The 144,179-nt window shown below is 47.9% G+C and overlaps 1 protein-coding gene and 1 long non-coding RNA gene across 2 annotated transcripts; both read right to left on the bottom strand.

Moving 5' to 3' along the window:
- Window positions 1-57,153: 57,153 nt before the first annotated feature.
- Window positions 57,154-89,142, bottom strand: LOC147082029 (complement C4-B-like). The gene is made up of 6 exons (XM_085980522.1): window positions 88,881-89,142; window positions 86,617-86,722; window positions 85,601-85,730; window positions 68,193-68,308; window positions 61,040-61,183; window positions 57,154-57,174 (listed from the first exon to the last, which is right to left on the bottom strand). The coding sequence occupies exons 1-6, from the start codon at window positions 89,021-89,023 to the stop codon at window positions 57,154-57,156; spliced, it is 660 nt and encodes a 219-aa protein (XP_085836648.1). The 5' UTR covers window positions 89,024-89,142.
- Window positions 89,143-101,328: 12,186 nt separating this feature from the next.
- LOC147082028 (uncharacterized) lies at window positions 101,329-110,518 on the bottom strand. Its single transcript, XR_015076336.1, has 3 exons — window positions 110,447-110,518; window positions 108,881-108,966; window positions 101,329-101,386 (listed from the first exon to the last, which is right to left on the bottom strand). It is a non-coding gene; the product is annotated as an uncharacterized LOC147082028 (long non-coding RNA).
- Between the last annotated feature and the right edge of the window lie 33,661 nt (window positions 110,519-144,179).

Genomic DNA, 144,179 nt, shown 5'->3' with positions numbered 1-144,179 from the left:
TCTGACCTTAACAGGAAGCAAACCTCTGACCTTAGTAGCAGCATTGGCTACAGCACCACCTGGTGGATAACCTTAATCATAACATCCCAGATTACTATAGAAAGGAAGGAAGGAAGCAAGAAAGGAAGAAAGAAAGGAAGGAAGGAAGAAAGAAAGGAAGAAGGTTGAAAGAAAGAAAGTTTGAAAGAAAGAAAGACAGTTTGAAAGAAAGAAAAAGAAAAACACTTGCATTTATATAGTACCTTTTAAGACCACCGGACTTCCCAAAGCACTTTACAGCCAATTGCTCCCATTCCCCTGCTCTTGCCCCATAGCCCTGCTAATTTTCCTTTTCAAGTCTTTATCCAATTTCCTTTTGAAATTTCAGTTGAATCTGCTTCCACCGCCCTTTCAGGCCATGCATTCCAGATCACAACAACTCATGGCATCAGAAAATTCTCTTCATCTCCCTCTCCAGTTCTTTTGTCTTAAATCTGTGTCCTCTGGTTACCGACCCTCCTGCCAGTGGAAACACTTTCTTGCTATCTACTCTATCAAAACCCTTCATAAATTTGAACACCTTTATTAATTCTCCCCTCAACCATCTCTGCTCCAAGGAGAACAATCCCAGCTTCTCGAGTCTCTCCACAAATCAGAAGTCCATAACCGCTTGTACCGTTCCAGTGGATCTCCTCCGCACCCTCTCCAAGGCCTTGACATTCTTCCTGAAGTGCGGTGCCCAGAATTGGACACAATACTCCAGCTGAGGCCGAACCATCGATTCATAACTTCTTTGCGTTTGTGCTCTATGGGGGGTGGATTTTTACGAGTAGGTGCGAGTGGGTTTCGGAGTGGGTGGGGGTTAAAAGTGCTGAAATTGACAGCGCGTCAGGAAGCTGGCTCCAACCCGGTGGATTCTGCATTTAACTGCAGTGAGTTGGGCTGCTTGCGAGCATCCCCCTTGTGGGAGGCGGGCTGTTAATTTGCACAAGTTAATAGCTCATTAAGAGCGATATTACCATGGGTTGAGGGATTTAACTGTGGCCGGCGGGGTTTTCCAGGAAATGGGAAACCCAGAGCTGTTGTGAGGTGTGGACAGCCTCTGGGACCGTTCCCTGTGGGCCAGTAGGAGCAGGAGTGCTTTCTCCTGGGCCCCCCTGACCTCCCCTAACATCAGACAACCCTCCCATACATTCCCCCCTCCCCATCCCCTGGGATCTGACCCCCCACTGGGGTCGGGGATAGGACCCCCTGCTTTGGGATTGGAACCTTCCCCCCAAATCAGGGATCGGACCCTCCTTTGGGATTGGACCTACCTCGGGTCCAGGAGCGGACTTACCTTGACCTGCAGCCCCTTCTGGAGTGTTCCCCACCCGACTGGAAGCCAAGCCTGTCAAGAAGGCTGACTTCTGGGCGGGGAACACGTCACTGGCAGAAGATGCACACTGTGGAGTTATATCAGATGGCTGGGTTTCCCGCGGGCTACCAGATAACAACCCCCCCAGCGCGTCGGGAAGTAAAAATCCCCCTCACCTATGTGTCTTTTTTTATAAAGCCAGAATCCATCTGCTTTGTTAACAGACTGTTCAACTTGTCCTCCCAGCTGCAAATACTTGTGCAAGTGAACCCTTGGGTCGTCAATGGACAGTTTCTAAGCAATATGTAAATATAAACGGATTTCCTTAGTTACACATGCATCAATTTGGGCAATTTATGGTTCAAAGACTGCTGCTGATTTCTACACTGTGATCTACATTGGCTCCCGGTTAAGCAACGCCTCGATTTCAAAATTCTCATCCTTGTTTTCAAATCCCTCCATGGCCTCGCTCCCTCCCTATTTCTGTAATCTCCTTCAGCCTCACAACCCCCCCTGAGATATCTGCGCTCCTCCAAATCTGCCCTCTTGAGCACCCCGATTATAATCGCTCAACCATTGGTGGCCGTGCCTTCTGTTGCCTGGGCCCTAAGCTTGGTAATTCCCTTCCTAAACCTCTCCGCCTCGCTACCTCTCTTTCCTCCTTTAAGACTCTCCTTAAAAACTACCTCTGTGACCAATCACGTGCCCTAATTTCTTATGTGGCTCGGTGTCAATTTTTTGTCGTATCACACTCTTGTGAAGCGCCCTGGGACGTTTTACTAGGTTAAAGGCGCTACATAAACACAAGTTGTTGCTGTTGTTGTTACTCTCTAATTTGTTTGCATCTGTTACTTCATTTTTATCTATTCCCGAATCTGTGCCTATTTTTATACATTTGGCTTACCATCCCGAACTGCTGAAGTGTCGACATTGGAAATAAAAGTCAGCCCAGCATCCATGAAAACACGAATGCTGTTTGCACCACCTCCAAAAGTACACCCAAGATCATAGGAATTCATCTCTTCAAAGATCTATTGGCGGACAAAACTTCAAATAGGAAACGTGCACAATTGCGTAAAAGCAACGAAGAAGGGTGTTTATTTTTACTATGAGCCACAGATAGGGGAACAGTAGCATAGTGATAATGTCACTGGGCTAGTAATCCAGTTAAACCTGGACTAATAATCCAGTAGATGTGCATTCGTAACAAAATAGACGAGTTAATGGCACAAATAACTACATATGGGTATGATCTTGTGGCCATTACAGAAACATGGCTGCAGGGTGACAATGCCTGGGAATTAAACATACCAGGTTATTTAACGATTAGGAAGGACAGGCAGGAAGGAAGGGGAGGTGGGGTGGCTATGTTAATAAAGGAAGGAATCACTGTAATACAGAGAAATTATATTGGTCAAAAGATCAGGATAATGAAACAGTTTGGGTGGAGGTAAGGAATAATAAGGGGAAAAAACACTAGTGGGCATAGTCTATAGGGCTCCGAACAGTGGCAACTCTGTTGGACGGAGATTCAATCAGGAAATAGTTGAGACTTGTAATAAGGGAACATCTATAATTATGGGGGATTTTAACTATCATATTAATTGGACAAATCAAATTGGGCAGGGCTGCCTTGAGGATGAGTTCATTGAGCGTATTAGGGATGGGTTTCTTGAGCAGTATGTAACTGAACTGACCAGGGGGCAAGCAACCTTAGATCTGGTACTGTGTAATGAGACAGGATTAATTAAAAATGTCCTAGTAAAGGATCCCCTTGGAATGAGTAACTATAACATGGTTGAATTCCATATTCAATTACAGGGTGAAAAGTTTGGATCTCAAACAAGCAAAATAAGCTTGAATAAAGGAGAGTATGAAGGTATGAGAGCGGAATTGAGTAGAGTGGATTGGGAAAATAGATTAAAGGGTAAGACGATACATGATCAGTGGTGTACATTTAAGGAGTTATTTTACAACTTCCAAAAAATATATATTCCACTGAGAAGAAAAGGGTGTAAAAGAAAAGACAGCCATCCATGGCTAAGTAAAGAAATTAAGGATAGTATTCGACTAAAAACAAGGGCATATAAGGTAGCCAAATCTAGTGGGAGGATAGAGGATTGGGAAAACTTTAAAAGACAGCAAAAAATAACAAAAAGATTGATTAAGAAAGGGAAGATAGATTATGAAAGTAAATTAGCAAAAAATATAAAAACAGATAGTAAGAGTTTTTATAGTTATATAAAAAGAAAAAGGGTGGCTAAAGTAAATGTTGGTCCCTTAGAGGATGAGACCGGGAAATTAATGGTGGGAAATATGGAGATGGCAAAAACACTGAATGAATATTTTATATCAGTCTTTACAGTAGAAGACACTAAGAATATCCCAACACTGGACAAACAGGGGGCTAAGGCTAAAGGGGGGGAGGAGCTAAACACGATCAAAATCACTAAGGAAGTGGTACTCGGTAAAATAATGGGACTCAAAGCGGATAAATCACCTGGACCTGATGGCTTACATCCTAGGGTCTTGAGGGAAGTGGCGGTAGGGATTGTGGATGCATTGGTAATAATTTTCCAAAACTCCCTGGACTCGGCAAAGGTCCCGGCAGACTGGAAAACTGCTAATGTAACACCCTTATTTAAAAAGGGCAGTAGACAGAAGGCTGGAAACTATAGACCGGTTAGCCTAACATCTGTGGTAGGTAAAATTTTGGAGTCCATTATTAAGGAGACAGTAACAGGACATTTGGATAATCATAATTTAATAAGACAAAGTCAGCATGGTTTTATGAAGGGGAAGCCATGTTTGACAAATTTGCTGGAGTTCTTTGAGGAAGTAACATATAGGGTGGATAAAGGGGAACCAGTGGACATAGTGTATTAGACTTCCAAAAGGCATTTGACAAGGTGCCACACAAAAGATTATTGCTTAAGATAAAAAATCACGGGATTGGGGTTAATATTCTGGCATGGATAGAGGATTGGCTATCTAACAGAAGGCAGAGAGTTGGGATAAATGGTTCATTCTCAGACTGGCAATCAGTAACTAGTGGTGTTCCGCAGGGGTCAGTGCTGGGTCCCCAACTCTTTACAATCTATATTAACGATTTGGAGGAGAAGACGGAGTGTAACACATCAAAGTTTGCAGATGATACTAAGATGGGAGGGAAAGTAGTGAGTGAGGAGGACATAAAAACCTGCAAGGAGACATAGACAGGCTAAGTAAGTGGGCAGAGATTTGGCAGATGGAATACAATACTGGAAAGTGTGAGGTTATGCACTTTGGCAGGAAAAATCGTAGAGCAAGTTATTATCTTAATGGCAAGAAACTGGAAAGTACTGAAGTACAAAGGGATATGGGGGTCCTGGTGCACGAAGCTCAAAAGGTTAGTATGCAGGTGCAGCAAGTGATTAAGAAGGTCAATGGAATGTTGGCTTTCATTGCTAGGGGGATAGAGTATAAAAATAGGGAGGTATTGCTTCAGTTGTACAAGGTATTGGTGAGACCGCACCTGGAATACTGCGTACAGTTTTGGTGTCCATACTTAAGAAAGGACATACTTGCTCTTGAGTCAGTGCAAAGAAGGTTCACTCGGTTAATCCCGGGGATGAGGGGATGGACATATGAGGAGAGGTTGAGTAGGTTGGGACTCTACTCATTGGAGTTCAGAAGAATGAGAGGCGATCTTATTGAAACATATAAGATTGTGAAGGGGTTGGATCGGGTGGATGCGGGGAGGATGTTCCCGCTGATGGGTGAAACTAGAACTAGGGGGCATAGTCTTAGAATAAGGGGCTGCTCTTTCAAAACTGAGATGAGGAGGAACTACTTCACTCAGAGGGTGGTAGGTCCATGGAATATGCTGCCCCAAAAAGCTGTAGAAGCTACATCATTACATAAATTTAAAACAGAAATAGACAGTTTCCTAGAAGTAAAGGGAATTAAGAGTTAGGGGGAGCAGGCAGGAATTTGGACATGAGTCTAGGTTCGGATCGGTCATGGCCCTGTGGGTAGCGGAGCGGGCCCAGGGGCCATGTAGCCTGATCCTGCTCCTATTTTGTGTGTCTAATTCTGTTAGATTCAGGAGATGGTTCTGTGATAGTGGATTGGCGGTTAGGATCAGATCAGCCATGATCTTATTGAATGGTGGAGCAGGCTCGAGGGGCCGATTGGCCTACTCCTGCTCCTATTTCTTATGTTCTTATGTTCTTATGTTCATTCAAATCCCACCATAGCAGAATTTAAATTCAGTAAATTAAATAAATCTGGAATAAAAAGCTGGAATGGTGACCATGAAATTATCTATTTGTCATAAAAACCCTTCTGGTTCACCAATGTCCTTTAGGGAAGGAAATCTGCTGTCCTTACCCGGTCTGGCCTATATGTGACTCTAAACCCACAGCAATGTGATTGACTCTTAACTGCTCTCTGAAATGGCAGAATAATAAGAATGAAACTGGATGGACCACACGGCACCGGCTATGGACATGGCAACAGCACACCCAGCTCAGTTGACCCTGCAAAATCCTCCTAAGGACAAGAGCAGCAGGTGCATGGCAACACCACCACCTCCAAGTCACACACATCCTGACTTGGAAGTATATGGCTGATCCTTCATCTTCGCTGGATCAAAGTCCTGGAATGCCCTACAGCACTGTGGGAGTACCTTCACCACATGGACTGCAGCAGTTCAAGAAGGTGGTTAACCACCACCTTCTCGAGGGCAATTAGGGATGGGCAATAAATGCTGGCATTGTCAGTGACTCCCACATCCCATAAACGAATTTCAAAAAATATACACAAATTTTATTTTACAGTGAGACACAACTCCAGTTTTCCTGGGACATTCTCGAACATCCAAATGAATGTGTGAATGTATATATATATATATAAAAATATAATCATACGTTGGGGCAATCCCCATGTTTCACCAATGCGTTGCTACATGAAAAATACACAGACTTCTTTCTGAAAATAACATTTTCAGATACAACACACGAGTAACTTGAAACATGACATGTGGTAAGTGTAGAATGCTTGGGAGAAAAAAGTTGGACCTATGGTGCCCAAAGTTCACTGGGATTTTCCTCGTGTAATTTCTGGGATCTGTTTTATATTTATTGATAGACTTTGATTGCTATTAGTCAACAACTCCGATTATCATTGTACCAAGCAACTACCAGGATGGAAGGAGGCGAACCAGTTGGACCTTGGGGGGGAGAAATTCGCTATAGCCCAGGAATGGGTGGTAACTTTTGAAAAGATTGAAAATCAGCGCCAGGCGCTAATGCTTCAGACTGCATGCAAAATTCAGTCTCATTGCACAAGGGAAGGATGGGGAGCACCAAATAAAGCGCTAATGGCCTAGCTCAGTGGAGCTAAACTCGAAACGCTGACCAATGTCAGGTGCAGTCTAATCACAAGCCATCATTGCCACAGGCTCCTTCCAGTTCGTAAAGCGGAGGATCATTGATGCTGCAGAACCTCATTCTCATCATTGCTGGCTGTGCAGCCGTCTCAGCCCGCAGCAGCAGGTCAAGGAGAAGGAGCCGGATGACTCACGCAGCCCTCATGGCCCTTCTCCTCCCTCTGGCCACATGTTCCAATCTTTCTCGCTGCCTCCGCCGTAGATCCTAGAGGGCAAGGTCGACTGCCAATACAGCCCCCATTAATGTAACCAAGTGTAGCACTTTGATATGTTGTGAAAATAAATATAACTAATTGTTAGTAGCCACAACACTCCTAATACTAAACAACCTTTAAATGACTGAATGAAACTGTTGCACAATGTCAAACTGAAAAGGAAGCAGTGAAACAGCACTAACATGAGAGCTGCGACTCATTGCTCATGATCCCTTTAAGTAGCACCCATGGAGCTGGCATCTGCCTGTTTGGCACCTCCTCTCCCTGTCACTGTCGGGGCGAAGCGTTAATGCAGGGGGTGACAATGAATTTTGCAGATTGGGTACCCAGCTGCCTGGCCATGAAATCCCCGGTGATAACTGCTAGCGGCGGCGCTACAGGGGGCTGGATTTGCCTCGCCCCAGCTCTACTGCATCAGTGCCCTGTTAGCGCCCCCGCCAGGTGCTAACCAACTAACATTTTCCCCATGGTTTTTGAACCTCCAGCAATTCCTATATTCTTATATGCTTCATTAGTTAATTTCAATTGGGTAAAATTGTAGGAATAAAGTCTCCGTGTCAGCTCCCGTGGCCTGGTGAGGGACACAATCAGGATTTCTGAAACGGTCCCGTGGCCAATTTATATCATCTGTGTGGATGACCTCTAGGGGATGAATCATCTGTGATGTCTCCCAGCGCACACGGTCTAATGGCCTTGAAAGAAACACCCAACTTCTGGGTTCACGTATTAAAGGTGACTGTTTTGACCCGATACTGCAGTATTGCTCTCTCTGCCCAACCTTACCCCTGTATTAGCAGCCTGCTCTGAGAAAGAAGGGAACACAGCTGTGAGGAAAGTGTCATGCGACACACTCCAGAAACAGTACAATTATCCCGTTAGCCCTGGTATAGGATATTTTAAATGGATATAGGCAGGGTTGCGGTTGCTATCCCTAAACTACTGTGCTTTCTGAAACCGAAACTTAAAGGGAATGGTTTTGAATCCTGACAAACCACGAACTGTAAATCACTTACTTTGTTGGGTGTAAGTTTATTCTTGTTGTTGAGGATATAGAGTGCGGTATCGACCACGGCGACATACACATTCCCTCTGTCTTCGGTTTTAACATACAGGTTAGTGTTACTTGCTGGGTAATAAAACTCCTTGGACATATCTTTTATTGCAATCTGGATTAAAGAACAAAATGCGAGCGGAATATCAAGAAGTGAATTACACGATTTTTTGGAATATGATGCGACTGTTCATTGACTGGCACTACCCAAATTGTCAACACTATTGTTTAAATATTAAGAGCATGTGCACTTCCAATGGTAGATGGAAATCAAGAAAGAAATATGCTAAGAATCAACGGTGCGCAATTTGGCTTTTATTTTTGGCGGATTTTAGGATATAAATGGGTAGCTGTGGCATTGACTCTTGTGCAATGGTCAGCTTGGCAGAAAATCCTGGTTGCACTACCTTCCTTTTCCCAGAACACAAGCAATTAGTACCGTTGAGTGAAATACCCAACTGGCATCAGGATGCCTAGGAAACTTCCACCCATTGTGCCTTAGCCACCTATTTACCATCAGCCGCAGATGTCACACTTGATCCACATCTGTTTTTGAAAGAGGATGCCCAATTGGTGGTGAACTATTAAACAACTAATGGGAGGAGGAGGCTCTATGAATATCCCCATCCTCAATGATAGTGGAGCCCAGCGCATGAGTGCAAAAGACAAGGCTAAAGCGTTTGAAACCACCTCCAAGTTCCCCTTCAAGTCACACACCATCCTGACTTGGAAGTATATCGGCCATTCCTTCATCGTCACTGGGTCAAAATCCTGGAACTCCCTCCTAAAGTAATCTGGGATGTAATGTTTAAGTTATCCACCAGATGGAGCCAAAGATTAAGTGTTCATATTCACCAGTATTTAAGGTAATGGGTCATGTAGTCAATGTCCTTGTACACCAGTTTATCTGGTAATGTGGCATTGCATTATGGGTATGATTCAGAGGTGAATCCTCCATCTTGGTGCTCGTGCAGGAAGAAATGTGTGTTTTGCCTCCAGCTAGTAAGAGATGTTTCTCTGCTACACCGAGTAAATAAACAGTTGGGTTTTGTTCCTTATATCTCGCTTCTCTCAGTGTCTGACCTTACCACTCAGATATCACATATTGGTGACGAGGATAAACAGATCTCCTCTTGATGGAAAAAAAAAGAGAGCACTGAATAACGAATCATGGCTGCTACGGTAGGAATGATCTCTGCTTTTGATGTTCAGACACAGACCTGGGATGAATACTGCGAGGTTTTGATGCATTTCTTTGAAGCAAATGGATTTAATGATGTCAGAAAAAGGAGAGCTATTTTGCTCACTTCCGTGGGAAGTCAGACGTATAGTTTAATGAGAAACTTATGCAGTCCTGAAAAGCCGGGAGACAGAACATTTGCTAACTTAGTGGCCTTGCTGAAGGACCATTTCAATCCCAGACTGCGTGAGATTGTACAGCATTTCAAATTTAATTCATGGAACAGAAAACCGGGAGAGACTGTATTGGATTATGTAGCGGTGTTGAAAGAATTGGCACACAATTGCAATTACGGGAACAACCTGAAAGACATGCTGAGTGATAGGCTAGTTTGCGGGATAATGGATGATCGAATGCAGCGGAGGTTATTGTCCGAAACTGGGCTTACGTATGAAAAAGCGTTGGAACTTGCTCAAGCCATAGAGACAGTGAACCGAGATGTAAAAGAAATACAAGGTTCAGACTGGGCTACTACGAAGCGAGTTGGAGATCAGGTTAGTGTGCACAAGTTAAATATGTGTCAGAAACCACAACGTGAGCATGTAAAGGCATGTTATAGATGCAATGGTGATCACCTGGTGAGGGAATGCAGGTTTCTGGAGGAAAAGTGCCACAAGTGTGGGAAAAAAGGACATATAAAACGTGCATGCAGGGCAAAAGCAACCGTGGAGGAATACAAACCAAAAGGGGGAGGAAAGCAAAACCTAGGAAGAGAAGTGAAAAAACAGGGAGCACATCACATCAGCGGAGAAGCTGAGAAAGAAGACGACATGTTCATAATGCATAGTATGCTAGAGAACATTCCAAAAGTGGATCCTATCACTTTGCAACTGACAGTAAATGAATGTAAAGTCAACTTTGAAGTGGATACAGGATGCGGCGTAACCATAATGAACAGGGAGGAGTACTCAAAATTGTGGAACCGTGCAAAAGTTCCAGAGTTAAAGTCTTGCTCTATGCAGCTTAAAACATATACTGGTGAACGAGTGGCGACATTGGGTACAGCTACTGTAACTGTGCAACACAGGGACACCGTGGAACAGCTACCTGTAGTTGTAGTATCGGGTTCTGGACCAAACTTGTTAGGTCGGGGCTGGATACAAGAACTTAAATTAGATTGGGGAGCAATAAATCAAATAGAGGGAGGCAAACTGTTGTCTTTGCAAGAAGTGTTGATTGAACATGAGAACGTGTTCAAGGAAGAACTTGGCACATTTAATGGCCCCCCAGCTAAGGTTTATGTAGACAAGGAGGCACTGCCAAGGTTTTTTAAACAACAACCTGTGCCGTATGCCATGAAACCGAAGGTAGAGGTTGAGCTTGATCGTCTTTTGAGAGAGAACATACTGGAACCCATGAAATGTTCAGAATGGGCAGCTCCCATTGTACCTGTTTTAAAACCGGACACTTTGGTAAGACTCTGTGGAGATTATAAATTGACAGTAAATAAGGTGTCTAAACTAGAACAGTATCCTATTCCCAAAACAGAGGATCTCTTTGCAAACCTGGCTGGAGGGAAGAAATTCACAAAGCTGGATATGAGTCATGCATACTTGCAGATTACACTAGATGAGGAATCCAAGAAGTATGTAACCATAAATACACACAAGGGTCTGTTTACCTATAACCGCTTACCATTCGGTGTCTCATCTAGTCCAGCTATTTTCCAGAGGACTATCGAGGGTGTACTGCAAGGGATCCCACATGTTTCAATCTATCTGGATGACATTCTGGTGACAGGAAGAACCGACCAGGAGCATCTGAGCACTCTGAGAGAGGTGCTACAAAGATTGGATAAGGCTGGGTTACAGCACAAGAGGAGTAAGTGCACTTTCCTGGGGAATGAGGCAGTGTTCCTGGGACACAGAGTGGATGCCACCAGGCTCCATCCAATCAAGGAGAAGGTACAAGCACTGCAGGAGGCCCCAGCTCCTACCAATGTGACTGAGTTAAAAGCTTACCTGGGACTGCTAAACCATTATAACAGATTTGTACCAAACTTGGCAACAGTGTTAGCACCTCTTCACAAACTTCTGCACAAGGAGACACAGTGGCAGTGGGAAGAGGAACAGTGGGTTTCATTTGAACAGTCCAAGAAACTGATGCTGTCCTCGGATGTGCTGGTTCACTACAATGCAGAGAAAGAGATCATTCTCTCTTGTGATGCTTGACCTTACGGGGCGGGGGTGGTTCTTTCACACAGCTTGGAAGATGGAACAGAAAGACCAATAGGGTTTATGTCTCGAACTCTGACAACAGCGGAAAAAAACTATTCCCAGTTAGACAAGGAGGGGTTAGCTGTAATGTTTGGGTTACAGAGGTTTGACAAGTACATATATGGCAGGAAATTCACCATATGCACCGATCATAAACCTCTTCTATCTCTTTTTAATGAAATGAAAGCAGTACCACAGATGGTGTCACCCCGGATCCAGAGGTGGGCAGTGACGTTTTGGGCATATGAGTAGGTCATCGTTTACAAGGCGGGCAAGTATCATGGGAACGCAGATGCCTTGAGCCGTCTTCCACTGCCAGGTACACCTATCCGTGCAGCTCCAGAGGACAGAGTTTTGATGTTGGTGGACACGGACACGGCAATTGTGACCGCAGAACAAGTAAGGACATGGACCGGTAAAGATCCAGTACTGTCTAGAGTCCGAGAATATGTGATGAGGGGTTGGCCACAGCATCCGGAAGGGACTGATTTCGCACCTTACAGTGTCAGGAAGACAGAGCTGAGTGTGCAGGATGGTTGCATGTTGTGGGGAGCTCGAGTGATTATTCCACAGCCAGCACAACAGTCTATCCTAGGACAACTACATCAGTGTCATCCTGGAATTTCGCGTATGAAAGCCTTAGCAAGGAGTTACTTGTGGTGGCCAAAGCTAGATGAGGAGATAGAAAATCTAGTCAAGACATGCAGCACTTGTCAAGTACACAGGAAGGCACCAGCAGCGGCTCCTCTCCACCCCTGGGAGTGGCCGGATAAACCATGGAGAAGATTACATGTAGATTATGCGGGTCCATTCATGGGAAAGATGTTCCTCATAATCATGGATGCACATTCCAAATGGATGGATGTGTATCCTGTAAATTCTGCTTCATCTACTGTTACTATAGACTGTCTGCATAGGAGTTTTAGTAATCAAGGGCTACCAGAGATCGTAGTAAGTGACAATGCCACGTGTTTTGTGAGTATAGAAAAAGAGTTCATGAGAAACAATGGCATAGTGCACGTGACCTCAGCTCCATATCATCCATCTTCAAATGGACTTGCGGAGAGAGCCGTACAAACATTTAAGGAGATGATGAAAAAAGTGTGGAAGGGAGTTTGGCAGCCAAGGTGTCACGAGTTCTGTTCAGCTACAGAATAGCACCTCAATCTACCACAGGACTCTCTCCTGCTGAGCTGTTGTTAGGACGTCGACTACGCTCCACTCTTGACTTGGTTCACCCAGACCTAAAAAGGAAGGTGGAAAACCGACAGATCAAACAAAAGGAGAACCATGACAGAAGGACAAAGAGCCGCAGTTTTGGAGAAGGAGATGCGGTCCTTGCCAGGAATTTCAGTTATGGTCCAAAATGGATTCCTGGTGTCATAGATTCAGTGACCGGTCCAGTGTCACATACGGTCATGGTGGGAACTGGTCAGGTAGTATGCAGACATGTAGATCAGATACTGACCAGACAAGGGGAAATCGAAATGGAGGTTCCAGAGGAGATGTCGGAGGACAAGTTGGCCCCCAGTTATCCAAATGCATCGGTGGTACCACCACCATGAACAGAGCCAGTTCCACCTGGACCCCTTAGTCAAGAGGAAACCATCGTAGCAGAGTCAGATACTCTGAGTACTGCTCAGGAGCAGCAGGTGGCTCTACCACAACCAAGCAGGGACTTGACTGTAAGACGTTCACCAAGGTTTCACAAGCCACCAGAGAGATTGATAGCGACCTGCTAGATTCATTCAGTATGGACTATCATTAAAGGAGTTTCCTTATGGGACTTTTTACAAATGTTGTTAAGAAATTAATGTTTAACTTAAGAGGGGAGGGATATCGTAATCTGGGATGTAATTTTTAAGTTATCCACCAGATGGAGCCAAAGATTAAGTGTTCATATTCACCAGTATTTAAGGTAATGGGTCATGTAGTCAATGTCCTTGTACACCAGTTTATACAGTAATGTGGCATTGCATTATGGGTATGACTCAGAGGTGAATCCTCCATCTTGTTGCTCGTGCAGTAAGAACTGTGTGTTTTGCCTCCAGCTAGTAAGAGATGTTTCTCTGCTACACCGAGTAAATAAACAGTTGGGTTTTGTTCCTGATATCTCGCTTCTCTCAGTTTCTGACCTTACCACTCGGATCTCACACCTCCCTAACAGCACTGTGGTAGTACCTTCATAGCATGGACTGCAGCGGTTCAAGAAGGCAGCTCACCACCACTTTCTCAAGGGCAACTAGCGATGGGCAATAAATGCTGGCCTTGCCAGCGACGCCCAGATCCCATAAGCAAATAAAAAAAGAACAGGTCTATGAAGACCGCTTCTTCCATAGGGGTCACAGCTTTCTAGAATAAAATCACTGCTTTCCATCAGGTCTCCTCTGTTAGTCTGGAAGTAGCGTGTTGGACAGAAAGTAAACATTCTTGTCACTGTAAGTGCCAATATAGTACGAGCCTAATCGTATAATCTTGGGTATTTCTGTTTGTACAAGCTGGTTGAGGTGAGTGCCACATGACTGATTATCCTGATCTTCTGTAGGGCATGTGTGCGATGCACGTTAACCCACCACAGTTCGTATGCTCCCCTGGAGTAAATGGTCTTTTCCATGTTTTGTTTTATTTCTGAGCCTTGTGCAGGAAGAGGACTTACTGGGTGAAATTGGGAGGGGATAATCTCATAATAAAAATAAAAATAAACACCCTTCATTGCTTTTATACAATTGTGCACTTTTCCTATTTGAAGAGAGGGGAGGGAGCGAGAGAGAGGAGAGAGAGAGTGAGGGAGAGAGACAGAGAGAGAGGGGGAGTGAGAGAGAGAGGGGGAGGGTGAGAAAAGGGGAGTGAGGCAGAGACACAATATAGGTGGAATCGCACGTGCAGACCATCACTACACTTTCCCGATGTTCACTTCTATTCAGCTCAATGGAACTGGATACTGGGCAGAGCATCAAATAGGCGACCGAAGAGATCCCGCCTGTTTTGTGGGCAGTTGCCGGTTGTAAGGTTGCTTCGGCAAACAGTTCGACAGGGTTCTCCCGAGGTGTCACCTTAGCTTGGCGGAAGATTGGTGAAGCCCCACAGAAAAGGCATAAATGGACGGTTACACCATTTCTACAGGGTCTGCACCGATTTCCCGCCGAATGTATGGGCGATTCAAGGATGAAAGCTATTTAGAATTCAGAACAAAAGTAAGCGGATGTGGTGCACTGTCCATTTCAACTTTTTGATAGGTGTATGACATTGGAAAAACAAAGTGATTATCTGCACAAATATTGTCGTATCCATCTGCGCATGCGCAGTCACCGTGGCCGTGCACATGCGCAGAGCCCTAATGTTGCGGCTGGCGTGCAGCGCGGGCCGGGCTTTATTCAGCTCCCTGGGCCCTGGGACATGGCCCGTCACTGGACCCCTGCTGGCCGGGGGGGATAGAGAGGATCGCAAGGGGAGCGAGATGGGGGGGGAGAGAGAGATGGAAGGGGGGGAGAGAGATGGAGGGGAGAGAGATGGAGGGGGGAGAGAGATGGGGGGGAGAGAGAGATGGAGGGGGGGAGAGAGATGGAGGGAAGAGAGATGTGGGGGGGTAGAGAGATAGGGGGGGAGAGAGATAGAGGGGGAAGGGGAGAGAGATAGAGGGGGGAGGAGGAGAGAGATAGAGGGGGAGGGGGAGAGAGAGCGAGGGAGAGAGAGTGGGGGGAGAGAGAGAGAGGGGGATAGAGAGTATCGAAAGGAGAGAGAGAGGAGGGAGAGAGATAGAGGGGGTTGGAAGAGAGAGAGAGGGGGGAGAGAGAGGGGGGAGAGAGTATCGAAAGGGCAGAGAGAGAGGAGGGAGAGAGAGAGAGGGGGGTAATAGAGAGTATCGAAAGGGGAGAGAGAGAGGAGAGAGATGGGAAAGGGAGAGAGGGGGGGATAGAGAGAGAGGGGGAGGGGAGAGAGAGAGAGAGAGAGGGGGAGAGAGAGATAGGGGAGGGGAGAGAGGGGGAGGGGGAGAGAGAGGGAGAGGGGGGAGAGAGGGGAAGAGATGGGGAGAGGGGAGAGAGGGAGAGGGGGAGAGAGGAGGGGAGAGAGAGGGGCAGGGGGGAGGGGGAGGGGGAGAGAGAGGGGGAGAGGGTGAGAGAAAGGGAGGGGGAGAGAAAGCGAGGGAGAGAGAGAGGGTGGGGGAGAGAGAGAGGAGGGGGAGAGGGGGGAGAGAGGGGGGGAGAGAAAGGGAGGGGGAGAGAGAGAGATTGTGAGAGAGAGAGAGTGGGGGAGATAGAGAGGGGGAGAGAAAGTGAGGGGGAAAGAGAGAGGGGTAGAGAGGAGGGGGGAGCGAGAGAGTGGGGGGAGAGAAAGAAAGGGGGGAGAGAGAGAGAGGGGGGGAGAGAAAGAGAGGGGGAGAGAAAGAGAGGGGGGAGAGAAAGAGAGGGAGGCGGGGGGAGAAAGAGAGAGAAAGAGAGGGGGGAGATAGAGAGAGAGGGCGAGAGGTGAGAGAGAGAGGGAGAGGGGTGAGAGAGTGAGAGGGAGTGAGAGAAAGGGGGGAAGAGAGAGAGCGGGGAGAGAGAGAGAGCGGGGGGAGGAGTGAGAGAGAGGGATACTTCCCTGATATCTGGAACAAAGGACTCATAATGCCCATATACAAAAGTGGAGACAAAGTTGACCCAAATAACTATCGAGGCATCTGTGTGAACAGTAACCTGGGGAAGGTATTCTGTCGTATCATAAACCAAATACTTATAAACTTCCTTGAGGAGCACAATGTCTTGAGTAAAAGCCAAATTGGATTCTTACCAAATTATAGAACATCAGATCATATCTTCACCCTACACACCCTAATTGACAAACATGTTCACCAAAACAAAAGCAAAATTGTTGCCTGCTTTATAGATTTCCAGAAGGCTTTCGATTCTATTTGGCACGACGGTCTATTCTTGAAACTTATTGAAAGTGGTGTAGGGGGGAAAACATATGATGTAATTAAATCAATGTATACAAACAATAAATGTGCAGTTAAAATTGGAGACAAACAAACAAAATACTTCTCCCAGGGGTGTGGCGTGGCACAGGGCTCGCCCATCTCACCGACACTCTTTAATATTTACATAAATGAATTGGCAAAACTACTTGAACAACCTACAGCACCTGGCCTTGCCCTGTATGACTCCAAGGTTAAATTCCTCCTCTATGCAGATGACCTGGTTCTGCTCTCACCAACTGAGGAGGGTCTACAGCAGAACCTGGATCTGCTAGAGTTGTTCTGTCAGACCTGGGCCATGACAATAAATCCCCAAAAAACCAAAGTTCTTGTGTTCCAGCAAAGATCCAGACATCAGGGACCCAGAATAAATTTCACACTAGGAACAACTAAAATTGAACAAACTACAAACTACACACACTTAGGCTTAAAAATCAGTTCTACGGGAAATTTTCAACTGGCTGTGAATGAACTGAAAGAGAAAGCAAAAAGGGCTTTCTATGCCATTAAAAAGTCAATCCAACTGGAAATCCCAATTGGCATTTGGCTCAAAATTTTTAAATCAGTAATTGAACCAATTGCACTCTATGGCAGTGAGGTGTGGGGTCCGCTAACACAACAAGAATTTGCAAAATGGGACAAACATCCAATTGAGATCCTACATGCAGAATTCTGTAAAAGTATCCTCCGGACTCAGAGGAAAACAGCAAACAATGCATGCAGGGCAGAACTAGGCCAATATCCACGACTAATTAATATCCAAAAAAGATCCACCAAATTTTGGAAACACCTAAAAATGAGCAACCCTCACTGCTATCATTACGAAGCCCTGAAATGCCAAGAGAGGATCATAAAGAAGAGTCCCCTCAGTCAACTAGTCCTGGGACTCAGTGAAGTAGCTACTAACACTACTAATAATAACCAGCCCCAGGACAGTGACATCGTAGCACAGAGAATTCGACCCAACACAATTGTCACTAAACAAAAGGAAAAATATCTGACCTATTGGACAGAAACAACAAAAAACCAAAACAAACTCGATTGCTACTTGGCCCTAAACAGACAATACACCATGGCTGAATACCTGACCACGGTAAAAGATAGCAAATTGAGAAAAACCTTGACTTTGTACAGACTTAGTGAGCATAGCCTGGCCATCGAAAAAGGCAGACACAAGCAGACCTGGCTGCTAAGAGAGGACAGGATATGCTCTCACTGCAGTCAGGGAGTGGTGGAGACAGAGATGCACTTCTTCACAGCTTGTGGAAACTATCAGGGCATAAGGGGGAATTTCTACCCAAAATTCATAAAAATATGCCCTGAATTCAAAAATTTGAATGACGACCAAAAACTCACATACCTATTAGGGGAACAGAGAAATTGCGTAACTTTAGCGGCAAACTATGTTACAGCTTGCCATAAGCAGAGGGACAACCATTAAACCTAAGAAAAGATTATATGCATATTATATGAGTGTATATTCATACACAAAGGGATATATCTGTTTATACACTGTATGGATAGATCTGCGTTTATGTGTTCAACCATAAATGTTTTTTCGGTGCTTTGGCAACATAAGATGTACCTTGTCATGCCAATAAAGCAATTTGAATTGAAAATTGAGAGAGGGGGGAGAGAGAGAAGAGAGAGGGGGAGGAGTGAGAGAGAGGGAGTAAGAGAGAGAGGGAGTGAGAGAGGGGAGAGAGAGAGAGGGGGAGAGAGAGAAGAGAGGGGGAGGAGTGAGAGAGAGGGAGTAAGAGAGAGAGGGCGTGAGAGAGGGGAGAGAGAGAGAGTGAGGGAGAGAGAGAGAGACAGAGAGAGGGGGAGAGAGAGAGAGAGAGAGAGGGGGAGAGTGAGAAAAGGGGAGAGAGAGAGAGGGGGAGAGAGAGAAGAGAGGGGGAGGAGTGAGAGAGAGGGAGTAAGAGAGAGAGGGCGTGAGAGAGGGGAGAGAGAGAGAGTGAGGGAGAGAGAGAGACAGAGAGAGGGGGAGAGAGAGAGAGTGAGAGAGGGGGAGAGTGAGAAAAGGGGAGAGAGAGAGAGGGGGAGAGAGAGAAGAGAGGGGGAGGAGTGAGAGAGAGGGAGTAAGAGAGAGAGGGCGTGAGAGAGGGGAGAGAGAGAGAGTGAGGGAGAGAGAGAGAGACAGAGAGAGGGGAAGAGAGAGAGAGAGAGAGAGGGGGAGAGTGAGAAAAGGGGAGAGAGAGAGAGGGGGAGAGAGAGAAGAGAGGGGGAGGAGTGAGAGAGAGGGAGTAAGAGAGAGAGGGCGTGAGAGAGGGGAGAGAGAGAGAGTGAGGGAGAGAGAGAGAGACAGAGAGAGGGGGAGAGAGAGAGAGTGAGAGAGGGGGAGAGTGAGAAAAGGGGAGAGAGAGAGAGGGGGAGAGAGAGAAGAGAGGGGGAGGTGTGAGAGAGAGGGAGTAAGAGAGAGTGAGGGAGAGAGAGAGAGACAGAGAGAGGGGGAGAGAGAGAGAGTGAGAGAGGGGGAGAGTGAGAAAAGGGGAAAGAGGAGAGGGAGAGAGGGAGTGAGAGAGAGGGGAGAGAGAGAGAGAGCAAGGGAGTGAGAGGGGGGAGTGAGCGAGAGGGAGGGGGAGAGAGAGGGGAGAGAGGGGAGTGTGCAAAATTAAAGCACATGGGATTGGGGGTAATATACTGACATGGATTGAAAATTGGTTAACAGACAGGAAACAGAGAGTAGGAATAAATGGATCTTTTTCGGGGTGGCAGGCGGTGACTAGTGGGGTACCGCAGGGATCAGTGCTTGGGCCCCAGCTATTCATTCACAATATATATCAATGATTTGGATGAGGGAACCAAATGTAATATTTCCAAGTTTGCTGACGACACAAAACTAGGTGGGATTGTGAGTTGTGAAGAGGATGAAAAGAGGCTTCAAGGTGATTTAGACAAGTTGAGTGAGTGGGCAAATTCATGGCAGATGCAGTATAAAGTGGATAAACGTTAAGTTATCCACTTCGGTAGGAAAAACAGAAAGGCAGAGTATTATTTAAATGGTGATAGATTGGGAAATGCTGATGTACAAAGGGACCTGGGTGTCCTTGTACACCAGTTACTGAAAGCAAGGGATTTGAATACAGCAGCAAGGATGTCTTACTACATTAATACAGGGCCTTGTTGAGACCACACCTGGAGTATTGTGTGCAGTTTTGGTTTCCTTACCTAAGAAAGGATATACTTGCCATCGAGGGAGTGCAACGAAGGTTCACCAGACTGATTCCTGGGATGCAGGACTGTCGTATGAGGAGAGATTGGGTCGACTAGGCCTGTATTCACTAGAGTTTAGAAGAATGAGAGGGGAATAAAATTCTGACAGGGCTAGACAGACTGGATGCAGGGAGGATGTTTCCCCTGGCTGGGGGGGTCTAGACCAAGGGGTCACAGTCTCAGGATACGGGGTAGGACATTTAGGACTGAGATGAGGAGAAATTTCTTCACTCAGAGGGTGGTGAACCTGTGGAATTCTCTACCACAGAAGGCTGTGGAGGTCAAGTCACTGAATATATTTAAGAAGGAGATGGATAGATTTCTAGACACAAAAGGCATCAAGAGATATGGGGAGAGAGCAGGAATATGGTATTGAGATAGAGGGTCAGCCATGATCATATTGAATGGTGGAGCAGGCTTGAAGCGCCGAATGGCCTATTCCTGCTCCTATTTTTCTATATTTCTATGAGTGAGTGAGTGAGAGAGAGGGAAGAGAGAGAGAGGGGGAGAGAGAGGGAAGTGGGAGAGAGCGAGAGGGGGGAGAGAGGGGAGCGAGATTGAGAGGGGAGAGAGACAGAGGGAGAGAGAGGGGGAGAGAGATGGGGGAGAGGGGAGAGAGAGAGGGATGTGAGAGAGAGGGAAAATGTGAGAGAGAGGGGAGAGAGAGTGGAGTGAGAGAGACAAAAAAATTGGTGAGAGGGAAGGGAGTGAGAGTGAGAGAGGGGAGTGAGAGAGGAAAAAATCAGAGTGACAGAGGGGAGTAGAGAGAAAGAGGGAGGGGAGTGAGAGAGAGAGGGAGGGGAGTGAGAGAGAGAGGGAGGGGAGTGAGAGAGAGAAAAAAAATCGGAGAGAGGGAGGGAATCGGTGGGGAGAGAGGAGGTCAGGAACTTGGGGTGGGGGGTTAATGAGCATGAAGAGCACTGTGGGAATGGGGGAAGAGGGTGATCTTGGTCTAAGGGGGGACGGAAAGAGAAAGTGATTGAGATGGTAAAACGGATCATGTTCTTCCAACCCCACTGCCCACCCCCTTTTATACCCGCACCACCTTCTCCCTCTCCTCCCCCTTGACCTGGTTGATTTCTCGGAAAGCTCGGTTCGATTGTGGCAAGTGGCATCATTGTACTGGACGAAAGCCGGAAGTAACAACACTGTCACTGTTCGCTCCATTCCCAATAAACCTGTTGACAATCTGTGACCCACACACAATGCCTCATCTATGGGGGCGTGGAGGAGAATGTCAGGAACTCGGGCGGGAATGGGAGAGCAGGTCTGGAACTCAGGTGAGGGCGGGGGAAGGAGGTCAGACTCTTGGTGGGGGGGAGGAGGTTAGACACTTAGGCGGGGGAGGAGGTCAGACATTTGGGCGGGGGGAGGAGGTCAGACACTTGGGCGGGGGGAGGAGGTCAGACACTCGGGTGGGGGGAGGAGGTCAGACACTTTGGCGGGGGGAGGAGGTCAGACACTCGGGCGGGGGGAGGAGGTCAGACACTCGGGTGGGGGGAGGAGGTCAGACACTCGGGCGGGGGGAGGAGGTCAGACACTCGGGCGGGGGGAGGAGGTCAGACATTTGGGCGGGGGAGGAGGAGGTCAGACACTTGGGCGGGGGGAGGAGGTCAGACACTCGGGTGGGGGGAGGAGGTCAGACACTCGGGTGGGGGGAGGAGGTCAGACACTCGGGCGGGGGGAGGAGGTCAGACACTCGGGCGGGGCGAGGAGGTCAGACACTCGGGTGGGGGGAGGAGGTCAGACACTTGGGCGGGGGGAGGAGGTCAGACACTCGGGCGGGGGGGAGGAGGTCAGACACTCGGGCGGGGGGAGGAGGTCAGACACTCGGGCGGGGGAGGAGGTCAGACACTCAGGCGGGGGGAGGAGGTCAGACACTCGGGCGGGGGGAGGAGGTCAGACACTCGGGCGGGGGAGGAGGTCAGACACTCGGGCGGGGGGAGGAGGTCAGACACTCGGGCGGGGGGAGGAGGTCAGACATTTGGGCGGGGGAGGAGGAGGTCAGACACTCGGGCGGGGGGAGGAGGTCAGACACTCGGGCGGGGGGAGGTCAGACACTCGGGCGGGGGGAGGAGGTCAGACACTCAGGCGGGGGGAGGTCAGACACTCGGGCGGGGGGAGGTCAGACACTCGGGCGGAGGGAGAATGTCAGACACTCGGGCGGGGGGAGGAGGTCAGACACTCGGGCGGGGGGAGGAGGTCAGACACTCGGGCGGGGGGAGGAGGTCAGACACTCGGGCGGGGGGAGAAGGTCAGACACTCGGGCGGGGGAGGAGGTCAGACACTTGGGCGGGGGGAGGAGGTCAGACACTCGGGCGGGGGGAGGAGGTCAGACACTCGGGCGGGGGAGGAGGTCAGACACTTGGGCGGGGGGAGGAGGTCAGACACTCGGGCGGGGGGAGGAGGTCAGACACTCGGGCGGGGGGTGGGGGTCAGATATTTGGACGGGGGGAGGAGGTCAGACACTCGGGCGGGGGGTGAGGTCAGACACTCGGGCGGGTGGAGGAGGTCAGACACTCGGGTGGGGGGAGGAGGTCAGACACTCGGGCGGGGGAGGAGGTCAGACACTCGGGCGGGGGGGAGGTCAGACACTTGGGCGGGGGGAGGAGGTCAGACACTCGGGCGGGGGGAGGAGGTCAGAGACTCGGGCGGGGGGAGGAGGTCAGAGACTCGGGCGGGGGGAGGAGGTCAGACACTCGGGTGGGGGGAGGAGGTCAGACACTTGGGCGGGGGGAGGAGGTCAGAAACTCGGGCGGGGGGAGGAGGTCAGACACTCGGGCGGGGAGGAGGTCAGAGACTCGGGCGGGGGGAGGAGGTCAGAGACTCGGGCGGGGGGAGGAGGTCAGACACTCGGGCGGGGGGAGGAGGTCAGACACTCGGGCGGGGGGAGGAGGTCAGACACTCGGGCGGGGTGAGGAGGTCAGACACTCGGGCGGGGGGAGGAGGTCAGAGACTCGGGCGGGGGGAGGAGGTCAGACACTCGGGCGGGGGGAGGAGGTCAGACACTCGGACGGCGGGAGGAGGTCAGACACTTGGGCGGGGGGAGGAGGTCAGACACTCGGGCGGGGGGAGGAGGTCAGACACTCGGGCGGGGGGAGGAGGTCAGACACTTGGGCGGGGGGAGGAGGTCAGACACTCGGGCGGGGGGAGGAGGTCAGACACTTGGGCGGGGGGAGGAGGTCAGACACTCGGGCGGGGGGAGGTCAGACACTCGGGCGGGGGGAGGAGGTCAGACACTCGGGCGGGGGGAGGAGGTCAGACACTCGGGCGGGGGGAGGAGGTCAGACACTCGGGCGGGGGGAGGAGGTTAGACACTCGGGCGGGGGGGAGGAGGTCAGACACTCGGGCGGGGGGAGGAGGTCAGACACTCGGGCGGGGGGAGGAGGTCAGACACTCGGGCGGGGGGAGGAGGTCAGAAAATTGGGCGGGGGGAGGAGGTGAGACACTCGGGCGGGGGGAGGTCAGACACTCGGGCGGTGGGAGGAGGTCAGAGACTCGGGCGAGGGGAGCAGGTCAGACACTCGGGCGGGGGGTGGAAGTCAGACACTCGGGCGGGGGGAGGAGGTCAGACACTCGGGCGGGGGGAGGAGGTCAGACACTCGGGCGGGGGGAGGAGGTCAGACACTCGGGCGGGGGGAGGAGGTCAGACACTCGGGCGGGGGGAGGTCAGACACTCGGGCGGGGGGAGGAGGTCAGACACTCGGGCGGGGGGAGGAGGTCAGACACTCGGGCGGGGGGAGGAGGTCAGACACTCGGGCGGGGGGAGGAGGTCAGACACTCGGGCGGGGGGAGGAGGTCAGACACTCGGGCGGGGGGAGGTCAGACACTCGGGCGGGGGGGGGAGGTCAGAGACTCGGGCGGGGGGAGGAGGTCAGACACTCGGGCGGGGGGAGGAGGTCAGACACTGGGGCGGGGGCAGGAGGTTAGACACTCGGGCGGGGGGAGGAGGTCAGACACTCGGGCGGGGGGAGGAGGTCAGACACTCGGGCGGGGGGAGGAGGTCAGACACGCGGGCGGGGGGAGGAGGTCAGACACTCGGGCGGAGGGGAGGAGGTCAGACACTGGGGCGAGGGGAGCAGGCCAGACACTCGGGCGGGGGGGAGGAGGTCAGACACTCGGGCGGGGGGAGGAGGTCAGACACTCGGGCGGGGGGAGGAGGTCAGACACTCGGGCGGGGGGAGGTCAGACACTCGGGCGGGGGGAGGTCAGACACTCGGGCGGGGGGAGGAGGTCAGACACTCGGGCGGGGGGAGGAGGTCAGACACTCGGGCGGGGGGAGGAGGTCAGACACTCGGGCGGGGGGAGGAGGTCAGACACTCGGGCGGGGGGAGGAGGTCAGACACTCGGGTGGGGGGAGGAGGTCAGACACTTGGGCGGGGGGAGGTCAGACACTCGGGCGGGGGGAGGAGGTCAGACACTCGGGCGGGGGGAAGAGGTCAGACACTCGGGCGGGGGGAGGAGGTCAGACACTCGGGCGGGGGGAGGAGGTCAGACACTCGGGCGGGGGGAGGAGGTCAGACAGTCGGGCGGGGGGAGGAGGTCAGACACTGGGGCGGGGGGAGGAGGTCAGACACTCGGGCGGGGGGAGGAGGTCAGACACTCGGGCGGGGGGAGGAGGTCAGACACTCGGGCGGGTGGAGGAGGTCAGACACGCGGGCGGGGGGAGGAGGTCAGACACTCGGGCGGGCGGAGGAGGTCAGACACTCGGGCGGGAGGAGGTGGTCAGACACTTGGGCGGGGGGAGGAGGTCAGACACTCGGGCGGGGGGAGGAGGTCAGACACTCGGGCGGGGGGAGGTCAGACACTCGGGCGGGGGGAGGAGGTCAGACACTCGGGCGGGGGGAGGTCAGACACTCGGGCGGGGGGAGGAGGTCAGACACTGGGGCGGGGGGAGGAGGTCAGACACTGGGGCGGGGGGAGGAGGTCAGACACTCGGGCGGGGGGAGGAGGTCAGACACTGGGGCGGGGGGAGGAGGTCAGACACTCGGGCGGGGGGAGGAGGTCAGACACTCGGGGGGGGAGGAGGTCAGACACTCGGGCGGGGGAGGAGGTCAGACACTCGGGCGGGGGGAGGAGGTCAGACACTCGGGCGGGGGGAGGAGGTCAGACACTCGGGCGGGGGGAGGAGGTCAGACACTCGGGCGGGGGGAGGAGGTCAGACACGCCGGTGGGGGGAGGTCAGACACTCGGGCGGGGGGAGGAGGTCAGACACTCGGGCAGGGGGAGGAGGTCAGACACTCGGGCGGGGGAGGAGTTCAGACACTCGGGCGGGGGAGGAGGTCAGACACTCGGGCGGGGGGAGGAGGTCAGACACTCGGGCGGGGAAGGAGGTCAGACGCTCGGGCGGGGGGAGGAGGTCAGACACTCGGGCGGGGGGAGGAGGTCAGACACTCGGACGGGGGGAGGAGGTCAGACACTGAGGCAGGAGGAGGTCAGACACTCGGGCGGGGGGAGGAGGTCAGACACTTGAGCGGGGGGAGGAGGTCAGACACTCGGGCGGGGTGAGGAGGTCAGATACTCGGGCGGGGGGAGGAGGTCAGACACTCGGGCGGGGGGAGGAGGTCAGACACTCGGGCGGGGGGAGGTCAGACACTCGGGCGGGGGAGGGGGTCAGACACTTGGGCCGGGGGGAGGAGGTCAGATACTCGGGCGGGGGGAGGAGGTCAGAAACTCGGGCGGGGGGAGGAGGTCAGACACTCGGGTGGGGGGAGGTCAGGCACTCGGGCGGGGGGAGGAGGTCAGACACTCGGGCGGGGGGGGAGGTCAGACACTCGGGCGGAGGGAGGAGGTCAGACACTCGGGCGGGGGGAGGAGGTCAGACACTCGGGCGGGGGGAGGAGGTCAGACACTCGGGCGGGGGGAGGAGGTCAGACACTCGGGCGGGGTGAGGATGTCAGACACTCGGGCGGGGGGAGGAGATCAGACACTCGGGCGGGTGGAGGAGGTCAGACACTCGGGCGGGGGAGGAGGTCAGACACTCGGGCGGGGGGAGGAGGTCAGACACTCGGGCGGGGGGAGGAGGTCAGACACTCGGGCGGGGGAAGAGGTCAGACACTCGGGCGGGGGGAGGAGGTCAGACACTCGGGCGGGGGAAGAGGTCAGACACTCGGGCGGGGGGAGGAGGTCAGACACTCGGGCGGGGGAGGAGGTCAGACACTCGGGCGGGGGAAGAGGTCAGACACTCGGGCGGGGGGAGGAGGTCAGACACTCGGGCGGGGGGAGGAGGTCAGACACTCGGGCGGGCGGAGGAGGTCAGACACTCGGGCGGGGGGAGGAGGTCAGACACTCGGGCGGGGGAAGAGGTCAGACACTCGGGCGGGGGGAGGAGGTCAGACACTCGGGCGGGGGGAGGAGTTCAGACACTCGGGCGGGGGAGGAGTTCAGACACTCGGGCGGGGGGAGGAGATCAGACACTCGGGCGGGGGAGGAGGTCAGACACTCGGGCGGGGGGAGGAGTTCAGACACTCGGGCGGGGGGAGGAGATCAGACACTCGGGCGGGGGAGGAGGTCAGACACTCGGGCGGGAGGAGGAGTTCAGACACTCGGGCGGGGGGGAGGAGGTCAGACACTTGGGCGGGGGGAGGAGTTCAGACACTCGGGCGGGGGAGGAGGTCAGACACTCGGGCGGGGGAGGAGGTCAGACACTCGGGCGGGGGGAGGAGTTCAGACACTCGGGCGGGGGGGAGGAGGTCAGACACTTGGGCGGGGGGAGGAGGTCAGACACTCGGGCGGGGGGAGGAGGTCAGACACTCGGGCGGGGGGAGGAGGTCAGACACTCGGGCGGGGGGAGGAGGTCAGACACTCGGGCGGGGGGGAGGAGGTCAGACACTCGGGCGGGGGGAGGAGGTCAGACACTCGGGCGGGGGGAGGAGGTCAGACACTCGGGCGGGGGGAGGAGGTCAGACACTCGGGCGGGGGGAGGAGGTCAGGCACCCGGGCGGGGGGAGGAGGTCAGAAACTCAGGCGGGGGGAAGAGGTCAGACACTCGGGCGGGGGGAGGAGGTCAGACACTCGGGCGGGGGGAGGAGGTCAGACACTCGGGCGGGGGGAGGAGGTCAGACACTTGGGCGGGGGGAGGAGGTCAGACACTCGGGCGGGGGGAGGAGGTCAGACACTCGGGCGGGGGGAGGAGGTCAGACACTTGGGCCGGGGGAGGAGGGCAGACACATGGGCAGTGGGAGGAGGTCAGACACTTGGGTGGGGGGAGGAGGTCAGACAGTCGGGCGGGGGGAGGAGGTCAGACACTTGGGCGGGGGGAGGAGGTCAGACAGTCGGGCGAGGGGAGGAGGTCCGACACTTGGGCGGGGGGAGGAGGTCAGACACTTGGCCGGGGGGAGGAGGTCAGACACTCGGGCGGGGGGAGGAGGTCAGACACTCGGGCGGGTGGAGGAGGTCAGACAGTCGGGCGGGGGGAGGAGGTCAGACACTTGGGCGGGGGGAGGAGGTCAGACAGTCGGGCGGGGGGAGGAAGTCAGACACTTGGGCGGGGGGAGGAGGTCAGACACTTGGCCGGGGGGAGGAGGTCAGACACTCGGGCGGGGGGAGGATGTCAGACACTCGGGCGGGGTGAGGAGGTCAGACACTCGGGCGGGGGGAGGAGGTCAGACACTCGGGCGGGGGGAGGAGGTCAGACACTCGGGCGGGGGGAGGAGGTCAGACACTCGGGCGGGGGGAGGTCAGACAGTCGGGCGGGGGGAAGAATTCAGACACTCGGGCGGGGGGAGGAGGTCAGACACTCGGGCGGGGGGAGGAGGTCAGACACTCGGGTGGGGCGAAGAGGTCAGAAGCTCGGGCGGGGGGAGGTCAGACACTCGGGCGGGGGAAGAGGTCAGACACTCGGGCGGGGGGAGGAGGTCAGACACTCGGGCGGGGAGGAGGTAAGACACTCGGGCGTGGGGAGGAGGTCAGACACTCGGTGGGGGGAGGTGATCAGACACTTGGGCAGTGGGGGTAGGAGGTCAGACCCTGGGCAGGGGGAGGAGGTCAGACACTCGGGCGGGGGAAAGAGGTCAGACACTCGATGGGGAGGAGATCAGACACTCGGTGGGGGGAGGAGGTCAGACACTCGGGCGGGGAGGAGGTCAGACACTCGGGCGGGGAGAAGGGCAGTCACTCGGGCGAGTGGAGGAGGTCAGACACTCGATGGGGAGGAGATCAGACACTCGGTGGGGGGAGGAGGTCAGACACTCAGGCGGGGAGGAGGTCAGACACTCGGGCGGGGAGGAGGGCAGTCACTCGGGCGAGTGGAGGAGGTCAGACACTCGATGGGGAGGAGATCAGACACTCGGTGGGGGGAGGAGGTCAGACACTCAGGCGGGGAGGAGGTCAGACACTCGGGCGGGGAGAAGGGCAGTCACTCGGGCGGGGGGAGGAGGTCAGACACTCGGGCGGGGAGGAGGGCAGTCACTCGGGCGGGGAGGAGGTCAGACACTCGGGCGAGTGGAGGAGGTCAGACACTCGATGGGGAGGAGATCAGACACTCGGTGGGGGGAGGTGATCAGACACTTGGGCAGTGGGGGCAGGAGGTCAGACGCTGGGCAGGGGGAGGAGAACAGTTACTTGGGCAGGGGTGGAGGTCAGAGAGTTGGTTGGGGGGAGGTGGTCAGGCACTTGGGCGGGGGGGAGGTGGTCAGAAATTTGGGCGGGGGTGGGGGATCTGGGTCAGGTACTTGTGCAGGGGTAGAATGTTAGATACTTGGGGGAGTTAGTCAGGAACCGGGGCTGTGGGTGGTGGGAGGTGGTCAGAAACTTGGGCGGCGGAGGGAAGGAACTTGTTTGGGGGGTCGGAGATTGTCTGAACTGGCGAGGTTGAGCCCTGTCTGTTCCCTGCGAACTGTCTTCTGTCCGGAGTCGGCAGTCAGAATGGCTCGAATCACACTTTACAAAGTCACTGATTACATAGGCAGGGAGGATCCAATTCCACACTCCAGAGAAACTGCTGGGTGTGTCTTCTCCTCCAGGGGGGACCAATCAGCAATCAGGACTTGTCATCCAAGCGGACCAATCAGAGCTTCTGGTGTTGCAAATAAACACGTCTTTGAAAAAGTCTCTTTTGCGATTTGGCGCATTTCCCAGTGGCAACAAACTCCTTCTGGCACAAACTTTTTCTAACAAACTGTGCCCTGAAATTCCACGGGGGTTGGTCCGGTTCCCCCCGCCGTAACTTCGGCAAAAACATCTGAAGAAACGGCACAAAAGGAACCGCCGGTCTCCTGCTGGAGTTAGAGGAGAACCACCGAGTAATTTAACGGCTGGTTTCCCTGCTTCCTGCCGCTATTGCTGTCCGGGTCAGTTGATGCAAAAACACAATTCCGGTGAAGTTAAGGATCTGAGGGGACCTGTGGAAAAACAGAAACACGCATGGTGCCTGACTTCATCAGTATGGATACAACTGGTGACGGCGGTGTTCCGAGGGAACACATTGAAAAGCAGACAAGGTTCAGTTCCAATTGTTCCACTAGTCAAACAGGTAGAAAGAGATAATAACTGCCTATCCACGTGGATCATTTCTCAATCTAATATTGCAGAATAAGTTAGACAAGTCTGATCTTCTCATCAGTTCGTACGCACCCACCCCACTCTCTCCAATATTTGCCTTTCTCCTCTCAACCTGAAGCTTTCTGGTCGCTTAATCTCGCTTCAGACCATTAGCATACACAAGTAACATCTGCAAAACCTGCAGAGATATTTTAGATTTTGAGTAAAATTAGTCCCAGAAGTCAATTTTTGGTAAGCTAATTGTTTACTGCAAGCAGTGGTGTAAAATTGTTCTTTTACCGCCCCCCCCCACACCAAGGCTGGTTGTTCCTATACAGCATATTAAAGGATACAGTCACATTATTTATAATATTCATAACACAGAAGAATGATCATACCTTTCCTTCACAAACATCCTTAACATCAATCCACGCTGAATTTGCCACCATTTCTGTTTTGCCTCCGACATTTATGTAATAGTAGAGAACAAGACGGAACGCTGGCACCATGGCGACGCTCAGTGTGAGCGGAAGTTTGGTCAATCCCGTTTTCAAAATTCTATCCATTTCTCGCACTTTGCCTTTGCTTATAATCTGCGGAAACAGGAACTACAATGTCAGAATCTGGAGAAACAACAATCTCATATAATGTTCACAGTGCAAGGTGGCCTGTGTACGTGCATGGGCTTGGGTGTCTGTGTATGTGTGCACGTGTGTTTGTCCGTTCGCGTACATGTGTGTTGTGTGCATTATGTGTGTGCTTTTGTTATATTCTTTCATGTGATGTGGGCGTCGCTGGCAAGGCCAGCGTTTATTGCCCATCCCTAATTGTCCTTGAGAAGCTGGGGCTGTGTCACCTTCTTGTACCGCTGCAGTCCATGTGGTGATACTTCTTTGCAGCGGTTTGGTACAACTCACAGAGCAGTTATGAGTCAACCACATTGCTGTGGTTCTGAAGTCATGTTTAGGCCAGACCGGGTAAGGACGGCAGATTTCCTTCCCTGAAGGACATTAGTGAACCAGATGGGTTTTTACGACAATCCGATAGTTTCATGGTCACCATTGGCTTTTTATTCCAGATTTATTTAAATAACTGAATTTAAATTCCCCAGCTGCCGTGGTGGGATTTCAACTCACGTCTCCGCATCATTAGGCCAAGTCTCAGGATTACTAACCCAGTAACGTAAGCTGTGAGAGTGTGTGAGAGGGTGTGAGAGAGAGTGTGAGTGTGTGAGAGAGAGTGTGAGAGAAAGTGAGAGAGAGAGTGAGAGAGAGAGTGTGAGAGAGTGTGTGTGAGAGTGTATGTGAGTGTGTGTGAGTGTGTGCGTGAGAGAGAGTGAGGGAGTGTGAGAGATTGTGAGAGAGTGTGAGAGAGTGTGAGAGAGTGTGAGTGTGTGAGAGAGAGTGTGAGTGTGTGAGAGAGAGTGTGAGAGAAAGTGAGAGAGAAAGAGTGAGAGAGAGAGAGAGTGTGTGTGAGAGAGAGTGAGAGAGAGTGTGAGAGATGTGTGAGAGAGTGTGAGAGAGAGTCTGTGTGAGGGTCTGTGTGAGAGAGAGTGTGAGAGAGTGTGAGTGTGTGAGAGAGAGTGAGAGAAAGTGAGAGAGAAAGAGTCAGAGAGAGAGAGAGTGTGTGTGTGAGAGAGAGTGAGAGAGAGTGTGAGAGATGTGTGAGAGAATGTGAGAGAGAGTCTGTGTGAGGGTCTGTGTGAGAGAGAGTGTGAGAGAAAGTGAGAGAGAAAGAGTGAGAGAGAGAGAGAGAGTGTGTGTGAGAGATGTGTGAGAGGGTGTGAGAGTGTGTGAGAGGGTCTGTGTGAGAGATGTGTGAGAGATAGAGTGAGAGAGTGAGAGAGAGAGAGTGTGTGAGAGAATGTGTGTGAGAGTGTATGTGAGTGTGTGTGAGTGTGTGTGTGAGAGAGAGTGAGGGAGTGTGAGAGATTGTGAGAGAGTGTGAGAGAGTGTGAGAGAAAGAGTGTGAGAGAGAGCGAGAGAGTGAGAGTGTGTGTGAGAGAGTGTGTGAGAGTGTGAGAGAGAGTGTGAGAGAGAGAGTGTGAGAGAGAGAGAGAGAGAGTGTGAGAGATGTGTGAGAGAGTGTGAGAGAGAGTCTGTGTGAGGGTCTGTGTGAGAGAGAGTGTGAGAGATAGACTGAGATAGTGAGAGAGAGAGAGTGTGTGAGAGAGTGTGTGTGAGAGTGTATGTGAGTGTGTGTGAGTGTGTGTGTGAGAGAGAGTGAGGGAGTGTGAGAGATTGTGAGAGAGTGTGAGAGAGTGCGCGAGAAAGAGTGTGAGAGAGAGCGAGAGAGTGAGAGTGTGTGTGAGAGTGTGTGAGAGTGTGAGAGAGAGTGTGAGAGAGAGAGTTTGAGAGAGAGAGTGTGAGAGAGAGTGTGAGAGAGTGTGAGAGAAAGAGTGTGAGAGAGAGCGAGAGAGTGAGAGTGTGTGTGAGAGAGTGTGTGAGAGTGTGAGAGAGAGTGTGAGAGAGAGAGTGTGAGAGAGAGAGAGAGAGAGTGTGAGAGATGTGTGAGAGAGTGTGAGAGAGAGTCTGTGTGAGGGTCTGTGTGAGAGAGAGTGTGAGAGATAGACTGAGATAGTGAGAGAGAGAGAGTGTGTGAGAGAGTGTGTGTGAGAGTGTATGTGAGTGTGTGTGAGTGTGTGTGTGAGAGAGAGTGAGGGAGTGTGAGAGATTGTGAGAGAGTGTGAGAGAGTGCGCGAGAAAGAGTGTGAGAGAGAGCGAGAGAGTGAGAGTGTGTGTGAGAGTGTGTGAGAGTGTGAGAGAGAGTGTGAGAGAGAGAGTTTGAGAGAGAGAGTGTGAGAGAGAGTGTGAGAGAGTGCGTGAGAGAGTGTATGTGAGTGTGTGTGAGTGTGTGTGTGAGAGAAAGTGTGTGAGAGAGTGTGAGAGAGAGTGTGTGAGAGAGAGTGCGTGTGAGAGAGAGTGTGTGAGAGTGTGAGTGTGTGTGTGAGAGAGAGTGTGAGGGAGAGAGTGTGTGAGAGAGAGTGCGAGAGATTGAGAGCGTGAGAGAGTGTGAGAGAGTGAGTGTGATAGAGAGTGAGAGAGAGTGAGAGAGTGTGAGAGAGTGTGAGAGTGTGTGCTTGTGAGAGTGTGAGAGAGTGTGTGTGAAAGTGTGATCGAGAGTGTGAACGAGAGTATGAGAGAGAGTGTGAGAGAGAGTGTGAGAGAGAGTGTGAGAGAGAGAGTGAGAGAGAGAGTGAGGGAGAGCGTGAGGGAGAGCATGAGGGAGAGGGTGAGAGGGAGTGAGAGTGTGTGAGAGAGATAGTGTGAGAGAGAGAAAGAGTGTGTGAGAGAGTGTGTGTGTGAGAGAGTGTGAGAGAGATAGTGTGAGAGAGAGAAAGAGTGTGTGAGAGAGTGTGTGTGTGAGAGAGTGTGAGAGAGAGTGTGTGTGAGTGTGTGTGAGAGAGTGTGAGAGAGATTGTGTGAGAGAAAGAGTGTGTGAGAGAGTGTGTGTGTGAGAGTGTGAGAGAGAGTGTGAGAGAGTGTGTGTGTGTGTGAGAGAGTGTGAGAGTGAGTGTGAGAGAGTGAGTGTGAGAGTGTGTGCGTGAGAGTGTGTGTGAGAGAGAGAGAGTGTGTGTGAGAGAGAGTGAGAGAGAGTGTGAGAGAGAGTGAGAGAGTGTGAGAGAGTGTGTGTGTGAGAGTGTGAGAGAGAGTGTGAGAGAGAGTGAGAGAGAGTGTGAGAGAGTGAGAGAGTGTGAGAGAGAGTGTGTGTGTGTGAGAGATTGAGAGAGAGTGTGTGTGTGTGAGAGAGTGAGAGAGAGTGTGAGAGTGTGTGAGAGAGATTGTGTGAGAGAGAGAAAGAGTGTGTGAGAGAGTGTGAGAGTGAGTGTGAGAGAGTGAGTGTGAGAGTGTGAGAGTGTGTGCGTGAGAGTGTGTGTGAGAGAAAGAGAGTGTGTGTGAGAGAGAGTGAGAGAGAGTGTGAGAGAGAGTGAGAGAGTGTGAGAGAGTGTGTGTGTGTGAGAGAGAGTGTGAGAGAGTGTGAGAGAGTGAGAGAGAGTGTGAGAGAGAGTGAGAGAGTGTGAGAGAGTGTGTGTGTGTGAGAGAGAGTGTGAGAGAGCGTGAGAGAGAGTGAGAGAGAGTGTGAGAGAGAGTGAGAGAGTGTGAGACAGTGTGTGTGTGTGAGAGAGAGTGTGAGAGAGTGTGAGAGAGAGTGAGAGAGAGTGTGAGAGAGAGTGAGAGAGTGTGAGAGAGTGTGTGTGTGTGAGAGAGAGTGTGAGAGAGTGTGAGAGAGAGTGAGAGAGTGTGTGTGTGTGAGAGAGTGAGAGAGTGTGAGAGTGTGTGTGTGTGAGAGAGAGTGTGAGAGAGTGTGAGAGAGTGAGAGAGAGTGTGAGAGAGAGTGAGAGAGTGTGAGAGAGTGTGTGAGTGAGAGAGAGTGTGAGAGAGTGTGAGAGAGAGTGAGAGAGAGTGTGAGAGAGAGTGAGAGAGTGTGAGAGAGTGTGTGTGTGTGAGAGAGTGAGAGAGTGTGTGAGTGTGTGAGAGAGTGAGAGAGAGTGTGAGAGTGTGTGAGAGAGATAGTGTGAGAGAGAGAAAGAGTGTGTGAGAGAGTGTGTGTGCGAGAGAGTGTGAGAGAGAGTGTGTGTGAGTGTGTGAGAGAGTGAGAGAGAGTGTGTGTGTGTGAGAGAGAGAAAGAGTGTGTGACAGAGTGTGTGTGAGAGAGAGAGTGTGTGAGAGAGAGTGAGGGTGTGAGAGGGAGAGTGTGTGCGTGAGAGTGTGTGTGAGAGAGAGTGAGAGTGTGAGAGAGTGAGAGAGTGTGAGTGTGTGTGTGTGAGAGTGTGAGAGAGAGTGAGAGAGTGAGAGAGTGTGTGTGTGCGAGAGAGAGTGTGAGAGAGAGTGTGTGAGAGAGAGAGAGAGAGTGTGTGCATGAGAGAGTGTGAGAGAGTGAGAGAGTGTGAGAGAGTGTGTGTGTGTGAGAGAGAGTGTGAGAGAGTGTGAGAGAGACTAAGAGTGTGAAAGAGTGTGTGTGTGAGAGAAAGTGAGAGAGTGTGAGAGAGAGTGAGAGAGAGTGAGAGAGTGTGAGAGAGTGTGAGAGAGAGTGAGAGAGTGTGAGAGAGAGTGAGAGAGTGTGAGAGAGAGCGAGAGAGTGTGAGAGAGAGTGAGAGAGTGTGAGAGAGAGCGAGAGAGTGTGAGAGAGTGTGTTTGTGTGAGAGAGAGTGTGAGAGAGTGTGAGAGAGAGTGAGAGAGTGTGAGAGAGAGTGAGAGAGTGTGAGAGAGAGCGAGAGAGTGTGAGAGAGTGTGTTTGTGTGAGAGAGAGTGTGAGAGAGTGTGAGAGAGTGTGAGAGGGTGTGTGTGTGAGAGAGTGTGAGAGAGAGTGTGAGAGAGTGTGTGTGCATGAGAGAGAGTGAGAGAGTGTGAGAGAGAGTGAGAGAGTGTGTGTGTGTGAGAGAGAGTGTGAGAGAGTGTGAGAGAGAGTGTGAGAGAGAGAGAGTGTGTGAGAGAGAGTGAGAGAGTGTGTGAGAGTGTGTGAGAGATGGATGTCCCCAAATCGCGAATAGTGCAAGAATCATCCAATTTATTTCCTTCTTCTTTCTATTATTAATAATTTTTAAGCCCGTATTTGTGTGTAAATTGAGTTTTATAACAATCCTGTTATAATAATGTACTAACCATATAATAATAGTATTTGATCGCCTCACTGCCAGTAGGAGTGACAGCTGTTACATCGGCAGAAAACGAGCTGTCTGGATCGAGCACGTGGTGCGGTACATTGAAGTGGAGGTAGCTCTTGCTCTTGGACTGGTAGATTCGCATCGTTTTCTTCGCTTCACTGATCTCTCTTCCAGGAGTCCCATCCCCAGCTGTCACCTGACAGACGAAGACAGGCACAGGTTAAGCCAAGCTTTGACCTTTCCCCTAGCTGTTTTTATCCAATCAGATATATGGACATTACTTGGTGAAGAAATTCGCTGAGAAACTTCTCACGGATTTGGTTAAAGATCAAAGTATTGTAATAGTTACACGCGATTATATTACACACCCCTTAATGTACTTCTACTACATTCAGCTCTCTGGATTTTAACCACCCATTATCCATTCTCTCCTTAGGACGGTATTCCCTTTATTTAAATAGTGGGTATAGGGATGTGATACAGAGACGTTAACAACCCCTACTATCAGCAATGCATCCACAGAGCACCGCTACCCTGCATCTAAACAGTTCTATAAATCTCCCAGGCAGTTCAAGGTATCTTTAAGATGTAGTCCCCCCACCTGAGTGGAGTTACACCACAGACTCTCAGAAGCTTACGCACCACAAGACTATCAGCTGGTGTTGGGCATCGCAAGTCTTGCTTACTGACATGATACCCGAGTTACACTGCTTTGGCCTATGCCCAAAGGTCGTAGAAGGCCAGTCTAGCATGTGTTAAATTAGCAGCACTAACAATCCACTGATTGTGGTGCATTGCATCCATTAATGATAATAACGACATGTAAACCTGAAATATAAAGTGTGCGGCAGATTTTTTAATTTCACTCTGGGGAGTATGGGCGCTGCAGGCATGGCCGGCGTTTATTGCCCATCCCTTCTTGCCCTTGAGAAGGTGGTGGTGGGCCTTCTTCTTGAACTGCTGCAGTCCGTGTGGTGAAGGCACGCCCACAATCTTTTACACAGGATTACATTGGATATACGGCACACAAACAGGCCATTCAGCCCAACCAGTCCATGCCAGTGTTTATGCTCCACTCGAGCCTCCTCCAGTCTTTCCTCATCTAAATCTATCAGCGTAACCCTCTATTCACTTCTCCCTCATATGTTTGTCCAGCCTCCCCTTAAATACATCGATACTATTCGCTTCAACCACTCCCTGTGGTAGCGAGTTCCACATTCTCACCACTCTCTGGGTAAAGAAGTTACTTCTGAATTACCTATTTGATTTCTTGGTGACGATCTTATATTGGTGGCCTCTAGTTTTGCACTTCCCCACAAGTGGACACATTCTCTCTGTGTCCACTCTATCAAAACCTTTCATAATTTTAAATACCTCTATTAGGTCACCCCTCAGTCTTCCCTTTTCAAGAGAAAAGAGACCCAGCCTGTTCATCCTTTCCTGATAGGTATACCCTCGTATTTCTGGTATTGTAGGAATTAACGAATTCCTACGAATAACGGAGATCGACACCAGAGAACAATTAAACAGGTCTTTACTCAACGGAGATGCCACGAGGACTGCCTGGGCAGTCCCGTGGCTTGCGACATGATGTCATCGCGTTTACCCGTGTTTTCCCACGCTCTTAAAGGGGCCACGCCCCGTACATGCAAACTCTATATACAAAACACAGTAATGCCTAACACAATGGTACAGGTTTAGGCTGGTGTTAGAACATCGTTAAAGAGAATTATATACAGTTAGCCAGAGTCATTCAGTGGTTCTGCCACATGCCCCCCCCCAGAATTCGCTTTAACGGACAAAGTCAAATGGTGAGGGGGTCTGACGAGCCTGTCAGAACGACTCCTGTACTCTCGAGGCGGAGGCTGCTGGTCGTCTGGCGGTCTGGCGGGCGGTCGCACTTGGTCTGCCGTAACGACGATGGGTGGCCGACCCCGTCTCGGCGGTTGTGCTGTCTCGACGGGGCGGTCGAGGTCTAAATGTGCTGGCTTTAAGCGGTCGACCGAAATGTGGTCCGGTTTACCACCGACATCTACCGTGAAGGTTTTGTCCCCTGCTTCCAACACGCGGAAGGGACCGGTATATGGGGCCTTGAGTGGATCCCTATGTGCGTCATGGTGAATAAAAATGTATTCAACCTTGTGAAGCTCCGTGGGAACGTGTGACCTCTGCAGCCCATGGTGCGAAGTGGGCACCGGTGCGAAACATCTGGCCGCCTCTTGGTGACTAGCAAACTGGGCAGACGCGGACCATGGCTCCATCGATGTTGGTAGGAAGTCCCCTGGGACTCGCAGCGGCTGACCATACACAAGCTCCGCTGATGAAGAGTGAAGGTCTGCTTTGGGGGCCGTGTGAAGGCCCAACAGGTCCCACGGAAGCTTGTCTGCCCATCCAGCGTCCTGGAGGCTGGCCCTCAGGGCAGCTTTCATTGACCGGTGGAAGTGTTCGCAGAGGCCATTCACCTGTGGGTGGTAGGCTGTGGTGTGGTGCAATTTGACACTGAGTCCTTGGGCCACTGCATTCCAGAGTTCGGAAGAAAACTGCGGTCCCCTGTCTGACGAAATATCTGCGGGCACTCCGAAACGGGCGATCCAGGAGGAAATGAACGCCCTGGCCACGTCCGCCGAAGTAGTGGATGACAGAGGGGCCACCTCCGGCCATCTGGTGGTGCGGTCAACCATAGTCAGGATGTGTGAAAAACCATGGGAGGGTGGGAGTGGTCCTACCAGGTCCATGTTGACATGGTCAAAAAGTAGGTCCGGAACTGTGAAGGTGGCCAACAGAGCTTTGATGTGGTGCTGTACCTTGGCCTTTTGGCAGGCCACGCAGGTGTTGGCCCAGTCACGGACATCTTTTTGCATGCCATGCCATACAAATTTTGCTGACATAAGCTTCTGAGAGGCCTTCATCCCTGGGTGTGACAACCCATGTATGGCGTCAAACACTTTGCGGCACCAGACGACCAGCCCGACAGGGCGAGGATCCTGTACGGAGACTGTTATGATCATTAATAACTAGTCGTTTGCATTATGAACAGCTATCTTTTGCTTAGTCATTTATTCGGTACATGTTCTCTATTATACAGCATCCTCTAGAGATTCAGCATATGTACTTCTGTGTGCAGGCAGCCATCTTGACTACTGCCTTGTGGGTAGCCTAGTGCATCGTGGGTAGTGTAGTCTTAAACACATACAACTAAATATACAGCTCTATACAGCTCTATGGCTCCATCTAGTGTACCACTCTAGAATGACATGTTATTGATCATTACATCCCCCTTTCTTTGAGATTAACTAAATCAATATCAATCAACTTTGAAGAAAAACGATAAAGATGATATCAGTAACACTTTTGTTAGTGCTCTATAAACATAAACATTTTCACAACAGTCAATACATTTTCAATATAGTTTTTCTTTGTACTCAAAGATTAAGTCTATCAGGCTTTTTTACTACACGTGTGGGTCTTCTCAGCACAAGTAAGTCTGATGTGTTTTCATGAGATTGTTCTGGTGGTGAATGACAAGATTCAGTTGCGGCATTGTCATCAATCTGCTCTTGGATAGTTTCTTGTGTTTTCAGGAGGGAACGGCGGTTCCTCCTGAGAATCTGTTCTTCCTCAGTTCTAACAGTGTATGACCTTGGTTGTACTTCCTCAAGAACTGTAGCTTTCCTGTTCCATGCATCTGGATCCTCAATCCTGACAACATCATCCCTTGTCAATGGTTTTAGAGTTTTGGATGACTTGTCATAGTATGATTTCTGTTTCAGCTTTAACAGTTGAAGTCTCTGTCTCAGTTCCTTACTTTGCTGTTCTTTTGCACAGCAGGGTAGCATGGTGCTCAACTTGCGACCCATTAGTAGTTCAGCAGGTGAAGAACCACAGTATAAAGGTGAGGCTCGGTAGCTCAGCAGGGTGAGAGAAGGATCAGACTTGCTTTCTGTCACTTTCTTCAGTAGCTGCTTGAGAACTTGAACACCTTTCTCTGCCTTACCATTTGACTGAGCATACAAAGGACTGGATGTGATGTGCTGAAATTCATACTGTGCTGCAAACTGTTGCCACTCCTTACAGTTGAAGCACGGACCATTGTCGCTGACGGCAATCCTGGGAATTCCATGTCTGGCGAAGATGGATTTCACATGCATTATGACACTGCTTGCTGATGTGCTTGAGAGCAGCGCCATTTCAGGATGGTTAGAATAGTAGTCAATCTTTATTAGATATTCTTTACCATTTAAATGAAAGAGGTCCATACCAACCTTTTGCCATGGTGCTGTTGGTAAGTCAGCTACTATCATTGGTTCCTTTGTTTGTTTGTTTTGGTGTTTCTGACATGTCTCACATTTGCCTATCATGTTCTCAGTGTCCTTATTTATGCCAGGCCAATAAACAGTGTCTCTTGCTCTCCTTTTGCATTTTTCAATTCCAAGGTGTCCCTCATGAATCCTTTTGAGCATGTCTTGATGTAGAGCCTGTGGAATGACTATTCTGTTCTGTTTTAGTAATAGTCCACTTGCGACACTCAATTCTGACCTTATGTGAAAGTATTTTGGACAGGAACCTTTTGGCCAACCATGATGAATGTTCTCTATTACTGTTTGTAACACTGTATCTTTTACTGTCTCTGCTGCTATTTGCTTTGATTTTGTGTCTGACACGGGCAGCGCAGCAGTGACCATACTCACATGAACATCCACGTCTTCTTCAGTAGAGCTCACATGACTCATTGTGGGTGCTCGGGATAGTGCATCTGCTAACACTATGTATTTGCCTGGTGTGTAGATCAGTTCAAAGTCATATCTTTGCAGCTTCATCATGAGTCGTTGAATCCTTGGAGACATCTCATTCAGGTTCTTTTTAATGATGGCAACCAGTGGGCTGTGGTCTGTCTCAACTGTGAAGGTGGGAAGTCCATATATGTAGCCATGGAACTTTTCTAATCCAATTAACAAGCCTAGACATTCCTTTTCAATCTGGGCGTATCGACACTCAGTATCAGTCATAGACCTGGAGGCATAGGCAACAGGCTTCCAATCTTCACCCTCTGCTTGTAGCAAGACCGTGCCTAGGCCACCTTTTGATGCATCCATTGACACTTTGTTTCTCTTTGTTGGGTGAAAGAAAATGAGTACAGGTGTGGTTGTCAGCACTGTTTTGAGATTCATCCACTCATGTTCATGTCTGTCTGTCCATGCAAACTCATTTGTTTTATGTAACAGGTCTCGCAGACAGGCTGTCTTGGTTGACAAGTTAGGAATGAACTTTCCAATGAAGTTTATCATCCCCATGATGCGTAGCACTCCTTTTTTATCAGTGGGTCGGGGCGTGTTAAGTATGGCGTTTACTATTTCCACATCTGGCTCTATTCCTTTACCAGATAGATTATCTCCTAGGAAAGTGACTTCCTGGATGCCAAACTGACACTTGGCTTTGTTGAGCTTCAGTCCGTTCCGGCGTATGCTCTGTAGCACTTTAGTCAGTCTCTCATTGTGTTCTTTCAGTGTGGAGCCCCAGATGATGATATCATCAACATAGACCCGAACTCCTTCCAGACCTTCAATTATGTGTTCCATCACTCTATGAAAGATTTCAGATGCAGATATTATCCCAAAAGGCATTCTGAGGAAACAATACCTGCCAAATGGTGTGTTGAAGGTACAGTATTTGGTGCTCTCTTCATCCAGTTTTAGTTGCCAAAATCCTTGTGAGGCATCGAGCTTTGTAAAGTATCTGGCACCTGACATTTCACTGGTGATTTCTTCTCGCTTGGGAATCTGGTAGTGTTCACGTTTTATGTTTTAATTTAAGTCCTTTGGATCCATGCATATTCTTAGATCATTGTTCTTTTTCTTTACACATACCATGGAGTTAACCCAGTCTGTTGGCTCTTCGAATTTCCTGATGACTCCTAGTGTGGTCATTCTGTCCAGTTCATTCTTGAGCCGGTCACACAGGGGTGCTGGACCTCTTCGTGGAGCATGTACCACTGGCTGAGCATCCTCCTTTAGCTGGATCTTGTAAGTGAATGGTAGAACTCCAAATCCTTTGAACACATTCTGGAAATTATTCACTACAGAATCCACCGAGTCATCTGGTCTGCTTATGGCACAGTTTATACAGTAGACTCTCTTGACCAGTTCTAAGTCCTCACAAGCTTTGTCACCCAGTAGTGAATCAAGTCCTTCAGCCACAACAGAAAACATGAGATGATGCACTTTGTCTTTGACTGTCACTTTAAGTCTGCATACACCTAAGCTATCTATTTTCTGTCCATTATAGTCCTTCAGTAGTACTGACTTTTTCTGTGTTTTGGGCTTTTCTTTCATGTTTTTAATGTCACTCATACTAATTAAGTTTGCTTTTGCCCCAGTGTCCAGTTTCAATGTAACTAATACTCCATTTATCTGCAGTGGGATCATCCATTTGTCCTCTTTTACTGCATTAATTTTATGTTCAGCATTGTCCATACCTGAGGGCTCCACATTTTCTGTATCATTTTTGACATTGTCACATGACACCATTCGTACAAAAATTGTCTCACTTAAATCAGTGTCCTCAATCACATTGACTTGGACTTGTTGCCCTTTCTTTGTTTTTAATTTGAAAAGCGTTGTTTGGCAAAGTGATTCTTTCCATGACATTTTGTGCACATTTTTCCAAATGCTGGGCATTGTATTAACTGGTGTTTGTAACCACAGCGTTTACAATTAAAAATTCCTTCCTCCGATTGCTTTTCATTTCAGTTCTGCCCATGTTTCTTCCCTTTGTAGGGCACAGCACCGACAGCAGCATTTACTACAATCGCATCATTATTGATTTCACTGAAAGTCTTCGCATGCTTTTGAGCTAGCTCGCTGGCTTGGCATATTTTCACAGCATTTTCCAATGTTAGTTCGGTTTCTCTCAACAGACGTTCCCTGACCTTTTTATCATGAATACCAAACACAATTTGGTTACGAAGCATGGATGCTTTCAGCTCAGAGAAATTACATGTCTGTGCTTTCAGTTTCAGATCGGTCACAAAGCTATCAAAAGTCTCATTTTGCCGCTATGTCCTTGAACAGAACACATACCTCTCATAGGTTTCATTCTTTTTGGGAGAACAATGTGTATCAAATTTCTTTAGCACATCGTCTAATTTGTTTCTGTTCTCCTCTGGATTAAATACAAATGTATTAAATACCTCTATCGCCTGTGGGCCTGCAACCGTAAGCAGCAATGCTACTTTATTTGCGTCTGGCTTCGTACCGAACCCAATGGCAGCAATGTAGAGTTCGAATTGTTGTTTGAAAGCCCGCCAATTGTAGTCGACATTTCCCGTGAGATTCAAACCTCCTGGTGGCTTCAAAGTTTCCATGTCGCGTTTCACAATGTTTAGCAGAATTTCACAACTCCTGGTACCATGTTATGTTCATTAATAACTAGTCGTTTGCATTATGAACAGCTAACTTTTGCTTAGTCATTTATTCGGTACATGTTCTCTATTATACAGCATCCTGTAGAGATTCAGCATATGTACTTCTGTGTGCAGGCAGCCATCTTGACTACTACCTTGTGGGTAGCCTAGTGCATCGTGGGTAGTGTAGTATTAAACACATACAACTAAATATACAGCTCTATACAGCTCTACGGCTCCATCTAGTGTATCACTCTAGAATGACATGTTATTGATCATTACAGAGACGTCATACAACAGCGTGATAACTGCCGAATGGAACTGGACGTCGGCCAACTGGAGGCCAGTGATAGCCGTTTTGTAAGCTTGGACTTCCGGGTCTGAGGCTTGGTCCGCTGCCATGAGGGCGTAGTCGATGCCCAAATGAACTGTATTGACGATCGTGCGGGAGAGGCAGTCTGCCACCAGGTTGTCCTTACCGGCCACGCGCGGTACATCCGTGGTGAATTTGGATATGTAGGTCAGTTGATGCTGCTGTCAGGCTGACCACGGTTCGGCGGTGTTGGCCATTGCAAAGGTTAGTGGCTTATGGTCCACAAAGGCGGTGAAAGGACGTCCTTCCAATAGGAACTGAAAATGGCGGATGGCCAGAAAAAGGGCGAGCAACTCCCGGTCGAACATGTTGTATGCTCTCTCGTTCTACCGTAGTTGACGGTTGAAGAATGCCAACAGCTGCCACATCCCGTTCACCCACTGCTGTTGCACGGCACCGACTGCGTAGTCCGATGCATCGGTGGTGAGGGCGATGGTGGCTCCTGGCAGCTGGTGCGCCAGCATAGTCGCGTTGGCTAAGGCGCTTTTGGTGTCGGCGAACGCTCGGGCCATGTCATCCGTCCAGTCTGCCGGGCTCTTGCCAGTCTTGCCCTTGAGGGCCTCGTACAGGGGCTGCATGAGTAGTGCCACCTTAGGCAAGAAACGGTGGTAAAAGTTTCCCATGCCTAGGAATTCCTGCAGGGCCTTTACGTTCTGCGGGTGCGGAAAGGATGTCACCGCCTCTACCTTCGAAGGTAAAGGAACCGCTCCCTCTGAGGTGATGCGATGCCCCAGGAAGTCAATTTGGTGCAGGCCAAACTGACACTTGGCTGGGTTGATAATCAGGCCGTGTTGGCTGAGGCGTCGAAAAAGGGTGCGTAGGTGACAGGTATGTTCTTCCTTAGTAGGACTGGCAATTAGGATATTATCTAGGTAGAGGAAGAGGAACTTGAGGTCCCGCAGCACGGAGTCCATCAGGCGTTGGAAAGCCTGGGCGACGTTCTTTTACCCAAACGGCATCCGTAAAAACTCGAAGAGGACGAATGGGGTGATGACTGCGGTCTTCTGGACGTCTTGTGGATGAACTGGGACCTGGTGGTAGCCCCGGACGAGGTCGACTTTTGAGAACACGGTGTTCCCTGCCAAATGGGCAGAGAAATCCTGAATGTGGGGGATCGGGTACCAATCAGGAGTGGTGGCGTCGTTTAGGCATCTATAGTCGCCGCATGGCCGCCATCCACCGCCAGGCTTCGGTTCGACATGGAGGGGTGAAGACCAGGGACTATTTGACCGGCGAATAATCCCTAACAGTTCCATGGTTGCGAACTCCGCCTTTGCGACCGCCAGCTTGCCAGGTTCCAGGCGTTGGGCCCACGCGTAGACCGGAGGGCCGTTGGTGGTGATGTGGTGTTCCACACCATGTTTCATGGCTGTGGAGGAGAACGTGGGTCGTGTCAGGTCGGAGAACTCGCCGAGCAGGCGAGCGAACTCATCAGGAGTCAGGAACATACAGGAGACGGTGCGTGATGTAGTGTTACTGCGGTAACACGGAAGAGAATTAAAAGTTGCTGCATTGATCAGCCGTCGGTTCCTAATGTCGACCAGCAGGCTGTTGGCGCACAGGAAATCCGCGCCAAGGAGGGGCTGGGAAACTTTGGCCGTAACAAACTCCCAGTGAAAACGTTGCCCCCGAGGCACACCTCCACTCGCCGTCTGCCGAAGGTCCGAATTACTCTGCCATTGTCACTTCAAGGGTGGGGCCGTGTTTCCCCGTCTGCACATCGAGGGCAGACGCGGGTAAAATGCTGCACTGCGCTCTGGTGTCACACAGAAAACGACGACCGGAGAGAGTATCAGTGATGAACAGCAATTTTCCCGCATTGCCGATCGCCATCGCGGCCGCGGGGTGCCCGTTAGACCCATCCCTCGGTGGTCGCATTGTCAGTCGTTTTTTGCTTTGTTGGGGAAAACTGCAGGGAGGGCGGCAACGCTTCGCCTTCGCGCCGAACTGCGCATGGTAGAAACACAGCCCAGCAGGCTGACGAGCTGGGGCGGCGTCTGTGGGGGATGGGTGCCTCATGGCGGCGCAGTGCTGCCGAGTTACAGAGAAAATTCTGTCAGCCTCCTCAGCGAGTGTTGCGCACTCTTCAATTTCAGATTTGGCCAGGGCAGCTTGTATCTGTTCAGGCAGTTGGCTGAGGAAAATCTCGCGGAATAGGAAACATTCCCGTTCTGAGCCCAGGGGTGCGAGCATTTGGCTCATCAACTCTGAAGGCTTGGAGTCCCCGAGCCCGGGCATAGCGAGTAATCGACGGGCGCGCTCCGATTTTGTGAGCCCGAAAACCTGCAGTAACCGCGCTTTGAGGGTCTCATACTTGCGCTCCATTGGGGGGGTTTTCGAGGAGGCTGACGTTCCGAGAGGCGGTAGAGCTGTCGAGTGCGGAGACCACATAAAGATACTTGGTCTGATCTTTATCGATGTTCCTCAAGGCGAACTGGGCCTCGACCTGAATAAACCACGAGGGCGCTTGCTGCTCCCAGAACTGCAGTAGCTTTAGTGAAATGTCGTTTGCTTCCATGCTGTGCTCTTCTTCTGTGAAAACGTTCACAAAAACAGGGTCACCAATGTAGGAATTAACGACTTCCTACGAATAACGGAGATCGACACCAGAGAACAATTAAACAGGTCTTTACTTAACGGAGATGCCACAAGGACTGCCTGGGCAGCCCTGTGGTTTGCAACGTGATGTCATCGCGTTTACCCACATTTTCCCACGCTCTTAAAGGGGCCATGCCCCGTACATGCAAACTCTATATACAAAACACAGTAATGCCTAACGCAATGGTACAGGTTTAGGCTGGTGTTAGAACATCGTTAAAGAGAATTATATACAGTTAGCCAGAGTCATGCAGTGGTTCTGCCACAGTATCATCCTTGTAAATATTCTCTGCACCCTTTCCAGTGCCTCTATATCCTTTTTACAATATGGCAACCAGAACTGTACGCAGTACTCCAAGTGTGGTCTTGTTGGAGTCGTTAGAAATCAACAGGCTCTGAGACTTTTGTTGCAGCAAAGGCAAAACGCGTGTTACTTTATTCACTCTCCATGAGGACTGAGGTTCTCAGCCTCGTTGCAGGGCTATGACATCATCACGCTACCGACGCATGACGTCATCATGCTACCGACCCTCTTAAAGGGACCCTGCCCCGATAACCCAACCAAGTACGTACATATAACAACATTGGCTATACATTGTGAATTCTGTTTAGGTACATATAACCACATTGGCTATACATTGTCAATTGTGTTATTGTCCTTATGTGGTCTCCGCCACATACGTCCCCCCAGAATTCACTAGCACTGGCAATGTCAGTCGTTGGGGGAACTGGATCACACGGTCGGAACGGCTCCTTAATTCCAGGGCGGGGACCGGGGGATTCATCGGAGGGACCTCGGGCGCTCGGTGGTGGACTGAGAGTGCAGAAACCGGAGGTCGGCCCCGCCTCGGGGGCTGTGCCAACTCAACGGGTCTATCCAGATCCAGGTGGGCTGGCTTAAGACGGTCCATGGAAATGCAGTCCGGCTTACCGTTGACATCCACTACGAAGGTCTTGTCCCCGGTTTCCAGGACGTGGAATGGTCGATCGTAGGGTGGCTGAAGAGGTCCCCGGTGGGCGTCGTGGCGGACGAAAACGTACTCCGCCGCACGAAGGTCGAGCGGAACGTGGGACTGTGGGAGGCCATGCTGCGACGTGGGCACCGGCGCGAAAACCTTGGCATTGTCCAGAAGGTCGGACCGCTGACGGGCTGCGGACCAAGGTTCCGTTGCATTGGGGACGAAATCCCCGGGAACCTGCAGCGGCTGTCCGTAGACGAGCTCAGCGGATGAGGACTGGAGGTCCTCCTTGGAGGCGGTCCTGAGTCCCAGCATGACCCAGGGGAGTCTGTCGATCCAACTGTCGTCCCAGAGGCTGGCCCGCAGCGTGGCCTTCATGGAGCGATGAAACCGTTCGCACAGCCCGTTAGCCTGAGGGTGGTATGCTGTGGTGCGGTGGAGTCTCAACCCGAGGCCTCGGGCGACAGCGTTCCAGAGCTCCGACGTGAACTGGGGCCCCCGGTCGGAGGAAATGTGAGATGGGGCGCCGAACCAGGCGACCCAAGTGCTGATGAAAGCATGAGCCACATCGGCGGACGTCGTTGAAGACAGCGGGACGGCTTCCGGCCATCGGGTGGTTCTGTCGACCATTGTGAGGAGGTGGGTGAACCCGCGGGAGGGCGGCAGAGGCCCCACCAGGTCCACATTAACATGGTCGAACCGCCTCTCGGGCACCACGAAAGGCGCCAACGGTGCCTTAGTATGGCGATGCACTTTCGAGCGTTGGCATACCACGCAGGTGCTGGCCCAGTCGCGAACGTCCTTCCTGAGCCCGTGCCAGACGAACTTAGCCGCCATAAGCTTCTGTGACAGCTTCCTGCCCGGGTGGGAAAGATTATGGATGGCGTCAAAAACTTGCCGTCTCCACCCGTTGGGCACGACGGGACGTGGCTGCCCAACGGAGACGTCGCACAGGAGTGTGGTGCCGGCATCGTCGAACGCGACGTCCGCTATTTGAAGGCCTGTGACCGCCGTCCTGCAGGCCTGGACTTCCGGGTGGGAGGCCTGGTCGGCCGCCATGCGGGTGTAGTCGATGCCGAGGTTTACGGCGCTGGCGACGGCTCGGGAGAGACAGTCGGCGACGGGGTTGTCTTTCCCAGCCACATGCTGGATGTCCGTTGTAAACTCTGAGATGAAGGCCAGCTGGCGTTGCTGACAGGCCGACCACGGCTCGGAAGCTTTGGCCATGGTGAAGGTCAACGGTTTATGGTCCACGAACGCTGTGAACGGGCGAGCCTCCAGTAGGAAACGGAAGTGTCGGACGGCAAGGTATAGGCCGAGAAGCTCGCGATTGAAGGTGCTGTACTGCCGCTCGTTGGGGCGGAGCTGCTGGCTGAAGAAGGCGAGCGGCTGCCAGGTGCCATTGACCCACTGTTCGTGGACGGCGCCGACCGCATAGTCTGAGGCGTCGGTGGTGAGAGCGAGCGGCGCATCAAGTAACGGATGCGCCAGCATGGTCGCGTTAGCCAGGGCCGTTTTCGTGTCCGTGAAAGAATTGTCCATCTCCTCGGACCAGTCGACGGCGAGCTTGTTGGGCTTGCCTTTGAGGGCCTCATAAAGGGGCCGCATAAGCTGGGCTGCTCGGGGGATGAAGCGATGGTAAAAGTTCACCGTGCCCAAAAACTCCTGCAGGGCCTTCACGGTGAGGGGTCGCGGGAAGTCCATCATGGCCTCCACTTTCGATGGCAGTGGCACCGCCCCGTCCTTCGTGATGCGGTGCCCGAGAAAGTCGATCGAGGACAGGCTAAAGTGGCACTTGGCTGGGGTAATGATTAGGCTGTGCTGGCTGAGGCGTTGGAAGAGAGTCCAAAGGCTCCATCCTGGAGGCGTTGGCGATGAGGATGTCGTCCAGGTATACGAACAGGAATGTCAGGTCCCGTAACACGGTGTCCATTATGCGTTGAAAAGCCTGGGCGGCGTTTTTGAGGCCGAATGGCATGCGGAGGAATTCGAACAGCCCGAACGGGGTGATCACCGCGGTTTTCGGGACGTCCTGCGGCCGGACAGGGACCTGGTGGTAACCCCGGACGAGGTCCACTTTCGAGAATACCACTTTCCCGGCCAGGCGGGCGGAAAAGTCCTGGATGTATGGAATCGGGTAGCGGTCGGGGGTCGTAGCGTTGTTGAGGCGCTGGTAATCGCCTCACGGGCGCCACCCGCCACCTGGTTTTGGAGCGATGTGGAGGGGCGAGGCCCACGGATTGTTCGACCGGCGGATGATGCCGAGGCGCTCCATGGTGTCGAACTCGGCTTTAGCGATAGCGAGTTTCCCCGGGTCGAGGCGCCGAGCGTGGGCATAGACGGGCGGACCGGTGGTCGAGATGTGGTGTTCTACCCCATGTTTGCTGGCGGTGGACGAGAACGTGGGCTTCGTGAGGTCCGGGAACTCGGCGAGGAGGCGGGAAAACTCGTCGGAGGCCAAGGGTGCGCTGGACAACTTCGTCGTGCTGGACCCGCTGAGGGAACACGGTAGCCAAAAGGCCATTGCGCAGAGGAAGTCGGCGCCGAGAAGGGGGGTGGACACTTTTGCCGTGACAAAGTCCCAGGTGAACTGCTGCCCGCCAAAACAAAGTGCCACGCTCTGTTTCCCGAAGGTGCGGATGGAACTGCCGTTGGCAGCTTCGAGAACGGGGCTGTGGTTTCCCCCCTTGCATGTCTATGTTTGACGTGGGCAGGACGCTCACCTGGGCACCCGTGTCGCAAAGAAAACGACGTCCGGAGTCGGTGTCCGTAATAAATAACAAACTGCCTGAACGGCCGACAGCCATAGCAGCCGACGAGTGGTCTTTCGTTTGTTTCGATGTGGGAAAACTGCACGGGGGCCGGCACTTCCTGGCTTTGGGGCCAAACTGCGCGTGGTCGAAGCAGAGGCTTGTGGGCTGCTGCCGTTGGGCTGTATCGGTGGGGGCAGGGCTCCACGTGGCCGCGCAGTGCTGTTGCCCGGCGAAGAAAAATTTGTCGGCCTCCTTGGCCAGGTCACGGAAATCGGTAATGGAAAAGTTGGCTAAAGCCGACCATACCTGACCTGGCAGCTGTTGAAGGAACAGTTCCTTGAAGAGGAAGCACGGCTTGTGTGTGCCCAGGAGGGCCAGCATGTGGTCCATCAGCTCCGAGGGCTTGGAGTCGCCAAGCCCGGGTAGAGAGAGAAGCCGGCGTGCGCGCTCGGCTTCAGTGAGTCCAAAAGTTTCTAAGAGGTGCGTTTTCAGCGTTTCGAATTTGTTGAGCTCCGGGGGGTTCTCGACCAGGCTCACGACTCTGGCCGCGGTGGAGCTGCCGAGAGTGGAGACGACATAGTAGTACCTCGTGTCGTCCGCGGTGATGTCCCGGAGTGCAAATTGCGCCTCGGCCTGGGCGAACCAAGCGACAGCCTGTCGTTCCCAAAACTTGGGTAGTTTGATGGAAACGGCGTTCATCGCCATTTCGGATGCGGTCTTTGGAATCGTCCAAAAGAGCAGTGGGGTCACAATAGTTGGAGTCGTTAGAAATCAACAGGCTCTGAGACTTTTGTTGCAGCAAAGGCAAAACGCGTGTTACTTTATTCACTCTCCATGAGGACAGGTTCTCAGCCTCGTTGCAGGGCTATGACATCATCACGCTACCGACGCATGACGTCATCACGCTGCCGACCCTCTTAAAGGGACCCTTCCCCGATAACCCAACCAAGTACGTACATATAACAACATTGGCTATACATAGTGAATTATGTTTAGGTACATATAACCACATTGGCTATACATTGTGAATTGTATTATTGTCCTTATGTGGTCTCCGCCACAGTCTAACTAAGGTTCGATACAAGTTTAGCATAACTTCACTACTTTTCAATTCTATCCCTCAAGAAATAAACCCTAGTGCTTGGTTTGATTTTTTATGGCCTTGCTAACCTGTGTGACAACTTTTAGTGATTTGTGTATTTCTACTCCAAGATCCCTTTGTTCCTTTACCCCATTTAGATTCTTATTTTCCATGTAATATGTGACCTCCCTATTTTTCTTACCAAAATGTAATGCCTCACATTTATCTGTGTTGAATTTCATTTCCCAATTATATGCCCATTCTGCAAGTTTATTAATGTCTTCTTGTAATTTGTTGCAGTCCTCCTCAGTATTGACAATCTCCCCAATTTGGTGTCATCCGCAAATTTAGAAATTGTGTTTCTGATTTCAAAGTCAAAATAGTTAATGTAAATTGTGAACAACAGTGGTCCCAGCACTGATCCTTGTCGGACCCCACTTCCCACCTTCTACTACTGTGAATAGCTACCCTTTACTCCTACTCTCTGCTTTCTGTCTTGAAGCCAGCTAGCAATCCATTCTGCTACTTGTCTCCTGACTCCGCATTCCTTGACATTATTCATTAGTCTATTATGGAGTAACTTATCGAAGGCCGTTTGAAAATCTAGATAAATTACACCTACAACATTACCATTGTCCACTCTCTATGTTACCTCTTCAAAAAATTAAATTAGGTTGGTCACGCAGGACTTTCCATTTTGAAATCCATGCTGACTATTTGTTATTATATTTTTGGTTTCTAGATGTTCTTCTATTGTCTCCTTTAGTAGGAATTCCAATATTTTTCCTACCACCGATGTTAATCTGATTGGGCTATAGTTCATAAGAACATAAGAAATAGGAGCAGGTGTAGGCCATTCAGCCCTTCGAGCCTTGTAGGATTTCGTAATAATTTTGAAATTTCCTACAGTTCTGAAGATTAATTTTGATTAAAGAATACCTGGGTAATATACCTTTAAAAATCCAGGGGATCAAAATGGCCGCCAGACCGCATGGCAAAAGACAAAGGACTTGAAAAGGCAGCTTGTGTGTGTGTCTGTGAAAAAGGTGAAGATCAAAGATGGCTGACCAGACTGCCAATCAAAGGCAGTTCAGGGAGTTTCCCCTCCCTGCAGAGACAATCGATATGTTTACAGAAACTGCTACACAAAGGATTAACCACTTGAGACTGGTTTCAGTCTGACCACAAGGACAATACTTTCTGTTTACAATACCTTCAAGGCTATTTACTCAAGCAATCAAGGAAATGGACACATTTCAAACCACTGCAGCTTTATTCGAAAGCCCATCACGGACAATTGAAGACACATTTGAACTGAAAGGGAATGGTTTGAATGAATGGGTAATTCATCAGAACCCATTGCAGACAGTGGGAGCGGTTTTGGGTCCCTTTTGTTTGGCCCAGATACATCCGGATCTGGGCGGGAACATTTCGGCTCCAGGTGGGGTATGAAAGATAGCTTCTCAGAAGCCATCCCTCCATCTCTCTGGCCTCGTCTCTGTGCCCTCTACAACGTGGGAGTCTGCCTGAAGAAGTGGAACACCAGCAGTTTACTTTTAAAATACTGGGGTGTTTTTACTTTGGGGCAGTGAAGATCAAAGATCGCAGGACACGGAGAAGACGTTTTCATTGGTGAGCATTTATTTTTCTGGCCTTTTACAAGGCAACTTAGAATAGGTATGGGTTGGGAATTAAGTGGGAATTTTGTTAGAACTGTGATTTTAGTCAATTTTCCCTCGTTGTGTCCATTCTCTCCTCCCCTATTTAAGTAACAGTGTTGCACTAAGCCGAGAAGTGCTTCAGTGAACATTGAATGTAGCTGTATTAAAGTGCTGTTTTTAATTAAAAGCCACTAAGCAAAGGTGCTGTAGTGAGCAAGGTGTTTCTATATTAAAACTGTATCAAAAGGGGGTGTTGCACCAAGCAGATAAGTGCTGTGGTGAACACTGTGTAGCTGTTTTTAAAGTACAGTATTTAAAACTGTATTAAAAAGTGGTGTTGTACCTAGCAGCGAAGTGCTGTGGTAAACACTGTGTAGCTGTTTTTAAAGTGCTGTATTTAAAGGAGTGTTGCACTGAGCAAGGAGCGCTCTAGTGGACACCGAGTGTACTGGGTTAAGCAGAAGTGCTGTACCAGGCATAGCTGTGCTGTATCAATTTTTAAGTTGTTTCTTTCTTTTTGTTTCAATAGATACTGATCTGTTTTGCACCCAAACCACGAGTCACGTCTTTCTGTCCACATCGCTACCGAATAAGTCCAGCGGTCAGAACCAGGAATAGGGGAGCGCTTCAAAACCACACGGGGGTCCCTGGAGCAGCTCAGAGGCTTCTGACTGGCCAGAGACAAATAACCCCCCCCCCCGTTGTTAATTCCTACAAAATGGCGACTGCGGCAGGACTGTCGGCAACGGTGTACGATGTGGCAGACAGTGGTTTGAGTCTGGAGAGAGCAGCCCTTATTGGGTTTCTTTTTATCCCACTGGTTTGTTTGTGGTTAGGTTCCCGCAGGCTTGGGGTGGTTACCCGCAGGATTAGGGAAGCCAGAGCAGAGAGTTGGGATAGGGAAAGGGAGGTTGAGGAATACCAGGCCAAGGTAGAGCGCCTGGTAGTTCAGTTTAGTGAGGGGAAAAGCCACGCGAGGTACGAGTCAGAGTACCTGAAGTGCCTAGTTGCAGAGGCCAAGAACAAGGAGATGAGGGTGCGGGAGGAGAACGCTCGCCTCATATAAGGAGTAAAAGAGCAGGAGGAAAAATTTAGGGAAGTAAAGGCAGCATATAAGCTGGCCAGCGAGCAAGGGTTTGAGGAAGCAGATCATGGCCCCTGTAGAGCAGAGATAGAAAGCCTGAATAACAACAGAAAATGCTGGAAAAACTCAGCAAGTCAGGCAACATCCGTGGAGAGAAATTTGAGTTGACGTTTCGGGTTTGACCCTTCTTCAAAACTGGAGAGAAAAGGAACTAGATCGAAGGCAGGGCTGCGATCGGACAAAAGAATAAAAGAACCAAAAGAAGTAAAAGAGATTAGAAGCTAGACGAGATGGTAATAGGCTGTGATTAGGTGTAAAGTGTACTGGCAGGGCAAAAGATAGCTGCCAGGTGTGAGAGAGAAACAAAAGGAAAGGGGGGGGGAGAAAGGAAAGGAGTGGAAAAATATAAGTGAAAATGAAATAGGGGCCGAGGTTATGATCTGAAATTGTTGAACTCGATATTGAGACCGGAAGGCTCCAGACTGCCTAATCGGAAGATGAGGTGCTGTTCCTCGAGTTTACGTTGAGCTTCCGTGGAACAGTACAAGAGGCCAAGGACGGTGAGGTCCGAGTGGGAATGGAGCGGTGAATTGAAATGACAGGCGACCGGAAGCTCGGGGTCACCCTTACGGACTGAACGGAGGTGTTCCGCAAAGCGGTCACCCAATCTGCGTTTGGTCTCCCCAATGTAGAGGAGACCGCATCGTGAGCAGCGAATACAGTATACTAGATTGCGGGAAGTACAAGTAAATCGCTGTTTCACCTGGAAGGGGTGTTTGGGGCCCTGGACAGTGGGGAGGGGGGAGGTATAGGGGCAGGTGTTACATCTCCTCCGCTTGCACGGGAAGGTGCCAGGCGAAGGGGAAGGGCTGTTTGGGGTGATAGAGGAGTGGACTAGGGTGTCTCGGAGAGAGCGGTCCCTGCGGAATGCTGAAAGGGGAGGGGAGGGGAAGATACGTTTGGTGGTGGGATCACTTTGGAGGTAGCGGAAATGCCGGAGGATGATCCATTGAATGTGGAGGCTGGTGGGGTGAAAGGTGAGAACAAGGGGAACCCTATCGTGGTTCCGGGAGGGAGGGGCAGGGGTGAGGGCAGAGGTGCGGGAGATAGAACTGACACGGTCGAGGGCAGTGTCAACCACGGTAGAGGGGAATCCTCGGTTGCGGAAAAATCCTCCGGCATTTCCGCTACCTCCAAAGTGATCCCACCACCAAACGTATCTTCCCCTCCCCTCCCCTTTCAGCATTCCGCAGGGACCGCTCTCTCCGAGACACCCTAGTCCACTCCTCTATCACCCCAAACAGCCCTTCCCCTTCGCCTGGCACCTTCCCGTGCAAGCGGAGGAGATGTAACACCTGCCCCTATACCTCCCCCCTCCCCACTGTCCAGGGCCCCAAACACCCCTTCCAGGTGAAACAGCGATTTACTTGTACTTCCCGCAATCTAGTATACTGTATTCGCTGCTCACGATGCGGTCTCCTCTACATTGGGGAGACCAAACGCAGATTGGGTGACCGCTTTGCGGAACACCTCCGTTCAGTCCGTAAGGGTGACCCCGAGCTTCCGGTCGCCTGTCATTTCAATTCACCGCTCCATTCCCACTCGGACCTCACCGTCCTTGGCCTCTTGTACTGTTCCACGGAAGCTCAACGTAAACTCGAGGAACAGCACCTCATCTTCCGATTAGGCAGTCTGCAGCCTTCCGGTCTCAATATCGAGTTCAACAATTTCAGATCATAACCTCGGCCCCTATTTCATTTTCACTTATATTTTTCCACTCCTTTCCTTTCTCCGCCCCCCCTCTCCTTTTGTTTCTCTCTCACACCTGGCAGCTATCTTTTGCCCTGCCAGCACACTTTACACCTAATCACAGCCTATTACCATCTCGTCTAGCTTCTAATCTCTTTTACTTCTTTTGGTTCTTTTATTCTTTTGTCCGATCGCAGCCCTGCCTTCGATCTAGTTCCTTTTCTCTCCAGTTTTGAAGAAGGGTCAAACCCGAAACATCAACTCAAATTTCTCTCCACGGATGTTGCCTGACTTGCTGAGTTTTTCCAGCATTTTCTGTTGTTATTTCGGATTTCCAACATCTGCAGTATTTTGCTATCGTACTAGAAAGCCTGAATATGGCTTTAAAAAGAGCAAAGGGGATGATATGCCTGATCAGCCTGAAGGCAGGTCAGTCGGATTTTACTGGCAACCCAATTAAAACCGTCCCACAGGCAACACCCAGGGAAAGGCTGGTCAGGGAATTAGAGGTCCCACGACCGCCACCCACGGCTCCCGGCTTTCGGGAGCTCTGGCAGCAAAGGTGGGTGGAGGATGGGAAGGTAGAGGAAGCACAGCAGGCCCCGCTAAATAGGCCGCGACCAGGACCAGTGTAACCCCTCCGACAACGGAGCTACGGTCCGCCCGTTGATGAAGATGATCCAGGGGATATGCAGAATCAGTTTGTGGTGCCGTATGGCAGCCAACAGCTCAGGGACATGGTTAGCCACATCCCCAAGCTCACTAAAAAGGGGGACCCCTCTCTACACTTCAGGGAGATAGAACAGGCAGCTTGTGTTAATGACTGCGATGACGCAGAGCAAGCAAAAATGCTGCTGTTTTCCCTGGCAGGTGATCTCCTCCAGTCCCTATCTGGTGAGTGCAAAAGGTGGCAGAGGGATTATGAGGGTCTTAAGAATGAGGTATTGGAGGCCATGGGACTCAATGATGGTAGCCCATTCGCTCGGGTGGAAAGAACAGTGCAGCTCCCAGGGGAGTCCCCGCAGGCATTCGCAGACAGGTTGTGGCCAGTCTACCGGAGCGCATGCCCGGGAATGCCAGGGTGGGCAGCACTGGACCCAGTCCAATTGACTCACTGGCTCCAGTGTCTCATGACAAACAGCCTACCCCTGATCCAAGCCCAGATCTTGGCTTGGTTTGACCCCCGAGACCCCCAGACCACCGAAGAAGCGTTGATCCGCCGGCTCACAGTAGCCTTCAGGAACATGAGGGGTATCAAGGCTCCCCAACCCAAGGGAAGAGTCCATGAGGTTAAACCTGGGAGCCAGAGTAAGAAAGAGTGGCACTAGGAGGGGAACCGGCCCGCTCAGGCTAGGTTAAATTGCTACGGGTGTGGGAAAGATGGTCACTGGAGAAAAGACTGTAAAAATCCTTGAAAGGACAGAGAAATGGATCCCACAGCCCCAGCCCAAAAGGCAGGGCCAGACCTCCCTCCCGCAGCAATTGAGTCCTTTTTGCAGTCCCTACGGTCACTTCTGACTGGCCAGGGGGTAGTAGCAGCCACCACCGGTGTTTTAACCCTGTCTGCCCAACCCCACTCCCAGCAATGACTAGAGCCAGTGCAGCCTGTTGACCTGTGTCCCCGCGAAAATGCTGAGTGGAGCAGGCCCTATGTTGAGATGGGGGTTGAGATGGTGCAGGGGAGATATTCGGTGGACACTGGAGCCTCCAGCACGGTGGTCCACTCGGAGGACCTGACCAATTCACCCCGGTCTAACGGGGTCCCATCTAGCTTAATGGGACCCACAGGGAAACAGGCAGCTGAGAGTGAACCTGAGAATAGAAATCCCCAGCCCACAGCAGGTACAAGTTCACAGGCTGCACAGGCAGGCGCTGTGGCTTGTGTCAGGGGATGAGTTATTCATGATTTTGAACAGGATTACTGGTAGGCAGCCAGTTATATCAAACAATGCGGGTTGTTTCAGCAGGGGGCAGGGGAACAGGCAGCTGGGATTGTAGAAGCTCCCCAGCACTTGGCCCGAGTGATTCCCCCTCTCTTGTGGGACTCTGGAGAGGAGCCTGAACCAGGTCTTAGACCTGAAGGGGAAGGTTCTCAGCCACCGGCAGCCAGTGGCAAGGGATTGCCTGTCCCCAGCCCAGGTTTGGGAAGGGAGGGACTCAAAGGAGGAGGACCCCAGCCAGCAGGGAGTGTGACCCAAGCTAAGGGCCTGCTCACCAGGGTAGCCCCACCGGCAACACTCCCTAGGAGATCTCTTCGGGTACCCCAGCCGAAGAAAATATGATCACCCACTTTTCAGTGGAGTAGGGCGGTCTCCCGCGTCAGGGAGAGGCCAAATGTAGGAGGTCCCCAACTAGCAGCCATAAGCTGTGAGGGTCTTTAAGCTGGAATCAGTCCAGCCATGCCGCAGGGAGCAGCCTGTGGCAGCCCAACCAGGGATTAAGCTGGCCACCCAGAGATGGGCGGTGCTTGTATATAGTTTTGGTCAAGTAATGTGTGACTAAAGATTTAAGGTAGAATGTGTATTAAGGTAGAACGTGTTAAGTTTTGTTTTGTATTGAAATAATATTAGTGTATAAGTTTTGAGTGTGGTACCGTTCCAGAAATGTATTGTGGATCCAGGTCGCGGGACCTGATTACAACCCCCCCCCCCCCGAGCCAGGGGAGCTGGTGAGATGTTTTGTTTTGTCTTTTTCAGAGTTCCAGAAAGCACAGGGGACCAGCGTGTCATGGGAGTCGAGAGAAGAAGCAACCCTAGTCCACGAAGGAAGGGGTCTGCAGGAAACAGATGCCCACAACATTTTAAAAAACTGCTGCTGGAAATACAGTTTAAGACTAAGAATTTACAGAACTTGTTAATTATTTTACTGCTTGTTTGGAGTTAAAGGAAGCTCGTTTGTCTCCCATCTGTTTTTTTTAGCAGATATGTTGGCTGGGTGACAGCCCCTTTAAAGAAGTTGTATCATGTTAAAATTATGTTACAAGCGGTGAAGGGGTGTAGGACCCCCTCCATGCTTGACTTATTGTGAATATAAGTGGTGCAGGGGCATTGGACCCCCTCCGTGTATTGATTATTTAATTAATTTTGGGTTTTCTGTCTATAGATGCCTGCCGTACTACGATTCTCTCTGGGCAGGGGAGATGGAGGTGTCGGGGGATCAAAGATAGATTTAGTTAAGTATAAGGGAAGGTTGTTTGTGGGGGGTCAGAAATTATTGCTCAGTTTTGACAAAGATACTACAAGCAAGTTTTAGTATCCGATGGGGGACTGTAGGATTTCGCAATAATTTTGAAATTTCCTACAGTTCTGAAGATTAATTTTGATTAAAGAATACCTGGGTAATATACCTTTAAAAATCCAGGGGCTCAAAATGGCCACCAGACTGCATGGCAAAAGACAAAGGACTTGAAAATGCAGCTCGTGTGTGTGTCTGTGAAAAAGGTGAAGATCAAAGATGGCTGACCAGACTGCCAATCAAAGGCAGTTCAGGGAGTTTCCCCTCCCTGCAGAGACAATCGATGTGTTTACAGAAACTGCTACACAAAGGATTAACCACTTGAGACTGGTTTCAGTCTGACCACAAGGACAATGACTTTTTGTTTACAATACCTTCAAGGCTATTTACTCAAGCAATCAAGGAAATGGACACATTTCAAACCACTGCAGCTTTATTCGAAAGCCCATCACGGACAATTGAAGACACATTTGAACTGAAAGGGAATGGTTTGAATGAATGGGTAATTCATCAGAACCCATTGCAGACAGTGGGAGCGGTTTTGGGTCCCTTTTGTTTGGCCCAGATACGTCTGGATCTGGGCGGGAACATTTCGGCTCCAGGTGGGGTATGAAAGATAGCTTCTCAGAAGCCATCCCTCTCTCTCTGGCCTTGCCTCTGTGCCCTCTACAACGTGGGAGTCTGCCTGAAGAAGTGGAACACCAGCAGTTTACTTTTAAAATACTGGGGTGTTTTTACTTTGGGGCAGTGAAGATCAAAGATCGCAGGGCACGGAGAAGGCATTTTCATTGGTGAGCATATATTTTTCTGGCCTTTTACAAGGCAACTTAGGATAGGTATAGGGGTGGGAATTAAGCGGGAATTTTGTTAGAACTGTGATTTTAGTCGATCTTCACTCGTTGTGTCCATTCTCTCCTCCCCTATTTAAGTAACAGTGTTGCACTAAGGCGAGAAGTGCTTCAGTGAACACTGAAAGTAGCTGTATTAAAGTGCTGTTTTTAAGTAAAAGCCACTATGCAAAGGTGCTGTAGTGAGCAAGGTGTTTCTATATTAAAACTGTATTAAAAGGGGGTGTTGCACCAAGCAGATAAGTGCTGTGGTGAACACTGTGTAGCTGTTTTTAAAGTGTTGTATTTAAAGGAGTGTTGCACTGAGCAAGAAGCGCTCTAGTGGACACTGAGTGTACTGCGTTAAGCAGAAGTGCTGTACCAGGCAGAGCTGTGCTGTATCAATTTTTAAGTTGTTTCTTTCTTTTTGTTTCAATAGATACTGATCTGTTTTGCACCTAAACCACGAATCACGTTTTTCTGTCTACATCGCTACCGAATAAGTCCGCCGATCAGAACCAGGAATAGGGGAGCGCTTCAAAACCACATGGGGGTCCCTGGAGCAGCTCAGAGGCTTCTGACTGGCCAGAGACAACAACCCCAACCCTGCTAGCATGTGCTAATTCCTTACATCCTGCTCCGCCATTCAATGAGATCATGGCTGATCTTTTGCCTCAACTCCATTCACCGGCCCCATCGCCATATCCCTCGATTCCCTTACTAGTCAGAAATCTATCGACTTCTGTTTTGAATATACCCAATGACTGAGCCTCCACAGCCCTCTGAGGTAGAGAATTCCAAATATTCACCACCCTCTGTGTGAAGAAATTTCTTCTCATCTCAGTCCTGAATGGCCTACCCTTTATCTTGAGGCTGTGGCCCCTGGTTCTAGACTCCCCAGCCAAGGGAAGCATTCTCCCAGCATCCATCCTATCAAGCCCTGTAATAATTTTGTATGCTTCAATTAGTTCCCCTCTCATTCTTCTGAATTCCAGAGAATACAGACCTAGTTTACTCAATCTCTTCTCATACGACAGTCCCGCCATCCCAGGAATCAATCTCGTGAACCTTCGTTGCACTCCCTCTATGGCAAGTATATCCTTCCTTAGGCAAGGAGACCAAAAGTGTATGCAGTACTCCAGGTGTGGTCTCACCAAGGCCCTATATAATTGGAGTAAGACTTCTTTACTCCTGTACTCAAATCCTCTTGTAATGAAGGCCAGCATACCATTTGCCTTCCTAATGGCTTGCTGCACCTGCACATTCACTTTCAGTGACTCATGTACAGGGACACCCAGGTCCCTTTGAGCATCTGTATTCCCCAATCTTTCACCATTTAGGAAATACTCTGCCTTTCAGTTTTTTCTACCAAAGTGGACAACTTCACATTTATCCACATTATATTCCATCTGCCATGTTCTCACGCACTCACTGAGCCTGTCGAGAGCCCCTTGAAACCTCTTCACATCCTCTTCACAACTGACACTGTCACCTAGCTTTGTAAACTAGACATCTTCTATCTCGCTTCTTAAATATAGGTTTTACATTAGATATCCACCAGTCCTCTGGCACTACACCTTTTTCTAATGAATTACTAGTATGTGTAGTAATGCCTCTGCTATCTCTTCCAAGATTCTTTTAAAATGCGTGGATTTAATCCATCTGGACCATGTGTTGTTTGGTAGGGAGTTCTAGGATTTTGACCAGGACGGAACCATGATATGTCGAGGCTGCCACCTCCACATCCAGAAGGACAAGGGTAACAGGTGCTTGGGAGCACCATCACCTCCAAGTTCTCCTCCAAGTCACACACCATCCTGACTTAGAAGTATATCACTGTTCCTTCATGATCGCTCAGTGAAAATCCTGGAACTCCCTCCCTAACAGCACTGTGGGAGCACCTTTACCACACGGGCTGCAGCGGTTCAAGAAGGCGGCTCACCACCACCTTCTCAAAGTCAGCAAGAGATGGGCAATAAGTGCCGAGCTTGCCAGTAAACCCCATATCCCCAGAATGAAATTAAAAAATCTGCCGCACACTAAATTTAAGACTCTGCGAGCATTTTGCATCCTGTCCACACATTAGAGACCATAAGAGTAATAAGTAGAGGAACTAGAGCAGGGAAATAACTGGAGAAAAAAATGTTCTCGTATGCTGCAACTCGGCTTCGCTAAGTATGTGTACAATTATCCATAGGTTACATCAGAGACCAATTTCTCGAGGTTTCTGCTATTCCAAATTATACTCGACCTCATATTTCTGATTCTTCTCCCTCGGGTGTTGTGTAGAAATGTTCAGTGACTTGCACTGTAGCACATATATGTTATCAAATTGCACAAGGTTCTGTTTGCATAGACAAATATTGGTGGCGTATAATTCACATTGCTTTCGTGATCAAGAACCACTCGCTTTACTTATTCAACACTTTGTTTGGAATTGTTCATCTGAGAGCTTGACTGATGTAGAAATTGTTACATTAATTTTAACCTGTCGCGTATTCACACATTTACAAAAAGATTGAAAGCTTTGCAAAAAAGTAAACATAGAAAAAAATCATTCAAGCTGTTGGTTCTTACCTTAATTTCAAAGAAATCTGTATCTGCAGGGGACGGCATTGTTAACACGATATGGTCGGTTTCCTGTGTATTTTGTGATTGTTCTCCTGCTAACTTAACAGGAACACCTGAGGCAGGAGATCCATCAGGATAAGTTACCTGGACCTACAGAGTGAAATAATAGCTGAGTCAAAAATTGTTCAGTTATTCAGGAAGAAAGGATGTGATAATTTAGGAATTTGTCTTTGCCACGCCAACAGAGTCAGCCCGATTCCCCTTCCATTGAACTTCGATTGTGGTAATGTCACACGCTCGAACCAAAGGCGACACGAAAATCGCGCCTGAATTATTCATAAAGTGTTGTGTGGCATTTCTGAATGACATCATGAGGAGCTACATTTGCCTCACCCACTTATTTCAATTCTACCTGTTTCCAGAAACATGTAAAAACTCTGACGGTCAGTGTAGAGAATCCAATGTAAAATTGATGTAACTTTTTTTTGTATTCATTCACAGGATCTGGGCATCACTGGCAAGGCCAGCATTTATTGCCCATCCCTTATTGCCCTTGAGAAAGTGGTGGTGAGCTGCCATTATACAACTGTGTGGCTTACCAGGCCATTTCAGAGGGTAGTTAAGAGTCAACCACATTGCTGTGGGTCTGGAGTGAACATATCGGCCAGACCGGGTAAGGGCGGCAGATTTCCTTCCCTAAAGGACATTAGTGAGCCAGATGGGTTTTTACGACAATCCGATAGTTCCACGGTCACCATTTACTGATACTAGCTTTTTATTCCAGATTTATTTAATTGAATTTAAATTCCCCAGCTGCCGTGGTGGGATTTGAACGACATATTTCCAGATCATTTGTCCAGGACCTCTGGAATACCTGAAACGTTAACTCTGTTTCTCTCTCCACAGATGCTGCCTGGCCTGCTGAGTTTTTCCAGTGTTTTCTGTTGTTACCTCTGGAATACTAGTCCAGTAACATAACCATTATGCCACCATTCCCATAATCAGAGATTAGACCAGCAGTTGATTGTGATATGCTGCCAGATATTATATACTCAACCCTTGGGTATCTGATCCTGAAAAGACAATTGTATTGGACCATTGATTATTTTGGATGGTGTGGTTCCTTCCCCGGTTCAGAGTGGTCTTCTTTGTACCATTAAAACTCCATGAAATAACAACCAGCTGCACACTTAACTACCAAATTTAGGCTGGATAGCTCTTTTTCGGCCAGCACAGGCACAATGGGCTGGATTTTAACTCAGGTGCGGGCTGTTGTTGTGTTATCCGAATTTCGTGTTTCCCATACAAATCTAAATGGATGTGGGAGATAGATGCAATTTTAACTTAATTGGCCAGCAGCCCTCACACTCCCTATCACTCTGATGCTTTGAACACAACTGACAACAAACAGGGAGGGCCCTTAGTCTTGCAACCTCACTCCATCTTTGTCTCCTTCTAAGTATCTATGCTATGCAATCTCTACACTCACTCGCTCATTCTCACTCAGCCTCCACTTGTCTCCCTCATTGCAGGAAAAGAGAGCTCACAACAAAAGAGAGCGAGCCAGGACAGGAGGAGGGACAGCCTCATTAGCACACCTGACCCCCTGGGAGGAGGCCGTCCTGGAAATCATGGGCATTGAGGATGATTCGCACGTGGGGGACGGACAGACGGGTGCAACACAGCAAGCTGGTGACAGAAAAGTTTCCACCTCTCTCTTTGACATTTCATGAGTCGCTGATAATGATTGTGAAGCTGTAACAGATGGACTTATGAGCAGCTGCAAAAATCTATGTGCATGTAGCCTTTGCATCACATCCCTGACTCTTTCCTTTACTCCCCCACAGGACCACCACAAGCATCCATCCCCCCTAGCCAGGAAGAAGAGGCTGAGCAGCCAGACTCCTCAGAGGAAGCTGCAACCTCTGAGGGCGCAGTGTCACCAGAATTCTGCGCACCCAGCACCAGCGCAAACACTCAAACACCTCGGTGGGACCTTTGGGACATAGAGTAGTGTTGTCACCTGGTGTATCACAGCTCACAAGTGAGCATCAGCAGATTGTGGAGACAGGGACAGCAGTGGAGAATCCTAGTCGGAGGGCGCAGGACTCTGCCAGCTCGGCTCAGCAGCATCTCGACCCTCTGCCTCTGGGTCCATCCATAAGATCAGAGGTGATGGAACTCCAGGCACAGATGCAGGAGTCTCTGGCAGGTTTTGTCTCTAGGGTCGTTGCGAGTGTGGAGCGCATGGAGGAGTCCATAGCAAAATGAGCAGAGCCTTTGTGGAGTCATTGGCGTATGAACGCATCACCACGGAAAGGATGGCTACATCCGTGGAAACAATTGCTACCTCCGTGGTAAGGCTGGCTTCCGTAGAGGAGAGGATGGCTATGGTAGAGGAGAGGAGGGCTACGGCCATGGAGGAGCTTTGTCGCCTGGGTATGGAAAACATGGTCATTGTTCAGAATAGAATGACATCTCTTGAGGAGCGATGAGCATCTATTGAACAGAGAAACCAGACCTTCATGGAAGTCCTTCAGAGTAGGACTGCTATTGCAGATACGGGTTCCCATGGACACCCTGATGTGCAGCAAGGTGCTCTCCAGCCACTTGCAGGCGCTGAGGGGGGCCTGACCCATGAGAGGGAGGTTGGTGGCATACCTAAAGGAAGTGGGGGCTCCTCTCCAAGCGCTCACACTTCCATGCCACTGCAGAGCCCTCGGTCAGAGCCCCACCGGATTCCGCACCTAAATGAGATAAACGTCTCAACCACTGCACAGCCGCAAGAGCAGCAGACTGTTGACGAGCCCTCACAGGCTCGCAACCCCAGAGGGTGCCCGCCAAAGGTGTCGAGACAGGAGCAGCAGGAAAGTGAGCAAGGGGCCTCCACATCTGCTGAAGCCACAGGGGAAGCACTGCGTAGGAGCATGCGTAAGAGGAGGATAAAGCACAAGTAGTCACAAGGGTAGTCACTTGGGTGGAATTTTGTGTTTAGTGTAAAAATGCCATCTCATCATAATTGTACATAAAAATTCTGATGACAAATGTTGCAGTTGTGGCGTCCGTCATTTCGCCATTGGGTCTTCCACATTGAGGCCTTAGGAATACTTGCAACTGTTAGTATGGTGGTCGGAGTGCTCGGAATCCTCTGGTTCTTGGCCATTGTCAATGCTCTGGTAAGAAGCTGTGAGGCAAAAGTGTTTGATTGACTAGGCTAAGCAAATCTGGCCAGGATGAATGCGTTCCTTGCATCCCGGGCAGCAATGTTCTCGTGTAATGCTGCCGCTGGTTGATGGGCCTCTGCAGGATGTTTGTTTTCGCCCTCCTCCTCCTCCTCCTCATCTGAGGAGGATATGTGAGGAGCCAATTGGCCCTCAGGAATCTGCAAGCCACGACACTGTGCCATGTTGTGAAGTGCACAGCAAACCACGATGATTCTGGAGACCCTGGCTGCTGAGTACTGCAGGGCTCCACCGGATCTATCCAGGCATCTGAAGCGCATCTTCAGCAAACCGATGGTTGTTCGATTATGGCTCTGGTGGACATATGGCTGGAGTTGTAGCTCTCCTCAGCTTCGTTGGATAGTCTTCTCAACAACGTCATCAGCCACGTCCTCAGGGGATAGCCCTTGTCTCCAAGTAGCCATCCGTTAAGTTGGTCTGGCGGAATGAATAGTGGAGGCACACTAGGCTGGCGCCGTATGAAGGAGTCATGGCAACTGCCAGGGTACATGGCACAAACATGCAAAATTTCCTTCTTGTGGTCACACACCAGCTGAACGTTAAGGGAGTGGAAGCCCTTGTGGTTGACAAAAATACCTGGATTGCGATGGGGTGCCGTAAGGGCCACATGTGTGCATTCAACGACACCCTGCACCCTTGGAAAGCCTGCCAGATGAGCTAATCCAACCGCTCACGCCGTGACACTTGCTCGATCCTTGGTGAAATGGATGTAATTGTGTGCGAGGGCAAAAAGGGCATCGGTTACCTGCGTGATGCAAGTGTGTGTGGCCACCTGGGAAATGCCCCTTCTGGCCTGTGCAGCTTCAGATGGGTGAGCAGCAGCCAAGCGCTCCTGCTGCTGCTGCTGTTGCTGGTGCTGCTGTTGTTGTTCCTGGTTCTGCTGGTGCTGCAGCTGGTGTTCAAGCTCCTCTAATGCCCAGATGGGAAGGAAATAAATGGCTCCCATGCTTCTGGTATATGCCTCCATTGAGGAAGCGTTAAGTGAAAGTGGAGAGAGGGGTTTCCCAGGAGGCCACACTGGAGATGGGTGTGAGGCTCCAACCTTCCACAGGTGTGGTTAAGCCTTCTAAAAGTTGCCCCAGTCCTGAGACCACAAAGTCCTGCCACTTGCAAATGATGGCTGATCAAATCTCCACTTTAATGTTTGACCTGCAGTTGATAGTCAGCAATCCAATAGTGCTCCCGCCAGGTTTCACATTCGTGTTTCCCACCAGGTGCATTTTACGTGGGGAAAGGGTTAAATTTGCAAGGGCCTTTTAAAATAGGATTATAGAGGCCATTTAGTGGTTATTAAGGGACTTAAAGACCAGTCCCGCCTGTTGGATGCGGGACGGAGTCGGAACCATCAGACACGCCCGAGTTAAAATTGCTTGGAGTCGGGAACCAGCTGGGGGTGGGGGGGGGGGTCCCGCCCGCCAGTTTTTGTGATTTTAACACCCCGCACGCCTCCAAGTCTGACTCCACGGCTCAATGAAAATCGAGCGCAATGGGTCGAATGGCCTCCTTCGGTGCCGTACATTTTTATGATTCTATGATTCTATGAAAATGCTGCTTCCTTTAAGGTCTGGTGGTGCCTTTTTTCTGAACTGACACCTAAAAATTGCTGGCAGTTTTCTCTGCGATACCATCTAAAATTGTATTGTGCTTTTCATACTGAGGTCCCCTCTTGGTCTAATCTTATTACGCAGACCTGGAGGAATGCACGCCTGGAATGCTTACATGTCCTTCTCATCTTCTGCTGTAACATCAGCGGAAGGTAGACAGAAATCCACGAGGCACATTGGGCCGGATTTTCTGATCGGAGGCTTCCTGCGTGCGGATGCCTCTGATCGGAAAAAAATCTACGCACTTACCTGTTGACTCCATAGGTCCCGAGACTTCCGATCCTGGGCCTCTCCACTACGAAATACGCAGAGGCCCAGGTATCCCAGGGGCGCAGGCGGCTCACAGCAGTCCCTGGGATCCCATGGGCCATGGGGAACCAATCAAAGAAGGGAATCCCCCTTCACACTTTTGACAGGTCTCTGTATAGATCTGTCAACAGTATGAATGGGGATCACTTAAGAAACAAACTAAAACATTAAACAATTTTTTTTAAATCACCTATTTAAAATGAGCTAAAATTAAATTAAATTAAGTATTTTAAACAAAAGTTAAATTTTTTGAAAAAAATAATTAAAGTTTTTTTACTTTATTCGTACGTGGGATGTGGGTGTCGCTGGCAAGGTCAGCATTGATTGCCCATCCCTAATTGCCCTCGAGTGGCTTGCTAGGCCATTTCAGAGGGCAGTTAAGAGTCAACCACATTGCTGTGGGTCTGGAGTCACATAGAGGCCAGACCGGGTAAGGACGGCAGATTTCCTTCCCGAAAGGACATTAGTGAACCAGATGGGTTTTCATGACAATCCAACAGTTTCATGGTCACCATTGCTGATCCAAGCTTTTTATTCCAGACTTATTTAATTCACTGAATTTAAATTCCCCAGCTGTTGTGGTGGGATTTCAACTCATGTCTCTGGATCATTAGTCCAGGCTTCTGGATTACTATTCCAGTAATATTACCACTATGCTCGGCTTATGGGGCTAAAAATAAACTTACCTTTTTTTAAAGTATTTTAAAATTATTAAGGAGTGAATTTTTAAAATTATTTTAATTTTTAAAACTCTTATGCTGGTAAAAGCAGGCTTTACACTTGCTTTTACCAGGCATGAGGTTTTTAAAGGTTTTCAGCGGGCGCAGGTTGTGCAGAAAGCGGAATTCTCTGCCCGCGGAGACCCTTCTCCCGGGCAGGCGGATGACCTGTCAAGAGGATTCTTAACAGATCGGAAGTGCTGGTTTTCAGCGCATGCACTTGCGAGGCCCCTACAGGCACCTACATACCTCGTACGCACCTGTGGCGTTCGACAAGTCCGGCCCATTGTAAATGGCACCCAGATCTTCGGCTTTCCACAGATCTTCCACCAAATTTATCGCACGAGATCAAGAAACCCCATGGAAATTCCACCCACACTGCTAACCTAGCTTACAGTGAAGGCTGCTCCACAGCACACAACTGTTTCTAATTCAGCACCAATTAACACGGAATTGTCAAACTTTTTACGGACATTTCATGGCCGGTGGATTGCAAATGGAAATGCCACGCTAGACCAGGTAGGATATATCTTCTGAGGAAGTGGAAGCTAATATGCATTTTCTGGGCAGTGCTGATAGCCATTCAAACTGCAGTGACTCATGCTTTACTTGCATGGAGTGCAGAGGCGATTTACCAGAATGGTTCCGGGGATGGGGGATCTTAACTACAAGGACAGGTTGGAGAAGCTGGATTTGTTTTCATTAGAGCAAAGGAGGTTGAGGGGTGATTTGATAGTGGTGTACAAGATTATGACGGGTTTGAATAGGCGAGACGGGGAAAGGCTGTTCCCACTAGTTGATGGTACAAGGACTAGGGGACATGATTTATGGTTTTGGGCAAGAGATACAGGGGGGATGTGAGGAAAAAACTTTGTTACACAGCGAGTGGTGAGGACCTGGAACTCGCTGCCGACGGAAGTGGTGGAATCGGAGACATTCAATGTTTTCAAGGGGAGACTGGATAGGTACTTGAGGGAAATAAACTTGCAGGGCTATGGGGATAGAGCGGGGGAAACGGGACTGACTGGATTGCTCTTCAGAGAGCCGGCATGGACTCGATGGGCTGAATGACCTCCTTCTGTGCTGTTATGACTCTACGGCTCTCTATGACTAAAAGTGTTCCGTGTCGTCAATCGAGGCTCGTAATTGGACAATGTTCAGCTTCCACCCCCCCACCACTGTTAATATCCCTCGCCTTGCTGACCATAAAATACACAAGTTGACGAAGAGTTATATTTCACCAGGTAGATTACATATGGTTTCAACCCGCTGCAATGATACATACCAGTACAGTAAATGGAACCCTGGGTATGAAGTAGCCAGTTGTCTTTGATAAATCGATCACATATGGCGAGGAAACAAACTCGATGCTTCTCAGTTCTACTTCCTCCATTTCTCCACCTGCAGGAAAATATAAGTATGTATTTATTTTACCTGATTTTATTTTGTTTAATTTATTATTTTATTTAACTGGTGATGAAATAAAACGCCTAGTAACTTTCGATGGAAACGTATAATTGATGCAGTGATAATTAACGGCCCGTATTTTCCGATAGGAGGCTTCCTGCATGCGGAGGCCTCCGATCTGGAAAAAATCTACGGACTTACCTGAGGGTTCCCGAGGTCCGGACACTTCCGCCCCTGGGCCTCTCCAAACTCGAAATGCACAGGGCCCACGTATCCCAGCGGCGCAGGCGGTTCGCAAGTGTCCCTGGGATCACGTGGGCCATGGGGGGCCAATAGGAGAAGGGAATCTCCCCTTTATAGACCTGTCAAATATATGAATGGAGATCATCCCAAAAACATTGTAAAACATTAAATACATTTTAAAGAAAAATCACATTTTTTAAATGAGCTGAAATTACAATAAATTAAATATTTTAAACAAAAATGTATTTTTTTGAAAAAAGTAATTAAAGTTTTTTACGGGGCTAAAAATAAACTTACCTTTTTAAAAGTATTTTTAAATGTTAAATGAGTGAAAACATTTTTTGTTTTTTCACTTTTTTTTAACTCTTATACTGGTAAAAGCAGGTCTTACTCCTGCTTTTACCAGGCGTAAGATTTCTAAGGGTTTTCTGCGGGCGGAGGTTCTCTAGAAAGCGGAACTATCCGGCCGCAGAGGCCCTTCTCCAGGACAGGCGTCCGGAAGATTGGAAGTGCCGGTTTTCAGCGCATGCGCTTGGCATGCCTGAAACCGGCATTTGCGATGTCCCTACGGGTGTGTACACAGCTCGTGCCCACCCGTAGGCATCAGAACATACGGCCCAATATCATTAATGTGACGACCCCATAAGACTCTCTAAATATGCGGGTACTTTCTTTAGGCTATGATTTGTAGTCACGAGGCCCTACACTATTTCACTACCTATTCTTTGTTCTCCAAATGCGATAGGATTTCCAGTGATTTCTTCCTCAGGAGTGAAGCTCATTACATTCTGGCTCGTTGATGTCCACTGGTACTTTACTCGCAATAGAATTTGCCACGCACGACTCTGCACACAATATGAATGGAATATCGGAGCATGGGGTTCATCACGAGTCAAATCTTTTCTCTCCCACATGGCAGCTGTCTCTCATTCTGCCAGAGCATTTCACACTTCATCTAGAGCCATCTATTGTCTCTTTACCTGTCCTATTACCATCTCGTCTCGTCTTGAATATCTCTTAATGTCTCTTCACCTCCCAGATGTTCCCTTTTGTTCTTTCATCCCCTCCTCCATTTCCCAGCCCCCAAACTGGCCTTTTAATCTGTTTCATTTCCTGCCTTTTTTTTCCTCAGTTCTGAAGAAGGGTTTTGACCTGAAACGTTAACTCTGTTTCTCTCTCCACAGATGTTGCCTGGCCTGCTGAGTTTTTCCAGCGTTTTCTGTTGTTATTTCGGATTTTCAGCATCCGCAGTATTTTGCTATCATCCTCATAATTTATTTAATGGTCCTCCAGCAATAGTGGTCAGAGTACAAAAAAACCAGGCTAAACCTCCTCTACCTTGCTTAGCTTAGGCACACTGTAGTGTATGTGCCTTTAAGAGCAATTGTAGTGTATGTGCCTTTAAGAGCCCCATGTGTACTGTAATGCCGGTAATGGCCACTCGGGCTATATAAGCCTGTATATTGTGTTGTATCAGTTAGTTCCACTCCAGACTTTGTTTAGTAAACACCTGTGAAACCAACTCCTATCTTCAGTGTCTCTATCAACACACGGACACAACAGTGGCGACGAATTGGAAACGGACTTACCTGCAATTCGGCAGCACCTCAAGGACATCGATTCCTCTGGCGTCCAAAGTGAAGAAAAATCAAGAAAAAGAAAAAGCTGTGGTTTCACCAGCTAGCCAAGCTGGTGGCAGGTACTGCAATAATCCTTCCTGGGCGTCGGGCTGGGGCTCCAGCGGCTGGCTCTGCAGCTAGGCCAAGCAGCGAAGGCGGAGGCAAGCAGTGACAGACGGGGAGGGAGCACTCGGGAGACGGCCGGCGCTGCAAGCAGGTCGGCGTTCAGATCTAGAGAGAGAGTCCGGCGGGAACGAGTCTCCAACTGTAAATAAATAATTAAAAAGAATGGAAACCGCGGGAAACAGCATTGTCATCGGCAGCAGCGGCGGGGAAGCGCGGGAAGCGCCATATCTTTTCTGCAGAAAAGAAAGAAAAGCGCGGGAAGCGCCTTTTTTTTTCTAGGATGCCTAAGTCTGGCAATATTGATGCTTTTGATAACAAGATAGAGGATTGGACCACATATGTGGAAAGAGTGGAGGTATATTGCACCGCAAATGGAATAGAAGATTTAAAAAAAGGTTCAGTACTGCTAAATCTAATGGGCGCAAAGACATACGGGCTGTTACGAAATTTAATCACTCCAGCCAAACTAAAGGACAAGAATTTTAAAGAAATTGTTGATACCCTACAGGAGCACTTAAACCCAACACCGCTGCTGATAGCGGAATGAATCAAATTCTTCAAGAGAAATCAACACAAGAATGAAAGTAACGCTGATTACCTCACCGAATTAAGAAAGCTATCAAAACACTGCCAATTCGGGGCAGGACTAGCAGATTATCTTCAAGACAAATTTGTCTGCGGTCTCCTAAGTGAAGGAACACAGAAAAGGCTGCTTTCTGAAAAAGATTTAACACTGGAGAAGGCTTTCAGTATGGCTGTATCATACGAAGCAGCCGCAAGAGGAGCTGCAGAGATACAACAAAAGACACAGGACTTCGGCACCCATGAAATGACACAGGGTTTTGAGAGATGTTATCGCTGCGGCAGATCCACCCATGACCAGAGGGACTGCTGGTTCAAGGACAAAGCATGCAGGCAATGCGGAAAATTTGGACACATTGCACGGGTATGCCGATCTGGACAAAAAAAATCCACGGACAGGAAAAAAAAAATCAATAAAGAAAAGTACAGAAAGGTACAAATGATGATGGACAGTAGCTCCGAAGACCAGAAGAGCGATAGCGACTCTGAAAACAAGAGACTAAGCTGTCTCAAATTACATAATGTAATTGCCAAAGATGATTACCAGACCATTTGGGTTACCCTCACGATAGCAGGGTCCCCAGTTAAAATGGAGCTAGATACAGGATCAGCTCTGACCGTCATAAATCGACGGGATTACGAGCGGCTATTTCCGCATATACCTTTAAAAGACACATCCATTATCTTGAAAACATATACGGGGCAGAAAGTATACCCCAAAGGAAAAATAAGGGTGCCTGTTGTATACAACGGCAAGGAAATACAAAAGTTGTATTTATACATTCTACAAGATGGTGGTCCACCGCTGTTGGGACGTGAATGGATCAGGAAAATACGTTTAGACTGGCACTCCATTCAGGCACTGACAGTGACCAGTAAGAAAAAAAACGATGATGACGTCATACCTGAACGATTAAAAGACATCTTGGCCAACGCCAAAGAAGTGTTTCAAGAGAAACTAGGGACCTTGAAAGGCATCACCGCCTGAATAAAAGTGGAAGATGCAGCAATTCCCAAGTTTTTTAAGGCAAGACCGGTGCCATACGCAATTCGTCCAGCAGTCGAGGCAGACTGGAGAATTTGGAAAAGGCAGGCGTAATGTCCAAAATAGATTGGAGCGAGTGGGCAACACCCATCGTCCCAGTCATGAAGAAAGCATTAAATAATGATAAATCTGAAGAACATAGAAAAATTCGCATCTGTGGAGACTTCAAGGTGACTGTAAACCTGGTCCTTCACACGGTACAGTATCCTCTTCCGAGGATAGAAGATATTTTCGCCTCACTATCCGGAGGGAAACGTTTCACCAAAATTGACTTGGCACAGGCATATCTACAGATGGAGGTAGAAGAGGCCTCTAAAAAATATCTCACGATAAATACACACAAAGGTCTGTACCAGTACAATCGACTGGTTTTCGGAGTAGCATCCACTCCAGCTATCTGGCAAAAAGCTATGGAGCAAGTCCTCCAAGGGATTCCGGGGACTCAATGCTACCTAGACGACATCCTTGTAACAGGAGAAAACAACAACGAGCACCTTGCCAATTTGGAGCAGATGCTCACTAGGCTGAGAGAACGGGGCCTACGAGCAAATCGCCCCAAGTGCGAATTTTTCCAAAATCAAATATCATATTGTGGCCACATAATTAATAAGGAAGGGTTGCATAAGTCACCTGAAAAAATTGAAGCGGTCATAAAAGCCCCAGCACCTGAAAATGTTTCACAATTAAGGTCGTTCCTGGGATTAATAAATTACTATCATAAATTTTTACCGAACTTATCAACACTTCTACACCCTCTTAATGAACTGCTACAAACAGGAGTAATTTGGAAATGGAGCGAGGACTGTAAATGTGCCTTCCATAAATGCAAAGACTTAATCACGTCCAAAGAAGTTTTGGCTCATTACAACCCATCACTGCCAATCAGACTGGCGTGCGATGCATCCCCTTATGGCATAGGAGCAGTGTTATCGCATAAATTCCCTGATGGCTCGGAAAGGCCGATAGCTTTTGCATCACGCTCATTGAACTCAGCTGAGCGTAACTATGCCCAAATCGACAGGGAAGCACTCAGCCTGGTATGGGGAGTGAAGAAATTCAACCATTACCTACATGGACAAAAATTTACCTTGTTGACTGACCATCAACCCCTCATCTCCATATTCAACCCTAAAAAGGGTGTTCCCATTATGACAGTGCAAAGGCTACAGAGGTGGTCCCTTTTTCTAGGGGCACACCAATACAACATAGAATACAAAGGATCACAAAAGCATGGGAATGCTGACGGGTTATCGCGCCTACCGTTGCCAACGGTAGAAGAAGCACCTACCGTAGACCCAGTGGAGATTTTCCACTCTACCATAGTCGAATGTCTACCAGTAACAAATTCTGCCATTGAAAGGGAAACTAGAAATGACCCGACTCTCACGAGTCTACGATTTAACAGTGAAGGGATGGCCAGCACATGTCGAACCACTGTTGCCAGCATTCTCGCAAAGAAGAGAACAGCTGTCAGTGTGCCGAGGAACCTTGATGTGTGGATCCAGAGTGGTGATTCCACCCAAACTCCAGGATAAAGTTCTAAAGGAGCTTCACGAGGGGCATCTGGGTGGAGTGAAAATGAAGAACCTAGCCAGGGCATTTGTATAGTGGCCAGGTATCGATGGAGACATCGAAGAAATGACCAAGAGCTGCCTAGGATGCCAGAAGGTCCAAAACGCTCCACCACAAGCCCCTCTACATCCATGGGAGTGGCCCTCATCTCCCTGGCAAAGGGTACACATCGACTTTGCTGGTCCATTTATGGGTTCAATATTCGTAATCGCGGTTGATACACACTCCAAGTGGCCAGAGGTAATAAAGATGTCCTCCACCACCACGGATAAAACCATCACAGTATTAAGGACCATATTTGCCAGGAATGGGCTGCCGGAACAGATCTGTTCTGATAATGGACCGCAATTTGTGTCCGAAGAATTCAGGAAGTTCTTAAAAAACAATGGGGTTAAGCACTACACGTCCGCCCCATAGCATCCCGCCACCAATGGATTGGCTGAAAGGTTTGTCCAGACCTTCAAGAAGACCATAAAGGCCATGGGTAATGAAGACATAAAACTTCAGCACAAGGTGGATAACTTCTTGTTCGCATACAGGAATGCAACACATATGGTTACAAACCAAACTCCCGCCATGATGTTCTTCAATAGAAGCCTAAGATGCCGGCTGGATTTGATCAAGCCAAACATCAGAAGGGACGTGGAGAACCGGCAATTTCAAGGCATGAATGAAAGGCCAACTAGAACCTTCCAGATAGGTCAACAAGTTTTGGCCCGGGACTACCGTACCGAGAAATGGCAGCCTGGAACTATCTGCACACGACTAGGACCGCTGATGTATACCGGGGACATCGGAGAAAGCATAATAAGGCACCATGCTGACCAAATCATAGAGTCATCTGAAAAGGGACAACCTACACCACAACTCTATACGCCTAATGATGAAGTAGAGATACCCATATCTACCTCCGATCCGGTGATACTGGAACCCGATGAACCCGACACTGGCATTCAAGCCGAATCAGCCTTGCCAAAAGAACCTACTACACCACCAGAAACTACTACACCACCGAGGCATTATCCGGACCGAGTCAGGAAGCCTCCAGAGAGACTGACTTATACTTAATTAACTGCAGCAATGTGTAGATTATTTTTCTTGTAACATGTAATTAATGATTACTCAAAATATTATGTACTGGTTGGCTAAAAAGGGAGGAATTGTAGTGTATGTGCCTTTAATAGCCCCATGTGTACTGTAATGCCGGTAATGGCCACTCGGGCTATATAAGCCTGTATATTGTGTTGTATCAGTTAGTTCCCCTCCAGACTTTGTTTAGTAAACACCTGTGAAACCAACTCCTGTCTTCAGTGTCTCTATCAACACACGGACACAACACACACAGTAGCCAGTTTTGTATCCACACTGCCACTGCCCCTTTAATCCCATGGGCTTCAATTTTGCTAACAAGTCTATTATGTGGCACTTTCTCAAACACCTTTTGACAGTCCACATACACAACATCAACCGCACTGCCCTCATCAACACTCTCCATCACTTCATGAAAGAATTCAATCAACTTAGTAAAACACAACTTGTCTTTAACAAATCAGTGCTGCCTTTCATTCATGAAACCAGATCTTCAAAGTGCCAATTAACATTGTCCTGGATTAATGTCTTTAAAAGTTTTCCCACCACAGACATTAGGCTGACTGCGGCCTGTGGTTGCTGAGTTTATCCCTCTTCTGAATAGGGGTGTAACATTTGCAGTCCTCTAGCACCACTCCCGTATCTAAGGAGGATTGGAACTTTGTGGCCAGAGCCTCTGCAATTTCCACCCTTGCTTCCCTCAGTAACATAGGATGCATTCCATCCGGACCGGGTGACTTTTCTACTTTGAGCACTGCCAACCCTTTAAGTACCTCCTGTTGACCTATTCTAATCCTATCCAATGTCTATACTACCTTCTGCTTTACTGTGACATTGGCAGCTTCTTTGTCTTTCGTGAAGACAGATGCAATGTGTTATGAATCTTATAATCCATGAAGAAAGACTCATGAAATAACACTGGACGGCCAGCTGGTGACGCCGTCCAAGGAGTATAAATACTCGGGCATGGGCCCAGCTTGCCCAAGACATTTTGTAAACAGGAACTAGTGAAAGATAACTAGACCTCCATGTTTTGAAACAAGTTGATTAAAGCCTTGCTTTATACTCAAACCAAGTGTGTAGTGAGTTTTATTACGTAACAATGTACTAAATTTAGTACCTCAGCCATGCCGTCTGCCTCCACAAGATCATTTCCGTTTTGGTCCCTAATCGGCCCCAAACTTCCTTTGACCACCCTTTTACTATTTATATGTTTATGAAATACTTTAGCTTTCTCTTTTATGTTACCCACTAATCTATTCTCATGCACTCTCTTTGCCCCCCTTATTTCCCTTTTCAGTTCTACCCGGTACTTTATCCCCAATCAGCTTGATCCTCTACTGTATTTTATGAACCCGACATTTAGCATAAGCCTCCTTTTTCTGTATCAGTTTAATCTCCATCAGAGGTAAAGCTTCCGCGTTGGGTGCAGTTGGCGAATCTGACGCAAATTGCACCCAACATAGTGCACGTTTTGAAAGTGGTGTCTCTCCCCAGAGTGTCGGCTCAAACTCCATTTGCAAATAACCGAATGCAAATGAACCCGCACAGTCGGGAAGCCTTTTCAAAGGTAATTTCTTTCAAAATAATTTGCTTCAAAAATGATTCCTCGCCATGTTTAAGAGTGGTCATTCGGTAAAGATGGACTATTGGGGTTATCACAAAAAAATCAGCAGTTTTAATTCACAGCGTCAGTCCACCAACAACCACTTGTATTTATATAGCGCCTTTAACGTAGTAAAACGTCCCGAGGTGCTTCACACGAGTATTAAAAGACGAAAAATTTGTGAGTCACCCGCTTTTAAACGACTGTAAATGACTTTTAATAAATGTACAAAACTATTTTCCAGTCAGTTCCTTTTAAATTACATCTGAGACCTTTTAAAACGTCAGTATCCTTGCGTCCGTAAGATCCAGCTTAATTTTTAGAGTCTTCATGAAGGTCTGCAAATGAGCGCAATTAGCGCAAACTCGCCACGGTGATTTATTCACCCTGGGGCGGAGTGGCCATGTATGTGGGCGGGGTCTGTTTCTAGTGGAATCTTTTTAAAACTAGTGGGGAAAAAAAAAAAAATCGCAGAAACGTGAGTTGCACTGAATGCAATTTGCGCTTAAAATTACACAATTCTTGTGTGCTGATTATGCTGATTTCAGGCAAATTGCACTGAACAAAGCAGCACAATCAAACAAAAATTCCAGGCCCAGCACGCTTTTATCTTTAGTCATCCAGGGAATTCTAACTTCCTTTCCTCCTCATTGGAGTATGTTTCATCAATACCCAAAGTATCTGCTCTTTGAAGACCTCCCATTGCTCATTTACAATTTTGCCTGCCAATCTTTGATTCCAATCCACCTGGGCCAGATCCCTTTTCAACTCACTGAAGTTAAACCTCTTCCAGTTTCATATTTTCACATTTGATTGTTCCGTGTCCTTTTCCATAACTGCTCTAAACCTAATGGGCCAGAACTTCGGGTCCCCACGGGTGAGTACGCACTGTGTACTCACCCGTAGACCCAACGAAAGTGCCGGTTTTGTGCATGCACTGCGCATGCGTGGGAAACCAGAACTTCCATTCCCTTAAAGGAAGGGGTTCACAGGTCGAACGTGTGCGCCGGAGAGGCAACGCATACGCCTGGAACTTCCGTTTTTTTTGCAGGTTTCTCCAGGAGGGTAAGTCTCCAGGAGCTATGCTTTTAAAAAGCAGTTGCAAGGCCTGCTTTTAACAAGGTAAGTGGTGAATTATGTAAAATTAAAACAATTTTTCCACAGGTTTATTATTTTTAAATACTTTAAAGTAAGTTAAGCTTATTTTTAGCCCCATTAGAAACTGTAATTAATCTTTTCAAAAATTTAAATTATTGTTTAAAATAGTTATTTTATGTAATTTATAGTTATTTTAAAAATGTGATTAAAAAAAAAATTATTTGAAGTTTTATTTATGTTTTTGGGGCTGAATTGTATTCATAGCCAGGTCTTCCTGTCAAATCTATGAATACAGATTCCCTGCTACCATTGGCTCTCCATGGCCCACGTGATCCCAGAGGACACTTCGAACTAACTGCGTCCCTGGGATATGCAAGCACTGCACGCCGGCAGTTGGAGCAGGCCCAGGATCGGAATCCCATGCGGGCCCATAGCACAATGGCTGGCGCGCTAGGTAAGTGCAGGTCGGAGGCTTGCACCCGCGGGAAGCTTCCAACCCGAATTTCTGGGCCATTAATGATATTGTGATCACTGTTTCCCAAATGCTCCCCCACTGACACATGCTCCACTTGCCCCACTTCATTCCCCAGAAACTGGATCCAGCACTGCCTCCTTCCTTGTTGGGTTGGAAAAGTACTGATCAAGGAGGCTAAGAAGGCATATGGGATACTATTAGACGAGGCATAGCATATAAGAGCAGGGAGGTTATGCTTGAACTGTATAAAACACTAGTTAGGCCGCAGCTAGAATGCTGCATGTAGTTCTCGACACCACATTACAGGAAGGATGTGATTGCACTAGAGGGGGTGCAGAGGAGATTTATGAGGATGTTGCCTGGGCTGGGGAATTTTAACTATGAGGGAAGATTGGATAGGCTGGGGTTGTTTTCGTGGGAACAGAGGAGGCTGAGGGGAGACCATAATGAGGTGTATACAATTATGAGGGGCCTAGATAGAGTGGATAGGAAGGACCTATTTCCCATGGCAGAGAGGTTAATAACCAGAGGGCATCGATTTAACATAATTGGTAGGAGGTTGAGAGGGAATTTGAGGAAAAATATTTTCACCCAGGGGGTGGTGGGGGTCTGGAACTCACTGCCTGAAAGGGTGGTAGAGGCAGAAACCCTCATCACATTTAAAAAGTACTTGGTTGGCACTTGAAGTGCCGTAACTTACAAGGCTGCAAACTAAGTGCTGGAAAGTGGGATTAGGGTGGATAGCTCTTTGTCGGTCGGCAAGGACAAGATGGGCTGAATGGCCTCCTTCAAATTCAGTTGGAGGGTGAGAAAGTTGTATCTCAAACCAGTGTCCTGATCTTAAACAAAGGCAATTACAATGGCATGAAGGCAGAACTGGCTAAAGTGGACTGGAAAAATAAATTAATAGGTAAGACAGTTGAAATGCAGTGGCGGACATTTAAGGAGATATTTCATAACTCTCAACAAAAATATATTCCCGTGAGAAAGAAAGATTTTAAGAGAAAGGAGCAATATCCGTGGCTAACTAAGGGAGTAAAATATGCTATCAAATTGAAAATGAAGGCATACAATGTTGCCAAGATTGGTGGGAGGCCAGAGGTTTGGGAAATTTTTAAAAACCAGCCAAGGATGACTAAAATAATAATAGAGAGAGAAGATGAATTATGAGAGTAAACTGGCAAGAAATATTAAAACAAAAAGTAAGAGCTTCTACAGGTATATAAAAAGGAAGAGAGTAGCTAAAGTAAACATTGGTCCCTTAGAGCATGGGAATGGGGAATTAATAATAGGGAACGGGGAAATGGCAGAGACTCTGAACAAATATTTTGTATCTGTCTTCACGGTAGAAGACACTAACAACATCCCAATAATGGGTAATCAAGGGGCCACAAGGAGGGGGGAACTAAAGACAATCACTATCACTAAGCAAAAAGTACTTGGTAAAATAATGGGACTAATAGACAATAAGTCGCCTGGACCAGATGGCCTGCATTCCAGGGTCTTAAAAGAAGTGGTTGCAGAGATAGTGGATGCATTGGTTCCAATATACCAAAATTCCCTGGACTCTGGAGAGGTCCCAGCGGATTGGAAAACCGCAAATGTAACACCCCTATTTTAGAAAGGAGGGAGACAGAAAGCAGGAAACATCTGTCATTGGGAAAATGCTGGAGTCTTTCATTAAGGAAGCAGTAGCAGGGCATTTGGAAAATCATAATGCAGTCAAGCAGAGTCAGCATGGTTTTATGAAAGGGAAATCATGTTTAACAAATTTTCTGGAGTTCTTTGAGGATGTAATGAGTAGGGTGGATAAGGGTGAGCCAGTGGATGTGGTGCATTTGGATTTCCAGAAGGCATTCGATAAGGTGCCACATAAAAGGTTACTGTGTGGCAAAGCCACTAAGAGACTCTCACAGTGACTTGTATAATTGCCTTTAATCATGTTTATTACCTTTTAATGTTGGCTCTGGTTAAACAGAGCTAGATCGACAAAATCGCGATCTGACGCGATGACGTCATCACGTGGGTCAGGTGATGTCCCCACTGGTGGGCAACGTAATGACATCATGACATCAGAGGTAGAGGGCGTTTCCAGCCAGTCCTCGTGTGGAGTGATAGTGAATAGACTTGTTTAGAGCTTCTCCTGCATTTTCTTGTTTTGTAAAGTTTCAGTACATTAAACTCAGTTTGTTAACTACTAGTGAGTTTATAGATTCTTTGCTAGGAGTGCAGAGACTCCTACAACTGCATAAGATAAGAGCGCACGGAGTTGGGGGTAATATATTAGCCTGAATAGAAAATTGGCTAACTAACAGAAAGCAGAGAGTCAGGATAAATGTGTCATTTTCAGGTTGGCAAACTGTAACTAGTGGGGTGTCACAGGGATCAGTGCTGGGGCCTCAACTATTTACAAGCTACATTAATGACTTGTATGAAGGGACCGATTGTAATTTAGTCAAGTTTGCGGATGATACAAAGATGGGTGGGAAAGCAAGTTGTGCAGAGGACTCAAAGGGCCCAATTTTGTGGCTTGTGTGGGAAATGGTTGGGTTTCCCCAAATGTGGGGTTCTGACACACAAAAAAATGTGTCAGCCAGCTCCATGCAATTTTCCCTCAAGAGGCCAATTAATTGCCAGCATGTGAGCAGCCTTGCTAATTGTCCATTTCTAGTCAGAAAGCCCCACAGTATGATGTCATCATTTGTGGTGCTTTCAAGGTCCATAGCAAGCACTGCATCCTCTGAAGGCTTCCAAACAAACCATACAGGATGGCAGAGGAGCCTGCAGCAGCTGTGGCCAGTGCCAGACCCCGAGCTGCCTCCACATTCGACGAGGCTTCATTGCAGGCATTATTGGATGGGGTTAGGGCCCACAGGGAGGTCCTCTTCCCTAGGTCAGGGACGAAGAGGCCTCCCACTGAGACCAATGCTGCATGGATGCAGGTGTCAGCATATGCCAACTCGCTGGGAGTCACCAGAAGAACCTTGGCATTACATCTCTAACTCCTTCCTTTACTCCCCCACAGTACCATCCAGAGCCCCCGTCCTCACTGTGGAGGAGGAAGAGGCTGTGCAGCCAGACTCCTCAGAGAAAGCTCTAACATCTGAGGGCGCAGCGTCAGCAGAAGTAAGCGCACCCAGCACCAGCGCAGACACTCACACCTCGGGGGGACCTTCGGGACATAGAGTAGTGTTGTTACCTGGTGTTTCACAGCTCACAAGTGAGCCTCAGCAGATTCTGGAGACAGGGACAGCAGTGGAGAGTCCTCGTCGGAGGGTGCAGGACTCTGCCAGCTCAGCTCAGCTGCGCTGCATGTCGACCCTCTGCCTCTGGGTCCATCCGCAAGAGAAGAGGTGATGGATCTCCATGCACAGATGCAGGAGTCTCTGGGAGGTTTTGTCTCCAGGGTCACTGCGAGTGTGGAGTGAATGGAGGAGTCCATAGCGACCATGAGCAGAGCCTTTGTGGAGTCATTGGCGCATGAACGCATCACCATGGAAAGGTTGGCAACCTCCATGGAGGAGATGACTCGCCAGGGTACGGAAAACATGGTGAGTGCTCATAAGAGAATGACATCTCTTGAGGAGCGTTGGCCATCTATTGAACAGAGAAACCAGATCTTCATGGAAGTCCTTCTGAGTAGGACTGCCAGTGCAGAAACAGGTCCCCATGGCCCCCTAAAGCACAGCAAGGTGCTCTCAAGCCACTTCCAAGCGCTGGCCCCTTCTGGCCTGTGCAGCTTCAGGTGAGTGAGCAGCAGCCTGGTGCTCCTGGTGCTCATCATGCTGTTCCTGGTTCTGCTGCTGCCACCTCTGCTGCTGGAGATCCTCTAATGGCAAGAAGGGAAGGAAAAAAAGATGCCCCATGCTTCTCATAGATGCCTCCGCTGAGGAAGCGCTGAGTGAGGGTGGTGAGAGGGGCTTCCTAGGAGATCGCATTGGAGAAGTGTGTGAGGCTCCAACCTTCCACAGCTGTGCCTAAGCCTTGAAGAAGTAGCCCCAAGCCTGCAGCAACAAGGTCCTTCAACATACAAGTGCTGGCCCTTTAAATCGCAGCTTTTCCAAATGACCTGCAGCTGACAGCAAGCAAGCTGGCAAGCTTCACGCCAGGTTTCATCAGCGGGGTTCCCCGCAAGCGTGTTTGATGTGGAGAAAGCCCCAAAATCGCAACGGCCCCTGAAAATCGACTTAAACAAGGTAATAATTGATCATTAGTGTTCCGACGGCCAGTCCCACCAGCAGCGGGCGGGACTGAAGCGGGTCGCGGAGAAATGGCGGCCCAAAAGTCGGACGGGCTGGGAAATCAGGCGGGAGGGGGTCGCGACCCGCTTTTTCGGCGATTTTCGGCCGCCTGAAAAGCCGCCCGATGGCTGGCAGAAAATCGGGGCCAAAGAATCTGCAAAGGGATACAAACAGGCTAAGTAAGTGCGCAAACATTTGGCAGTTGGAGTATAATGTGAGAAAGTGCAAAGTTATCCACTTTGGCAGGAAAAATAAAAAAGCAAATTTTTATTTAAATGAGAGAGATTACAAAATGCTACAGTTCAGAGGGACCTGGGGGTCCTTGTACATGAAACACAAAAAGTTAGCATGCAGGTGCAGCAAGTAATCCAAAAGGCAGATGGAATGTTGGCCTTTATTGCAAGGGGGTTGGAGTATAAAAGCAGGGAAGTCCTGCTACAACTGTATAGGGTATTGGTGAGACCACACCTGGAGTACTGCGCGCAGTTTTGGTCTCCTTACTTAAGGAAGGATATACTTGCATTGGAGGCAGTTCAGAGACGATTCATACAGTTGACTCCTGAGATGAGGGGGTTGACTTACGAGGAAAGGTTGAGCAGGTTGGGCCTATACTCATTGGAATTTAGAAGAATGGGAGGTGATCTTATTGAAACATATAGGCCTAGAAATTCGGTGGGCTGTGCCACCAGTTAGCGCCTAAAGAGGGCACCTAGTGGTTTTAACGCCACTGGCCACGCCTCCCGTGAAATTTAGCGGGGCGCTAATGGCGGCGTTAGCCTGTAGCGCTGCGACCGATGATATCATCGGTGTGCGCAGCACCCCACTACTACCCCGAACGCGATATTGGGTCGGGCCCCCCCCTGTCGCGCCGGTCGCAGCTGCCTGAGCGGTAGTGGCGCTAATTAAAGGGGAGGTGCGAGGCGGCCATTTTTTTCGCTGGCCACCTGCCAGCACCTCCTCGCGCCGCCGTCCCCGGCCTCCTGATCCCCCCACCCGGGCAGTGCCGGCTGTGTCCCAAGAGCCCGGCACGTCTCCTCGGTGCCGGGCTCTTTTGCCAGCACTCGCGATCGGAGATCGCGCTGGTGCAGGCCCCTCCCCTTTAAGAAGGGCAGGAAGGCCTGCAGTACCGCAGCGTGCCGTGCCGCAGTGTTGCACTGCGATATTCAGTTTCAGCGCCCCAAGAGGGACGCAGGGCGCCTTGAGCAGTGCCCCGATTCCGTTTGGGGCACTCAAACTGAGTATCCCGCTGGCGCTCCCGGCTCCTTCCAGGGCGGGACTTCCGGCGCCCAGGCGAGCTTGGCGCCCCGAATTTTTAGCCCATAAGATACTAAGGGGGCTCGAGAAGGTAGGTGCAGAGAGGATGTTTCCCCTTGTGGGGAAATCTAGAACTCGGGGGCATAGTTTCAGTTTAAAGGGTTGCCCTTTTAGAACTGAGAGGACAAGGAATTTCTTCTCTTAGAGGGTCGTAAATCTGTGGAATTCTCTGCCCCAGAGAGCCGTGGAGGCAGGGTCATTAAATACATTTAAGGTGGAGATAGACAGATTTTAGCAAGATAAGGGAGTGAAGGGTTATGGGGAGCGGGCAGGGAAGTGGCTTTTAGCCCAAGATCAGCCATGACCTTATTGAATGGCAGAGCAGGCTCGAGGGGCCAATTCCTGCTCCTATTTCTTATGTTCTCTGCTGTAAATTTCTATGATTCTATGAAGAAAGTTCTCGTACAAATTTCAGGAAATCCTCCCAACTTTGCCTTTTACGCTGTTATTTTTCCAGTCTATATTAGGATAATTGAAGTCCCCCATTATCCTAACTCTAAAGTTCTTGCATCTTTCAGCAATTTAGCTGAAAATTTGCTCTTCTATCATCTTCTCATGATTTAGTGGCCTGTAGTCTAGACCCAGCAGCGTAATAACCCCTCTATATTGTTCCTATGACCACTGCATTTCTACACTTTTATCACCCTTCAGAATGACTAATCATAAAAGGTGGTAGAGAGAAAACGGGGAATTACAGACCGGTAAGCCTGATATCGGTAGTGGGGAAAATGCTAGAGTCCATTATAAAAGATGTAATAGCAGAGCACTTGGAAAACATTGACAGGGTCGGACAAAGTCAACATGGATTTACAAAAGGTAAATCGTGCTTGACCAATCTACTGGAATTTTTTGAGGATGTAACTGGTAAAATAGATAAGGTAGAACCAGTGGATGTGGTGTATTTGGACTTTCAGAAGGCTTTCGATAAGGTCCCGCATAAGAGATTAGCGTGTAAAGTTAAGGCACATGGGATTGGGGGCAAGGTATTGACTTGGATAGAGACCTGGTTGGCAGACAGAAAGCAAAGAGTTGGAATAAACGGATCTTTTTCTGAGTGGCAGGCAGTGACTAGTGGGGTACCACACGGATCGGTCCTTGGGCCCCAGCTATTCACAATATATATTAATGATCTAGACAAGGGAACTAGATGTAATATCTCCAAATTTGCAGACGACACAAAGCTGGGTGGGCGTGTGTGGTGTGAGGAGGATGCCGAGAAACTCCAAGATGATTTGGACAGGTTGGGTGATTGGGCAAAAGCATGGCAGATGCAATATAACGTGGATAAATGGGTGGTTATCCACTTTGGTAGCAAAAACAGGAATGCAGATTATTATCTGAATGGCAATAGATTGGGAGAAGGGGAAGTGCAACGAGACCTGGGTGTCCTTGTGCACCAGTCGCTGAAGGTAAGCATGCAGGTGCAGCAGGCGGTTAAGAAGGCAAATGGCATATTGGTCTTCGTAGCGAGAGGGTTTGAGTACAGGAACAAGGATGTCTTGCTGCAGTTATACAGGGCCTTGGTGAGACCACATCTTGAGTATTGTGTGCATTTTTGGTCGCCTTACCTGAGGAAGGATGTTCTTGCCATGGAAGGAGTTTAGCAAAGATTCACCAGGCTGCTACCTGGGATGGCAGGAATGACGTATGAGGAGCGATTGGGTCGATTGGGCATGTACTCGCTGGAGTTTAAAAGAATGAGAGGGGATCTCATTGAAACTTATAAAATTCTGACAGGACTGGACAGACTAGATGCAGGAAGGATGTTCCCGATGGTCGGGGAGTCCAGAACCAGGGGTCACAGTCTAACGATAAGGGGCAAGCCATTTAGGACAGAAATGAGGAGGAATTTCTTCACCCAGAGAGTGGTGAAACTGTGGAATTCTCTACCACAGAAGGCAGTAGAGGCCAATTCATTAAATATATTCAAGAAGGATTTGGATATATTTCTTAAGGCTAAAGGGATCAAGGGGTATGGGGAGAAGGCAGGGACAGGGTACTGAATTTGGATGATCAGCCATGATCGCATTGAATGGTGGAGCAGGCTCGAGGGGCCGAATGGCCTACTGCTGCTCCTATCTTCTATGTTTCTATGTTTCTATGACCTAAAATACATGGTCGTGGGAGCGCCAATGGCACAAGGTCAGAAGATCCATCACTCATCAGGGGATTTAAAGATGGAGAATAAATGTGACCTCAGCACCTTTGCCCACACCCTGAGAACAACTATTAAAAACACATCTAATCGGATATCTATCCAATTTTAGATCACATACTGAATGTTTCAAAAACAGTTACCGCCATATACAAATGGTGTCCCACAAGATCATTCATACTTTCCAAAGGTTTGGTTTTTTCCAATAGCATTTGGGTTGTGAGGGAAGAGGTCACCACTCCTTTCTTGATCTATAAGTGAGAATAAAGGTGCATATTATCCGATTCCAATTCAGTGCCTTTATTTTCTCTCCATTTCCTCCTTGTTCCATTCTTAATAATTACATTTCTTCCAAATTTTTACCCTCAAAATATCAGTGATCTTATGATTCAGTATTTAACTGTGGACGTGAACCTAAACTGAGCTTAAAATTAATGATTGGAGGTGGAACAAAGAATTTCGGAGGATACAGTTAAGCATTGGTACCGGACCCTCCCACTGTACGAGTTGGAGCTGATGTGGCATTCCAGTGCATAAACTGCCAACATGACTGGGTTGACACCCGACAAAATAGCCGAAGAAGGAATCTCGAACAAACGCATCGGCCAAGAAATTCATCTCGGCCGATGGCGGGAAACGGGCGCTATCGGATCAGCCGCCCGTTATACGCAGCGCCTGAGATTCAGTCATTGCAGTTTTGCGCCACCGCCCTAGACAAATTTCTAGCCCAAGCACTTGGGGCGGGAAAATTGGGATGATTTACGCCTCTCGTTAGTGGGGGGCGCTAACGGGGCGCAAATCCCCGAGCGCCCTGGTGCAGCGCCGCTAATGCCACCCGCGAAATTTAGCAAAAGTTTAGTGGCGGCGCTATGTGCCGGCACGCATGGCGCTGTTGCATGTAGCACCGCGATCTTCACTTGTAGTGCCCCAAGAAGGAGGTGGAGCGCTTCCAGTAGCGCCCCGCCTCCTGCTTGGCGCGCTTCCACTGAATTTCTGGCGGAGGGGCACTAACTTTTCGGGCCCCAATGACGTTAGCACCCCAAAAAGGGCGCCACCCAATTTTTCCCCCAAGTTTGTGTTTACTAAAATCGAACACCACCATTTATCACTATAAATCCGTAACCATTTTATACTCACCGGCAGTTGTTGTTCCAGTCCTCGTAAGTAGGTTTTGTTGTTTGTTCCGTCAATTATTCCGAATCTTACATATGCCATTCCTTCCACAGCTTGGCCGTATGTATGGCTTTAACAAATAATCAACAGGAGATAGAGTCATAGGCCTAGAAATTCACTGGCCTTAGCGCCGCTTTTGAGGCGCTAGAGGGCCTAGCGGCGAAGTTATGGCCAGTTTTGAAATTGACAGGGGCCCTAAATCGGCGTTAGGCCGGTAGCGCTGCGCCGGCACCGATGACGTCATCGGTGTGCGCAGCGTCCCGGTTGCCATGGTAACCCGCCCGAACTCGGAAATTGAGTTGCGGCCGCCTCGCCCGTGGCAGCCGCAAGCAACGTTCTGGCAGAGGTGCCTTACAGAACGTTGCGCCGGCGCATTAAAGGCCCCGCGGCGGCCGGCCGCTTTCCCACCGCCCGCCTGGCCGCAGCTCCCTCCCCGGACTTCCCCCCCCCCCCCGGAACAGAAGCAAGCCCGGCACTTGTCCGAGGTGCCGGGCTCATTTTTAAAAAGATTATCGCGGGCCGCGGCCGGGTGCAGGCAGCTCCTCCTTAAGGGAAGGAGGAGGCCTGCACTTCCCGAACCTGCCGCACCGCAGCGGGCGCCGCAGCACCGGAATAGCGCCGAAATTCAGCGCATAGCGCCAGTTTTCAGGCGCTAACAGCTTTCAGCAGCGCCGGCAGCCGTTTGGGCGCAGAAGTAGTGAATTTTTGGCCCGCCTAGCGCGACTTAGCTCCGGCACTAACTTCCGGCGCTAAAGCCGTCGCTGCGCCAAAACCCAATTTCTAGGCCTCAGAGTCATAACAGCACAGAAGGAGGCCATTCAGCCCATCGAGTCCGTGCCGGCTCTCTGTAGAGCAGTCCACTCAGTCCCATTCCCCCGTTCTATCCCCATAGCCCTGCAAGTTTATTTTCCTCAAGTATCTATCCAGTCTCCCCTTTGGAAACATTAAGTGTCTCCTCTTCCACCACTTCCATCGGCAGGGAGACTGAGGTCCTCACCACTCGCTGCGTAAAAAAGTTTTTCCTCACATACCCCCTGTATCACTTGCCCATAACCTTAAATCTGTGTCCCCCACTCCTTGTACCATCCACTAGTGGGAACAGCCTTTCCACGTCCAGCCTATCCAAACCCGTCATTATTCTGTACACCTCTATCAACTCACCCCTTTGCTCTAATGAAAACAAATCCAGCTTCTCCAACCTGTTCTTGTAGCTAAGATCCCCCATCCCTGGAACCATTCCGTTAAATCTCCTCTGCACCCTCTCAAGGGCCTTCGCATCCTTACTAAAGTGTGGTGACCAGAACTGGACACTATACTCCAGTTGTGGACTAACCAGAGCTTTATAAATGTTCAGCATAACTTCTCTACTTTAGTACTCAATACCTCTATTTATGAAGCCCAAAATCCCTTATGCTTTGTTAACCACTCTCTCAAGTTAGACATATTGCTTACAATAAACCACTTCATTTTTTTAAAAAGCTCCAAGTGGAACAACACATCCCACTTTTTACATTTTCGGATCCTCGCCTGTGCCGAGTTCTCTAATCTCTTCCAGGTAGGCGTATTGAAATTTGCCTCAATACCGGAGAAAGGGAGGGAAAAATCAGTCAGAATTTCCCACTTGATTGCAAAATTATTATTTTTTTATACAGATCCGTTATATTAAAAGAAAATTACATAGTTAAAATATTGAAATATTATTTTTGCAGAAGTAAATTATAGAGGGCAATTCCGACTTCCTTGATAGTGCTCCCAAAATCCATTTTGTTGTCAGCAAGACAATTACAGTTTGTAAGGTAAGGGGCTCAAGGCTGACCAGTGTTCCACACCCAGTTGTATAAACCTCCCACTGCAGCAAATGTCAAGTGAGGAAAATTCTAGGTAAAGCGATATCATCACGGAGGAGTCTTGGAAGTTGGTGAGCGTGGGCGAGATAAAAAAAAGATAGGCAAATATTTTGCGTATATTTAAAAAGTGGATCCAGGCAACTAAAGGCTAGTAGCCTACTATCAATAACAGACAAAAATAACTGCATCTTTTCCAAGGATGGACTAGAGGAATATTTACATATCAGCAGAATAAGGATTTGACATGGGGCGGTAAGGGCATTCCCTATTATCTACATCATGTAGACTTACAGAAGACTTTTGACAATGTCCCACATGGTAGAACTCGAATGCCACAATAAAAAATTACAAAAAAAGATTAGATAACGATATTTTACTTACTCTGCCAAGATTTTGAATTTGAATGCATCCTTTGTTATCAGATAAAACATCTCCTCTGACTTTACCTCGACCTTGAAACTAGGGAGAACTTTGAAAGATGATTTAATCAAATAAATCCGAGCATATTTATAACATAATGGCATATGCAATCCTTAAATTGTAGCAAAGTTATTAGTATAATCGAGAAATCGTGCAGAGCATTTATTTCAGCAGTTGGAGAATATTAACCACAAAATTTTCAAACAGTAATTATAACTATTTACACCAATCTAAGGGGGTACGGTAGCATAGTGGTTATGTTACCGGACTCATAATCCAGATGCCTGGACTAATGACTCGGAGACGTGAGTTCAAATCCCACCACGGCAGCTGGGGAATTTAAATTCAGTTAATGAAATAAATCTGGAATAAAAAGCCACTATCAGTAATCAGAAAATACTGGATTGTTCATCTGGTTCACTAATCTCCTTTAGGGAAGGAAATCTGCCATTCTTACCCAGTCTGGCCGATATGTTCACTCCAGACCCACAGCAGTGTTGTTGAATCTTAACTACCCTCTGAAATGGCCTAGTAAACCACTCAGTTGTATAATGTGACTCCAGACCCACAGCAATGTGGTTGATTCAAACTCCATTCCCTAGCCACTGACTCCATCCCTCTCCCTAACATCTGTCTGAGGCAGAACCACTCTGTTCACAACCTTGCTGTCATATTTGACCCTGAAATGAGCTTCCAACCACATATCCACAGCATAACAAAGATCGCCTACTTCCACGCCCGTATCCACCCTTGCCTCAGCTCATCCACTGCTGAAACCCTCATCCATGCCTTTGTTACCTCGAGACTTGACTATTCCAATGCACTCCTGGATGGCCTCCCACATTCCACCCTACGTAAACTTGAGGTGATCCAAAACTCCTAACTCGCACCAAGTCCCGTTCACCCATCATCCCTGTGCTCGCTGACATAGATTGGTTAAGCAGTGCCTCGATTTCAAAATTCTCAACCTCGTCTTCAAATTACTCCATGGCCTCGCCCCCTGCCTATCTCTGTAATCTCCTCCAGCCTCACAACCGCCCCCCCCCACCCCCGAGATATCTGCGCTCCTCTAATTCTGCCCTCTTGAGAATCCCTAATTATAATCGCTCAACCTTTGGAGGTCGTGCCTTCTGTTGCCTAGGCCCTAAGCTCTGGAATTCCCTGCCTAAGCCTCTCCACCTCTCTTTCCTCCTTTAAGACGTTCCTTAAAACCTAGATCTTTGACCAAGCTTTTAGTCACCTGCCTTAATTTATCCTTATGTGGATCGGTGTCAAATTTGTTGTCTTAAAATAACCCTGTGCAGCACCTTGGGACATTTTACTTCGTTAAAGGTGCTATATAAATACAATTGGTTGTTATTGTTGTTGACTCTTAACTGCCCTCTGAAATGGCATAGCAAGCCACTCAGTTGTATCAGCTGGCCCGCCACCAGCTTCTCAAGGGCAATTAGGGATGGGCAATAAATCCCGGCCTTGCCAGCGACGCCCACATCCCAAGAATGAATTTTTAAAAAAGGTGTCTACTGGATTGGCCGCCTTTTATACACATCCCTCGATTTTCCTTTCCAGTGTGGTATAAGAAAGCAGGGGAGGGGTATAAGGTGCGGCACATTGATATTGCCTGGTTTACACTTTCAGCAGAAGTTATGTTACCCCTACAATGTGTTGGAATATCCACAGTATCTGATGCTGTTCTGAGAATCGACTTTCTCTGCTTGCTCTGTTAATATAAAACCTTTGAAATAACTTTGCCCCGTATGTTTACCATGGGGAGCATTTTAACTTTGGGCGATGGTATCAAACCAGCGATAATCGAACTGGCCGCCCATTAGTCACCTGATTATCCTTTCCATCCAATTGAATGGCTGGGATAACCAGGCGAGGTGTGTAATGGGCGTTGAATTTGATGTCGTCCATGTTAGACCACTGCCCCAAAGTTAAAGGTACCTCGCTAGCTTTCAAATAGAAAAGTGCTTCTTTCCATAAAATATAAAGAAAACATTGACGCTAATTTCTTAGCACCTCTTTCATAATATGACACACTCTAGTATTGACACCGCTTGGGCTTAAAATTGTACTAGAACATAAGAAACAGGAGCAGGAGTAGGCCAATCAGCCGCTCGAGCCTGCTCCGTCATTGTGGGTTAAAACTCTACAGAAACTTAACGTATTGGTCTGAAATTCCTTTGTCTACTGGTTTAGCAACTGTGCCAACTTGCACCAAATGCGCTGTTACTTTATCATTGATTACTAATTTTAAATGAGTTAATTCTTCCGGCAAAATTCCGCTCAAATTTCAGACAAAGGCAACATAAGAATATAAGGAATAGGAGCAGGAGTCGGTCATGTGGCTCTTCAAGCCTGCTCCACCATTCCATGAGATCATGGCTAATCTTCTACCTCATCTCCGCTTTCCTGCATTATCCCCATTGTTGCGTTTGCAAAGATAATCCAGAGAGCGTAGAAAGAGTTCAGTTCATGTTGCTTTTATAATGGCTGCCACACACACACACTCGGGCAAAAAGCAATCGAATACCTATAAACAATACAATAACAGCACTATCAAACTCCATGTGCTCAGGCCAAGGCAATCGAGTACCTATCACCAATGTCAGACATAACATTTCCTCCCCCCTCACAGAATTTCAAACATGAAATGTAGTGACAAAGTCCTGTAGGTGGCCAGGGCGAGAACGTGTACGAACAGGCCGAGGTGTGGGCTGGTGAGGAGCAGGCTGAGGCACAACATCTGCTTGGTGGTTGGCTGGCTGAGTCACATGTGCATCCCACCACTCTGGGGATAAGGCTTGGGGGTTAGGTCCGTATAATCCCGCATCAGGCGGTGCTGGCACCTTCCGAAGGCGGCTGGCATGCCACCTAGAGCCGTCAGTGAGGCAGAAAGTGGCTGGTCCAAGTTGACGGCTGATTTGGAGAGGGGAGGACCAGAATGACACCATCTTATTATTGCGGTGAGGCCTACGGACTCTGACCCAATCGGAGACTGAGATATTGGGTGCCTTGGCCCTCTTCGACTGGTCGAAGCGAAGTTTCATCTTCTCCTGCTGTCTAGCGACTGTGGCTTGAGCCGGTGGAGCAGGGCTCTGAGCTAGTGAGGGGCGGAGCCTGCCAAGGGGCCGCATGAGTGTGATGAAATATTCCATTCATCACTGCCTGTGACTGTGGCCGGTTTCAGTGTCATTTCCCTTCCCCCAGTCCTCATTGTATTGTTTATTGGAATGTGCTGGAATGTGCTGTGTGTGTAGGGCTCCGCCCATACCTGGCCCCTTTTGTAAGCTAGCTCAGTCTAGCCTCAGTCTCCAGAAGGAAGATACCTCTCTCTCTTACGTGTTACTTTCTAAGTTGATAAAAGCCTTGTTTTGTTTCGCTAACATCGAGTCTCGGAATTATTGAGGCACATCAATTTTATTAACTTATTTTTCAACACTATGGATCAACTCCTGAAACCCGAACGTTTGGATTTGGATCAACATGCTCCGGACGCATCAGCACGCTTCGGACACTGGTTTGAGTGTATGGAATTCTTCCTGGACAATTCCGCAGCCGTCAAAGACGCTACGGACGCTGCGAGGATGAGACTCGGAATTCTGCGGAATTGGGTAAGCCACCGGGTTTACCCCCTCATCCAAGACGCCGATACGTACCTGGTCGCCTGCGATATCTTAAAGGCGCATTACCAGCAGCCTACGAATGAGGTGTATGCTAGGCATCTGTTCGCTACTCGCGCACAGCGACCTGGGGAATCGGTGGAGGAGTTCCTAAGCACCCTGAAAATGCTTGGCAAAGACTGCAAGTGCCGAGATGTAAAAGCCGCAGTGTACACTGACGAGCTTGTTCGCGATGCCTTTATCACAGGCCTCAGCTCCACTTACATCCGGCAAAGACTGCTGGAAAAAACGGGGTTGGACCTGAAACAGGCTGCAGACACCGCGCGATCCCTGGATGTGGCCCAGAGAAACTCGGACGCCTACTCTTCAGCCCGCGCCGTCCACGCCGCCACGTGTGCACCGAGGGAGCCACCATCTTAGAAGGCATCTTCCCCGCCCGGCAGCCCGACACCGGCGGGGCCCCGCTCTCCCCCCAGAAGCCCTACGACAGCCACGACGCATCAGGGACCCAACTGCTACTTCTGCGGGCAGCCAAAACACACCAGAAACCTGTGCCCGGCGAAAGGCACCACCTGCTTTAAGTGCGGTAAGAAGGGGCACTTCGGGAAGGTGTGCAGAGGGAACCCCGCCGGAAAACCAACCGCCGGAAAACCCGCCACCGCCGCGTGTGCGCCGTGGGAGCGGCCATCTTGGACGCCATCTTGCCCGACCTCGTGGGGTCCGCCATCTTATGAGCAGACAGCGTGGATGCCATCTTGTATCGATCAGGGCCCTACAGTGGCATCGGTCACAGTGGACCAGACCAGGCCGCACCCGCTATCCAAATCAATGGTGGACATCGAGGTAAACGGGTGCCGGGTTAAATGTTTAATTGACAGTGGAAGCACGGAGAGTTTTATCCACCCTGAACTGGCACAGCAACTCTCCCTAAAGGTGGTCCCTGCTCAGGGTACCATCTCTATGGCTGATAAAACCCAGACAGCGACCATTCTGGGTTACTGCACGGTACAATTGGGCGTTAACGGAACTGTATACGATAATTTTAAAGTATTAATCATGAAGAACCTATGTGCGAGCGTGATCTTGGGCCTGGATTTCCAGTGCAACCACCAAAGCATCACGCTCAAGTACGGTGGGTCCCAGCCGCCCCTCACAGTGTGCGGTCTGGCTACCCTGAAGGTAAAGCCGCCTTCGCTATTCGCGAACCTTACCCCTAACTGCCGGCCAATAGCGACCAAAAGCAGGAGGTACAGCTGGGAGGACAGGCGGTTTATCGCGACCGAGGTAGACAGGCTCCTGAAAGAGCGCATTATTGAACGCAGCAACAGCCCGTGGCGCGCCCAAGTGGTAGTGGTAAGGGGTAGCGAGAAGAAACGGATGGTGATCGACTATAGTCAAATGATCAACAGGTACACCCAACTAGACGCCTACCCGCTACCCCGCATATCAGAAATGGTGAACCAAATCGCCCAATATCGGGTGTTCTCCACCATCGACCTCAAGTCAGCGTACCACCAGCTCCCTATCAGACCAGAGGACCGCCCGTACACCGCCTTCGAGGCGAACGGACGCCTCTACCAATTCCTCCGAGTCCCCTTTGGGGTGACGAATGGGGTCTCGGTTTTTCAGAGGGAGATGGACCGCATGGTCGATGACCACCACTTGCAGGCAACCTTCCCCTACCTCGACAACATCACCATCTGCGGCCACAATCAGCAGGATCACGACTCGAACCTCGAGAGGTTCCTGGAAACCGCACAAAAACTCAACCTCACCTACAACGAGGACAAGTGCGTTTTCAACACCACGCGCCTCTGCATACTAGGCAGCGTGGTGGAGAATGGGGAAATCGGACCAGACCCCGACCGATTGCGCCCCCTACGGGAGCTGCCCCTGCCCAACACTCCCAAAGCCCTGAAAAGGTGCCTGGGGTTATTTCCTTATTATTCCCAATGGGTCCCCAACTACTCCGACAAAGCCCGCCCCCTCTTGAAAGCATCCTCTTTTCCGCTCTCTGCTGAGGCCCACGCCGCCTTCAAAAGCATTAAGCAGGATATTGAGCGGGCCACGCTACAGGCAGTGGACGAGAACACTCCATTTCAAGTGGAAAGTGATGCGTCTGACTTCGCCTTGGCGGCCACCCTCAACCAGGCGGGGCGGCCCGTAGCTTTCTTCTCGAGGACCCTCCAAGGGCCCGAGATCAGACACTCCTCCATGGAAAAGGAGGCCCAAGCCATCGTGGAGGCAGTGCGCCACTGGCGCCACTACCTAGCCGGCAAACGCTTCACCCTACTTACCGACCAGCGGTCGGTAGCGTTTATGTTCAATAATAAACAGAGGGGGAAGATTAAAAATGATAAGATTCTTAGGTGGCGGATCGAGCTCTCCACCTTCGAGTACGACATCATTTACCGGCCAGGGGCCCTTAACGAATCCCCTGACGCCCTCTCACGAGGGATGTGTGCCAGCGCCACCGGGGATCGGCTACAGACCCTCCACAACGACCTCTGCCACCCAGGGGTCACGCGGCTGTTCCACTTCATAAAGTCCCGTAACTTACCCTACTCGATTGAGGAAGTTCGGTCTCTGACCAGGAACTGCCGCACTTGCGCTGAGTGCAAGCCTCGGTTCTACCGCCCAGATAGAGCCCACTTAATCAAAGCTACACGGCCCTTTGAGCGGCTCAGCTTAGATTTCAAGGGCCCCCTCCCATCCGTCGACCGTAATGTTTACTTCCTGAACATTGTGGACGAATACTCCCGGTTCCCATTCGCCTTCCCCTGCCCAGACATGACCAGCGCCACGGTCATTAAATGCCTCAACAGCTTGTTCTGCCTGTTCGGTATGCCGAGCTACATCCATACGGATAGGGGGGCGTCCTTCATGAGTGAAGAGCTACGCCAGTACATGCTGTCCAAGGGGATCGCCACGAGCCGTACCACCAGCTACAACCCCCGGGGTAACGGCCAAGTGGAGCGAGAGAATGGGACAGTATGGAAAGCAGTCACTCTAGCTCTAAGGACCAAGGGCCTCCCTATCTCCCGCTGGCAGGAAGTCCTCTCGGATGTGCTCCATTCGATACGGTCGCTATTGTGTACGGCCACTAATGCCACGCCTCATGAACGAATGTTTGCCTTTCCCCGGAAATCCACCTCAGGCGTATCCATGCCGTCATGGCTCTCCACCCCAGGTCCGGTACTCGTGCGAAGGCATGTGAGGGGCCACAAGACGGACCCTCTCGTGGAGCCAGTACACCTACTCCACGCCAACCCCCAATACGCATATGTCCGGCACGCCGACGGAAGGGAGGACACCGTGTCCATAAAAGACGTCGCCCCAGCCGGCATCGACAACAACCACGGCAATAGCAGCAACAACGATCACAGCAACTCTTACCCACCCACTACTCTTTCATCACCCCCGGAAGAACATCGACCAACGGCACCCCCACCAACTACCCCTTCAACAACCCTGGCGGCACCCCCGGCAGAGACCCAGGAGACTACCGGGGACACCCAGCCGACACCCGCGGCACCACAACAGCCACGTCGGTCGCAGAGGACTATCAAACCCCCGAACAGACTAAATCTATAGAAGGGGTGAATGTGATGAAATATTCCATTCATCACTGCCTGTGACTGTGGTCGGTTTCAGTGTCATTTCCCTTCCCCCAGTCCTCATTGTATTGTTTATTGGAATGTGCTGGAATGTGCTGTGTGTGTAGGGCTCCGCCCATACCTGGCCCCTTTTGTAAGCTAGCTCAGTCTGGCCTCAGTCTCCAGAAGGAAGATACCTCTCTCTCTTACGTGTTACTTTCTAAGTTAATAAAAGCCTTGTTTTGTTTCGCTAACATCGAGTCTCGGAATTATTGAGGCACATCAATGAGCTCATGGCCTAGCATGAGGGATGCGGGTGAGATCCCTGTAGTGGAATGCTGGGAGGCTCTGTAGTGCAGCAGTGTCTGGAGGAGGGCCTTGTCAAATGCACACCCCTGGGATAGGTGTGCTCTGAGGCCATTTTTCAGTGTCTGGTTAAAACGCTCCACCCCCCCATTTGACTCGGGGTGGTAGTATGCTGTGTGAATGTGACGGATGCCCTCGCTCTCAAGGTAAGAGGAGAGTTCCGAAGAGACCATTTGGGGGCCATTGTCTGTGGTGATGGCCTTTGGATGCCCCCAGCGGGAGAAGAGGGACTCAAGGATATCAATGATGACCCGAGAGGTGACGGAACCCACGGCAGTGACCTCTGGCCATTTTGAGTGCAGGTCATAGGTCACCACTAGGAACCGTTGATGGTGGGGGACACCATGGATCTCCCCGCAGACGTCCAGCTGCAGATGCTCCCAGGGCTGAGAGGGCCAGGCAAGGGGTTGCAGGGGTGGGGGAGCTTGGTGGCCAGTCTTGCCACTTACAAGGCAAGCTGCACAGTCCTTGACCAGGGCCTCGATTTCCCTGTCGATACCCAGCCACCACACTAGGTCTCGGCATCGTTGTTTGAGCTTCACTATGCCCAAGTGGCCCTCATGCGCCATGGATAAAACATGCGCACGAAGGGCACTTGGGACCACAGTGCAGAGCCCACGTGCAACACAGGAGTCATTCCAGCAGGAGAGCTCCTCTTTAACTCTGGAGTAGGAAGACAGTTCCTCAGGCACCTTGCGAGGCCAGCCATCTCTGATGAAGGTGCACAGCTGGGAGAGGGCCGGATCCAGTTCAGAGGCCTCTTTGAGCTCCTGGAGAGAGACTGTGGTTTGGAGAGGCGTGTGCAGCATCTGGACGATATCCTGTTCCACATGTTCAGACCTGACGAGTGGGGCTGGGGCAGAGACAGTGCGGGAGAGCAGATCTGCAACAACATTGTCACATCCTGGTGTGAACTGGAGACTGAAATTGTATTGGCGGAGGCGGTCAGACCAGCGGTGACGACGCAGTGGTCTGTGGCCTGTGCCGGATGTCGACAGCAGGGCAGTGAGAGCCTGGTGATCGGTTCGCAGGGTGAAGGCACGGCCATACGTGTACAAGTGCCACCGCTCACATGCCCAGATGCACGCCAGCACCTCAGACTCACCTACTGAGTACTTCTGTTCAGTGGGGCTAAGGGCTCGGGAGGCAAAGGCGATTGGTTTCTCCACTCCATTCTGTATCTGCGATAACACCGCCCCCACAGCTGCAGCGGACGCGTCGCAGGTGACGAGGGTGGGGCTGGCGACGTCAAAGTGAGCCAACACTGGAGGCGACGTGAGCTGCGATTTGAGGAGGCGAACAGCTTCCGTACAGGCTTGTGACCACACCCAGGGTTCATCCTTTCGCAGGAGCTGGCGCAGTGGGGCTGTGGTGGCTGAGTACTGGGGCAAAAACTTCAGGTAGTACCCAGTCATGCCAAGGAAGGAGGCAACCTGTGCTGCAGAGCTGGGTTTTGGGATGCTGTGAATGGCATTCACGTTTGACTGGAGTGGGGATATACCGTCAGCCGACAACCGAAACCCCACAAATTCGATCTCTGAAACAGCAAAGACACAATTTTCGCCATTCAGTGTGAGCTTGTGTTTTGCTAGAGCTGTGAAAACTCTGTGAAGGCGTTCGTCATGAGTGGAGGTCGAAGGCCCATGCACGACGATGTCATCCAGGTAGATGGCCACCCCAGGAATGCCCGCGAGCACAGAGGACATCACCTTTTGGAAGCAGCTGGGTGCAGAGCTACGTCCAAATGGCATCCTGGTGTACCGAAAGACGCCAGCATGTGTCACAAAAGCAGTGAGGTCCCTGCTGCTGGGGTGGAGGGGACCCTGTAGATAGCCCTGTCGAAGGTCCAGTTTCGAGCACAGGATGGAACCATAGAACTGCGCTGTGAGTTCCTCTGACGTGGGCAGTGGATACTTGTCAGGGATTACGGCCTTATTCACTGCTCGAAGATCGACACAGACGTGTAGACCACCTGACTTTTTCGTTGCGACCACCAGGTTGGAGACCCATGGGGAGGCACCAACTGGTTCGATGATGCTGGCTTCCAGTTGCTGCTTTAGTTCAGCTGTGACCCCGTCATGGAGAGCAAGCGGGATGCGGCAGAGTGGCTGAATGACAGGGGTAACGGTGGAGTCAACCATGGGCTGGTGGGTGAAGGCAGTCAGGCAGCCCAGACCCTTGAAGAGTGCTGGCCATGTTTGGCGCCATGGTGAGGCGACGTGCAGAATCGCAGACCCGTCGGTGTCCAAGAGAGAAAAACCCAGGTCAGTGAAAAGATCCAGTCCCATCAGGTTAGCTCCTTGGCGTGCCACATGAAAACAAAAATCTGGCAAAACTTTTGTTCCATAGCATACAGTGAGTTTGACTGAGCCCACTAGTCCAATTTTCGAATTACCATACCCGCAAAGGGCAGTGGAGGGCGCAGAGAGTGGCAGGGAGCTGAAAAACCATTTGAATGTGTCCACATTCAGCAGTGAGACGCTGGCACCGGTACCCACATCATTCAGGTTAATTGTGTATGATTTGAAAGTCACTACTGGCCCAGAGCTCACGTTGTGAATTATACTGCTTGAGGACTGAGAGTGTTCATTTGTAGCAACCGGGGCAGAGCGGCAGACATTGGCAAAGTGATTTTGTTTTACACAATTGCGACAGGCTTGGCCGTGCACGGGGCAATTCTGCGCTCTGGTAGCATGTGAACGATATCCACAGTTTCCACACTGTTGCCGTGGTAGCGCGCGTTGCTGCCGTCGTGCGAGCATTACCGTGTCAGAGCTGTCGGGGCCGAGGGCGCTGTCACTGGGTGTGTGTGCTAGTTTCATTGCACATTCGGCTGCAGACTCCACTTGAAAGGCAATGTTGACTGCCTGTGACGACGACAGATTGTCGGACTCGAGTAAAAGTCTTTCACGCACTCTCACGTTGTTTGTGTGCTCTATTAGTTGATCACGCACCATCTCATCTTGTAATGCACTGAACTTGCACGAGCTAGCTAACCCCCTCAAATTAGCCATGTATTGATGCACAGACTCGCCGGGGAGTTGGTGACGCTGTCTAAAAATGAATCGCCGCAGGAGGGCACTTTGTGGGGCAGAGAAGTGTGTGCTTAACAGAGTCACAACCTCATCATATGTTTGGATTGAGTCTGCTGTGCATAATGTCCCAAGAACACGCTGGCCCTCTGCTCCCAAGCAATGGGATAACAGTGCCTTTTTCCGAGCCGTACTCACAGTTTCTAGTCCAAGAGCAATGAGGAAGGGTTCAAAGGACTGTAACCAGCGAACCCATGGGATCGGGGGCTCACCTGGTAGTGCAAGGGAGGGAGGAGGTGGTGGAAGAGAGATTTCAACCATCCTTGTCGCCAAATGTTGCGTTTGCAAAGATAATCCAGAGAGCGTAAGAAGAGTTCAGTTCATGTTGCTTTTATAATGGCTGCCACACACACACACTCACACACTCAGGCAAAAAGCAATCGAATACCTATACACAATACAATGATAACAGCACTATCAAACTCCATGTGCTCAGGCCAAGGCAATCGAGTTCCTATTACCAATGTCAGACATAACACCCGTATCCCTTGATTCCCTTAATATTCAAAAATCCATCGATCTCTGTTTTGAATATACTCAACGACTCAGCCTCCACAGCCCTCTGGGGTAGAGAATTCCAAAGATTCACCACCCTCTGAGTGAAGAAATTTCTCCTCATCTCAGTCCTAAATGGCCAACCCCTTACTCTGAGACTGTGACCCTTGGTTCTAGACTCCTCAGACAGGGGGAACATCCTTCCTGCATCTACCCTGTCAAGCCCTGTAAGAATTTTGTTTGTTTCAATGAGATCACCTCTCATTCTTCTAAACTCTAGAGAATACAGGCCTAGTCTACTCAATCCCTCCTCACAGGACAATCCCCCCAACCCAGGAACCAGTCTGGTGAACCTTTGTTGCCCTCCCTCTATGGCAAGTATATCGTTCCTTAGGTAAGGACAACAATTTTAAAACTACTGTTTAAGGAAATATGCGAGAGGCATAATTTCTCAGCATACTGTAGAACAACAAATGGATAACTGTTTACAAAGCATATTATAAGACTGGAAAGTACCAAGCCTTACTTATTTAAAATGTACACTGCATTCTGTAACTTGTATAGCTTAAGCAATCTTACCTAAAAGCAGATACCCTGCGCTGCTCAGCCAATGCTTGCTTTTTAATCCTGCATCTTCCACTCTCATTTGAAATGTTTCTATATACCTAGACCTGTCTTGCGTTGGAGCATATCGCCCTCGGTTATGGAGCAGGCCCGTCGTCAAGGTGAACGGAAATCAGGCGTAAAACGGGCAGCCATCCGCCATTGCCCGCTTTCCATCCGCCAGTGCAGGTGAAAATTCACCCCGTGGACTTTGCTCCCCAAGCAAGGCTGGTGAAAAGTAATCCCCATTACATAGATGTAGACAGCCAGATAACTATTCGTGTCAATTAATCTCTTCCTTATCTATATGTACTTTGGATATTCATGGCTCAGAAATTCATCTTGGGATGTGGGGTGGCGCAAAGCGGGCGATGTCGGATCGGCCGCCCGTCATATGCAGCCGCCTCACAGACTGCAATGGAACTGACTATCAGGTTCTGCGTATAATGGGCGGCTCGTATTTCTCGGCCCACTGCCTCAATCAACAGCCTGAGGTAATTTTTCAGAAATGTTAAAACCTTCCAAACCTAATTGGAAACCTTGGCAACTGAAACGAATTCGTACATTATTTTTCGCTGAAAATTTAAATAGGTTAATAAGTGTTACCGAATTGCTTGACCTCAAATTGCGTGAACACCATGGACATTGGTGAATCGTCAAACTGCACCTCAATTCGCCAAATGCCGGGCCTGTTTAGGAAAGGAAAACAGAACATACTTCAGTGTATTTCCTCGACTTTATCTTACAATGGTTACACCTCGATGATAAAACCAAAAAAATAGCGAAGATGACTGTATTGGGGACTTGGGCGGATATGGAGATATTCCACTGGCCACCTATTGTACACCCCTCCTGATATTCAGTTCCATTGAAGTCTAATGGGTGGCCCATTTTGCGCTAGTGCCCAAGATCAGTTTCTACCCCATTATGCTTTGGGGGGGCTTTCTTCTCTGGGGGTGATTTTAACTTTTACCTCAGGCTGTACAACAGGTGCTAGCCATTTTATACCATATCCGATTTTCCATTAGGCCATATTTTGCGACCCCCACGGGTGTGAACGAGGTGCATACCCTCCCGTAGGGGCTGCGCATATTCCGTGTGTAGGCCTGCGAAGCGCACGCACTGAAACCTGGTGTAATGATATCAGCAAATAGTGATGTTATTTGCCTGTTAGATTATCATGCCTTACCAGCATGTTTGCATGTATTGATTACTTATGCCTGACCAGCAGAGGTCATGTGAGAGACAAGCAGTAGAGTTTAGTTTCAGTTTCATTCTAGATGCATCACTAGCATGATGTCTCCTGTAAATGCTGTATAAAGAGTTGAACAGACTTTAGAATAAAAGACATTCTCTTTCATAAATGTCTCGTCATTGAACCCACAAAGAAATCAATACATGGTGTCAGTAGTGGGATTGAAAGAGATGAAGAGAAAAAATCTGAAGTAAAATCAGCTCTCCACAAATTAGCAAGCCAAAAGAGAACATCGTTGCTTACCATTGGAGAATAGCTAACAAAGTGAAAAAATGGAAGGCTTACATCCACCGGCGACGCTTCAGTTGACAGGTAATGTGGCTGAAAATTGGAGAAGGTTCAAACAACGTGTGGGGTTGTATTTATCAGCAATCGGAGCTGACGAGAAAAGTAATAAAAAGAAATTGTCACTGTTCTTACATGTCGTGGGTGATGAAGCGCTGGAGGTGTATAATAACTTCACATTCGCTGTTGATGGAGACAAAATGAAGCTAGATAAAATAATGGAACAGTTTGAGGCCTACTGCATACCTAAACATAACGTGACATTTGAGAGGCACAGATTTTTCACATGTGTACAGAAAACGGGTGAGACTATTGATCAGTATGTGACTGAACTGAGAAACAGAAGCAAAACATGTGAATTTGGGGGACTGACAGACTCGCTGATAAAAGACAGACTGGTGTGTGGTATTCCAGATAATGGTCTAAGGGAAAGAATGCTAAGAGAGCAAGATCTAGACCTGGGAAAAGCCATAGCACTGTGTAGGGCTACAGAGACTGTGAAGTTGCAGGCAAAGGAGCTGTTCAGTGACAGTAGCTGCAACGTGGATGCAGTGAGAATGAACGGACACAAACCGTTTAACAAAAAGAGTGCCAATGTGAAAAAAGAGGCATGGCCAGCGAACAAAAATGAAAGAGACTATTGAAAGACATGTAGTCGATGCAGTACACAGCATCCACCAAAAAAGAGTCCAGCATATGGTAAAACAAGCAATAGTTGCAACAAAATCAACCATTATGCCCGTTGCTGTAAGAACCAAGCGCAACAAAGCAAGGTCCATACAGAAGATGAAAGCGAGATAGAGGAGTTCAATGTAGTTGTTGTGTCTGAAAGCTAAAAAGAAGAAAGAGACTGGATGTTGACACGAAAAGTGAATGACATACACATTCCATTTAAATTGGATACTGGAGCACAAGTTAATCTGATATCAGAGACTGATTTTAAGAAAATTAGACCAGACCAAAGATACATGGAATAAAAGCGAAAGTGACAGGATACACAGGTACTGATATACCAGTGAAAGGAAGATGCATTGTCAAAGTAACACACAAGGACAGAGAGCACACACTAGCATTAATCGTGGTGCCAAAGGATGTGCAAGCCATACTAGGTTTAAAAGCCTGTGAGAGACTGAACCTGGTAAAGAGAGTCCTCGTTGTGGAAAGCGAAGGAGAGACAGTCTATGATGAACTGAATGTTGCGTACACACCGGGTAAGCTGATGTATACAGCAGACACGTTGTCCAGAGCTGTTGACCCAGGAGAGCCCGCAAACACAGTGAAAAGACTGATGTACAAGGCAAAAGTACTACTATGACAGAGGAACACAAAACCTACCTGAACTCCACACTGGTGACCAAGTAAGGTTCAAAGACAAAACAAACACATGGACTCAGAAGGGAACTGTCCTGAGTGAAGTTCAACCAAGATCATACACCATTCAGACAGATGAGGGTGCTGTTCTGAGAAGAAATCGTCGAGATCTTCTCATGGGACCAGCCACAGCAGGTCAAAAGACTGATACTGTTGAACAACCTGATCACACAGCCGAGAACACATCATCTGAGGCAACAACTCAGATTCAAGGACAATCAATCAGAAAATCTTCAAGACACATGAAGCCTCCTGAGAGACTCATTGAGCAAATTTAAGGACTATTGTTATAGAAGGAAGTAATGTTATCTTATTCTTTCTTCAAGTTCTAGTGTATTTACATATTTCATGTGAACACACAAAGGAAGGTTAAAAAACCTTGATCATGATAATGATAATGTAAGTTCATTAAGTGTTACAGTTAAAATGCAGATTAATATAAAGAAAACATGTTGTTAGTTAAAAGTAAAATACTTTTGTTTTAAGAAAGGGAGATGTAATGATATCAGCAAATAGTGATGTTATTTGCCTGTTTGATTATCATGCCTTACCAGCATGTTTGCATGTATTGATTACTTATGCCTGACCAGCAGAGGTCATGTGAGAGACAAGCAATAGAGTTTAGTTTCAGTTTCGTTCTAGATGCATCACTCGCATGATGTCTCCTGTAAATGCTGTATAAAGAGTTGAACAGACTTTAGATTAAAAGACATTCTCTTTCATAAATGTCTCGTCATTGAACCCACAAAGAAATCAATACACCTGGCACTTGCAATCGGTCAAGAATCCTCTCGACAGATCCTCCACATCCCTGGGAGAGGGGCCTCCGCGGGTGGAGATCTGCGCTCTCTGCTCAACCTCCACCCGCTGAATGCCTGTGAAATTCTTACTTCTGGTCAAAGCAGGCATAAGGCCTGCTTTTACCAGCATAAAAGTTAAAAATAATAGAAAAATAAAATGTTACCACTCACTTATACATTAGCAACCCTGTCCAATAAGGTAAGTTTATATTTAGCCCCGTTGAAACATATGCATTCTTTTTCAAAAAATTAAATGTTTGTTTAAAATATTTAATGAAATGCCATTTTATATATGTAATTAAAAAAATTTAATTTCATGTGTTCATGTATTTTTTATGTCATCCCCATTCATATTATGACAGTTCCGTATGTACGGAAACCCACTAAGTATGAACGGGAATTCCCTTCTTTCATTGGTTGGGCCGGCCCACCTGATTCCAGGGGCGCTTGCGAAATGTGTGCACCCCTGGGATACGTGGGGCTCTGCACATTTCTACTAGGAGAGGCCCAGGATCGCAAGCCTCCGTATCTCCCGGGCCACCAGGTAAATGTGTTGATTTTTTGATGACCGGAGGCATCCGCCCGTGGGAAGCCTCCGATCACAAATTCAGGCCCAGTGTCTTCAATGGCAATTGCCATTGGCAATGTACAACAGATTGCCGGTTTGCTATCATCCGCTTATGGTGCAGCCATAAACGTTAACATTATCCCCCGTTATTTCTTATTCTGTCTTCACGGTAGAAGACACAAACAACATCCCAAAAATGGATAATCAAGGGGCCACAGGGAGGAGGGAACTAAAGACAATCACTATCACGAGGGAAATAGTACTTGGTAAAATAAAAGACGACAAGTCCCCTGGACCAGATGGCCTGCATCCCAGGGTCTTAAAAGAAGTGGCTGCAGAGATAGCGGATGCACTGGTTACAATATACAAAAAATTCCCTGGAATCTGGAGAGGTCCCAGCAGATTGGAAAACTGCAAATGTAACACCTTTATTTAAGAAAGGAGGGAGACAGAAAGCAGGAAACTATAGGCCAGTTAGCCTAACATCTGTCATTGGGAAAATGCTGGAGTCCTTCATTAAGGAAGCAGTAGCAGGGCTTTTGGAAATTTATAATACAGTCAGGCAGAGTCAGCATGGTTTTATGAAAGGGAAATCATGTTTAACAAATTTGCTGGAGTTCTTTGAGGGTGTAACGAGCAGGGTGGACAAAGGTGAACCAGTAGATGTGGTGTATTTGGATTTCTAGAAGGCATTCGATAAGGTGCCACATAAAAGGTTACTGCATAAGATAAGAGCTCACGGAATTGGGGGTAATATATTAGCATGGATAGAGAATTGGCTAACTAACAGAAAGCAGAGAGTCCAGATAAATGGGTCATTTTCCGGTTGGCAAACGGTAACTAGTGGGGTGCCACAGGGATCGATGCTGGGGCCTCAACTATTTACAATCTACATTAATAATGGGTGGGGAAGTGGCTTTGAGCCCAAGATCAGCCATGATCTTATGGAATGGTGGAGCAGGCTCGAGGAGCCAAGTGGCCTATTCCTGCTTCTATTTCTTATGTTCTTATGTACGCTGTTTGGCTTCTGCCAATCACACTGTAGTGGTGGTGAGCCGTTATCCTTCAATCCCATGATAGAGTTTATCATTTGCCCAGGTATATAGGTAACTTGTAGGCTGTCCAATGCATGGACAGAGTTCCCTCTTCTGTATATTTACACTGCTGGTCGTATCACATTATCTCATGTGATACTCCTTGTGTTTGGAAGGCAAAAAATAGCATCTAAATGGTCCCTGATTGCTAAACTTTGTCAACTTCTCTTGGGGATAGAAGATAAGAAAGAGTTCATAAATAGTGTGCCAGAAGGGTTTAAATTATATTTTCAGAAGTTATTTCCCTTATTTAGGCATTTAAGGAAGCTATCTGCCTGATCTATCTCTATTGAAAGGTTTCAGACAGAAACTCTGGGGTAAATTTTCTATTTGCCATTCCAGGTAAAACCTGGATTTGTGAATCGATCAACATAAACTAATAAGTAGCTACAAAAAAAAGTGAGGGGACCGGTCAAATCTAGATGATGGGGAATTCTGCCAGTCAAACACATATTTGAACAAATTTTACAAGATGTTTGTATTTGAATTGAATGACTTGACCCCTCTCTTCTGCGCCTGTCTCACTCAACATGGGGTAAACTTTTGAACTTGCTGTTCCACTGTAAAACTGGCATTGTGGTTCGGTTTTACTCATGGGCAGCAAGGTGAAAATTTATCCATTTTTTTTACAAGAATTGTGTTAAACGAAACTGGCGTACTAATTCTTAAGTGAAGCTGGCTTTTGTATCTCTTACATACAGCTGAGTACTAAATGTGACAAGAAGGCGCTCGGAGAAAAGGGATAATTTACTTGGGATATATGAGGTCGGTTGCCCGTTATACATTCAATGGAAAGGACAATCAGGAGGGGACATCATAGGCGGCCAATCCAATATTGCTCACTTTAAACTATAGCCAAAAGTTAAAATTACCCTGAAACAGTTTATATGGGCCTTTACGTCATTTCTTTGTGGTTTACTCCAGCCTCCTCCTGGAGTTATTGCAAGTAATTGGATGTAGCCCTGCCCGCAATGTCAGGGCAGCTAAAGTCTGAAACACAAATGTTTCATTTTGCGCAAAATGGTTACAGAATCATTGCTTGTTTGTAGCATTGTGGGGAGAAACAGGGTTTAGGCAGAGGCGCAAAATCGTGATAATGATTCTGAGCCTATTTAACACCCTGCTCGATTTTCTGTTCCATTGAAGTAAACAGGGAAACAAAAATGGGGTGATTTTTAAAATGGGCTGCTGATAAAAGAAGGAATGCCATGGAGATCAGCGCTGGGTGATACCTGGCTACCCTGACCCATGTATTTGGCAGTGATGTGGTACAATTGCCTCTGCTTGCTCTGAGTCAATTTGACAGTTGCAAAACCCTATCTGCAGCAAGACACCGGCAACCGGCTTGTAAAATTAGGTTGACACGGACAGTGGTTGACTAGGTCAATGCTGCCATGTACTATTATGCATGTGCTTAATTTCCAACTATTGTTAAAATATCAGCTATCGTGCTGCTCACACTGGTGCTAGACATGTGACTAATGTATCATGCTTCATGGCCAGCAGTTTCACCTTCATTCTCATGTTAGGATTGACACAACTGTCTAATATAACTTCACAGACAGAAAGTGTGATAAAAAAAAGTTAGCATGGATTCCAAAAGGCGAAATTATGTTTACTTAACCTGATAGAATTCTTTGAGGAGGTAATGGAAAGTGTAGATAGTAGCGTAGTAGATGTCATATACTTAGACTTTCCAAAGGCTTTCAGTAAGATACCACACAGTAGACTCATGACAAAAGTTAGGACATGTGGAGTCAGAGGACAAATGGCTGAATGGATAGCAAATTGACTAAAAAACACAGATAACAAAGAGTAGGGGTAAAAGGTAGTTATTCAGATTGTAGGAGGCTAGAAGGATCAGTAGTGGGACCACTGTAAATTTATGGTAATGGTTTGGACTTAGGAACAAGTAACTCAATATCAAAATTTGCATATGATACAAACTGGGGGGTATAGCTAATGCTAAGGAGGAATGCAACATAATACAAGACGACATTAGAAAATGTGCCGACTGGACAGTAAAGTGGCAAATTCAATTTGACATAGATAAATGTGACCGAGTTGATGCACTTTGGTAGGAAAAATGGAAATATCACCTACACCTTAGAAAATAGAATAAACTGAATGGGGTAGAAGACCAAAGGGATGTTGGTGCAAAAATCATTAAAAACAGCATCGCAGGTCAGCAAAGCAATTAAAAATGTGATAAAAGCACTGGGATTTATTTCTGGGGGTCTAGAATTCAAAAGTAGTAACGTTATGCTAAGCTTACATAGGACGCTGGTCAGGCCGCACAGAGACCTGTGCACAGTTCTGGTCTCCATACCATAAAAAGGACATGGAAGCACTGGAGAAAGTGCAAAAAGAAAAGATTTATAAGGATGGCAACAGAACTGAGCTCTCGGGAAGGATTGAACAGGTGGGCTTTTTTCTTTAGGAAAAAGACTTAGAGATGACCTGATAGAATTCTTTAAAATTATGAATGGGTTGCACAGGGCACACTTTTTCAATCGTTCCAAATTGCACAGTTTTCAATCGTACAGTTTTTGATTTGTAGTTTCAGCATATAGGTGTATTAATAATCATTTAATCAGCTGCGACTGATGACTTGCTGAACAGATCACCTTGCAGTAGGGTGAGAAATCCTTCTTTCTGTCTTGCCCAGTTGAGCAATAGCCACACAGTACAATGGGCACGAAAGCTGCAGCAACTGAACTTGTTTAAAAAAATAAAGTAGAAGTGTTCGATGAAACGCCATACTCCGATTGGAATAAAAGGTTAATTTCTCAAATATTGTGGCAACTCACTCTGCGATATTCGGGATCTTTAGCGGCCGAGTGACTACGTTTCCTGACTTCACCAACAAGCCGGGAAACTGCATATTTCTGGAGTTCTAGGAGGAGAATTGAATGCATTCAAATTTAGACTTAATACAGCAACGACCCTCTATACTGTGCATATTTGACAGCGTATTCGATTATACTTAATTAACAAAACGGGGTAGAATTTCTGCGGAATTTTCCTGCTACCTCGCTGTAACTTCGGCGGAAGATGGGTTAAAATCTGTGGTAAAAGGAAGTTCAACGACCATTAAAACTGCTTGCCCGGGTTTCCAATGAAGTTAAAGTGGTGGAATCAGGAAAAACCCCGCAGACATTGCAGGCGAAAATCCAAGATACATATTAAGTCAATAATAACATAGATTTCATTAATACTTGAAATAAGATCAATAGTGAAATTTAGTAAATGTGATAAATATGAATAGTCGCCATGCGCAAAATAACTAATAATTAAAATCAGGAATAAAAATCACATTTGTAATTATTTGTGTTAATTAATGCATCAGTGACTATAAACTAGAATATAATGAAGCCATACAATCTGTGATTCCACTATTTGTACAGAGACATCATTTAAAATTGCTTGCCCATTTAGGTATTGACTTACATCATTAATGTAACAACAACAACAACTTGTATTTATACAGCGCCTTTAACAGTAAAACATCCCAAGGCGCTTCACAGGAGTATTATAAGACAAAAAATTTGACACCGAGCCATATAAGGAGAAATTAGGGAAGAGTACCAAAAGCTTGGTCAAAGAGGTCAGTTTTAAGGAGCGTCTTAAAGGAGGAAAGACAGGCAGAGAGGTTTAGGGAGGGAATTCCAGAGCTTAGGGCTTAGGCAACAGAAGGCATGACCATCAATGATTGATCGATTATAATCAGGGATGCTCAAGAGAGCAGAATTAGAGGAGCGCAGGTATTTTGGGGGGTGGGGGGATTGTGGGGCTCGAGGAGATTACAGAGATAGAGAGGGGCGAGGCCATGGTGAGATTTAAAAACAAGGGTGAGTATTTTGAAATTGAGACGTTGCTTAACCGGGAGCCAATATAGGTCAGCAAGCACAGGGGAGATGGATGAACGGGACTTGGTGCGAGATAGGACACGGGCAGCTGAGTTTTGGATGACCTCAAGTTTACATAGGGTAGAATGTGGGAGGCCAGCCAGGAGTGTGTTGGAATAGTCAAGTCTAGAGGTAACAAAGGCGTGGTTAAGGGTTTCAGCAGCGGGTGAGCTGAGGCAGGAGCGGAGGCGGGCGATGTGACGGAGGTGGAAATAGGCGTTTTTTGTTATGCTGTGGATATGTGTTCAGAAGCTCATTTCAGGGTCAAATATGACACCAAGTTTGCGAACAGTGTGGCTCAGCCTCAGAGAGATGCTAGGGAGAAAATGAAATAGAACTGCATGGATAATATAGTTCACCATACAGAAAATTGGAAATTGAAGTAACTGTACTTGTTCTACACTGCCGTGTCATAAAATATAGTGGAAAGTGCATTTGACTGATGCCACAGAACTCCAATGTACTCACGTATGTAGTTATTTTAATGCTCTCGCTCACTGGTCTCATATAATGATCAAGAGTAAAGATCCTGTAACGCACTACGCAGTAAAAGTAAACAAATAGACTCTAGTCAACATTTTGATCTAAAAGATTTAAACAAAGTGCATTTGAATGAGCCATGTTATTAGCTAAATTAGGTAACACATGGATTTCAATTTAATCAAATTCAGCTTTCTCCATCATACACGAAACGACGTTTATATATACCCTTGGTGTAGCGCTGACACTTTACAAGCTTAACATGGAATCTATTTTTTTAAATATTAGGGCGGATGGGATGGTCGCCACGTCCTGTGGTGGAAGTAATGAGCACCCACCGAGGGAGATTTGGACTTCTGGCAATAATATAAAGCAGGTGATATCTGATTGGCCGCAGGTTGTACACCTCTCCTGATATTTGCTTCCATCCAATAGAAAGGAAAACCAGGGGAGGCGCACAAGGGACGGCCGAGGAAGACTGGTGAAATGGGCCGACGCATGGCAGATGAAATTTAATACAGAGACGTGTGAAATAGAAACATAGAAACATAGAAGATAGAAGCAGGAGTAGGCCATTTGGCCCCTCGAGCCTGCTCCGCCATTCAATGGGACTATGGCTGATCATCCAAATTCAGTACCCTGTCCCTGCTTTCTCCTCATATCCCTTGATCCATTTAGCCTTAAGAAATATATCTAACTCCTTCTTGAATATATTTAATAAGTTGGCCTCCACTGCCTTCTGTGGTAGAGAATTCCACATGTTCACCACTCTCTGGGTGAAGAAATTCCTCCTCATCTCAGTCCTAAATGGCTTACCCCTTAGACTGTGACCCCTGGTTCTGGACTCCCCGCCATCGGGAACATCCTTCCTGCATCTAGTCTGTCTAGTCTGTTAGAATTTTATAAGTTTCAATGAGATCCCCTCTCATTCTTCTGAACTCTAGCGAATATAAGCCCAATCGACCCAATCTCTCCTCATACGTCATTCCTGCCATCCCAGGTATCAGTCTGGTGAATCTTTGCTGCACTCCCTCCATGGCAAGAACATCCTTCCTCAGATAAGGCAACCAAAACTGTACACAATACTTAAGGTGTGGTCTCACCAAGGCCCTGTATAACTGCAGCAAGACTTCCTTGTTCCTGTACTCGAATCCTCTCGAATGATGCATTTTGGAAGGAAGAATGGGGAGGGGGAGTTTAAACGACATTTTAAAGGGGGGATGCAGGAACAGAGGGACCTGGGGGTTCACATTCACGTATTTTTGAAGGTGGCCTGACAAGTCGAGAAAGCCGTTAAAAAGCACACGAGATCCTCGGCATTATAAAGAGAGACTTGGGGGCTATAAATTCCATAGCGCCCCGCTTTGGGACGATAACATTTGAAATCTGGGAAACGTATCGCCAGGCGATCATCATTTTCTGGTCCCGGGAAATTGAGCATTAATGGTCCAAGAGGGAGATGGAGCATTAAATCAAGCGCTAACCGCTTCCCTTATGGCGCTAACGTGCAAGAGTGTGGCAGTAGCGGCAGTGCACTGAACAATGTGGCGCGCATCGGAGGCTGCTTCCCTCGCTCAAGGGAAGGGCTAATGATGGTGCGCAACATACTTGTGCTCAGTTCTGTGTTGCCGGGCGACCTGCGCGACTACTATTACAGCCCCAAACACTCTCAGAGAGTGGAGCGCTTGGAAATCTTGCAGCAGTAAAGCATCGACAACTTTCAGCAGGCACCTTCTGGTGCAAAGAATAAAGTGTGGCCTACCTGAAACCCACTGCCTTTAATTAGCGCACCCCAAGTGGCCAGCCGAAGGGGCAACGCCTCCTCTTCCTGATGCTGCTGACACCTGGCGATACAGCAGGGTGGCGGGAGGCAATCTCACACCCGGGGCGGTAACGGGGCGCTGCGCACTTTAGCGCCTCACACATCGAGACGTCATAGAGGGCAAGGCGGTAAGTGTTAGCCCCAGCACTAAACTGCCAGGGAAGTTCACGGGCATTGCAGAATTCTCCGTGCCCGGTCGCTATCCCCTTAGCACCCAGTTACACACCCCACCCCACGCAAGCACTAACGGGAGGCGCAAAGCAGCCAAATTTCTCCCCCATAGAGTATAAATGCAAGGAAGTTATGGCCAACCATTATAAATCACTGGTTAGGCCTCAGCTGCAGAATTGTGTTCACTTCTGGGCACCACATTTTAGGAAGGATGTCAAGGCCTTGGAGTGGGTGCAGACGAGTTTTACTAGAATGATACCAGGGATGAGGGATTTCAGTTACGTGGAGACAATATGTGGTGTTACGTAGAGATGCTGGGATTGTTCTCCTTCGAGTGGAGAACATTAAGGGGAGGTTTAATAGATTATGAGGGGTTTTGATAGATTTCACAGAGTTAAGGTAATTGGCAAAAGAACCAGAGGAGAATAATTTTATGCAGCGAGCAGGTATGATCTGGAATGCACTGCTTGGAAGGGTGGTGGAAGCAGATTTAATAGTAAGTTTTACAAGGGAATTGGATATATATTTGAAAAAGAAAAAAAATGCAGATCTATGGGGAAAGAGTAGGGGAGTGGGACTGAGTGGGTAAGTCTTTCACTGAGCTGGCACAGGCACGACAGGCCAAATGGCCTCCTTCTAAGAACATAAGAACATAAGAATTAGGAGCAGGAGTAGGCCATTCGGCCCCTCGAGCCTGCTCCGCCATTCAATAAGATCATGGCTGATCATCGACCTCAACTCTACTTTCCCGCCTGATCTCCATAGTCCAAAAATCTATCGATCTCAGCCTTGAATCTACTCAAAGACTCAGCATTCACAGCCCACTGGGGCAGAGATTTCCAAAGATTCACAACCCTCTGAGTGAAGAAAATCCATAATGTTTCTATATTTCTTAAGGCTAAAGGGATATAGGGGTATGGGGTGAAAGCAGGGACCGGGTACTGAATTTGGATGATCGGCCATTATCGCATTGAATGGCGGAGCAGGCTCGAGGGGCCGAATGGCCTACTCCTGCTCCTATCTTCTATGTTTCTATGTTAATTGGCCGACCCCTTATCCTGAGACTATGCCCCCTAGTTCTAGACTCTCCAGCTGTATGATTTTATGACTGGTCATACATTCATCACTAGCAAATGGAATAAGGTCAAGTGACTTCACAGGATCCTTCCTATTTAAGATATCACCTAAAATGTCTGTTAAAATCTAGCTGTTCTTGCTCTCAAGCGAATTTAAACATGATAGATCTTGGCAAATGCAAGAATAATCATTGAGTTGAGTCAAGGTTTCCTAAAAGTGTTGACTTTATAAAGTGCCACCTAATAATGTATTCATGAAAAATGATATTAAGTATTCCTTTCCAATCCCTATGTTTGTGTCCGAACGTAGGAAGGCTTTCATTATTCGATGAACAGAGGGAAGCCCTCCGATTTCTATCAGAACGTAGTCTGTGTCAAACCATTAGCTGGGCTTCCCTCGCCTTTTTGATATTATTATAAATATAATAAATTAATGTAAATATTGAAACGTGTGCATTATACTGTAGCAGTACTCACCATATTAGTTTGGCGTGTATATTGGCTTGTCTGTCTGAATGAATATGTAACCCTTTTTCGAGGAGAGCAGGACGGGAACCATTTTCCTTTCCGGAAACAGTTGCTGGCATTCAGCAGCAAGGGAGATGTATTTGTCTTTACGTAACCAAATGTTAGCTTTCTTGATACGGTCAGGGAGAGCCTGTGGGTTTGATACTGTGGAGGTCAGTGGTGCTAAAACTGGTTAGTCTGCTTATATATTTCACTGAGCCATGGCCTAGCTCCAGTGTGACTTGACCATTGATACTGCCCTGCAAGAACAGTGGCTGAGACTATCAAAATGTTGATTGTGTAACCAATAGCTTACGAACATACAAACATACGAATTAGGAGCAGGAGTAGGCCACTCGGCCCCTCGAGCCTGCTCCACCATTCAATAAGATCATGGCTGATCTGATTACTCCACATTCCTGCCTACCCCAATAACCTTTCACCCCCCTTGCTTATCAAGAATCTATCTACCTCTGCCTTAAAAATATTCAAAGACTCTGCTTCCACCGCCCTCTGAGGAAGAGAGTTCCAAAACTCATGACCTTCTGTGAGAAAAAATTTCTCCTCATCTCTGTCTTAAATGGGCGACCCCTTATTTTTAAACAGTGACCCCTAGTTCTAGATTCTCCCACAAGAGGAAACATCCTCTCCAAGTCCACCCTGTCCAGACCCCTCAGGATCTTATATGTTTCAATCAAGTCACCTCTTACTCTTCTAAACTCCAGCGGATACAAGCCTAGCCTGTCCAACCTTTCCTCATAAGACAACCTGTCCATTCCAGGTCTCGCTTCTTATCTGTCGACGTCGGCTAGGTTCTATGTCACAATTACAAGAAAATAAAAGACTTGCATTTAAATAGCACCTTGCAAGATGTCAGGATGTCCCAAAGCACTTTACAACCAATGAAGTTCTTCTGAAGTGTGGTCTCTATTGCAATGTAGGAAACGCGGCAGCCAATTTACACCCAGCAAGCTCCCACACACAGGAATGTGATAATGACCCAGATTATCTGTTTTTTTGATATGTTCATTGAGTGATAACGATTGGCCAGGGCACTGGGGAGAACTCCCATTCTGTTCTTCGAAACAGTGCCATGGGATCTTTTACGTCCACCTGAGAGAGCAGACGGGTCCTCGGTTTAACATCTCATCTGAAAGACGGCACCTCCGACAGTGCAGCGCTCCCTCAGCACTGCACTGGAGTGTCAGCCTAGCTTTATTATGTGCTCAAGGCTGTGGAGTGGAACTTGAACCCACAACATTCGGACCTATAGCTGCTACAAAAGAAGTTCCAAGGCATGATAAATCCGCAGCCGATGTTGCTTCCTTTATTTTCGTTTATAAGCCAGGATTTTGAGGTGGTAATGACAGCGAATCTGTCAGTACTCGCTGTCATTATCCTTCTGAAACTAACAGCAACTTCTGGATTTAGCGCTTGTTCAGATAAATGTGGGTATCTGGACGTTGCGGTCAGTCATTCCCTGATTCGCCACAGGTTGTGCTGTGGAACTCCCCAGAGCCGGCAACTAATGAAAATCACACTGAAGGACAAAAACTTCTCTATTACGCTTGAATAATGCTTTTAAGCAACACTACACCCTCAAACCACCACTCCCCGCCTAAAAAGTTAACCCTTGTTGAAAGAGGTGTAACTGGGTATTTGAGGCATATTGACTGCTGGCCATGAAAATCTAGTTTTATATTTGAGAAATGTTCAACTTTTCCATTAATATGATTAAGAATGACATGTTTTTTTTAAATAATGTGCCCTGAATTTGCAGTCGGTATGACGGCATACTCTCACGTGATCCCAAGTACGCTTACGCACAACGGTGCATCCCTGGGATTCGCGGGCCGCTACTCCGCAGCATTTCAAAGCAACTTTGTGAAGGGGACGCCGCATGAGGTAAGTACGGATTTCATTCATTAGCTATGCCACTGACTGCAAATTCAGGGCCAATATATTTTTTAAGTTGTGTTTATGATATTTCAGTTTCTACCTTAATCCTTTGTGTATGTCCCAATTTTTATTTTGCTCGCTGTAAAATTTACAAATACTAACTTCGAATCTGTGCAATTTGCTTCCTGGTTTGCTGCCTGCGAGAATTCTTCAATGCAATTGACTGCTCAGCCTGCTTGATGACATCACTGTGGCTGGACGCTGGAGATTCGCTTGATTTGGCGACAGATTCAAGCAGAGGTCGGAAGAGCTGCAATCCACGCCACAGAAATCGCTAGATCTTTGTGGGCAGCTTTCACGAGGTCAGCAGCAAATGCGTCGCTTCACCACTGACTGCGAAATCCGGGCCATAATCCAGGATCATTGGGGGCACTTTTAAACTAACGCACCCGTCGGGAAACTGAAGGGATCAGGTGTAACGCTGGTTTTAAGAGTCGGTTGATTTTAATCTCTATTGAAGTCACTGGTGAGTAACAATGGGTGGTGTGTAAATCCGACGTTATACCCGATCCTGTGGGGTTCACACCCAGCAAGTTCGATAAAATAAACCCCCACATTAACTTTTAATTGGGAATAGTCATTGTAAAGAATTTTTCATTCAATAATTATAGAAATGACTAATACATTATTTTCTGGGTCAACATGTTCCTTAATTACGAGTTAGTCTGAAAGTGTCAGCTGTGGCTCAGTGGGTAGCACACTTGCCTCTGATGTCAGAAGGTTGTGGGTTCATAGTCCCATTCCAGGGACTTAAGCACATAAAGCTACGCTGACACTCCAGTGCAGTGCTGAGGGAGTACTACAATGTCGGAGGTGCCGTCTTTCAGGCAAGACGTTAAACCGAGGCCCCGTCTGCTCTCTCAGGTGGACGTAAAAGATCTCATGGCCACTATTTTGAAGAAGAGCAGCGGAGTTCTCCTTGGTGTCCTGGCCAATATTTATCCCTCAACCAACATAACAAAAACAGATTATCTGGTCATTATCACATTGCTGTTTGTGGGAGCTTGCTGTGCGCAAAGTGGCTGCTGTGTTTCCTACATTACAACAGTGACTACACTTCAAATGTACTTTATTGGCTGTAAAGTGCTTTGAGACGTCTGGTGGTCGTGAAAGGCGCTATATAAATGCAAGTTTTTTTTTAATTAGCCCCCACCACATCAGGAATATGCACCTTATAATCTTCAGAACATACAATGATAGCTTTAGACAGCAAATAAAACTGGATGCATAATATTAATTAATTTGCGTTTTATTGTGGATGGAAATTAACTTTGGCAGCGAGAACTATATCGATTTAATTTCGAAAATAATATTGTGACAGAGTAAGAGCATAGCTTACCATGCTGCCCAGTGCAACACTGCATACATTATTTTTGGAAATTCAAGAATCCGTTGGACAGAAGTGCTCAGAGAGGGAGTGGACTCCAATGCATCAAGCTTTCCAAATAAGTAACTAACTTCCATTGTCTGTTTTTGCACTAGAGTACCAATGGTTTATATATAAGGTTAGCATAACATTGACATAGTAACGAACTTGGACTATGCAATGTGCTCTTCAATAAGAGGTAACATTACAATAAGCAAATGACAGATTTCTTTACACTTCACTTGACGGATTACGGTGGTAGTACTTACAATGATATCTTTAATTTGATGGTAACGATTCTCTGCCTTTAGTTCAAAATCAACGTCGTCTGAACACTTTGTGTAGGTTGTAACATCGAATAAATATACTTTGATGCGGACAGGATTTCCTGCTCCCTCCAGCTGAATGGTGACGCTCTCTTTCACCCCAACGTGAATAATGTTGGGGGCTGTAATTAAGTAGCTAGCAAACGGAAGAAGTCAAAGCATGTTTTAATCAATATTCGACATGGGTCCCTTCATTGAAAAACCACACACATGCGCACAGAATAATAGGGGTGAATTTCCCCAAGAGTTCTCCACATTGACAGCCATTTCCCGAGGTTTCCGCCGAAGTTACGATGGACGACCAGCAGAACTCCCGTGGAAATGTATCCCTATTATTCCTCTAGTGGTCTTTCTGTAGGCCTGGGAATAAATCGGTAGAAGAGCTGACGAGTGTAATGATATCAGCAAATAGTGATGTTATTTGCCTGTTTGATTATTATGCCTTACCAGCATATTTGCCTGTTTGATTATTTATTCCTTACCAGCAGAGGGCATGTGAGAGAGACAGTTTAGTTTTAGTTTCGTTTTAGATGGATCTCTAAGATGGTGTCTCCTGTAATGCTGTTAACTGAGTTGAACATACTTTAGATAAAAAGACATTCTCTTTCATCAATGTGTCGTCATTGAACCCACATAGAAATCAATACATGGTGTCAGAAGTGGGATCGAAAAAGATGAAGAGGAAAAATCTGAAGTTAAATCAGCTCTCCACATATTAGCAAGCCAAAAGAGAACATTGTTACTTACCTGTGGAGAATAGCTAACGAAGTAAAAAATGGAAGGTTTACACCCACCAGCGAAGCTTCAGTTGACAGGTAATGTGGCTGAAAGTTGGAGGAGGTTCAAACGATGTTTGGAGTTGTATTTAGCGGCAATCGGAGCTGACGAGAAAAGTGATAAAATGAAAGCGTCAGTGTTCTTACATGTCGTGGGTGATGAAGCGCTGGAGGTGTATAATAACTTCACATTCGCTGCTGATGGAGACAAAATGAAGCTGGATAAAATAATGGAACAGTTTGAGGCCTACTGCATACCTAAACGTAACGTGATGTTTGAGAGGCACAGATTTTTCACATGTGTAGAGAAAACGGGAGAGATTATTGATCAGTATGTGACTGAACTGAGAAACAGAAGCAAAACGTGTGAATTTGGGGACTGACAGACTCGCTGATAAAAGACAGACTGGTGTGTGGTATTCCAGATAATGGTCTAAGGGAAAGACTGCTAAGAGAGCAAAATCTAGACCTGGGAGAAGCCATAGCACTGTGTAGAGCTACAGAGACTGTGAAGTCGCAGGCAAAGGAGCTGTTCAGTGACAGTAGCTGCAACGTGGATGCAGTGAGAAAGAACGGACACAAACCGTTTAACAAAAAGAGCGTCAATGTGAAAAAAGAGGCGTGGCCAGCGAACAAAAATGAAAGGGACAATCGAAAGTCATGTAGTCGATGCGGTACACAGCATTCACCAAAAAAGTGTCCAGCATATGGTAAAACATGCAATAGTTGCAACAAAAACAACCATTATGCCCGTTGCTGTAAGAACCAAGTGCAACAAAGCAAGGTCCATGCAGTAGATGAAAGCGAGATAGAGAAGTTCTATGTGGATGTTGTGTCTGAAAACAAAAAAGAAAAAAGAAACTGGATGTTGACACTAAAAGTGAATGACACACACATTCCATTTAAATTGGATACTGGAGCACAAGTTAATGTGATATCAGAGACTGATTTTAAGAAAATTAGACCCAGACCAAAGATACATGGAATAAAAGTGAAAGTGACAGGATACTCAGGTACTGATATACCAGTGAAAGGAAGATGCATTGTCAAAGTGACACACAAGGACAGAGAGCACACGCTAGCATTAATCGTGGTGCCAAAGGATGTGCAGGCCATACTAGGTTTAATAGCCTGTGAGAGACTGAACCTGGTAAAGAGAGTCCTCGTTGTGGAAAGCGAAGGAGAGACAGTCTATGATGAACTCATGAAAGAGTACAATAACCTATTTCAGGGTCTAGGCTGCCTTCCAGGAGAACACACGATCAGAGTAGATAAAAGTATGCCAACGGTCATACATCCATGCAGAAAAGTTCCGTTTGCTCTTCAAAAGCAACTGAAGGCAGAGTTGGACAGGATGGAAAGCCTGAACGTGATTCGGAAGATAGATGAGCCAACTGAGTGGGTGAGTTCCCTCGTCATTGTGGACAAAAAGAATGGAAAGCTCAGAATTTGCCTGGATCCAAGAGATCTAAACAGAGCAATAAAGAGAGAGCACTTCAAGCTTCCTACACGTGAGGAAATCATGTCACAGTTTGCAAATGCAAAGTATTTCAGCAAGTTAGATGCATCATCAGGATTTTGGCAGATGAAACTGGACAAGGCAAGTTCAAGACTGTGCACGTTCAACAGTCCATTTGGCAGATACAGATTCCTAAGGTTACCATTTGGCATTGCCTCAGCTCCTGAAGAGTATCACAAAACTATCCATATGATCTATGAGCACCTGGAGGGAGTTGATACATCTATGGATGACATCATAGTATGGGGAACCACGAGAACTGAGCATGACGAGAGACTGAAAAAAGTGCTAGAAGCAACAAGGAAAACAAACCTGAAGCTGAATAGAGAGAAATGCCAGCTCGGGGTGACAGAACTGACATTCGTGGCAGATATCCTTAGCAGTGAGGGCATCAGCCCAGATCCCAGAAAGGTGTCCGCCATTGAGAATATGCCAAAGCCACAATGCAAAAAGGACGTGCAGAGGTTTAATGGAATGATCAACTACATGGGTAAATTCATATCCAACCTCTCAGAAAAGATGGCGCCACTGAGACGACTAACTGAAAAGAACATAGAATGGGAATGGAATCATGAGCATGAGAAGTCATGGAGCGATCTAAAGAAACTGCTCACAGAGGGACCAGTTCTGAGGTTTTATGACCCAGCGAGACGCATCAAGATATCATCAGATGCATCACAGAGTGGGCTCGGTGCCGTTCTTCTGCAAAAATATGATGACTGGCAACCTATTGCATATGCATCGCGCTCAATGACAGACGCGGAGATGCGATATGCTCAAATAGAAAAGGAGCTGCTCAGCATCACATACGCCTGTGAAAGATTTCACCAGTTTGTGTCAGGACAAGCAATCAGTGTAGAGACTGACCATAAGCCCTTGATTGCATTGTTCCAAAAGCCACTAAATAGCTGTCCGCTTAGAATACAAAGAATGATGATCAGGCTGCAACGCTATACACTGAATGTTGCGTACACACCGGGTAAGCTGATGTATACAGCAGACACGTTGTCCAGAGCTGTTGACCCAAGTGAGCCCGTAAACACCACAATGGATGAAAAAGTGAACGCCTACGTGGACATGATCACAAGTGCACTGCCCATAGCAGATGCAAAAATGGAGCTCATAAAGACTGAGACAAACAAAGATGAAACACTGAGACGACTGAGGAAAAGCATCTTGGTTGGATGGCCCAACATGAAGCAAGACTGCTCACCTGACATGGCAGAATACTGGAACTGCAGGGCGGAACTATCAGTGGTCGAAGACATCATCTACAAAGGAAGTAAAATAGTTATCCCAAAGAGTCTGAGAAAAGAGATGCTAAAAAGGATCCATGGAGGACATCTGGGAATCGAAAAGTGTAAGAAAAGAGCACAAGAGGTGATGTACTGGCCACAAATCAACCAAGATGTGACAAATGAGGTGTCAAACTGCACAATATGCCTGAAATATCAAGCAAGCAATCCTGTAGAACCACTGAAGCCACACCCAGCGCCAGACAGACCTTACCAGAAGGTAGGCGCTGACCTATTCGTATGTCAAGGGAAGGACTATCTTGTAGTCACAAACTATTTCTCCCTGTATCCAGAGGTTTGTAGACTGTACACCACCACTGCAGATGCTGTGATAAGATGTATGAAAGCCATATTCTCCAGACATGGCGTGGCAAGCGAGGTCTTCACAGACAACGGACCCCAGTTTTACAATGCAAGTTTCCGACACTTTGCCAAAGAGTGGGACTTTGTCCACGTGATGTCAAGTCCTCACTTTCCACAGTCCAATGGACTAGTGGAAAAATCGGTCCAGACAGTGAAAAGACTGATGTGCAAGGCAAAATACAGTGGAACTGACTTCTACCAGAGCATGCTTGTATACCGCACAACACCGCTCGAGTGTGGTATGTCACCAGCCCAACTCCTTATGGGACGTCTGCTAAGGTCAAACCTACCCACCCCGGAGAACCTCCTGAAAACAAAAGAGGGGGAGAAAGTGAGCAAGTTCAAAGAACAACAGAAAGAAAAGCAAAAGTACTACTATGACAGAGGAACACAAAACCTACCTGAACTCCACACTGGTGATCAAGTAAGGTTCAAAGACAAAACAAACAAATGGACTCAGAAGGGAACTGTCCTGAGTGAAGTCCAACCAAGATCATACACCATTCAGACAGATGAGGGTGCTGTGCTGCGAAGAAATTGTCGGGATCTTCTCATGGGACCAGCCACAGCAGGTCAAAAGACTGATACTGTTGAACAACCTGATCACACAGCTGAGAAATCATCATCTGTGGCAACAACTCAGATTCAAGGACAATCAATCAGAAAATCCTCAAGACACGTGAAGCCGCCTGAGAGACTAATTGAGCAAATTTAAGGACTCTTGTTATAGAAGGAAGTAATGTTATCTTATTCTCTCTTCAAGTTCTAGTGTATTTACATATTTCATGTGAACACACAAAACAAGGTTAAAAAACCTTGATAATGATAATGATAATGTAAGTTCATTAAGTGTTACAGTTAAAATGCAGAGTAATACAAAGAAAACATGTTGTTAGATAAAAGTAAAATACTTTTGTTATAAGAAAGGGAGATGTAATGATATCAGCAAATAGTGATGGTGTTTGCCTGTTTGATTATTATGCCTTACCAGCATATTTGCCTGTTTGATTATTTATGCCTTACCAGCAGAGGGCATGTGAGAGAGACAGTTTAGTTTTAGTTTCATTTTAGATGGATCTCTAAGATGGTGTCTCCTGTAATGCTGTTAACTGAGTTGAACATACTTTAGATAAAAAGACATTCTCTTTCATCAATGTGTCGTCATTGAACCCACATAGAAATCAATACAACGAGTAGTCTCCCTCTCCCCCGTTTTCTAACCAGGAGCAGAAGTGGGTGACTGAATGGTTCGATTCATACAATAAATTGGAAATATAAGGAACCGTCTAATCCAGTTTCCTGCTCAGAGTTTATATGAGGCGCGACTGCAAAGATAAGGTGGTGAGCGAGTGGGTCAAGGATTCATGCAAAACAGTAACATTTGATTTTTGAATGCTTTGGTTAACTCCGCTTCTTGAGAATACCTGTCTCGCCACACTGCACAGTGCCAAATTATTGCTCAGTTGAGTGACTAACGGGCAAACTGACAACATTTGGCAACAGATTTTGCGGTGGACAGATCAAGTGGCAAAATGTAATGATCTGCAATAATGCAGCCATTTCCACATTGATGCAAATCAGTTTCTCGTTGATCGTGACGCAGTGCAACTGGCCAATGTTTTAATGCCAGTAGGAAGCAGGTGGCAAAACGTATAAAAAACCTGGTGGGGAGCAGACCTCGATCAAGATTGCCAGTGTAACCTCCGTTCCCATTAACTTTAATATCACTTGCAGTTCAGCAGAGTTGGTACATTTGGTCCGGTAAATCCGGAACACACATCATGTGTACTGATCTGAGACTGATAGCTGCAGGAGAACTACATCCAAACTCAATAGAAAGTCCAACGTTTGGATTAGGACCTCTTATTCGGATCGCAGCAAACCAGCATTGCACACTGCACTTTGCGCCCTATGTTCAGGGGGTGGGAAAACAGCCAGCGTTCATTTCGCTGATGCCAGTTCAATCATAGAATCATAGAAAGGTTACAGTACAGAAGGAGGCCATTCGGCCCGTCGAGCCTGTGCCGGCTCTCTGCAAGAGCGCTTCAGCTAGTCTCACTCCCCCGCACTTTCCCCGTAGTCCTGCAATATTTTTTCCTTCAGGTACTTATCCAATTCCCTTTTGAAAGCCACATTTGAATCTGCCTCCACCACCCTCTCAGGCAGTGCATTCCAGATCCGAACCACTCGCTGTGTAAAAAAGGTTTCCCTCATGTCGTCTTAGGTTCTGCTGCCAATCACCTTAAATCTGTGTCCTCTGGTTCTCGACCCTTCTGCCAATGGGAACAGTTTCTACCTACTCTGTCCGGGTCGCTCATGATTTTGAACACCTCTATCAAATCTCCTCTCAACCTTCCCTGCTTTAAAGGAGAACAACCGCAGCTTCTCCAGTCTATCCTCATCCCTGGAACCATTCTTGTAAATCTTTCCTGCACCCTTTCTAAGGCCTTCACATCCTTCCTAAGGTGCTGTGCCTAGAATTGGACATAGTAAAGGTTCATCATAACTTCCTTGCTTTTGCACTCATTGGCCTTTATTTATGAAGCCCAAAATCCCGTATGCTTTTATAACCGCTTTCTCAACCTGTCCTGCCACCTTCAATGATTTGTACACATATACCCTCTCTGTTCCTGCACCCACTTTAGAATTGTACCCTTTAGTTTATATTGCCTCACCTCGTTCTTCCTTCCAAAATGTATCACTTTGCAATTTTCTGCTTTAAATTTCATCTGCCACGTGTCCGCCCATTCCACCAGCCTGTCTATGTCCTCTTGAAGCCTATCACTATCCTCCTCACTGTTCACTATACTTCCAAGTTTTGTGTCATCTGCAAATTTTGAAATTGTGCCTTGTACACCCAAGTCCAAGTCATTAATATATATCAAGAAAAGCAGTGGTCCTAGTACCGACCCCTGGGGAACACCACTGTGTACCTTCCTCCAGTCCGAAAAACAACCGTTCACCACTACTCTCTGTTTGTGTCACTTAGCTAATTTTGTATCCATGCTGCCACTGACCCTTTTATTCCATGGGCTTCAACTTTGCTGGCTAGCCTATTATGTGGCAATTTATCAAATGCCTTTTGGAAGTCCATGTACACCACATCAACCGAATTGCCCTCATCAACCCTCTCTGTTACCTCATCAAAAAACTCAATCAAGTTAGTTAAACACGATTTGCCTTTGATAATTCCGTGCTGGCTTTCCTTAATTAATTCACACTTGTCCAAGTGACTGTTAATTTTGTCCCAGATTATCGTTTCTAAAAGCTTCCCCACTACCGAGGTTAAGCTGACCGGCCTATAGTTGCTGAGTTTAACTTTACACACTTTTTGGAACAAGGGTCTAACATTTGCAATTCTCCAGTCCTCTGGCACCACCCCCGTATCTGAGGAGAATTGGAAGATTATGGCCAGTACCTCCGTAAATTCCACCCTTACCTCCCTCAGCATCCTACGATGCTTCTCATCCGGTCCTGATGACATCTACTTTACGTACAGCCAGCCTTTCTAGTACCTCTTCCTAATCAATTTTTATCCCATCCAGTATCTCAACTACTTCCTCTTTCACTGTGACTTTGGTAGCATCTTCTTCCTTGGTAAAGACAGATGCAAAGTACTCATTTAGTACCTCAGCCATGCCCTCTGCCTCCATGTGTAGGCCTCCTTTTTGGCCCCTAATCAGCCCAACCTCTCCTCTTAATACTTGCTTATTATTTATATGCTTATAGAAGACTTGTGGATTCTCTTTTATGTTAGCTGCCAATCTATTCTCATACTCTCTCTTTGCCCCTCTTAATTCCTTTTTCACTTCTTGCTTGAACTTTCTATATTCAGCCTGGTTCTCTTTCATCATCCAGGAAGCTCTGGCTTTAGTTGCCCTACCTTTCCCCCTCTTGGGAATGTACCTCGATTGTACCCAAAATGATTCCTTGCAGGCAATTAAGCCCCAGTGAGCACCAGGATCAGGATGAGTTGGAATTAAACTTTGGTGAAATCACCTGAAAACTTTAAGCTCCTGGCTCACACTTGACATATGGCCGCTTGGATGTTGCAACTGCGGGTAAGCAGTGCCTATGGAACAGTGCCCCAGTACCTTCGGGAGATGTACTTAGATCATCAGTGTCCTTGTGTGTGTGTCTGGTGGGATGGGGGTGTGTGGTGTAAGCGTCAATAACACTACTGGCTTGTGCTAATTGAGAAAATGAAGGCATCTGTCAGCTCATGCGCCATAACGCACCTATATCCAAATCACGTAACAGGGGCTAATTGCACTCCTTTTGGAAAAGCAACTTATTTTTCAATCATTAAAAATTATAAAACGACCCGCACTGTTTTAAATACTGAATTAGTTAAAGTGTAAATCAGCTTTTTTTCTCTACAGGATTCTACATTACAGAGGATATATGGCACAGAAACAGGCCATTCAGCCCAACCAGTCCATGCTGTGTTTATGCTCCACTCGAGCCTCCTCCAGTCTTTCCTCATCTAAATCTATCAGCGTAACCCTCTATTCCCTTCTCCCTCATATGTTTGTCCAGCCTTCCCTTAAATGCATCGATACTATTCACTTCAAACACTCCCATTCTAAATAAAGTGATTACACAATGTCAATTAAAATCTTAGCATGACTGAATTATTGACAGAAGACCTTGAGACTGAAACTTTCCGAAAGCGAAGAACCAAACTGTGTAGTCAAGTAATGTTTGTCAAAAATAACAAGTTACGGGTATCAAATTGCCTGGGTGCAGTTTAGTCCAACCTGCGATCAGCAATGCTTGAAAAGTACCCACGCAGTTTGATGCTCTGGGCAGATTTAAAAACTGAGCATAGAATTTCTTTTTTAATGCTAGTGAGAACATAAGAACATAAGAAATAGGAGCAGGAGTAGGCCATTCGGCCCCTCGACCCTGCTCCGCCATTCAATAAGATCATGTCTGATCTGATCTTGGCCTCAACTCCACTTCCCTGCTGTTCCCCATAACCCTCGACTCCCCTGTAGCTCAAATGTCTGTCTATCTCCACCTTGAATATATTCAATGACCCAGCCTCCACCGCTCTCTGGGGTAGAGAATTCCAGAGATTCACGACCCTCTGAGAGAAGAAATTCCTCCTTATCTCTATCTTAAATGGGCGACCCCTTATTCTGAAACTATGACCCCGAGTTCTAGATTCCCCCACGAGGGGAAACATCCTCTCAGCATCTACCCTGTCAAGCCCCCTCAGAATCTTATATGTTTCAAGAAGATCACCTCTCATTTTTCTAAACTCCAATGAGTATAGGCCCAACCTGCTCAACCTTTCCTTATAAGACAACACCTTTGTTGTGTATGTACCTTTAAGAGAATAACTGGTCTCAGACTGCAATACCGGCAGTGACCACCCCTGTATAAAAGGCGCTAGAGAGCATCTGTTGGTTAGTTTCGTTTATGCATTCCACCAGTAAAGATCATTTTGTTTCCTCTCCTGCTAGTCCGTGTCTCAATCATTCATGGACTTAACACTGGCGACGAGTAAGAAACGTACTTACCTGCAACTCGGCAGCAGCTCCGACGACATTGTTGAAGGTCGGAAGAAAAAAAATAAAAATTTAAAAAAAATAGAGTCCATTGAAACTCGAGGAACGGGCATCGACCGTCAATCATCGGGTTCAAGGCTTTGCAGGAGAGACTGTCCAGAGCCAGGCTGGGTTCCTCGGTCTGTGGTTTCCCAGCTAATTGGGCTGGTGGCAGGTAGTGCTCTGATCCTTCCTGGGCTGCGGCGGGCTGAAGCTCGATCGGGTGGCCTTTCAACGGGGCCGGGCAGCGAGTCGGGAAGCGAGGAGAGAGAGAGAGGGTGGAGCATACAGGGCGCGGCCGGTGTTTCGAAGCTGGGCAGCGTTCGGACCTCAGAAGAGGGAGGGAAGTGTCCCAGAGGGTCCGCTCCACGACGGGAAAATATTAAAAGTAAAAGAATACGCGCAAGAAACCGTGGAAAGCAGCGCTAACAACAGCGGGGAAGAAGGAAAAGCGCGGGAGGCACCATTTTGTTAAATCGGGGAAGAAGGCAAAGCGCGGGAGGCGCCATTTTAGATTTGCAAGATCCCGAAGACTGGCTGTATCACTGCTTTTGATAATACATTAGAGGACTGGACCACGTATGTGGAAAGAGTCGAGGTATATTTCGAGGCAAATGAAATAGCGGAGGGGAAAAAGGCATCAATATTGCTAAACTTAATGGGCGCTAGAACGTACGGCCTATTGCGGGATCTGATTACTCCAGCCAAACCGAAGGCGAAGAGTTTTAACGAAATTGTTGCTGTTCTACAGGAGCACTTAAACCCTGCACCGCTGTTGATAGCAGAAAGATTTAAATTCCACAGGAGAACTCAGCACAAAGATGAGAGCAATGCTGAGTATCTTACGGAACTACGCAAGCTATCAAAGCACTGCCAGTTCGGAGCAGGACTGGCAGATACCCTACGGGACAAATTTGTCTGTGGACTCCTGAGTGAAGGAACACAGAAGAAGTTACTCGCAGAAAAGGAGCTGACGCTAGATAAGGCTTTCAGCGTGGCAGTATCGTATGAAGGAGCAGCCAGGGGAGCTGCAGAAATTCAACAAAAACCACAGGAATACGCCACCCACGAAATGACACGGGGATTTGCAAAATGTTATCGCTGCGGCAGAACTAACCATGACCAGAAGGACTGCTGGTCCAAAGACAAAATATGCAGACAATGCGGGAAGATTGGACACATTGCACGAGTTTGTAGGTCTGGGAAGAAGACCAGCGACAACAAAAAGGCTACTGAGGAACCGTACAAGAAAGTACAAAAGATGACAGACAGTAGTTCCGAAGACCAGATGAGCGATAGTGAATCCGAGAACAGGAGATTAAGCTGTCTCAAACTTCACAATGTAATCGCAAAAGAGGATCACCGAACCATTTGGGTCACCCTCACGATAGCAGGGTCCCAAGTTAAAATGGAATTGGATACAGGATCAGCGCTAACCGTCATGAATCGACGAGACTATGAGCGGCTATTTTCACACATACCCTTGAGAGAGACATCCATCATCTTGATGACATATACGGGGCAAAAAGTATACCCCAGAGGAAAAATAAGGGTGCCTGTCGAATACAATGGCAAGAAAATACGGAAATTGTATCTCGACATACTGCCAAATGGCGGACCACCGTTATTGGGACGGGAATGGATCAGGAAGATAAACTTAGATTGGCATTCCATTCATGCAATGACGGTGGACGGTAAAAAAGATGAAGACGTCACTCCTGGACGATTGTCAACAATCTTAGCTAACGCCAAAGAGGTATTTCAACAAGAACTGGGCATGCTTAAAGGCGTAACCGCCTCGTTAAAAATAGAAGAGAATGCAGTTCCCAAGTTTTTCAAAGCGAGACCGGTACCATATGCAATTCGTCCAGCCATCGAGGCAGAGCTGGAGAATCTGGAGAAGGCGGGCGTGTTGTCTAAGGTCGACTGGAGCGAGTGGGCGACACCCATCGTTCCTGTCATGAAAAAAACGTTAAGCAATAAGTCCGGAGAGCCAAGTAAGAGTTGCATCTGTGGGGATTTCAAGGTGATGGTGAACCCTGTCCTTCACACAGTACAATATCCTCTTCCAAGGATAGAAGACATTTCGCCTCACTGTCTGGAGGGAAGCGTTTTACAACAATTGACCTAGCACAAGCATATTTGCAGATGGAGGTTGAAGAGTCCTCTAGGAAGTATCTCACGATAAACACTCACAAAGGTCTTTACCAATATCATCGATTGGTATTCGGAGTAGCATCGGCTCCGGCGATATGGCAAAGAGCGATGGAACAAGTCCTGCAAGGGATTCCGGGGACTCAGTGTTACTTGGACGACATCCTTGTAACAGGTGAAGATGACAGTGAACACCTTAACAACCTAGAACAGGTGCTCACTAGACTACGGGAACATGGGCTGTGAGCCAACCGCCCCAAGTGCGAATTTTTTAAGAAACAGATATCGTATTGTGGCCACGTGATTGATGAAGAGGGGTTACATAAGTTCCCTGACAAAATTGAAGTGGTTGTTAAGGCCCCAGTGCCTGAAAATGTGTCGCAACTGAGGTCATTCCTCAGGTTGGTGAATTACTATCATAAGTTTTTGCCGAATTTGTCGACAATTCTGCATCCACTGAACGCCCTGCTATGAACGGGCGTAGCATGGAAATGGAGCGATGATTGTAAACGTGCTTTTCAGAAGAGTAAGGACTTAATCACTTTGAAGGAAGTATTGGCTCACTACAACCCAGCACTGCCAATCAGGCTGGTGTGTGATGCGTCTCCCTACAGCATTGGGGCGGTACTGTCACATAAATTCCTTAATGGTTTGGAGAGACCGATAGCTTTTGCGTCACACTCGTTAACTTCTGCCGAGCGTAACTACGCCCAGATTGACAGAGAGGCCCTCAGCCTAGTGTGGGGGGTGAAGAAGTTCAATCACTATCTGCACAGTCAAAAATTTACTCTACTAACCGATCATCAACCTCTTGTCTCCATTTTCAACCCTCAGAAGGGCGTACCGATAATGACAGCACAACGGCTGCAGAGATGGTCCCTTTTCCTAGGGGCACACCAATATGACATCGAGTACAGGGTAACTAAACAGCATGGAAATGCTGATGGATTGTCACGTCTACCATTGCCGACGGTGGAAGAAGAAGACCTTGCAGTGGATCCAATGGAGTTATTCCACTCGACCATAGTCGAATGTCTTCCTGTGACGAATGCAAACATAGAAAAGGAAACACGGAATGACCCGACACTATCACGGGTCTATGATTTAACGGTGAAGGGATGGCCAGCACATGGCGAACCACTGCTGCCAGCATTTTCATCAAGAAGAGAACAGCTGTCAGTGTGCAGAGGAACCTTGATGTGTGGATCCAGAGTAGTAATTCCACCTAAGTTGACGGATAGAGTGCTCAATGAGCTTCATGAGGGTCATCTGGGTGGGGTAAAAATGAAGAGCTTAGCCAGAGCGTTTGTGTGGTGGCCGGGAATCGATAGAGAAATCGAAGAGATGACCAAGAGCTGTGCAGGATGCCAGAAGGTCCAAAACGCCCCACCACAAGCTCCTCTGCATCCATGGGAGTGGCCCTCATCTCCATGGCAAAGGGTGCACATTGATTTTGCTGGTCCCTTCATGGGCTCGATGTTTTTAATTGTGGTGGATGCACATTCAAAGTGGCCAAAGGTAATAAAAAATGTCCTCAACCACCACGGAAAATACTATCACAGTTTTACGAACCATATTCACCAGGAATGGGCTGCCTGAACAGATTTGCTCTGACAATGGACCACAGTTTGTGTCTGAAGAGTTCCGGAGGTTCTTAAAGAACAATGGTGTTAAGCATTACACATCTGCCCCATATCATCCAGCCACTAATGGATTGGCCGAGAGGTTTGTCCAAACATTCAAGAAGGCTATCAAGGCAATGTGTAATGAAGATATACCCCTACAACACAAGGTGGACAACTTCTTGTTTGCCTACCAGAATGCGACACATGCGGTTACCAACCAAACTCCAGCCATGATGTTCTTCAATCGAAGACTACGATGCCGCTTGGATTTGGTTAAGCCAAACGTCCGAAGAGATGTGGAGAACAGGCAGTTTCAGAATATGAATGAAAGGCCGACCAGGAGTTTTAAGATAGGTCAACCAGTTTTGGCCCGGGACTACCGCACTGAGAAATAGAAGCCAGGAACGATTTGTACATGACAAGGACCTCTCATGTATACCGTGGACGTTGGGGAGAGCATTGTAAGATGCCATGCTGACCATATTCTAGAGTCACTGGAAAACGTCAACTCCACACCACGATCTGATACACCTGGTAATGAAATCGACGTTCCAATTGCAGCTACCGCAGAACCGGTAATATTGGAAGCAGATGAACCAAACAACGACATTGATTTCGACTCAACATTGCCAGAAGAACCTGATACTCCAAAGAGGCATTATCCAGACAGAATCAGGAAGCCTCCTCAAAGACTGAATTTATAATTGCTTAAACTTAACCAATGTATCTAGCAACAGTAATTGTGATTGTAATTCGTTATCATTAGTGTTAAATGAATGTTATGTACTGTTTATCTAAAAGGGGAGGAATTGTTGTGTATGTACCTTTAAGAGAATAACTGGTCTCAGACTGCAATACCGGCAGTGACCACCCCTGTATAAAAGGTGCTAGAGAGCCTCTGTTGGTTAGATTCGTTTATGCCTTCCACCAGTAAAGATCGTTTTGTTTCCTCTCCTGCTAGTCCGTGTCTCAATCATTCATGGACTTAACAACCTTCATCCCAGGAATCAACCTAGTGAACCTAATCAGCCTTCTCTGAACTGCCTCCAAAGCAAGTAAATCCATCCGTAAATTCACATCCGCTCTATTATAACTTCAGTCTCTGTGAAGCTCAACTAACAGCAAATTTAACATGACATTGAAGACTGAAACAATCACCAGTTACATCACCTGAGCAGGATTAATGTTCATGCAATTTGCATTTATTTATTTTACAAATACATAAGAACATAAAACGTAGGAGCAGGAGTTGGTCATTTGGCCCCTCGAGTCTGCTCCGTCATTCAATAAGATCATGGCTGATCTGATCTTGGCCTCAACTCCACTTCCCTGCCCGCTCCCGATAACGCTTGGCTCCCTTATCGTTGAAAAATCTGTCTATCTCCACCTTAAATATATTCAATGACCCAGCCTCCACAGCTCACTGGGGAAGAGAATTCCAAAGATTCACAACCCTCTGAGAAGAAATTCCTCCTCATTTCCGTCTTAAAAGGGTTTCCCCTTATTCTGAAACTATGCCCCCTAGTTCTAGCTTCCCCCACGAGGGGAAACATCCTCTCTGCATCTACCCTGTCAAGCCCCTTCAGAATCTTATATGTTTCAATAAGGTCCCCTCTCATTCTTCTAAACTCCAATGAGTATAGGCCCAACCTGCTCAACCTTTCCTCATAAGACAACCCCTTCATCTCCGGAATCAACCTCATGAACCTTCTCTGAACTGCCTCCAATGCAAGTATGTCCTTCCTTAAATAAGGAGACCAAAACTGTACGCAGTACTCCAGGTGTGGTCTCACCAACGCCCTGTACAGTTGTAGCAGGACTTCCCTGCTTTATACTCCAGCCCCCTTGCAATAAAGGCCAGCATTCCATTTGCCTTCCTAAATACATCTTATTTGATTCTTTTTTGCAAGTAATGTGGCAGCGTGTTTTCCTGCTGACCTCTTGGATGTAATGGGATAATCAATTGAATTGAAGATTTGGATTTTGGCTTTACGAGGAGAAATTTCTTCACTCAGAGGGTGGTGAATCTTTGGAATTCTCTACCCCAGAGGGCAGTGGAGGCTCAGTCGTTGGGTATATTTAAGGCTGAGATAGATAGATTTTTGGATAATAAAAGACTGAGGGGGTAAGGGGAAAGTGCGGGAAGGTGGAGTTGAGGAAGCGGAAGATCAGCCATGATCTTATTGAATGGTGGAGCCATTCAATAAAATGGAAGGGTGAATGGCCTACTCCTGCTCCCATTTCTTATGTTGTAAAACTGAGATCTGCTGGCTGTGTACCACATTAGACAGATTTTCATCTCAGACTGGTAACTGCAGGATAAGGTGAAATATAACAACCCTTACAAGTGATGGCTGAGCTGAACTGCTGTAAATATGTTTTTTCTTTGTAACGCTACCTTTCAATGAGTCTGAATCAAAATCGATTTGCGATAAATCCACATTGCAATTGCGCTGATTCAATGTGGGCAATTATAACCAAACCTGTCCTTTGGGAATCTGACAGGATTGCATGCAACGCTGGTTTTACGCCCGGCCCAATTTTACTCTCCTTTGCAGTCAACCTTCTTGTAGTGTTCTGACGAAGGGTCAATGACCTGAAACGTTAACTCTGTTTCTCGCTGCACGGATGCTGCCTGACCTGTTGAGTGTTTCCAGCATTTCCTGTTGCTGTTCCAGATTTCCAGCACCCGCAGTATTTTGCTAAATTGTCTTCTTGCAGTGTTTATGGCCCTAAACATTCGACCGAGCGCTGCGGGTTAGATAGAGCTACTTGACTTCAAGGGGAGGCGCTCTCTGGCTGCAGACCACAGCACTCATGCCCTCACATGAAGCACACAGACACACTAGACACACAGATAAGCAAAAGACAAACAGATACTGATCAGGGAAAATGATTTCCTCGCATAGAAACATAGAAACATAGAAGATAGGAGCAGGAGTAGGCCTTTCGGCCCCTCGAGCTTGTTCCGCCATTTAATGGGATCATAGCTGATCATCCAAATTCAGTACCCGGTCCCTGCCTTCTCTCCATATCCCTTGATCCCTTTAGCCTTAAGAAATATATCTTAATATATCTAACTCCTTCTTGAATATATTTAATGAATTGGCCTCCACTGCCTTCTGTGGTAGAGAATTCCACAGGTTAACCACTCTCTGGGTGAAGAAATTCCTCCTCATCTCTGTCCTAAATGGCTTACCACTTATCCTTAGACTGTGGCCCCTGGTTCTGGACTCCCCTGCCATCGGGAACATCCTTCCTGCATCTAGTCTGTCTAGCCCTGTTAGAATTTGATAAGTTTCAATGAGATCCCCTCTCATTCGTCTAAACTCTAGCGAATATAAGTCTAATCGACCCAATCTCTCCTCATATGTCATTCCTGCCATCCCATGTATCAGTCTGGTGTATCTTCGCATCTACAACAAGAGCCATTCAGGCTAATCATAGCGCTGAAATTCTATTACAGCTGAGATCTGCTAGATCAGCAAAAAGAAAGCCTTGCGTTTATATAGCGCTTTGCACGACCTCAGGGCGCCCCTGCCAGCCAATTAAGTTCTTTTGAAGCGTAGGGCAGGAAATCGCAGAAGGCCAATTTGAACACAGCTAGATTCCACAAACAGCAATGAAATAAATGACTAGATAATCTGTGTAAGTCCTGTTGGTTGAGGGATGAACCTTGGCCGGCTGGGACACTGGGGAGAACGCGCCTGGTCTTTTTCGAATAGTGGGCGTGGGGATCTTTTAAATCCACCTGAGAGGGTTGACTAGACCAAGGTTTAACATCTCACCTGAGACTTTACCGATATACTCGGTGGAACAACTGGCCATCCTTTGTTTATTCGGGAAGGCATACATTGGAAATTTTACCTTAGAGAAATTCATTTAACAGCCGTAAGAATGTTTATAATGTTGTGTAAGGGAGAAACACAATCCATATTAATGTTATTCTTTGTACTGTGCCACTAGAACATAAGTAATAAGAGCAGGAGTAGGCCATTTGGCCCCTCGAGCCTGCTCCGCCTTTCAATAAGATCATGGCTGATCATCGACCTCAACTCCACTTTCCCGCCTGATCTCCATATCCCTTGATTCCCCTAGAGTCCAAAAATCTATCTATCGCAGCCTTGAATATACTCAAAGACTCAGCATTCACAGCCTTCTGGGGCAGAGAATTCCAAAGATTCCTCCTCATCTCAGTCCAAAATGGCCGACCCCTTATCTTGAGACTGTGACCCCTGGTTCTAGACACTCCAGCCAGGGGAGAACAACCTCTCAGTATCTACCCTTTCAATCTCCTTCAGAATCTTGTATGTTTCAATGAGATCACCTCTCATTCTTCTAAACTCCAGAGAGTATAAACCCATTCTACACAATCTCTCATCATAGGACAGCCCTCTCATCCCAGGAATCAGTCTAGTAGTAGCTGTAAAGCCTTCACATTATACAGCATGCTTACGATGTTGATTGTTCAGCAGCAGGGATAGCTACAGACAACCAGAGGAGAAGCATCAACGTTCCCATTGTTGAACGAAGGACCCGCTCTCTGCGGGTAGGGGAGTGAGGTAAATGATCGTTCCGTGTCAACCTGACTGTGCTGCCCAATAGCCTTCCGTGACTTTTTGTATTTGGGCAATAATATTGATTTAAAGTTACTTATTGACTTTGCTGGATGTTTCAGCGGCAGTGCGTGAGCAAAGTCAATTCCACCGTTTTTTTAGGCCTTCTTTCTCTTTCCCTGTCCTAAATGTATGGTAGCTGGATCTGGCACCAAAGTTGCGGAGGACCATCGAGAGATCCCTGCTCGAAATTCAACCCCTAACTCTCAGCATTTCAGGGTTATATATATCTATAAATCTGTTCCTCTGCATTGCACTAGCAATTATTTATTTATTAACCAACACCACCAAAAGCAGATTATCTGGTCATTGAGCTGGCTGTTGTCGATTGGCTCTTGCTGTGCTCAATTGGCTGCTGCATTTAACTACATTACGCCAGGGAATATGCCCTTTCATTCTGTGTGGAGGGGTTTCCCGTACGGGCTGCTCTTGCACACCCTCCAGTTTGCCATCCCCGTCTGCTGTCCGGACATGCCTTGGCGCACCATCTTGCCGTCCGGCGGAGGGGGGGATCCCCAGTGGAGGGCTTGCTATGCAGGAGTCCTCCCTTTATCTCTTGGGGCCTTGGCCTGGAGGGTGTTGCACAAAGCAGTCCCATGCAATAAGGTTTCAAGTCGGTTCCCGGACTCCCAGGCTGACTGCCTATTCTGCGGCCTGGAGGAGTCCGTGTTCCACGTCTATATGGAGTGTGAGAGGTTGCAGCCCCTCTTCCACTATTTGAAGGGGCTGCTCCTCGATTTTTGGCTGCACTTCAGTCCCATGCTCCTGAACTTTGGTTACCCGGTGCGGAGAGGAGCGAGCAGATCGGGGGACCTCCTCGTGCGACTGCCCCTGGGCCTGGCCAAGGTGGCCATCAACAGGTCCAGGTAGTGGGCGGTTGAGGGGATCCTTCGGCCCGGCTGCCTGCCTGTATTTTTAAGATACAGTTTATTTGTTTATTGTTGCCACCAAAAGAGTACACCAATAAATAGACGTCAGAAGTGCTTGTTTAGTTGCAAAGCAATTTTGTGACGTGCTGACTCTTCTGCATGCAGGCAATTGCCGATTTAAAAGTTGACCATGTGCCCCCTTTTTAAAGGGGCACAAACAATAAGGACTGTGACTTAAAACAAATAAAAAGGAACCTTAACAAATCAAATTTAAATTTGGTTGCCGGGGGTGATGATGACACACTCCAGTCCCTGCGGTGCCCACCGGTCGCGGAAGGCCACGAGCCTGCCAGCGGACACCGCGCGCTCCATCTCTGGGCCACCCGGGCACGAACGTGGCCGCGGAAGCGAGGCAGGTAGTCGGTGGGACGTGCTGAAACATAAAAAGATAGAAAAATAGGAGCAGGAGTAGACCATTCGGCCCTTCGAGCCTGCTCCGCCATTCAATATGATCATGGCTGATCCTCTATCTCAATACCATATCCCCACTCTATCCCCATACCCCATGATGCCTTTTGTGTCTAGAAATCTATCTAGCTCCTTCTTAAATATATTCATTGACTTGGCCTCCACATCCTCCCTGCATCCAGTCTGTCTAGCCTGTCAGAATTGTATACGTTTCAATGAGATCCCCTCTCATTCTTCTAAACTCTAGTGAACACTGGCCTAGTCAACCCAATCTCTCCTCATACGGCAGTCCTGCCATCCCAGGAATCAGTCTGGTGAACCCTTGCTGCACTCCCTCTATGGCAAATATTTCCATTCTTAGGTAAGGAGACCAAAACTGAAGTCATGAAAGGTGCTGTATAAATGTGATTTTTCCCCTCTTTCTTTCTTGCGCCTTAAACCAACTTATCTATTTAACATGTCGCATTCACACAAAGTGACGCAGTCTCAATATTAGTGCCCAGTCGTTAGTGTCTAACCCCTTCGAGTGGAAAGTGGTAGTTTGATTGAAACTTAATGATAGCAATAATATACTTTCACTGTAATAATTCAAATTATGACTAATGATTAGGTCAAAACTAGCAAGGCAACGTTACAATTTTAATTATATTTTTGTTAGTCTGTTGTGCAGTTTAACATGTGGGTGAAGTGCAGTGAACTTGCTCTTTATGATAATCACAGGGGGAACGTATTTCAATAGCGCATGGAGCAAGTGACGGGTTTTTCGTGAGTTCGAGGTTGAGTGGTGTTAATAAGTAACTTCGTATTTGCAGGAATAACATGAATCGCTGTTAGCATGTGGCAAATAAGGAGGAGACAGCCCTCTCTTGAATCCTTACAGATAATGTCAACAGCAAATTAGACAGCAATTAGATTGTGAAATGTAAATGATCGAGTTATCACTTACTTAATCACACAAAATTGTTGCATTCTTATTCCAACACGTAAGATTGTACATCACAAGCTACCTTTTTTATTTTACAATCTTCATTATAAATTCATGTCACATAATGTGTCTGCTGCGGTGACAGAGAAGATTGAAAATAAGGCCATAAGAAATAGGAGCAGGAGCAGGACATTTGGCCCCTTGAGCCTGCTCCGCCATTCAATAAATTCATGGCTGATCTGATCTGGGCCTCAACTCCACTTTCCTGCCTGCTCCCCATAGCCTTGACTCCCCTATAATTCAAAAATCTGTGTATCTCCACCTTAAATATATAGAAACATAGAAAAATAGGAGCAGGAGTAGGCCATTTGGCCCTTTGAGCCTGCTCCGCCATTCAATATTATCATGGATGATCTTCTATCTCAATACCATATTCCCGCGCTCTCCCCATACCCCTTGATGCCTTTTGTGCCTAGACATCTATCCTTCTCCTTCTTAAATATATTCAGTGACTTGGCCTCCACAGCCTTCTGTGCTAGAGAATTCCATAGGTTCACCACCCTCTGAGTGAAGAAATTTCTCCTCACCTCAGTCCTAAATGTCCTACCCCGTATCCTGAAACTGTGACCTCTTGTTCAATGGCCCAGCATCCACAGCTCTCTGGGGCAGAGAATTCCAAAGATTCACGACCCTCAGAGAAAAAATTCCTCCTCATCTCCATTTTAAATGGGTGACCCCTTATTCTGAAACTATGCCCCCTAGTTCTAGATTCCCCCACGAGGGGAAACATCCTCTCTGCATCTACCCTGTCGAGCCCCCTCAGAATCTTATATGTTTCAATAAGATTACCTCTCATTCTTCTAAACTCCAATGAGTATAGGCCCAACCTGCTCAACCTTTCTTCATAAGACAACCCCCTCATCTCCGGAATGAACATCATGAACCTTCCCTGAACTGCCTCCAATGCAAGTATGTCCTTCCTTAAATAAGGAGACCAAAACTGTACGCAGTACTCCAGGTGTGGTCTCACCAACACCCTGTACAGTTGTAGCAGGACTTCCCTACTTTTATACTCCACCCCCCTTGCAATAAAGGCCAACATTCCATTTGCCTTTCCAATTAATTGCTGTACCTGCATGCTAACTTTTTGTGTTTCGTGCACAAGGACCCCCAGATATCTCTGTACTGCAGCATTTTGTAGTCCCTCTCCATTTAAATAGTAATTCCTACCAAAGTGGATAACCTCATATGTTCTCACATTATACTCCATCTGCCAAATTTTTGCCCACTCACTTAACCTCTCTATATCACTTTACAGAGTCGTAGTGTCCTCCTCACAACTTGCTTTCCCACCTATCTTTGTATCATCAGCAAATTTGGCTACATTACACTCGGTCCCTTCATCCAAATCATTAATCTGGATTGTAAATAGTTGAGGCCCCAGCACTGATCCCTGTCGCACCCCAGTAGTTACAGTTTGCCAACCTGAAAATGACCCATTTATCCCGACTCCCTGTTTTCTGGTAGTTAGCCAATCCTCTAATCCATGCTAATATATTACCCCCAACCCCGTGAGCTCTTATCTTGTGCAGTAACCTTTTATGTGGCACCTTATCGAATGCCTTCTGGAAATCCAAATACTCTACATCTACTGGTTCCCCTTTATCCACCCTGCTCGTTACACCCTCAAAGAACTCCAGCAAATTTGTCAAACATGATGTCCCTTTCATAAAACCATGCTGACTCTGCTTGATTTTATTATGATTTTCTAAATGTCCTGCTATTACTTCAGCATTTTCCCAATGACAGATGTTAGGCTAACTGTTCTATAGTTTCATGCTTTCTGTTTCCCCCCTTTCTTGAATAGGGGCGTTACATTTGCAGTTTTCCAATCCGCTGGGACCTCTCCAGAATCCAGGGAATTTTTGGTAGATTACAACCAATGCATCCACTATCTCTGCAGCCACTTCTTTTAAGATCCTAGGATGCAGGCCATCAGGTCCAGGGGACTTGTCCAGCTTTAGTCCCATTACTTTGCCTAGTACTTTTTCTCTAGTGACACTCATTTTTTTAAGTTCCTCCCTCCCTATCGCCCCTTGATTTGTTATTATTATTTGGATGCTTTTAATGTCTTCTACCATGAAGATTGTAGGAATTAACAGCGGGGTTGGGGTTATTTGTCTCTGGCCAGTCAGAAGCCTCTGAGCTGCTCCAGGGACACACGTGCGGTTTTGAAGCGCTTCCCTATTCCTGGTTCTGACCGCTGGACTTATTTGGTAGCGATGTAGACAGAAAAAGTGACTCGTGGTTTGGGTGCAAAACAGATCAGTATTTATTGAAACAAAAAGAAAGAAACAACTTAAAAATCGATATAGCACAGCTATGCCTGGTACAGCACTTCTGCTTAAAGCAGTACACTCAGTGTCCACGAGAGTGCTCCTTGCTCAGTGCAACACTCCTTTCAATACAGTACTTTAAAAACAGCTACATAGTGTTTATCACAGCACTTCTCTGCTAGGTACAACACCCCTTTTTAATAAAGTTTTAAATACAGTACTTCAAAAACATCTACACAGTGTTCACCACAGCACTTATCTGCTTGGTGCAACACCTCTTTTTAATACTGTTTTTGTGATATCCGAGTGGTAAGGTCAGAAACTGAGAGAAGCGAGATATTAGGAACAAAACCCAACTGTTTATTTACACGGTGTAGCAGAGAACCCTATCTCTTACAAGCTGGAAGCAAGGCACCTTTTCTTACTGCACGAGCACAAGATGGAGGATCCCTCTCTGAGTCATACCCATAATGCAAGGCCACATTACCATACTAACTGGTGTACCAGGACATTGAATACATGACCCATTACTTTAATACTGGTGAATGTGAATCCTTAATATTTGGCTCCATCTGGTGGATAACATAAACATTACATCCCAGATTACTATATCCCTCCCCTCTTAAGTTGAACATTAATTTCTTAACAACATTCTTAAAAAGTCCCATAAGGAAACTCCTTTAACAATAGTCCATACTGAATGAATCTAGCAGGTCGTTATCAAAATCTCTGGCGACTTGTGAGACCTTGGTGAACGTCTTACAGTCAAGTCCCTGCTTGGTTGTGGTAGAGCCACCTGCGGCTCCTGAGCAGTACTCAGAGTATCTGACTCTGCTACGATGGTTTCCTCTTGACTAAGGGGTCCAGGTGGAACTGGCTCTGTTCGTGGTGGTGGTACCACCGATGCATTTGGATAACTGGGGGCCAACTTGTCCTCCGACATCTCCTCTGGAACCACCATTTCGATTTCCCCTTGTCTTGTCAGTATCTGATCTACATGTCTGCGTACTACCTGACCCGTTCCCACCATGTTCGTATATGATACTGGACCGGTCATTGAGTCTATGATGCCAGGAATCCATTTTGGACCATAACTGAAATTCCTGGTAAGGACCGCATCTCCTTCTCCAAAACTGCGGCTCTTTGTCCTTCTGTCATGGTTCTCCTTTTGTTTGATTTGTTGGTTTTCCACCTTCCTTTTTAGGTCTGGGTGAACAGTTTAAGATTGGAGCATAGTCGATGACCTAACAACAGCTGATCAGGAGAGAGCCCTGTGGTAGATTGAGGTGTTATTCTGTAGCTGAACAGAACTCATGACACCTTGGCTGCCAAACTCCCTTCCGCACTTTTTTTCATCATCTCCTTAAATGTTTGTATGGCTCTCTCCGCAAGTCCATTTGAAGACAGATGATATGGAGCTGAGGTCACGTGCACTATGCCATTGTTTCTCATGAATTCTTTTGTTTCTGTACTCACAAAACACTTGGCATTGTCACTTCTTACGATCTCCGGTAGACCTTTATTAATAAAACTCTGACGCAGGCAGTCTATAGTAACAGTAGATGAAACAGAATTTACAGGATAAACATCCATCCATTTGGAATGGGCATCAATGATTATGAGGAACATCTTTCCCATGAATGGACCCGCATAATCTACATGTAATCTTCTCCATGGTTTATCCGGCCACTCCCAGGGGTGGAGAGGAGCCGCTGCTGGTGCCTTCCTGTGTACTTGACAAGTGCTGCATGTCTTGACTAGATTTTCTATCTCCTCATCTAGCTTTGGCCACCAGAAGTAACTCCTTGCCAAGGCTTTCATACGTGAAACTCCAGGATGACACTGATGTAGTTGCCCTAGGATAGACTGTCGTGCTGGCTGTGGAATAATCACTCGTGCTCCCCACAACACGCAACCATCCTGCACACCCAGCTCTGTTTTCCGGACACTGTAAGGTGTGAAATCAATCCCTTCCGGATGCTGTGGCCAACCCCTCATCACATAATCTTGGACTCTAGACAGTACTGGATCTTTACCGGTCCATGTCCTTACTTGTCACAATTGCCATGTCCGTGTCCTCCAACATCAAAACTCTGTCCTCTGGAGCTGCACGGATAGGTGTACCTGGCAGTGGAAGACGGCTCAAGGCATCTGCATTCCCATGGTACTTGCCCGCCTTGTAAACGATGACATACTCATATGCCCTCAACATCACTGCCCACCTCTGGATCCGGGGTGACACCATCTGTTGTACTGCTTTCATTTCATTAAAAAGAGATAGAAGAGGTTTATGATCGGTGCATATTGTGAATTTCCTGCCATATATGTACTTGTGAAACCTCTGTAACCCAAATATTACTGCTAACCCCTCTTTATCTAACTGGGAATATTTTTTTCCGCTGGTGTCAGAGTTCAAGACATAAACCCTATTGGTCTATCTGTTACATCTTCCAAACTGTGTGAAAAACCACCCCCACCCTGTAAGGTGAAGCATCACAAGAGAGAATGATGTCTTTCTCTGCATTGTAGTGAAACGGCACATCCGAGGACAGCATCAGTTTCTTGGACAGTTCAAATGAAACCCTCTGTTCCTCTTCCCACAGCCACTGTGTCTCCTTGCACAGAAGTCTCTGAAGAGGTGCTAACACTGTTACTAAGTTCGGTAAAAATCTGTTATAATAGTTTAGCAGTCCCAGGTAAGCTTTTAACTCAGTCACATTGGTAGGAGCTGGGGCCTCCTGCAGTGCTTGTACCTTCTCCTTGATTGGATGGAGCCCGGTGGCATCCACTCTGTGTCCCAGGAACACCGCCTCATTCCCCAGGAAAGTGCACTTACTCCTCTTGAGCCATAACCCAGCCTTATCCAATCTTCGTAGTACCTCTCTCAGAGTGCTCAAATGCTCCTGGTCGGTTCTTCCCGTCACCAGAATGTCATCCAGATAGATTGAAACATGTGGGATCCCTTGCAGTACTCCCTCGATAGTCCTCTGGAAAATAGCTGGACTAGATGAGACACCGAATGGTAAGCGGTTATAGGTAAACAAACCCTTGTGTGTATTTATGGTTACATACTTCTTGGATTCCTCATCTAGTGTAATCTGCAAATATGCATGACTCATATCCAGCTTTGTGAATTTCTTCCCTCCAGCCAGATTTGCAAAGAGATCCTCTGTTTTGGGAATAAGATACTGTTCTAGTATAGACACCCTATTTACTGTCAATTTATAATCTCCACAGAGTCTTACCGAATTGTCCGGTTTTAAAACAGGTACAATGGGAGCTGCCCATTCTGAACATTTCACGGGTTCCAGTATGTTCTCTCTCAAAAGACGATCAAGCTCAACCTCTACCTTCAGTTTCATGGCATACGGCACAGGTCGTTGTTTAAAAAACCTTGGCAGTGCCTCCTTGTCGACATAAATCTTAGCTGGGGGGCCATTAAATGTGCCAAGTTCTTCCTTCAACACCTTCTCCTGTTCAATCAACACTTCTTGCAAAGACAACTGTTTGCCTCCCTCTTTTTGATTTATTGCTCCCCAATCTAATTTAAGTTCTTGTATCCAGCCCCGACCTAACAGGTTTGGTCCAGAACCCGATACTACAACTACAGGTAGCTGTTCCACGGTGTCCCTGTGTTGCACATTTACAGTAGCTGTACCCAATTTCGCCACTCATTCACCAGTATATATTTTAAGCTGCATAGAGCAAGACTTTAACTCTGGAAATTTTGCACGGTTCCACAATTTTGAGTACCCCTCCCTGTTCATATGGTTACCCCGCATCCGGTATCCACTTCAAAGTTGACCTTAGAGTCATTTACTGTCAGTTGCAAAGTGATAGGATCCACTTTTGGAATGTTCTCTAGCATACTATGCATTATGAACATGTCGTCTTCTTTCTCAGCTTCTCCGTTGATGTGATGTGCTCCCTGTTTTTTTGCTTCTCTTCCTAGGTTTTGCTTTCCTCCCCCTTTTGGTTTGTACTCCTCCACGG

The sequence above is a fragment of the Somniosus microcephalus genome, unplaced genomic scaffold (genome assembly GCF_052327205.1).
Source record: "Somniosus microcephalus isolate GS21.2 unplaced genomic scaffold, FLI_Smic_1.0 scaffold229, whole genome shotgun sequence".
Taxonomy (NCBI): domain Eukaryota; kingdom Metazoa; phylum Chordata; class Chondrichthyes; order Squaliformes; family Somniosidae; genus Somniosus; species Somniosus microcephalus.
This window is presented reverse-complemented; position numbering and strand designations above follow the sequence as displayed.

Coding starts and splice junctions, on each gene's coding strand:
- LOC147082029 (XM_085980522.1), bottom strand. CDS start 89,023: ATGCCATTATGTTATAAATATGCTCGGATTTATTTGATTAAATCATCT. Junction 68,309..85,600: donor AACTGTTTTTGAAACATTCA/GTATGTGATCTA, acceptor ATTTTCCTGCAG/GTGGAGAAATGGAGGAAGTA. Junction 61,184..68,192: donor GGGTTCCATTTACTGTACTG/GTATGTATCATT, acceptor TTCACTCTGTAG/GTCCAGGTAACTTATCCTGA.